The 144,179-nt window shown below is 47.3% G+C and overlaps 1 protein-coding gene and 1 pseudogene across 4 annotated transcripts; one reads left to right on the top strand and one right to left on the bottom strand.

Annotated features, from left to right (window-relative positions):
- Nucleotides 1-31,531: 31,531 nt before the first annotated feature.
- LOC149335101 (putative phosphorylase b kinase regulatory subunit alpha pseudogene) lies at nt 31,532-35,235 on the bottom strand (annotated as a pseudogene).
- Nucleotides 35,236-69,744: 34,509 nt separating this feature from the next.
- LOC149335100 (uncharacterized) lies at nt 69,745-134,028 on the top strand. 4 transcript variants are annotated; one of them, XM_089551787.1, is made up of 28 exons: nt 69,748-70,552; nt 70,677-71,369; nt 75,763-76,052; nt 82,493-82,587; nt 83,953-84,066; nt 85,691-85,797; nt 86,239-86,300; nt 88,782-88,927; nt 89,797-90,050; nt 92,942-93,287; nt 94,402-94,616; nt 99,327-99,521; nt 101,808-101,870; nt 103,909-104,008; nt 106,515-106,643; nt 109,044-109,128; nt 109,571-109,676; nt 110,252-110,298; nt 112,130-112,250; nt 114,164-114,285; nt 115,132-115,388; nt 122,841-122,992; nt 124,592-124,680; nt 126,939-127,071; nt 128,902-128,946; nt 129,245-129,290; nt 130,680-130,801; nt 131,347-134,028. In XM_089551787.1, the coding sequence occupies exons 2-28, from the start codon at nt 70,965-70,967 to the stop codon at nt 131,422-131,424; spliced, it is 3,924 nt and encodes a 1,307-aa protein (XP_089407913.1). In that variant the 5' UTR covers nt 69,748-70,552; nt 70,677-70,964; the 3' UTR covers nt 131,425-134,028. The 4 variants fall into 4 exon arrangements, with proteins under 4 accessions (XP_089407915.1, XP_089407913.1, XP_089407914.1 ...); XM_089551789.1 differs by having other exon boundaries at nt 69,745-71,369; nt 130,683-130,801; XM_089551788.1 differs by having other exon boundaries at nt 69,748-71,369; nt 112,133-112,250.
- The last annotated feature ends 10,151 nt before the right edge of the window (nt 134,029-144,179 follow it).

Here is a 144,179-nt window from a genome sequence, read left to right as displayed (position 1 = left end):
GGGCCGTGGCGGCCACGTTGCAGTGGAGGTGAGATACGAAGGCACCCGTGTGCCGTGCGACGTCAGCGGACGTTAAATAGAACACCGGTGGTCGCAATTCATCCAGAACCCTCCACTATACATTCGTGTCTGACGTCATAGACCACCGCGCTGCTTTGGACAGGTTCATTGTTGTATAGGCTGCATGATTATTTATGAGTGTCTGGTGTGTGTTAGTTGTAATAAAACAAGCCATTCCTCCGGCTTAGTATAAATTATATTATACTCTGTCCTTTATTTTGATTAACTTATGGAAATCGCTGCTGTTCTTTTAGGCAAGTCTGTAATTTCTGTGTTGTGATGACACCGCAAGGTCGCGTGGTCTAGGTAGCCCTCCTGCCTCCTGCCTCCGCGTGCCACCAGCCAGATTCATGCTCATGATTTTTTCGCTCACAACGCCAACGCCGACAACGGTGACACCGAGTTTTCTGGGCAACGAAAAATGCTCTGAAATCTCGAAAGGAGAAGCCGGAAGCCACGCTCCTGCTTTGCGGTGAAACCTTCTTTTCTCCGCGTTAAGGGCCGGTTTTATCCATATCTCGTGTCCCGGTATAACATGTGCGATTAGTCACCGCGATGCGGAGCATTTCCTAAATAACTGCAGGCCACGTCATTATGCCAAAAATATTCAGGTTATACGCGATCGCCTCGGTCGATAAGAGAGCTACATCGATCCGGGATCGCCGGCTCTATGCGCCGTGACCGGTTTCTGCGCAGAGATCGAAACAGCGGGCTAACAGCCACTCTGCTGGTCAATACCGGAGCGTCCGGTGCACTCTCAACGAAACAATGACGAACAAGACCACGGTATACGGTCGTCTGCATGGGGGCAGCCTGTCGACAGGAATAGGTTCCTTTCACTTACCGCCAAGCTGAGCCTTACCTATGCCTTCCTGCCTACCGCTCTGGCTTCGACCTTTCGCTCATCAAGAGGATGAGAGTGGTGAAAGACCCGTGTAGACCCTGACGTCCTGGTCGTCAGCCAACGCTAAATGAAGACAAATGATAGCTTCATTGTGACGCAACTATCCCTTCCATACTCTGTCCGTTTCCTTTTGCGTGCAGAGTTCTGCTTCACTGGCCACCTCACGCCGTGCGTTCACACCATTGTTTGTACTTAGCTTTATCTGTTCGATAAAGTATTCCGATATCGTTACAGACTTCTTCCACCAGACTAGATGAACTTTGCTCTGAGTCGGAGTTTCGAGGGAGCAAGTTTTCTGTACTTCTCTTCTTTGCGTATGTGTACCGGTAGAGCACCTTGGAAGGAGAAAAAAAGAAATTAATTGTGATTACTAGTGCAGTATAATGCGGGTGATCAGCACTGGCTAAGGAGACACAATCACGTTTGAATCCCGGACTTCCTCCAAGTTGCCCGTCATCGGCGTATCCGAATTCCGCGAAGCCCAGCGCGCGGGGTGGTGGGCTGAAGATATCGGGGCAACAGCTGCTGTTCTGGGAAGGTTTCGCAAGTCTGGCCGAAGCGGAGTTAGGTTCGCCGATCGTTTTTGTCTTGAACGCAGTTATATCGACGAGTGCGTGGCCATGTTTCTGTTTTCATTGTTTTGTTCGTGTTATGTTTTCTCAGTAACGACCCGTACTTTTGGAAAGAAGATGGATGCGAGAATAGATGGATGGGGCGGAATGTGGCGGGAAGAAGAAAAATTGAGTACAAGTCGTCTGGAGAGATAATTTGGTGTTGCTTTTACTCCATTTTCATAGATTCTTTGTTTGCATGTAACATAAAAAGTAATTTAAAAGTATGGTTTATGGGTCCCAGAGCGACTGAGACTATGGGGGACGCCGTAGTGAAGGGCTCCGGAAATTTCGACCACCTGGGGTTCTTTAACGTGCACTGACATCGCACAATACACGGGATTCTAGAATTACGCCTCCATCGAAATTCGACCGCCGCGGCCGGGATTGAACCCGCGTATTTTGGGTCAGCAGCCGAACACCATAACCACTGAGCCATCGCGGCGGATTAAGTTAAAAGTAATTGCATTACTTTTCGGTATAGTAATTGCAATGTGATGTCATTGTTTTTTGTGAGCAGCAATTGGTAATGAAATTTAATAACTTTCTCGCGGGTTTTTGAAAAAGTTCTTAGTAATATAATTTCATTGCATTTCAAAAGTAATTTGCCATGTATGTTGGACTGTTACAGTTTGGGACGGTGCAACACGGTTGACGCAGGGTCCCACTCGCAACGGACAGATGGCGCCACTTCGAAGAGCATGACGCTTGGCGCAGCATCACACGGCAACCCTGCTTAACCGCCTGTCATTTGGAAGGGTCGTGGCTTAAGCCTGTGTTTCTTCCCCAAATACGGGGACTGCTTTATAGCTGCGGTTCACGTTTCTTCGCAGCTTCTTGCGTTATTCCTTTCACTTCAAAACCAAACTAACCAAACCAAAACCAAAGTTCCGTTATATCACTTTTCTTATAACACAAGCCCTGCGGCCGAGACAGAACGCGTGCCGCCGTCTTTCATGTTCGTCGAGGACACCATCCGTGTACAAAAACCAGTACGTCTTTCCCGGAAACCTTCGCGTGGAGAGCTAGTGTTTTAAAAGAAAACTCTTCGTGCAGAAAAGAAGGAATTCGTTTCGGACAAACTTTACGACCTCGTCGGCGGTCTGTGTAGGCGCCTTTCTCATAAGTATACTGACGCCTTCAGTTATGAGCTCAGAGGGACAGACGCGTCCAGTAGTGGGAGAATCTCCATAGACGTTTGTTTACTATTACATTTTCCTCAGCTTTGCAGTGAGGGAGAGTAAGAGCAGAAAGACCCGCTTCCTCTGTCGACACCGCACAGGCAGAGAAACCATTACCGTTAAAAGCTGCCTGCAAACGCTGTCTTTGAAGCAAAATATATCTGAAAAACCAATCCCGCCTGCACCTCCAAACTTTTTAAAAGCTCTCTGCAGGAACCTCAGGAGCCTTGTCAAAGTTCCGAGTCCATAGAGGAGTAAAAGCTTAAGGGCAAAAAGAGGAACAAAAAAGACCGACTGTAAAGCCAACTTTCGCATCGACAGCGAGTGTATTTCGGGAGCAGTTGATTTTCTAGTGGTGTAAGTACAAACACAGGAGTACAAAAACAGGTTGGTTAAACAACCGGTCTAACCAACTGTGGGTAGAGGGGGCAAAAAGATGCCCAGCCGAGTGTTTTAACTAAACAGCGAATGAGCAAAACAGGGCAGTTTCGCACTCGTCTAAGAGCATAGACGATAGCGCGGAACGGAGGCTGCCACGCATCTGCTAACTCGACGAGATATTTCGCGGTCCAAGGTCGTGGTATAGAATCCCTACCGCGGCGGCCGCATTTAGATTTAGGCGAAGCGTAAAAGAAGACGACGTACTGTAGTGTTCTCCACTGCGACGTCCCTGATACCCCGTGTGCTGCTACCGGACGTTAAACCCCACATAAACCACAACACGGTGCCGGTAATTTCGGAGCTATATTGCAAAATCCGCCGCGTTTTTCTGTTAAGCTGTTGGAGGTCATTTCGAAAGTGTGCGATGGATTCCAGTGTTCAAAATCCCCCCCCCCCCCCCCCGCGAATTCAGAGCTGTCATGCGATGCCAGAGCGCTAGACGTACGAAGCAATTATAAAGCGGGCGCCATTTTCTGTATGTCCTGTCCGACGGTTGTGCAATAAGAACGATCACGTGAAAGGAAGACGTGATTGCTTTATGTTGCGCTAATGTTTACCGAAGAATTGTAAGTGGTTCTAAAGGAGTCTCTTGCGTGTGAGAATGTGTGCGTCATACGTTCAAACAAACAAGTCGCTGCCGAATTTGTCGCCGATTAATCCCGAGACGAGAAAGAGATATATCCCACCTTGATCTCGGCTCCACAAACGGTGCATTCCCGACGTCGTTGTAAGCTACACCCTTATCTCTGGCTACGAGCATGCCACGACAGCCCTTTGTCAGGCTGATGAAAGTGGCCTCCATTAATTTCGTTTCAAACTGGGGAACAAGGCCGAAGAATATTCCAAGAATGCTATAAGTATCACAAAACCCGTACAGCGAATCAGGCTTCTTTTAAGTGGGCACTTCCCGGGGTTCTATTTGTGCAAACAACAAAAACAACAAAAAATGGCTGAGGCTTAGCTAAGGTTAAGCCTAGTCAGATGCGAAGCATATTGATGGCTAGGCTTGGTAATACATGGCTTTCCTTGGTTGACGTTCATCCCGCTCTTCATCGGTCTCTGTGGCACGCTGAAGCTTTCGCTTCTCGTTCAAATCAGCTCTGCTTCTAGGCGGCATCCCAACACCTGGCCGGCTCGTGTAAGTGCCCGGAGAGCGAGGCAAGCTCAGCTTTATACCGCTGCTGTAGCGTCACGTGGTCAGCTGCAGCGCCTCTGATGTGGAGCCTCCACCGCCGCGGCCGACCGCGCGAGCCGGCAGCCCATCTCTCCTCTGCTGTGACGTCATGTTGTCACGTGGTGTCACGTGGTCAGGCTAAAGGTCAATGGTAGCTCCACCGCCGCGCTCGACGGGCTGTAGTGTAGCTCTAGTAATATGCTTCGCATAAAAAAAAATCTGTGGAGACGGACAAGGCTACCTCTTATATAGCGTCACGGAAGGGTGTTATTTCTTGAAAATGAAAATTGCTTTTTTGATTCTTCTCTTTTGCACCGTATTTTTTTTAGTTAGCTATTTCCTGTCGGCAGCAGTAAGGTGCTACGCTTTTCCCAGAAGCCGTTACGACCACCGTTTATGTTACGACGTTGCGGATTGCCTAGTGCCCGTGTAGACGAGGGCGGCGGATAGAGAAAGAGAGAGAGAGAGAGAAGCACTCGCTCTGCCTTCCTCCTTCGCCCTTTTAGTGCGATAATCACCGGCGCTGTGTTCTGGCAGCCGCCCCCCAGCGAAATGATTCGCCGAACACGGCGCCCATACAGCCGCATGCCTGTTTCCCGTTTATTCTGCCGCTGTGTTTTTTTCCAGAATTCCACGTCGTCCTCGTGTCAAACGAATAAAAACAGATGTGCGCATACCAGGCAGCCGTACGTATAGCATTCTCTTTCCGAACCGAATTTATGCAAGTGCATAGTTTCTGTCATTTTTTGTTTGCTGTTGTTACTCCTTTCATTTCCGTATTTATGTTTGTAAACAAACCTGACAGATGATTGCGATAGAAGACACCCAAAGCTGCTTCGGTGGAAGAACTTCCGGTACGGTCGGTAAGGTGTTTGCATTGGTGCCGGCGCAAACGCGGCAGGGTTTGTGGATCTTTTTTTTTTTGTCGGCGTTCGTTGCGTGCTTAAAACGTCGAGTAAACAATTAAACCACCTAAAAGATCCAAGCTCAGAGGCTGTAGCAGGACCGCAGATGGGACTGGAATTTTCCGCTGCGCAAATCACTACAATCAACAAAAAAGCACGGAAGAGAGCGGGAACCGGTTCCCGCTTTTATTGAGAGCTCGAACATCGCTTTGTGGAGAAGGCGGGACTTTAGCCTGTAGGGTCTGCTCGCGGGCAAGTCAAATCCCGCGCCGCTCACCGCGGGTAGTCTCGGACCCCTTCTTCCCGAGTGGTGGGGCGGGGGGAGAGAGGCGAGGAGAAAGCCTTTATAAGGCGAGACCGGGCAGGCTCGCGGCCTCTCGCTCTTGGACCAGCCCTGCCAAAAGGACCACCTGACCCAGCTGCCACGACGACGACCGGCCCCCCTGATGTGAGAATAAACCGTTTGTACAAAGTCCTGCCTCGAGTGACTGCCTGTGCGTCCCCGCGCAGAGGAATCGCCCACAAGCCTTGCAGGCCAGCTTGGCTCGACAAGTGGCAGTCCCGCTACAACTGGAGCTGAAGCGCTATTGCTGAGCACTCTAGACACGGCAAAAAATAAAAATAAAAAATAAACAGCGTTACAGTAGAAACCGTGTTTTTATTACGGAAACAAACGCTGCATTAATGCAGCGTGGTTGTGCTCTAGACACTTAGAAACGAATGCAGCTCGCGCTGCTAACGGAACATTTGCGGCGCTCTTGCCCGAAGCTAGCCCAAGTACAAAAAGGATGCGCCAGAGACCTCTTTATTTTGTACACCAAACACCTCACCTACATGACGCCGTCGAGTGGGCATGACGCTTGCTGTATCCGACTTCGAACAGGAAATGGTTTGGGAGCATGATTCCAGTGTTGCCAGAGCACGAAAGGGTTCTTCGAAAACGCGGATATTGAATGAAACTTATTACTATAGGCTAGTTGTTGCGCATAACGCTTTGTCCTGTAAGTTAACTTGCCGGGTTGTGGCGCAGGGGCGCATCGGGCCCGCAGCCCGAAGCCAGTAGCTATGCCCTCCTTGAAAGCAAGAACTGATGGGGGATTTGGTTATGCATGGTACAATTAAAACAGCGCAAGGCCCAAGGCCAAAGAAGAGAGCAGAGGAAGGGAGGAGCGCTGTGTTGTCCGTTTCCTCCTTTCCTCTGCTCTCTTCTTAGGCCTTGGGCCTTGCGCTGTTTCAATTATACTATGCCCTCCTTGTTTACTGTATTTTAGTTTTTTGTCGGGGCTCCTCGAGCAGCCGCCGTCCAGGCGCATATCGAAATGGGTTTGTTTTGAAACAAACCCGGCAGATGGCGGCAACGATGGTTAGTCGTCATTGAAGAGGCCAGGCCTTGCAAGATCTCGGACAGGCCGCAAGTCGGAGCTGATGCGCGGAGTTTCCTGTCGTTTCGAGTGGGGTCGCGTGCGTATTTATTTCTCTCGACGGCACACCGCGTTGTAGTCCGGAGTTCCCAGAGAAGGGGAAGCGAATGGTGGAAGGGCACTAGGGTAGTGCGTGCGGTTCCGACTGTGTGTTCGCCTCACTGTTCTTTTCGCTGGTGTTTTGATCTGTTTATATTTCTGCGCCGTAGCTACGAACGGCAATGCGCAACGCCTTCATATAACTGAAGCGGTGCTCGCGGATCAAGAACCCCGCCAACATCGGCTTGCTTTTGGCTCCTTTAGTTTGAACAAAATTCTCCTGATTGGCTCCGACAAGCGCATTTCCTGCTGGTTAGAAAACGGGTCCCCTGAATGCTGGGCAAAGAGATTTAAGGAGGTGTTTTGGTGCCAAAGAGGGAGACTCTGTCGGGGTCTCTTGGTGGAGAGTCGGAGTCGAGAGAGAGTAAAGAGAGTCGAGCTTTGCGCTGGACACATCCCGAAGAACGAGGAGCCGCTACGCGTAGTGGGAATTATAGATCAGTCAGGCTGACAGAGTTTCGCAGGGGTGGTTAAGGCGTTCGTGCACAGAACCGGAGTACCCGGGTTCGAACCCGACCGCAGCGGCAGTGTTTCGATGGAGGCGAAACGCAAAAGGCACCCATGTGCTGTGCGATGTCAGCGCATGTTAAAGATCCCCACTACGGCACCTCTTTCTCTCTTTCTTCTTTCACTCCCACCTTCTTCCCTTCCCTTAGGGCGCAGTTCGGGTGTCCGCCGAGATATGTGAGACATTTACTGCGCCATTTCCTTTACCCAAAAACCAATTTAAAAAAGAAAAGATCTGGCCTGATGCTCCCGATCGTTCTGAATGATAGCGACCGCCCTCGTCGATGTGTAAAAAGCGGTAAACATAAAAGCGGTAAACATTTGTAAATAAACCAAGTCGTATATTTATATCAAGAAGTTCTTCTGAACGAAAAGGAGAAAATACAAACCAGTGCGAATGCCCTCCACCCACAGGATTCCCCCTCTTGTCATGCAACTCCTAGCGAGTGCCCGTCATAGCAGCCGCGGTCATGCATCTATATCAGCGGCCGTTATTTTTCTAATTTCTTTCTTATTTCGGAGATTTATTCGTGCATTGATTGGCCAGTATTTGTGCACCAGCCAGTATAACACCGTATAAGGTGTCATGTGTTCTTTGATCTCGTTCATGGCGCGAAGCTTACAATTCTATTGACATCCCTCCTGAAACTTCTGATATGAACCAGTCATGTGGAATTATGCCAATTATAGTCCAAATGGTATGGAAAGATATATGAAAATCTATATGTTCCACACACAGCTTCGAATGATTTTCGTATCTATCCGGTATAGATTCCATATAATATTTTTATGACGTGCACGACTTCATGCGGGTCCGTATGTCTCCATAGTCTGTGTTGTCTATATCGACTATTTATGTGCCGTATGGTCTCCATATGATACATGTGAAAAATATCTGGAACTCTTTGACCTTTCATATGGAAAGTTTCACAAGGAATGGAGATCTTTCAATAATAAAGAATTTCTGAATCAGGGTTCTGACTATGAGGCTCCGTAAATATGTCTCCTGGGCTAGTCGCAATCCATCGCAGTTCCCTTAGGCGTAGTGGGGGTAGTTTCGGTTTATCTTTGTTGTTCGATGCAGTGAAATGTGCAAATCTTTTTACGGACAGAGAAGGGGAAAGTGAAAAGAGCGGACAGGTAGTGGGATTAGTCATAAGGAGATTCCATCTGGATATGGTTTGCGATGGACAAGAAAGATTTGGTATAAAACGGCGAACAGCTAAGAGAGCAGCGAAAAGATAGTGCGGCGCTGTCGCAGTTAGTCACAGCCTGTTGCGCAGGCTCGATACCCTCAGGAAGCGACGCAATGTCTGGCAAACATTCATGGTCGCCGGTCGTTAGGAGCGCCGTCCAAGGATTGCATTCTCCGTCAGGCAAAAGTGTTATACATCAGGGGGGCAAAACTTAATTAATTTATTTATTTACATGATACTGCAGACCTTTTTGGTCCAATCAGGAAGGGCAAAAGCAACAAGAAATGGTTACACAGCATCTTACGTACATACATATGTTTAAAATTCGTGCATGCAGATATAAAAGCCACGGCCGCTCGATGCAAAGCGCAAAGCTGTGCGCTTTGCATCGAGCGGCCGTGTAAAAGCACTCCGAAATACATCTTCGCCAATCTAAAATAGTCACAAGTTCAGAAGGGCATTTTCAGTGGTTTTCAGATTGGTAATGGCCTCTTTGAAGTTAGCACACGTAAAAACCTCTTCAGGTAGTGAGTTCCAATCACTGATTGTTTTCGGAAAAAATGAAAACTTGGTGCCTGTTATGCATGATAGGGCAGAACTTGGTGCCTGCAAGCGCCAGGTCTCTTGGGGAAAGTCTACTTTATTTTCACGGAAACTCTCCAATGGTCTCGTAACAGGTGCAGGACGAGCGGATGCTACAAACCAGTGTACTGCATATTCAACTAACAAGGAACAAGAACCACTAATTTGTTGATATATTGTTTATCATGACTGTATGTTTCTCTTTTGTTTCCTTAGGTTATTAATGCACTGTATAGATTTATTTCTTTTTTATCATGGTCATATGTTCCCTTTTGTTTCCTCTGGTTTTAATGCACTGTATTATATTTTTTTTTCGCCCCCCTTACACAATGCCCAATGGGCCTGTAAGGTATTTCAAATAAATAAATAAACCCTCTTACAGGCTTAACTAAATACGATGAGGTACCAGTGAGGTAATTTTGCTCTTTCATGATGTACCACCGATGAGGGGTACCATCGCTGAAGGGTAACGTCGCTGAAGGGTACCGTCGGTCATGGGTACCGCCGATGAGGAGTACTATTTGTGGGTGGTACCTCAGTTAGGAGTATCGTCGGTGGGGGAACTGCCGGTTAGGAGTACCAGCGACGAAGAGCACCACAGATGAGGACACGCCTGTGATGTATCCCTTAACCGGTGGTACAAATTTCACAAGCGCCAAAACAGCACGGTTTTAGTGCTAACAGATGCCACTCCTAGAGCATGCACACCAACTGCGCGCCGCATGTGGCCGCGCTACTACGTGCGCCGCTCTGCACGTGGTGTTTGTACCGTTCGCGAGTTCCGTTCTAGACCCGCACAGATGGCGGTTGGCCTTGCCGCTGGCGAGCGGCGGTACGACGGAAAGGGAGAGTGGGGGAGAGGGAGAACGTGCCCGTGTGTAAACTGCGGGAGTAAACGGAAGGAGACGCGGCAGACAGAACGTGCCGGCGCGCACGCCGCTGTCTGCTAAGCGGCAATGGCTGTCTGGCGGTGAGGCAGCCATCTTGGATCCAGGGATATATTACGTCTCTCTTTTTTTTTTTTTTACGCCAGCTGCGAAGGCACGTGCCTGCTTGCCAGTTGGGCGGGCCAGGGTCTTTCGCGTAGGCCGGATCTCGGCGCTTAAGATGTTTTTACTACTACTGCTATTTCTGAGACGTGGCGCGGGCCACACCCATAGAGGCCACTTAAGCCATAAACAGGTCATCTGTGATTAGGTCAGTCAATCAACAAATCAATCAGTGGGCTGGTCGCGATCGGTGCACCCGTCCGTCTGTCTGCCTGTCTCCTGGGGTCTTTCACAGCGCTCATTTTGTCTAGAGCAATTCCTCAAAACCTAAAACAGTCCTTACCCGTAGAATTGTCCGTCCGTCCGTCCGTCCGTCCGTCCGTCCGTCCGTCCGTCCGTCCGTCCGTCCATCCGTCCATCCGTCCATCCGTCCATCCGTCCATCCATCCATCCATCCATCCATCCATCCATCCATCCATCCATCCATCCATCCATCCATCCATCCATCCATCCATCCATCCATCCATCCATCCATCCATCCATCCATCCATCTTGTCTGTTTATAATATAGTCTCTCTCTACATATATTGCCTCTATATGATAGGCTATTTTTATTCAACTTGATTTAAATTGATTTAACCGAGCTAACGCGTGATAACTTTGCTGGAAATGCCTTTCTTCTATCCCACTAAAACGTGGAATTTCCACTCCGCCAATATATGTATTAATGTCACAGGACAGCCATACGGAAGCCAACAAAATAAGGCTTGGAAGCATGGTCTGTCACAGCCACCCAGCAGTCTGGACGGCCATCGACGGCTTGAGTTCTGAAGGCGCAACCGCAACCGTGAAGACTGCCCAGCTCAGAGCCGGTACTCCGCCGTCATGCAACATTGTCCTCAGGACTTTTGAGCAGAGTCCACTTGGGGTACCACAAAAATTGAAGATTTTCTGCAAGCTGTTGGACATACAATCCGGTTTTAACTCTTTTAGAACTTTCTTGTGCACTGAAAGAGTCCACACATTTTTTTCTCTTGGCCTATTATTATTTCCGGCGCCATTTCGTCCGGGGCACTTTTTCCGGGGGCATATATTCCTGCACCACCTCCTCGTATACAGTGAACCCCTCCGTCGCCTCAGACAAATGGTGCTGTCTTCACGTGGTTCTTCCCTGCCAAGAATTCTCACCCGCCAAGAGAAGGTTGCGCTGCGAAAAAAAAAAAAAAAATTCTGACCTAATTCGCTCCCGCTGAATTTGCCTGCTGTAAAATCTCCTTAATGACTGCCCACCAGCTTGACGCATTGATATACTTGGTACCTTGCTTGGCTTCAGTCTCTTCGACATGGGTGATGCAACTTCGTCACAACGGTAGTTGCCATTCTGCATCTTTCAATTCGCATGGTTAAGGTGAAATTATAGGACTCGTCATAATGCACATGATGGACAATGCTAAGCACCCATAAGAAACTAAATTTCCCTTTCGAAGAATGACGGCTTTGCCTTTCTACCTATCGTTGAGTCAATCCTCGCCTCTTTACCTCTGCCATCCTCTCTTCCCATTTGAGGAAACGGAGCAAGCTAAATGTCGCTACCATGGCCGCGTACAATATCAAACAAAAAATAAGGCTCCTTTCGGTCCGGCAGCGGATTTTCGAGCATTCATTGTGCTTTTCAAAATGACACAGGAGACTTTTCTATTGCAATCACATCCTAATTTGCTCGTCCAAGTCAACAAATTGTAATTAGCTTTTTCAATTACGTCTTTAAGTACGGGTAAGACTGAACATTACGGAGGTATCAGTTGCGTCTTACTGGGCCCATTGTATACATTAATTTTGAGATTTCTGTGTGGGACAGTTTTTGGAAAGGCTTTGTTCGAAACATGTATGCATGGAGAACAAACCTGGGTAAGCAGCCTTGAAATTCATTCTCCACTAAATTCCGGATAAACACCTCAGCCAGGGCGCTCTTTGGCTAAGCTGCCCTTTCACTGTAAAAATCAAATCATTATAGAGAAAATTCTTGCGGAAGCAGCCCTCCTCACCACGGTAACTACACATAATTAGCCCCTGGGCTGCCTCGTTTCAACGACACAAGCGCCCACATCGATCGTTGAAGACTTCATATGCACCGGCAGGCATATCTCCCGCATTACTTGGGGACACGTTCTGAGAATCGGCCGCTCGTCGTCATCACGTGCTAGCCGCAGGCCCGCAGCCAGTCCATGGATTACAACCGGTAGACGGATGTCCCGCGTCATCGGTGTCGTCTAAATTTAATCCGGTAGGCTTCTGTGAACACGTTTATCTAACCAAGGGAGGGAACGACTTTGGACAGGACGTTGTCCAGAATCCTTGCAATATTGTAAAGCACTGTTATTTAAATATTGAAGGTAACGTTCCATTCTTCCGATTTGTAGAAAAATCTTTCTTCTAAAATTTTTTCCGTTGCTCGAATCAAGCAGTTAAGACTGCCTTTGAGAACCAATGGGGAACGTTTTTAACAATAGTGTGTCTGGTCCGAGAGAAACGCGCAATGCGTTTTTTTTTTTATTCTCTCAAATGGGCAGAAATCACTGGATGTAGTTCATGTAGTCTCGAGTTCACTCAGCAGGGGCAGGTTGTCATTGCATTTAGAAGGACGTAGGTTAACTTAGTCGTTACTGAAGTTCTCTCTCCCCCCCCCCCCCCCCCCCCCATCACCCACACTCAACTCTCAGAGGTGTCGTTACACGATTGAGACGATTATTTGGGCACGCGCTAAATGAGGCTACTCGTGTGCAACTCAGCAGGAAAATGCACTAACAAGAAAGTAGTAGCAGTAGAAAACGTTTCATGCCAATCCAAAACAAAGACGGAGTCTTCTGCTGCCGGTGGTATCCTTATTTCAGGACTGCAATGGTCTAGCACGAAAGACGTGCAGATGACAGTTACGTAAGCAACTTCGAGTGGGCGTCTTTAAAAGGCAAAGAAATGCCTAGTGTCAACCAACTCTTCGCAGCTCCACATTGACGTCATCAGCGTGATCTGCCGGTGTCCTCGAGGCTCTCTCGTACACGCTGGCGGGCGGTCGCTTTACATAAGGTCCTAGTGCTTACGTAAAGCGCGTGGGCTTGGACGGCCGGCGGAGGAAGGCCGCTGTTTATTCTTCCCCAAGGATTCATTTACGACGGCGAAGGCCCGGGGCGGCAGCTATGGGCACACTTTATTCATTCCCCGGGTTAACTCGGTACTGACACGTTCCTTGTGACATTGTGGACAAGGGAAGGAAGGGAGGTGGGGTTGGGTTGGGTGCTTGAAAGGGTTGCTACTGCGGCGCTGTGGCAACAGCACTTGCGTGGGTTGCAACGACCACACTCACTGCCTCGTGAGCGCGTTATCACATGGCACAAAGTTATCTCATGTGGTGGCTATCTTCCTAAAATTGCCTCACAGTATAGTTAGAAAGATTCCAAGTCTCTGGGGCCACGGCAGGCTTAGGACAAAATTACGGAGTTTTTTGTATTTTTTGCACCACTACATTAGCAATATATTCCTCTTTTAACCAAAAATTCGTTGTATATTTGTTTGCTTACGTGCGTGCACATGCGTGCGCTTTTGTGTGTATATGTGCGTGGGGGGATCCGAACCCACGAACCGTGCATGTCACGCATGGTGCTCGAGGCGGCGGCTGTCTTGTTTCTACTTTCGGAAGTATTTATGTTGAGTGTAGCCTAACCTTTAGATTGTTGGCTTGGAACTCACCTGCGGTATCCTGTTGTCTTTTCTTGTGTCTTCTAAATTATGTCGTATCTAGAACAATTAATCAACTGGTCTTCTTTGCGAACCGCAAGACCGGAATAAATAATAATCATAGAAAGAAAAGCAACTTAGCTCGCTTCAATCAGTGTGCGGTTGAGGTGTCCACCAAGAAGTGAGACAGTTACTCTCCTCTCCTCAAAGAAAAAAAAAACGACCAATCTTTTCATACACCCCATACCTAGAGAAACTTCGTTAGTGTCAACGCGAGTACCAACCCACAGGCTACAATAAGACTACTAAGACCTGGGAGGAATGGAAGATTCCGCTGCGCTCAGAGGATCCGGCCGTGCAGACCATCGCCACCGGTTGGGCCGCCAGTTTTATGGGCCTTAGGAACATAAACGCAACAGTGCAGTAGGGTCATGCGGGGACCCAGGGACCTGCGTGCCCCGAATTCCTTCGTTACAGTAAAGTTCCTTTCTCTCAAACAAACTCCTTCCTCGCATCATTCCTTTTCCACTCCCCCCGACGTGTACCAGCTAGAATTACCTTTCTATGGGGGATACCTTACGCCCGGTGCTACCCCCCCTTTTTTTTTTTTTTGCCGCGGAGAATGCCAACGACATCCAGTAGGTACATAGGAACGCCGCAAGTCTCGGGTTCCATTTCTTCCTTCCTTACATGTAAGGCAGGAAGAGATGGAACAGAGCACACGGGGGCACACCCCTTATAAAACAGGGCCCGTATTTGATTAATAACGACTGGTTATGAAATGAATCAATATTCTGTAAGCAACTGAGTACAATTAGGCCCAAAATGAAACGAGTAAAAGAAACAGGTGGGAAGTGTGTGTGTGTGTGCGCGTGGGGGGGGGGGGGGGGGGCTATTCAGCCATGCATCAGTTCAAAAGCTTTGGGAACCGACAAAATTGCGAGGACAGTTTGGCAACTAAAATGTCGAGAGGCGAAAGCCGAGGACACTGTGCCGTGACGACTTCCGGTGGATGTGACGTCACACCATTCCCGTGGCTATATCGATACCCCAATTATACATATTTCGGGGATATTCAGTGTTAATTACGCTTAACTATACATTTTTTCCATCTAATTTGACGCAAATCCGAGGTTTTTCAGACCATTCTGTGGCAATTTTCACTATGCCGTGACGACTTCTGGTGGATGCGACGTCACACCGCTCCCATGGCTATATCGACGTCCGCGCTATTTCGACGCAGTTTCAACATTTTTGCCTGTAATTAATTAACTAATTAATCTGCAGTCATCAAACTTGGCTTCCAGGTTCATTTTTCCTCCTCTATCTGAAGCAACCACTGGTTTTCTTCTTTTTTTAGTTCCCGAGTTAAACGCGTGTGACAGGCTTTGTTAACGGACGACAGTATCAGCCATTAAATGCTTTCGCCTTAAAAGTTCACCGAGCCATTCAACTGCACAGCGTGACCAAGTTTGAGAACCCCTACGCTATACGTTATACCACAAGTCCTGGTAGTGCTAGAACATACCCGAAAGCAACCCCTCAGGCCTAACTCGATCCGTGCCTTGCTAAGGATGAGCGGCTAACCTGCTTCACTCAAGAACCACGACGTTGTGCTGGTAAGTCGGGCCAGAACAGTTGCCGAGACCATCGATATCCTGGTCTAAGGACCCCACCCACGACAGCAGGCAATCTCACCTCTTTACTGCAAAGTTTGTTCTCTGTCTCACTTTCTCAGAGCTCGCGGTTTCGAGCGGCTTTCTCTCGCCGGTACCCGTACACTTATTACGCAATACCGCAACTTTCGCATCCGATATAGCATATGAACAGGCGGGGAAAAGAAAAGAAATGAGCAATTCCGCCTGCTAAAATACAAATTGGCACAAAACAAAATACGAACAAAAGGAGACTCGGGAACTTGTTCAGCAAGAAGCTGCGTTAATTCCAACTGACACCGCCCTTGAAATTAATGACCCACCTTTCTTATTTCGCCACATCGTTACGCAATGTAACTTCGCGTTCTTGTTTCTGGGTCGCGATTCTCTTTGGAGCGTCATTTATCTCCCCACTCACTCGCTTCGTTACCCCTGCCCTGCCCACTATGTGGCTAGCGGCCAGACATATATGCAACAAGAACAAATATGCTCAGCAGCAGCAAGCAGCAACAGCAGCGGTATAAACGACACCCGTGGGCAGAAGCTGCGGCAAGGCGACTTTGTCACTTGCTATAATGCCGAGGTTATACATATGCTGGCACCGTTCCACCCAGAGAAAAAGAGAACGCCCTTAGCTACTCCTGTATCCACTTGGGTCTCCTTCTTTTTGCTCTCGACATGCGTTTGTTACTAGTTAGAGTGGTTGTTGCGGAGAGGCAGTTGCTAACTGGGCCGCTCAGGCTTTCCCGCGAGTATTCAGTGTTCGCATACACCACAGAGGAGGCGGTGTCGTTTTGCGGTTTTTGGCAGTGGCGTAGTGCTTGCTTTCCGAAAACTCTGGCACCCACATGCCCATTATTGCAGAACGCGCAAGTGGGTGAAATGTAAGCTTACGTGGTTGCGTCATCGGGGTCCATAGACTCCGAGATGGCCGGTTCCGGGCTAGGGCGCTCGGAGGCGCGGGGCAGACGAGCGAATAATTTTCATTTGTTTTGTAACGGGGGGATTTAGTACGAGGTACTGGGGCGACGGGAATGGCAACGGCAGCAGTCCGGGATCAGGTCGGCGAAAGGCACACAAGCGTAGCGCTGGTCAAAGACTCTCGAGAGCACTGTCACCTCGTCTTCGTCTTTGCAAAACCATCAGACGCATCTTCTTTAGCCTTACAATCGCCCCGGGGACAAGAGGAGCCATCCTGGCGACTTAGGATGATGGCAAGACGGCGGGGTCGTAGTAGGGCTTGAGGCGCTGCACATGAACGGTCTCCCGTCCTCGGCGGCGGAGATCAGGAGACGGCGTGTGGGGTTCCACGACATAATTAACCGGAGAGGTGCGCTCCAGTACACGGTAGGGACCATGGTACTTTGCCAGAAATTTTGAGGAGAGACCGGGAGTGCCTGAAGGGATCCAGAGCCACACAAGTGCTCCAGAAGAATAGTTCGGTGAGGTTTGGTCTTGGTCGATGCGGGAGCGCTGGCGATACTGGGTGTCAGTCGTGAGTGAGCGGGCGATTTGGCGGCAGGCTTCGGCGTGTTGCGCGGCTTGGGAAACAGGCCGATATTCAGATTCATCAGGGTGGTAAGGGAGAATTGTGTCGATAGTAGCAGAGGGTTGGCGGCCGTAAAGTAGGAAGAAAGGAGAGAAGCCAGTGGTGGACTGCGTAGCGGTATTGTACGCATAAGTAACGTACGGAAGGACTAGATCCCAATTCGTGTGATCAGAAGCGACGTACTTGGAGAGCATGTCTCCGAGGGTTCGGTTAAATCGTTCAGTGAGGCCATTGGTCTGCGGATGATAGGCGGTGGTAGTTCGGTGAATCGTGTTGCACTCTTTGAGAAGCGCCTTCACCACCTCAGATAAGAACACGCGGCCTCGGTCACTGAGCAGTTCACGAGGTGCACCGTGACGAAGGATGAATCGGTGCAAAATGAAGGAGGCAACGTCCGTCGCTGTGGCAGCCGGAAGGGCAGCAGTTTCGGCATATCGTGTAAGGTGATCCACCGCTACAATAGCCCAACGGTTGCCGGCTGCAGTGTAGGGAAGCGGACCGTATAAATCAATGCCAACGCGGTCGAATGGGCGTGGAGGGCATGGTAACGGCTGCAGCTCAGCAGCAAAACGATGGGGAGGTGTCTTGCGACGTTGGCAGGGAATGCATGAGCGTACGTACTTCATGATGAAGGTGTACATTCCGCGCCAGTAGTAGCGCAGCCGTATGCGGGTATAGGTCTTGAAAACGCCCGCGTGACCACTGTGGGGGGCAGCATGGAAATATGCGCATATCTCCGAGCGTAAGTGGCTGCTCGTTATTCCACGCCACTTACGACCTTCGGAGCTGTAGTTACGGCGATAAAGTAGGTTGTCACGAATCGCAAAATGGGCAGCTTGGCGGCGGAGCGCACGTGACGGGGAAGCAGCCGTCGGGTTGGCGAGAAAGTCGAGTAGGGAAGCGATCCACGGATCCATGCGTTGCGCTGAAGGCATGTCGCTGAGACGAAGCAAGGGCAGAGAAGCGCCGGAGGTGGAAAAGGTGGAAAGGCTGGCGATCTCGGCTGGAAGGGGGCAGCGTGACAGTGCATCGGCGTCTTGATGCTTGCGGCCGGTGCGATACACGACGCGGATATCATATTCTTGCAAGCGAAGGGCCCATCTAGCGAGGCGGCCGGAGGGGTCTTTCAGGTTGCAAAGCCAACAGAGCGCATGGTGGTCGGTCACAACGTCAAAAGGGCGCCCATAGATGTACGGTCGAAACTTCGCGAGGGCCCATACAATCGCCAAACACTCCTTTTCAGTTACGGAGTAATTGCGTTCTGCTGATGTGAGTGTGCGGCTAGCATAAGCAACGACGTATTCGTCAAAGCCAGGTTTTCGTTGGGCGAGGACAGCGCCGAGGCCAACACCGCTGGCGTCCGTGTGCACTTCGGTAGGAGCGGCCGAGTCGAAATGGCGCAGAATGGGCGGCGCCGTGAGGAGACGGCGCAAGGTGTTGTATGCGTCGTCGCACGCTGGAGACCACAGTGATAAATCCGCACTTCCAGACAGCAGTTGAGTCAAAGGCGCAGCAATGGACGCAAAGTTGCGAATAAATCGGCGGAAATACGAGCACAAACCCAGGAAGCTGCGCAGGTCTTTGATGGAGGTGGGTTTGGGAAAGTCAACCACAGCACGAAGTTTCGTTGGGTCGGGACTGACACCCTGCTTAGAGACAACATGACCTAAGATGGTTAATTGACGGGCGGCAAAACGGCATTTTTTTAAGTTCAGCTGCAGGCCGGCGTCAGAGAGGCAGGTCAAGACGTGCTTCAAACGGGAGAGGTGGGTGTCAAAGTCCGGGGAAAAGACCACAATGTCGTCGAGGTAGCAAAGGCATGTCTTCCACTTAAGTCCGCGCAAAATGGTGTCCATCATCCTCTCAAAAGTCGCGGGGGCGTTACAAAGCCCGAAGGGCATCACCGTAAATTCATACAAGCCATCCGGTGTCACAAAGGCGGTTTTGGGGCGATCGGCTTCTTTCATAGGAACTTGCCAGTACCCGGAACGCAAATCGAGGGAGGAAGAGAGTTCGGCCCCTTGCAAACAGTCCAGAGCGTCGTCTATGCGCGGGAGGGGATAGACATCTTTGCGCGTAATATTATTAAGGCGGCGGTAATCTACACAGAAGCGTATGGAGCCATCCTTCTTTTTGACGAGCACCACAGGCGACGCCCATGGGCTGCTTGAGGGCTGAATGACGCCGCTCTGGAGCATCTTGTCGACTTGGTCTTCAATAACTTGGCGCTCGGCGACAGACACACGATAGGGACGTTGTCGCAGCGGTGCGTGGTCACCTGTGTCGATGGCATGGGTGACAGTGGAAGTTTGGCCCAAGGAACTTTGATGTGAGTCAAATGAGGAGCGAAACTGATCAAGTAAAGTGAGAAGCTGTGCCCTTTGCGGCGCTGGAAGGTTGTCGTCGATGGAGCGAAGGAATGCTTCGGTTGAGGAGGGATCGGGCGCAGCAGTAGGTGGGCTGAGTGCGGCTATGGAGAGGTGCGGCGCGTCGTCCGCCTCTTCGCGGATGAGCAGAGACGCGAATGGCTGTACAGTGCCGAGACATTCACCTAGGCGCAAGGCGTTGGGGAACGAGAATGGGTTAGACACGAACAGTACGGAGAGGCCAGCGGATATAGTCAGTACGGCGTATGGCAGAGGCAGGCACTTGCGGTGCAGAAAGATAGAGGACGGAGTGAAGAGGACAGTGTCGTCGCGAAGAGGGCCGCAAGAAAGGGGTACGAGGACAGAAGAGCAGGGAGGCAGGTCAATGTCTTCGGCAACGAGGGCCTTAACACAGGCACCAGAAGGGGGGCAGTGTCCAAGACAGCTTCGGGCAGGTGAGAGAACTCGATTTCAGCTCGAGCACAATCGATGATAGCAGCATGGCGCGATAGGAAATCCCAGCCCAGGATAACAGCATGAGAACAGCAGGGCAATACGACGAATTCGACGGCATAGATGGTCCCCTGGATGACAACGCGAGCGGTACACGCTGCTGACGGCTGGATGTTCTGAGCGCTGGCAGTGCGCAGTGAGAGTCCAGCAATTGGCGTCCTTACTTTTCTTAAAGAACTACACAGCTTTGCGTCCATGACGGAAACCGCAGCACCAGTGTCGACAAGCGCCATGACAGAAACGCCGTCGACGGAAATTTCAATGAGGTTAGCGGCTGACGGATGAGGCCTTTCGAAGTTCGTTGTGGACGCAGTTCTCGCCTCAGGAACTGCGGCTCCTAGTTTTCCTCCTGGTTAGCGGTGGGGCGACGTCGCATAGGCGAGATAGACCGGCGTCGTGGAGAAGAGGGCCGGCGGCTGGAGAGGGTAGAACGGTCCGGCGAGAAAGTACGACTTTGCGGCGGCGCAGCTGGCACAGAGTACTGACTCGGTGGAGGCCAGTACCCAGGAGCTTGGGGAGGAATTTCCGCGTCCGGGAGACGACGGCGGCAATGCCGAGATACATGACCTGGGAGACCACAAAAGAAGCAAATCGGCCGATTGTCCGTTGTGCGCCAATAATCGCTAACCCTTGGAGTAGGTCGACGGTAAGCCACTGGCCCTCGCAAATGCGCCGGAGGCGCATTATAGATTTGCGGCTGCGGTCTTGCGACGACATCGGCATACGTCACTGGAGCCGCGACAGGAGGCGGTCTCGCGACGGCTTCGGCATATGTGAGCGGAGCCGCCACAGGTTGTGGTCTGGCGACAACGTCAGCGTATGTCAGCGGAACCGTGACAGGTGGTGACGGATGGGCCGGTGGAAGAGCCTCAGCAATTTGTTCTTGAATTGTATGTCGGAGGGCTGGAGCCAGATATGATGGTCGGTCGTGAGCGCTCGGCAGAAAGGAAAGTTAACGTGCCACTTCTTCCCGCACGAAGTCTTTAATCTGCTGTAGCAGTGATGGGTCAGGAGCAGGCGTGAGCCCAGCAAGCGACTCAACCTGCTGTGGCCGCTGGCGTGTCAGAATCCTCTGCTTGCGCAACTGCTCAAAGCTTTGACACAGCGTGACAACTTCAGCAACGGTACGCAAGTCGCGCGCTAGAAGCATCTGAAAAGCGTCGTCATCGATGCCTTTCAAGATGTGTTGGATCTTGTCGGCTTCCGACATACGAGCGTTGACCCGCTTGCACAAGTCGACGACATCCTCAATGTAGCTAGTGAAGCTTTCACTAGCCTGCTGAGACCGTTCGCGCAATCGCTGTTCGGCTCGGAGTTGCCTGACAGCCGGCCGACCAAATACTTCGGAAAATTTAGTCTTAAAGGTGGACCAGGTTTGAATATCTGCCTCATGGTTGCGATACCAGAGGTTAGCCACACCGGCGAGGTAAAAGATGACGTTGTTTAGCTTCGTCACATCGTCCCATTTGTTGTATACGCTCACCCGCTCGTACGATGTGAGCCAATCTTCAACATCGTTCTCGTCGGTGCCGCTGAAAATGGTCGGGTCCCGTTGACGAAGGGAGCCGGCACAGATGACAGCCTGGCCCACTTGTACGGCCTGGTGTTGGACGTCCTCAGGCATCTTGCGCGTCGGGAGAGCACGACTACGGAGCTCCAGGGCCGATGTTTTTACCCCGACTCCTCCACCAAATGTAACGGGGGGTTTAGTACGAGGTACTGGGGCGACGGGAATGGCAACGGCAGCAGTCCGGGATCAGGTCGGCGAAAGGCACACAAGCGTAGCGCTGGTCAAAGACTCTCGAGAGCACTGTCACCTCGTCTTCGTCTTTGCAAAACCATCAGACGCATCTTCTTTAGCCTTACAGTTTGTTCTTAGTCACTCGCCTTGGGAGCGATGTGGTGACCGTCATTTAGACTGCATTTTTACGGAACAAATTCATTTTTAGTTTTCTTTTAGAGTTTCCATGTGTCTTCATGAAACATCAGATCAGAGCAAAGCTACCGCACGTAAAAATCCACTCGGGCCAATACAGTAGCTCAGTGCAAACGGATACCAAGGTTTCCATTCACTGGCCAAGTCAGACACGATGGAGCGTACGTTTCGGAGCGGGTTCCTTGTCCAAAATCAGCATCGGTTCTAGTAGGTTAACAAAGGAACCATTCGAAGTGGTGTTGTGAGCCAAGGAGCCGTATGGGCTCCTAAATGACGATCTCTTCGACTTGTCGAGTAACTGAGATTTTTCATTCTTATTAAGACACCTGACCAGGCAAAATTTTCTCGCAGCCTTCATTAGTGTAGCCGGTAGTGAATATTCAGTTACCCTATAAAGACAAGCAAGGACCCAGAGCTTGTCTCAGACTTTATACTGATCGCTTTGATCACCTTAGGCCTGAGGGGTGCACAGCTTTCATCATCCACCATGTTACACTCGCTGCCGTACAAAGGCCTCTCTCATTACTTCCAAGGAACCCAGTCAGTACTAGTATGCAGTGGTCGCTTTGCCGCGTGCGTTTGATTCCACGAGAAGCAAAATCAAACTTAAACAAAAAAAAAAGTGGAAGAAATCCTGCATCCAAACAATTTCAGATATAATCTCCCTACCTGACTCTTTGATTGGCTTGCCCCTGATATGATTTCTTTTTTTTTTTTGTAATTCTGTTGTTGATGCGCAGAATTTCCTGTTTCCTATTTCAAAAGCACTTGACGTACAACAAATGTACTCCACAGAAGCCCTGCGTATCGCATAGCTCGCAGATTGTACTAGCGTCAATAGTTTTCCTTTTGTGAGCGGAAAAGAATATCCGGTTCTCAAAAGCGTCGCACCAGATTGTATTCCCCAGCATATCTATTTATTTAAACAAATGTTTTAAATCTAAACGAGAGTACGGAAAGATTTAAGAGTTTACTATTGTTTCCATATCATTACACGCCTCTGTGTATGTGTGCGCATCTTTAATGGTTCCAGATTCCCGCTATGAATAAATTTTTTACCTTTTATTTCTTCACCAATATTACTCTGGGCAATAAATCTAGTAGTTTCTATTCAGGTTTTTTTTAATTTATAGGTAATATTCACTTACGTCACAGCGGCCGCCTTTTTGCTGTCTGCGGAGCAGTGTGAAAAGCCGCCGCTACGTATCTAAAGAAATTATCGCCTCTTGCTCAGGCCTGCACTGCTGAAGCTGAATGTGCTGAACAAAAGAACGGCCCAGTGATGTCACGTGACTTTTTTTTTTTTATGGCCATCTATGCTCGTTTCCACATATCTGCATTCCCCTAACTGTCGCAACTTTGGCAAGCGGCCTTTACAGACGCAAGAAAAAAAAAAGAAGAAAGCATCTCCGCCTCTCACCGTCCTTGAAATTAATGACCCACGAACTCATTTCCGTACATCGCTCCATAATTTTAACTCCGCGAACTTTCAACCCCTGTTTTCACCGCGTGGGCATCGCCCAGCTAATAAACAAGCAGAAAAGAAGGAAGAGAATCGAAGTGAAGCGAACTGAAGCGAGTGTTCTTTATCGGATTCGCGTGGGCTGTGTGGGAGTAAACTAAAAAAACAACAACAAAAGGCACGAACTGCGTTGGTGACAGCACGGAAAAGGCTCCACGCGCGCAACGCATCGAATATTCAGTAGCAGTGACGACAGCAGCAGGAGCAGCTCGTTTCGAGATTGCGAGGCAACCCATCTGTTTCCGCAAACGTCCCCCGACGAGCCCGGAGCAAATGCACGGACGAGTTGCTCTCGCTCAGCAGCGCACGGAAACGAGTTGAGAGCGATAGCAGCGCTTCGGCCGCTGGTATCGCGAGCACAAAAACATTGTTGGCGACGATGCGTCGAGCGGGCGCAGGCCATGCATCGCTTCGCCACCCACCCTGATTGCATTCGGGTGTGATAACATTAGGCTTAATTTACTTGGATTAAAGTGGTCTAATGCAGCACATTAATGCGATAACATTGGAGGCCTAAGAACGGATAATTGGGTGTAGCCCCGCGTAGTCACAGATTTGTCTGACTGGTCGAAACGGTTGTGACGTCCCACCATGCCGGGGTGTGAAATAGAAGAGTAGGACTGGCCACAAGCGGGATTCGAACCTGCGGCGGTGGGAAAAAAGCCGCTACCCTGGCTGCTGCATTATACCACTACGCCATCGCCTTATTTTTTCCTTTAATGGCTCATTCACAGAGACAGTCGAAGTGGCGCGGAACACGTTTTCGTCTATACGCACTTTAGACTGTCAAAGTGGCCCCTGATTTTTTTTTTTTAATTTCTTTTGCGTACCTGCCTCGCAGAAGAGGCCGGCTATATAAAAACGTAAACATCCGTTGGTTGCGGAGCGGAGGTGTTCCCGGCGGCGCTGGAATCGGATACTCTACAGTATTTATTGCAGTGATCAAATGTTATACTTACACGAATGTACAAACGATTAGGAAAACTACCAAATCAACACGATGCGTAATACGAAACGCTTAAGCGATCAAGCACTAGAAAAGAGGCAATGCTGAGCACAGTATTAAAACATTAAGACTGAGTGCTACTTAGACTTGAACTCGGTATTTAGAGGAAAAAAATCATCCTTCTGAAGCGGTCTCTCGCAGAAACTGTGGAACTACAAATTCACAATGTTGGCACACCATGAGTGTTTTCCAGAGGCTTTAAAAATGGCAGTGCGCCCGCCGCGGTGACTCAGTGGTTATGGTGCTCGGCTGCCGACCCGAAAGACGCGGGCTCGATCCCGGCCGCAGAGGTGGCATTTCGATGGAGCAGGAATTCTAGAGGCCCGTGTGCTGTGCGATGTTAGTGCACGTTAAAGAACCCCCGGGGGGTCGAAATTTCCGCATCCCTTCACTACGATGTTCCTCATAGCCTTAGTCGCTTTGGGATGTTAAACCCCATAAACCAAAGCAAATCAAAAGTGGCAGTGAGCGAGATGTCGTACAGAATGCGATTTCAAATTCTCTTTTTTTTTTCATTGTCAGTTGCATGACACCCCAGTAGAATACTACATCTTTGCAACTCATGAAATAAGGCTAATTTGTTTCTCGAGCTGCAGCGTACCACTCCGCAGGTTAAAGTGCCAGCCTCTCTCGATGTGCCTAGGTTGAAGTTATCTTCGTCAACTTTCCTCCGCTTCAAAACACAGTGTGCAAAGAAAGGCACAAAACACCATTTGACGTGCATATAGTGGAGCTAAACGGCGGGAGATTTGAACCGCAGCAGCACATCAAACAAGGAAGGCTCAAGCCACAAAGTGCATGCAATCGCATTCTGCCGCATAAATTGCATTGATCGACCCCATAATTTTTTTGTCAGGAGGCTAAACGAAATACATTACTTTAGTTACCCAATGGGCACCATCCTGGGGACGTTTGGAACGTCCCGCGGATGTCCAGTGCAGTTTCAGCGCCCAACGGGTAGTCGCTCGGTATCCTTACACTGCAACTTCATTTTTATTCTAAAGTGAGCGTCCATCACACCAGTAAAATTCTATTTATCCTGCTCGAGCGAGACGAAAGCGATAACTTTCGTGCTGCTCCATGCAGCAAGCGTCATTACTGCACAGCGGTTATACGCGGCCTCCAAGTCCTCGTATAACGCGTTCGTTCTGGCACTTTGGTCAACGTCGTCGGTCGCGGCAAAGGCGGCCGCCAAGGAAACAAACAACCTTTGCTAGCGCTGATTCGTCAACAACCCTCTCTGCTTTCGCGCTGGCGGGAAGTGATTGCTTTATCTTTTATCAACCGCTTTTCTCGACGTTTTTACTAGCCGATGGCCAACGCCACCTATCGCTGACTGGCGACTGGTGCTCCAGCTTGCAAAGCTGTGCTGATTTGGAAGTTTAGCAGTGCCATTTATCATTTCTAGAGGGGGCCACTTTCGCTAACGGCGCGCGCGTGCTTCGTCACCAATTTGCGCGTGCAGCCTAACCGGTGGCGGCAGAGAGCGCGAGTGCGGGGTCGCGGAAATTGTTTTCACACTCGAAAGGTGCTGGGCTGTCGTCTGGGCGGCATCCTGCGGCGCTCAGCGAGTCTTCCGTTTCCGGCACTGGAAATGCGAGCGCGGCAGAAAACGGTCCGCTCTGAAAGGTGGCTGCAGCGTGCTGTAATTGTTTAACCGCTCCCGATACGGGCGAGACGGGGAAGCGGTGTGACACGCATTTGTTTGTTTGTTTATTCTGTTTTCAAATCGAATCAAATGTTTTCATCATCACTGACGCTTGTGGGCACAGTCAAAAAGCCAGTTAGTGGCTTGACGGGGACTGCGTCCTTTTTACAAGGCAACGCTAAGGCATACATCAAGTACATTGTTATTCACCAATATATATAAAGAAACAATGTGCAATACATAGTTTACAAACATTTTAAAATTTCGAGCAGAAAATTTCATAAGAAAGCTTCGCAATAAATAAAAAAAGCAAGAAAAGAGCGAAGTGCAAGCATCAAATGAAATAAGGTTACGATGTGTGACAAACTGTGTGCTATATGAGGTCAGTGTATTGAAATGATGGCGATCCGGTTTAACTAGCTAAAATCATTTTAGGGCTTGGAAATGCCTTAGTTGTGGCTTAGTGCTTTGAGCATCCGTCTGTATGAGCGAGGTCAGGGGATCGTGAAAAGCGCTGTTTTCCGCAAAAGTAGCAACTTCGTCGTTAGGACAGGGTAGTCTGCCGGTTCAGACCAACTACAGTTTGTCCTAGATGTTCCTTCAAAGTCAAATCATCTTCATCATCATCATTCACATACTCAAGATCTGGCGCTTCTACGCCAGATTTTTGCACACCGAACTTTACGCCCGTACTCCGTGGACCCGCACGCCAAGCTTCCTGGGACATGGCCGCGTAGTTCAGCAAACTGCCACCACGGGCCGCATGAACCTGAACTCCTCCTCTCTCTTCCTTAGCCCTTTCCTTCATGTGCTCGGCTTCCCTAGAGCTTCTCTAGAGGGAAAATGGGTCTTTTAACGAACTCTCGTGTTGACTTAGTCTTAGAGCTCTTTGGCCGAAGCTCCTCTACGGCTTTTAGGAGGCACTGATGTAAATTCTGTATACTGTTTTCGTGCTTTGAAAAAATTCTGCGCCTCTTTCTGGGCAGGTTGATATTTTCCTACAGAAAAATACACATGCATGGTGATAAAATGTCATCAAAAAAATTTCCTTCAGCTCTATTCAAATTATAGTTACGTTTGCACGGGAAACGACTCCTTGATCGCCGTTTTGAAGTGAAAGGCGATGCAGGCTAGCCTCTGGGATCCGCAAAAAAAAAAAAACACTGCGTTCACTTACCGCGGTTGGGAAATCCGCCGGTGATGGCAACACCTGTGCTTCATTTGCTGGTCTTTGCCTTGTAGCTAGAATGCGATAATCTGCTAGCACAAGCCGCCAACTTTTGTTCCGCATATATGGACATGTAGAGAGAACCTAGGCAAAATGATACTCTCAGGTTCTCCCTCCTCCTTTGATCATTACTCCTCATTCTCTCACAAGCAGAGACGACTACAACACCGCGAAGAGGAGGAAAACATGTAATGAACAAAGAAAAGTTGTTGAACAGCGCCGCGGTGGCTCAGTGGTTATGAGGCGCAATTGCTGATCCGAAGGACGCCGGTTCCATACCGGCCGCGGCGGTGTACTATGCGGCCGGCGTACTATGCGATGTCAGTGCACGCTTAAGAACCCCAGCTGCTCGAAATTTTCCGGAACTCTTCAATACGACGTCCCTCGTAGCTTAAGTGGCTTCGGTATACGCTAAACCTCATAAATAAAAACAACTGAAACAATTCGAGTGAATACTTAATCTCTGCCTTAAGTGTATGACACGACAGCGTATTGGTGTTATTCCCATACCTGCCATTCTCTGCTTTACATTCATAGATCCCTGGGAGTCTTCATATCCCTCCTGGAGCAGTGGTGGTGCGGTTAAGTGATGCGCCACTGCCTGCAATGGCGGGTGCTTCCAGCGGTGGGCCTTGTGCGCCCCAGGACACTTTTCCCGAGCGACCAGTGATTAATTTAACAGCTACCAGCCACGGTGGGCAGTTTGCTCACTATACTTTAGGCGGAGTGTGATGACGTAGTAAGGTCACGAGACTTAGGTGGCCCACCTTCCTTCTAGGTTGCTCTCTGGGGACCACCTGCAAGATCCATGCCCGTGATTTTTCGCTCACAACGCCGACAACACCGACGCTGGATTGTCGGCCATTACTGTTAGGTTCCTTAATTACTGACAGGCGTGTAGCCCACGGTAAGTGATATTCATATCAGTTTTTATAATTTCGAAAATGCGGTCACCTTCGGCGCTGTGACTCAAGGAATTTTGGCTCATCGCGTTAAAAGACATGCACTTTCGAGAAGCTTGTAGGAAAAGCAACCTCTCCAGTGCGCATAACTCATCGAAATAGCCGAGATTTTTTGACTACACCGCCGAGGGTAAGTTCGTTTTTGAAATTCTGAAAACTGGTATGGATCTTGCTTGCATTGGGCTACAGCCTCTCAGTAGTTAAGGAGCCAAACAATATAGTTAAAAAGATAGCTACTCAATTTTTGTCAACCAGCCTGCTAGTTAGCACGTCTTGGTTGTAATCTGATGTACTGCTCCTCTGACAATGGTATGCCGAAAAAGACCTATTGTAACTCAAAAAGCCAATTTTTAAGAATTGTGTAAAATCTCAGGTGAAACACCCTGTATAGGTACACACTATGCGCTGTTAGGCATGCCGGTAAGACATGGCTTCGGATTCACATCTGGTGGCTTGTTGAATGTTCTGTTATTTGGATTTTCTGGTTGTTCAGTTTCGTGTTCATTGTTGTCTTGTGCGCTCTGTGGTGGTACGGTGATCCAACTAAGCAGTCCGATCACTTAAGATGCGAAGGCGCCTAACTCGAACTGAGCTGAGCACAGTGTCTGGTGCCTGCTGGACCTGAGGTCCGTTTGCGCTTGGAGCCATTTACCCAACCAGCTGGGTTAACATTTCCAGCGGGAACCTGTGCACTGAAGAATGAAAGAAAGGAACAAAAGTTTCTTTTTGTGAATTTAAAACTGCCTGCTACTGTGACCACTCTGCACGTGCATCGTAGAAGTAAATAAATTGGTAAATTGGTAAATTGATTTTTGAGGAAATTAAACGGCGCAGTATGTCTCACATTTCTCGGTGGACACCTGAACCGCGCAGTAAGGGAATGGAGGAAAGTGGGAGTGAAAGAAGAAAGCGAGAAAAAGGTGCCGTAGTGGAGGTCTCCGGAATAATTTAGACCCCCTGGGGATCTTTAACGCGCACTGACATCGCACAGCACACGGGCGCCTCTTGCGTTTCGCCTCCATCGAAACGCGGCTGCCGCGGTCGGGTTCGAACCCAGGTACCCCGGCTCGGTGGACAAGCGCCTTACCACTGAGCCACCGCGGCGGGTCTCGGAGACGCATCTTCAGAAGCCGATACATCGACAGGTTTAACTGGAGACACATGGGAGAGGCCTTTGCCCTGCAGTAGGCGTAGTCAGGTTGATGATGATGATGATGACATCGACAAACCCCACTTACGTTTGCTTGATTTCGAAGTCTGGTGGTGGCTGCGCATTGCATGCAGAAGCTATTTCTATTTCATGAATTAATTCATGGAGTTTTCAGCATGGCGCACCTGTCAACATGAACACGGTCGTCACTTACTTGTAGTAGGACAGGTTTCCGCTTCCGAGTTCATGTTTTTATTTTCAAAATTCGTAAGCTCAGCGCCAGGACATGCTGACAGCCAGCACTTCCTGCGCGCAAACAGCTTTCTCAAACAAGGGGGGGGGGGGGGGGGGGGATGTTTCGCACGGCACGAACAAAGTGTTCTGTTTTAAGCAGCAGACAGACGCTTCTGTGGCAGCAACGCAAAAAGCTGTTTATTCGAGGCAGCAGCGTACTTTTATAGATAACGCTGCATGCCGGTCAGGCACACGTCATTGCTGGTACAATTTTATCAGACCGACTGGCCGATACAGAACACAAAGGACGCGAACCCGCAATAGCAGACCACACCAATGAAACATTTATAGTTTTCACATTGCCAAAACTGAACGTCCTAAAGCGTAACATTTTGGTCGTTAGCAATCTGTTGAAAGAATGTCTGCGCTGACTGAAAGCGTGTCTGTTAAATATAAAGAATTTACTTAGATGGTTAGCTGACTTTGGTGACATGAACAGAAAGCCCTCTCTTACCGCGGCCAAATTCGGAGCTCGTTTACACATGCTTTTCTGCTAATTTATTGCAAATTACAGTAAGAACATTTGACTATAGAGCACGTTTATTGTAAACCAGCGTTTTTTGCAATATTTTTTTTGCCAGGATTCATATTTCTGCACCCGTACGACTGCAAAAATGTAAATTTTCGGATGCTATGAAGCTGTGTTTTAGTTATATTTTAGGGCTAACACTAGCCAACTTGGCTAATTACTTGGTTTAACTTGGCTTCTTACTTTACTTTGCTTGGCTAAGCCAAACCATGCCCGTAAGCCACCTCGTCTTCCTGGTATTCCCATGGTGAATGACGTGCTCTTTAAGAAACTCCTATATACGGTGGCGCCACCTTCTAGGTAAAATTTATAAACTCCATGGTCTAGCGCATCGTGCTGTGCTACTTCTGGGAACCTTTTTTTACAACGAAGAGTTAAGAATGGGCCATGGAAATTACAGGCAAGCGCCGTACACAATCGAAAGTTTATGAAGCATTCCAACGAGGTACGCCACATATAGCTCACCGCACTTCCATGCACTAACAATACATACTATATAATCAAACACGTTTACATGGGATCGGGCGTAATTCCGAACTCTCAGTCGTACAGTACCCAAACTTCGTTTCGCCTCTGGGCGTGTGTGGAAAGATTTTAGACGGAAATTTCGGCACAAAAGCACCTCAAAATCCAACCTATAAGGTAACACACATCTAAGACAGTACATCATTCACGGGATTTTAATTTTGCGCAACTCTAATCTCTCAATGTTTCAGTATTCTGCGGCTCCCGGCTCGTCTTGGAGTTCTGTAAACCGAGACGTCAACAACAAAGCATCAAGAATTTCAATCTAACATTTAACACACACCGACGGAAGATGGCAAACAGTCTGCGTGCTCAGAATTTATAAAACAAAATTGAAAACTTAATAGAATTCTAACTGCTCTTTCGCATTAAAAAAATGCAGTTATAATCCATTGCACCTCAAAACGGATAAGAAGCAACGGTGGCGCCGTTGCTACTTTTTAAAATCACATGACAGTCAAACCGCGAGCACAGGCTCTATATAAAGTTCATATCAGCATCGACAGTCTACCGAAAAGAACTATTTGCTGTAGCGACGAACAATGACCATATTTAGTGCTTAGAGCGGCGCTGAGTAAATAAAAACCTTATAAATAAAACGTTATCAGACGCCATCTGGCGTAATGTCACCCAAACACAAAATGGATGCTAAGCACGCTTCTCGCTACAAACATGAACCGCGTTAACTGTCCGACAAGGTACACTTGGTATGCATAGCTTGATATTGTCCAGCGCTACGTAGAACAATCTTACTCAACCGAACCCCTCTCCCTGGTTTATCGTAGTGACGATTCTACAGTATAAACGCTGCTGTGAGACAGCGCATTGCTGAACGAGTTCCTAATTGTCCACATTGAAGACGTGGTTATGCGTCAACTTCGGCTCTCTCTTTTCGGAGCGACACTGTATCTATGAACAAGATGTCTTGAATAACTCGTGTGGAAAAGTGTAGTCGCACCTTATATAATATGCCGCAATCAAGACACGGGGCAGTCCGCCAGTGCATTGGTCAGCTGGTGGAACTGGCATGCCAACGCACGGACCAGGTAGGTCATGGTGCCAAAGGCACCACTGGGCGCTGAGTCGTAGAAGCGCTCGCAAATGCCCACCGTCGCCTCGCAGGGGACGAGAGGTGGCGACACGCAGCAGCAGAGCGTCGCGTCGCCCCCCCACTGGCGCTGGTCTTCGAGGAAGAGGGTGTGGGCCCGCTGCACGATGCGCTCGACGTCCACCGGCTCCTGGAATTTTTCCATGGTCCCGTTATCCACGGCCATGCTGAGGACCATGAGCGTCTCCACCAGCAGCTGCCGGTACTCGGGCTCGGGAATCCTGTTCAGCATCTCCTCGACTCGGAGCGCGAACTTGAACTCCCCGGCCGTCATTTCCCTGGTAAGGCCCCACGGCAAGCACTGGCCGCGGATCCACACTCCTGGGCAGCGCTCGAGGACGACCCAGACGCACGAGTAGAAGCCGACGGGCACGCGGTTTAAGGCGCCATCCAGGCGCCTTCTCCGCCGCCACAGGCCGTGCTGGTTATCGGCCGGTGCCTCTGATGCGCCTTCGCTGACCTCTGCGCTGTGCACAAACGTGTGCGCCATGCTGCGCTTGTACGTGGCGAAGCTGGTGTGCATGGAGTCCGGCGCCGAGATGGTTCGCAGGCCGGTGAGTTCGCGGCCGCTCAGGATGGTCAGCAGCAGGGACTGCATCTCGTACGGGCTCAGACTAAGCAGCAGTTCGGCACTGTCCTGGTCCTTGTTACTAGCAGTGCGCGCCAGTTCAGACGCCATCACCTGTATGATGAGCCCGACACGCAGACGAAGCATTTCACGGAATAGGTGTGGGTCCGTTTGGATGAACATAGCCAGGTAGGCCAGCAACTCCTGCGTGAGCATGGCCATGCTTTGGTCTCCCCTGTGCACTTCGCTGATGATGTTACGCAGCTCCTTGTTGGAGAGTGGTCGCGTGATGACTTGCTCGTTATGCGGAGGCATGCCCACCGTGACCTGTTTTTGCCGCACGAGCAGGTCAGTCACGGACTTGGCAAGATCCTCGACTCGCTTACCCAGGGCCCCAGCGAAGTGACGAACGAGGCCCCATTTGTGCTCGTGGCAGGCGCGCTCGTAGAAGTCCTGAAAAAGGTTCCACACGGTGATTACCGTCTGAGGGTGTCCCAAGCCGGTGTCCCAGTTGAAGCCCTTGTGTATGGACAGGTAGTGCAAGATATCGCCCTGCTCCTCCATAGATTCCGTGTCGCGGAGGGTGGTGAGCAGCTCGAAGTCGGTGACCTGGTCAAGCTGGAATTCGGAGACAGCACGGAATGGCAACGGCTGATCCTCGTCGTACGAAGACCTACGCGAGACCAGCCGGGAAGGCAGCTGAGAGGCCTGCGCCGACGCTTGAAAACTGGTAAGCGTCGTGAAAGGGTAATCGCTGCCAGGACTGTCCTGGCCTGTCAGGGATCTGGACCGCCGGATGAGACCCGAGGCGACCGATTTCACCCGTCCAGGAGTGACAGAGGGACCTGCACCACTGGCGCGCTGTTGCGGTGGGCTTCTCTGCGGTGGGCTTCTCTGCGGTACCAGTGATACCCTTCCTGGACTGCGGCTAGGAAGGCAACGAGACATCTCGCTCTCAAGGTAGTCGTGGACCAGGGTAGGCAGTGCGTCTGGCTCGCCATACTCATAGTTCCTAAGGAAGTCAAGGCTGGCCACGGAAGACGTCCTGACGAACTCGTGAATGCGGTTCAGGGAGACACGCGTGCCATGCACGTAGCCACCGACGAGCTTCTTCAGAGTCTGGCGGAGGCTGATGGGCACTTTGTCATCTATCAGATGCCGCGAGCTGATGGTCACTACCATGGTAGGCCGTCCGGGCACGTTCCAGTGGGCACGAAGCACAGCAACATCTGAACGAAGCGTGCTAGCAAAGAGGTCCACATCATTTAACAAGTGGAACTCCTCGCTGTCAAGATTCTGCGGCGTGAAGACGCACGTCCTGTTCTTCACCTGGTATATCTTGCTGGTAGCCACCAGTCCGACGTCCTTAGACAGGCGCCCGGAGAGCGCCATCTTATTATGCCGTCCAAGGTGTGAGTACAGCTCTCCAAGCACGCGGGCAGGGTGAACTTCGAAGGGGTAAACTTCCGCCACTGTCTGAATTTCCGGGTGGATTTTGGAGATTTTTTCTTTCACTTTTATGTCCTCCGCCAATAGAACCACTTGGACGACCAGTTCGGGCCTCTTTCGGGATCGGAAGCGTCTGTTAAGTGGGTCCAGTTCTCCAGGAGCCAAAAATTCTTCCTCAAGAAGCTTACCCAGTATATACAGCGACTGGGCCCACATAAAGGGGATCTCTCCGATAGGTACCCGTACCTGAGTGTGGGGCTGTTCGCATTCGCGGTTCACAGCGTCTGCGGGAACAGCATACATTTCGGGCACCAGCTTAAGGCCATCGTCGGTCTTGATCAGCACTCGGTCAAGAAGCTCCGAGTACTCGTCCACAATGTTCCTCTCTTCGCGGAAGCAGCCGTCGATAACAAGGTAACAAAAGAAGAGGGGCCATTCGCACTCGATACCTTCGAACATTTGCAGCTCCCACGGCTCGTAGTGCAACCTTCTGGAGTCTTCGCGAGCTGTCTTGTATCCGTCCCGAAGAAACCGCTTGCAGCCATATGGCCCTTGAAGCTTACCCACTATGGTCGCGCGGGTTTCGCATATGAGCTCAGGGTCGTCGACGGCGAATGCAGGAAATCCCACCACCGACAGTAGAGCCGCGTCCACTTCCTTGGAATTGGACTCCCTGGGTAGCATGGAGCGAAGCACCGCGTCACACTTCTGCGTCTCGTCCGAAAGGACGTGGATGACGGAGGCCGGTCCGCCCCGGCATCCGAACAGATCCAGCTCACTCATGGCCTCGAGCGCTGCCTTGGCCGCGCCCACAGAACTCGCGTTGAGTTCGCGGATTCCCTGGTTGGTCTTGTCGCCACGCTCCCACATGCCAAAGTCTGGCACGCAGTACGCGTTCTCGATGTAGAAAACCAGGTTCTGTATGAAGGCGACTTCGTCCAGATTGAAAATGACCTGCACTCCCGAGGCGGTGAGCTGGGCAAGGACGAGCAGGTACAGTGATGTAGCGTCGATCTGCAGGTGCCCCCAGTCCTGATCGCCGACGCACGGGCCGCCAGTGGCGGCGTCGAACTTGGCGTGCAGGCAGTCGGTCGCGCTCTGCGTCTCCTTGAACCGCTCGAGCTTGTCCTTTTGGTTCATCATGGCCACGAGAAGCCCCCGCATCAGCTTCACGGAGCGGTGCTCGAGCTCGTAGGCCGTGGCCTTGTCCTCGTCAACGTCGGCGTTCTTCTTGTACGCCAGGGACAAGGCCCACATCGCGAGCACGCAGTACACGTTGTCGCGGACCCAGGCGTGGTGGCCGCTGAACTTGTGGCCCGGTATCAGACCGGTCACGGGGTCCTGGTGCTCGACCACGGTGCGATACAGCATGTTGTAGAAGTAGTCCAGCCGACCTGTTCTGGAGTTCTGGCGACGGTGCATGGCCAAAGAGGAGCTTCCGCTACAGGCGCGCACGGAAAAGTCCACGCCAGGGGCTTTAAGACTGGTCTGAGAGCTGGACAAGCTAGGACGAAGGCCTGATACGGGAACGCCCCTGTGGTCACGACTGCTCGCGCTTGCACGGACAGGCTGCCCTGGCACGAGACACAGTCGTAACCTTTTCTTCTCCGCTTCACCAAAGCATGTTCCCGCGAGGGTCGAAGACCAGACGAACATCGCAGAGCTGATGACAGTGGTCGCTGCCGTGTTGTCGTGATTAGGCACATACACATGCATTCAAGAATGTGCTAAGCTGAGCGGTTGAACATGAGCGCAAGGAACTGTGCTTTTGAAGCCTTCGTAGCTACCGTACTTTTTTCCTTTTTACAGCCCGCTGGTGAGCTACGAAACGACTTCTCCTAAGCTTCAAGCCATGCTCAAACTCCCTTTGTGTTCGCAGCATTTTTTTGAAGCATGACCACAAGAAGAGCTATAAAATGAAAAGTTACCCTCCGGTCATTCAGTGTAATAATTTTAGTCGATGTGGTATGATATGCTATGCTATGCTATGCTGTGGCATGCTATGTTGTTATGTTATGTTATGGTATGGTATGGTATGGTATGGTATGGTATGGTACGGTACGGTACGGTACGGTATGGTATCGTATGGTATGTTATGGCATGGCATGGTATACTATGGTATGGTATGGCGTGGTATGGTGTGGTATGGCATGGTATGGTATATAGTATAGTATAGTATAGTATAGTGTAGTATAGTGTAGTACAGTACATTACAGTACAGTACAGTACAGTACAGTACAGTACAGTACAGTACAGTACAGTACAGTACAGTATAGTATAGTATAGTATAGTATAGCATGGCATGGCATGGCATGACATGGCATGACATGACATGACATGACATGACATGACATGACATGACATGACATGACATGACATGACATGACATGACATGACATGGCATGGCATGGCATGGCATGGCATGATATGGTATGGTATGGTATGGTATGTGGGTTTTATGGGTTAAGCACCAATGCGGCGTGTATTGGTTATGAAAGAAAACAAGACTGACGACCGGGCGAGTTTGTACTGAATCATCTTAAAACCATCAAAAAGACGCAACACAGCTAGGACAAAACGGAGAGAGAAAGAAATTTTAATGAGGAAAAGGTGGAGAGGTCGGCCGGTGGTAACAGGGCCCTGGCCTGCTACTCCACACAGGGGAAAGGGAAGAGGAGGAAAAGGAAAGTGCGAATGAAGGCTGATGATGGCATAATACAATGAGTTTCACGGGTGATGTCTACACACACACACACACACACACACACACACACACACACACACACACACACACACACACACACACACACACACACACACACACACACACACACACACACACACACACACACACACACACACACACACACACACACACACACACACACAGAAGAACACTAGACAAGGCGGGTGGACAAGGCGGTGGAGGGGCTCTGGATTATTCCGACCATTTTGTTCTTTAACATGCCCTAACATCGCACACCGCAGGGGGATGCTTTCGAATTTCACCTCCATCGAAATGCGGCCGCAGTGACCTGGATTCCATTCCGCTTTCTTCGTTTCAGCAGCCGAACGTCAAAGCCAATGAATCGCCGTGGCGGAACCCAGAACAAAAATTAGTGCAAAAGCCAGCGTCCGCAGTTTGTGGCACGAAATTCGGGCGATGTCAGACAATCTTTTCACGCGGCACCGAACTTCATTTCGGTGCCGCGCCACCGAAATGCCACCGGTCCACAGCCCGCCAAGCCCTGCAGAACGCGAAAGCGGGCCGAGGTTGCGCCTTTCCGCTCCTGCGACGCCCGCGCAGCATCTGCGGGCGGCTTCTATGTTTAAACCGCCACCGCGCTCTTGAAAATGCCGAGAACCGCCGCCGCGTCCCGCTGTCCGCGAGCAGAACAACACTTGGCTCTGGGAAACGGCACTCCCGTCCGTCCTCGGCACGTTGCCCAATAACCGACGCTTTCGCCTTCTTGTGTCGCTCGCTTCGGTAATACCGGCCCAGCATTGTGCAAGCTGAGCAGCTGCCGTCACCAAGTCCTCGGGAGCCCAATGGGCCGCCGCCTCGCTCTCCGCATCGATCGCTATTTTGAAGGGACAAGACAGCGCGCGGGCTCCAGTCAGTCGATAACTGTTTTTGTATGCGAGATTGTCTTTCTGAAGGCACCCCCTAAATTTCTAACAATTTTTTTTTACACACAACGGATAATTTTGTCATCTTTATCATGTGTGTACTAGCCTACGCGACACATCTACGACACAAATAAAAAAATTAAAAATGACAACCGCTTCTCCTCTACCTTGGACACCCATATCCCCCTCCCCCTAAAAATTTAGAGCCCCTCCTCCCTAAATTTCAATTCCTGGTGAAATCCAGGCTCTGACGCAAAAATAAAAACACTCAGGTGATCCTCGGTGGATCCGTTGAATGCGTAAGCATATTCTGTTTATGTGTATTTTTTTTAATTTTCACAACAATGTATCGCTTTATTCGATCACACGCACACACTGACCGCTTTTTGTTTTTTTCTAGAGGCGGTATATACACAGTTTCGTTATATCCGAGGTTGACGCATATATCCGAGGTGGTACGCTTAGGTTCGTATATCCGAGGGTGACCCCACACCATCATCATCATCAGCAGCAGCAGCAGCAGCAGCAGTCTGACTACGCCCACATATTTGAGGAATTTCCCAACCTCGATTATTCGGAGTTGAAATGGACGGTTCTTGAGTAAGCTGTGCTGCGAGATAGAGAGAAAACGAAAGTGATATAGGCCAACTTCCTTGCATATGGCGAGGAAAATAAAAAGATTGATAGACAAGATAGAAGAAAGGTCGAGTCCGACGTGTTCATGACAGCGATTAGTGAAAAGCATTCGGGTGACTTTAAACTTGTGACTCATTTGTCTCGCCTTCCATTGAGAAGTCATAGCAACCCTTACATCCCCTAGAAACGAAGGTATACCTCAGAAGCCATGACGTATTCAAAGCTTTGAAGGACTGTACTAAGCGCATCCAGGACTTGCAGCGCACTTATTGTCGCTGCAGTCCATATAGCTTATCTAACAGAGTGCGAATACCGTTAAGCAAAGACTTCAGCATCGCTAGGACTTGTCAGCCTTCTTCGCGGGCTTTATTTAGAGCAGAGCTTGGACTCGCTGACATGTAACGCTGAGATATGCTGCACATCTTTTGTATGTAGCGCTAAAATGGTTGATGATGGATAACTACTCTCGCATCTGAAGTCTACTCGACGTTAGGGAATTTCTCTTTTGAATTCGCCGTTATGAATTTCCGCATGGTTTCTAGGTGGTTAGTTTCTCAAGGTTTCATGGCACCAACAGAGTACTGACAACGTTCTGAGCGCGCATCTCAGTGTGACACGGGCGGGTATCACTGCTGCGTCATTTACCACCTCTAATCAAAAGAGTTTTACGCACTAAAGCTACATCTGCTTGGGCAGGCACACCGTAGTGGAAGCCTCTTGACTATTTTAGAACACCATAGGTTCTTGCTATATCACGCGATCGGCGTGTTTGGGATCAAACTCGGCATCAGGTTTCAACTCAGGGACAAAAACACAGCTGCTGCATCACCGCGGCGGGTGCAGCGAGTTCTCTTCGCATTTGAGCTCAGTCCTGTTTCTTACTCAGGAGCCTTTCCGGAGCTAAAGTACCATAGAGCTTCTCAATATTACCCAAAGAGAAAGCTGGCGCCGCCGTCTATGCGAGTTTCCTAAAGAGTACTTCATCAACCGCGGGAATGCCGTGAAGACAAGGTTTCCTATTTGGCTTGGCTAGTGTTGACTCTAAAACATGGATTCTACATCGGAATCGGCAGCTCCACCAGCCGCGAGGCTCTCGTCTGGGCACGGATCAAATTATTTTAATGATACCATTTCACTCCTTTATTAACCCCCTAGCAAGCTTAGACGAGCCAGGCTCGTCATGAGCTGAGTGTCATTTCTGGCTTATGACGAGTCCAGCTTGTCGTGTGTTTTCTGGCACTCTGTTTACGGTTTAAGACGAGTAGGGCTCGTCGAAAGCCTTTTTTTTTCTATTTGCGAACAGGCGGCATCACGGGTGATAAATGACTATTTTGATACGAGTTTCGCAATTAAATCTATCCGTTAAGGAGTTAGATTTAACACAAGCGTTAGGTTGGAATGGAAACTTTCACAGCATTTCTTCGAGGGCTGCCTCGAGAAGAGTCTTGTTGGTACGGCTTAATGTACGTTTCATGGCCGGCAATAGCCAAGCTAAATACGAAACCTCACCTTCCCGGCATTCCTGCGCCTCTCCATGGTTGGTGAAGTGCAGCGCCGTCAGCTTTTTTTCTAGGTAGTATTTTAAAAAAAGGATGTCTAAAGCAGGGAGCAATAGTAAACCCTCAGCAGAAAATATAGAAAAACAAACCTGTCTGGTTTGGCAAGGGCCCATAACCGACGTAGCGCTAACAGACGGACCCGCAGAGTAACCAGGACAATACACGCATCGTTTTTCGAGGCTGTCAAGCGCGTTTTCACCGAGTCATCCAAGAGATGCGGTTTAAAGCTTTGCGCTTTTAGCAATGTTTCCCGGTACGCGGTTTCCGCTGCAGAAAACGCCTGTTGCGAAACCTAAGAAAAACCGAGAAAGAGATGTGTTCGCCACTTGGCTCGCTAGATGGCAGCACTGTCGCCATGTCCACTGATACCTTATACCTGATACCACAACTCATACTCAAATGTGATGGTATCCATTTCGTATTTTGATGGTATCCACACTCTTAAGGAGGTTATAGTAGAACTTCTGGAGTGGAGGCCCCCTATGCGTACAGAAACATGAAGCCAGCCAGACCATCTGGCGGCCATCTTGCCAGGGGCAAGTCACAGTCACTGTGACTGTGAAGTCACAGAGTGACTCAGTGGCACAGTCACTCTTCCTGAGGCTCTAGTGTTTAGAGATAACAATGGCCATGGGAATAAATCTGCGGTGGAAGTTAGCAAAAAGCGATTTTAAATTTGGTGGCTCAAAAGCAGAGAGGTGACATAAGGTTATAAGTGTAGGAAAACATTCATATTGGGAACAGCGCTAACACAGTACGGAGCGAGAACACAACACAGGCCCAGTATGATCGTAAACCAACAAGCCCAACTCTCCACTCTTCTGAGCAGGAAAACGTATTGAAAGGAAATGGCGAATTTCAATAACAATTTACGACACAGTTAAAAATAAAGTAAAAAAGCCGAGCATGGTGGCAACTGCCACCACTCTGTTTCAAATGGGACGCTCCTATCTTCCATCCATTCATCCATCCATTCATCCACTGAGTCCGCAGTGTCCACCTTGTTCACTGTCCTCGACATCGACGGTGAGCTGGGGAGCAGACGAGAGCATTTGTTTGAGCAACACGATCGGTAGATCGAGGACGCAGCACGAAAGGAGTTGTTTTTCATGCGGCTCAGAAACTCGGCCGGGTTTCTTGCTTAGCAGTATTTTTTTATGCTGTTCGCTACTGAAAACATGTTTCCTCTGGAGAAGAAGGGTGCAGCACTAAATGTACGATTCGTGTCTAGCCGTATGTCCAGCCATTGCACACACGCACACAATGGATATACGATATACCCATGGCCTCAGCTACGGTGAGCTGGACAATCCTGGAATGCTGCGAGAATACATAAAAAAAAGTATTTGAGTGAAACAATGGTAAGACGAGTGCCACGGACCGCACTCTGACAAACAGGTTGCCGCCATCTGCTCGAAACGGCATTGTTCACCACACGTAAAAGAGTTATGCTCTCCCTGTTGTAGTTGAAGAAATAGACGCTTTCTGAGCGCAGCCGCATTCCTCGCTTGACTATTACTGTATGCTAGCGGTTCAATAGCAGTCAATGGAAACTAACAGAATGTAGTGAAATGGCTGCCTCATTTGGTATATGCTACAAAAAGAAGATAACGCAGAGCTTCTAGAGCGACGTACGGCCAAAGGCAAAACAAACTGCTTTGTTTACACTGTTGCTCTGAAAGAAATAGAGGATGCAGCTACTAATTATTCGATTGGTAGTACGAGTTTTTTTTTACTTAATATAAGAGTGAAAAATGAATTCTTGCGGTATAAGTAAATCGATATTATTCAATAAAGATAGGATCTATTCGTGTTCCGCGCCGGCAAAAACGGGGGAAAAAAGGGGTGTTCACTTTTTTAAAACCCAGTTTTCTCTGCAATCAAGGGTATTCTTGTTATTTTTTTTTTGCTTCCGGATAACCAGCAACATAGCGAGAAGGCGCCGTGTGATATTTTTACTGAGAACAAAAAATGCATGAAGCTGACCTCACCGTCCCTTCAAAAGTGTAACAAAACAAAACAAGAACAAAAACAAGCGTAAGTTACAAGCGAATCTCAGGCAGAGAATGTAAACTCCGCAGTGCCTAACTTATCGACTGCCTTTTAAAAGGCTACTCCCAGTCAGGATGCACGCTAAGCACAAAGCCGCATCGATTGGTGAATTTGGTGGTTACCGCCCAGACTGCCCTTCGGGGCTATATATATCGATTGTAACGCTTTGGTGTACACGGAGTAAACATGAAGAAGCAATTCTCCTGACCCACTTGGGTTTCGGCTAACCAACAGAAATCAATACAAGGAGGTCACAACCGAAAGAGTTGAATGTAACCTCGGTCCCAGAATACTTCCGAAAACGAAAGATATACATCAATGATAGGAAATCCCTTTCCACATGACGCTCCTTCCATACCGTCTCTATAGCGTCAGCGCTGCTCAAGCGGCGTACTCTAAACATTAATGCACCTATATGGGGGTAAAAAGGGAGTGAACTGTCTACTAGCGCACGCTTTTTCATAAAAGTACTGCCTTTTTAGTCCTTTCTGTTCAGAGTGTACCGTCCCCTCGTCTCTATATCATTGACATCCTTGGTGACAGTGAGCAGTTCCTGCTTCATGAACAGCTGCGCCATTAGACAGTTTCCGCTACCACTCAGCCGTCAGGCATTACCTACGTATGAGGCCCGAATCGGAACAAGCATATCTCGAACTTTCTTTGCCGAAAACTATGGGGGCAATGAGGTTCTGTGTCTGCCAGTCTAGATACTCGCTTGTTAAAGCTGTAATGCAGGGCATAGGTACAAGGTTTTGCTAGGTTTGATCGGAGACATGCAACAGCAATATCAATCTTCATGAGTTTTGAATGTTCAGGTGATTAGCGGGTTTGTCGATGTAGGACAAAACTGCCAGCAGACTTGCGCGGAGTTAAGATGCAGCTTGACGTCTAAACACTACAACTCATCCCCGTTTAGCACCTCTTGGATAAACTTGAGGCCTGAGCGAAGAAGGGTGAGGAGGAGAAGGAGAGGCGGGCAGGTTAACCAGGAGTAGGTGCAGGTTTGCTAAACTACTCGAGGCTGAAAGGAAAGGGGGCATGTAAAGGGGAAAGCGGGAAAGGAGAGCTGAAGTTAAAATTTAGTTGCGATCAATTAGAATTATGGGAAGGAAATTCGACAGCATTTTTCTTTCACTCACCATTATATCAAAATTCTGATTCTATTCCATTTCTCTATTTATTCCACTTATATTCCAATAGACCTCTCCCTAGTGTAAACAACGTGACGTCAGAAAGGCATGACCTGGTGAGCAAAATAGCCCACTTTCGCTTCTGTACCGTTCTGTGTGTGTCCGAGCGTTCCCCCTCGCCTTCCTTCTCCCGATTAGAGACGCCTTGGCGCGAGTCGTACCTGCTTGGACTACGTTACCAGAAGTCCCATGTTTAGCCCACCAGACCACAAACACGTTAGCCGGGAGAGGTCTATTCTGGCTCAAAATGTCCGTAAAAGCACCCGAGTTGCTTTCGCGAGGGCTGTATGGAAGCTTACGACTGACTTTCTGCATAGTCAAATCCTCTGTGGAGTCATTCTTTTGCATCGTACGTTTACTAAACTCAGCAACCAGCCGAGAATGTCGCGCAAGTTCGTTCGGAAGCCAGCTCCGAGCAGCTGAGCGTGCCGTTCGTCCTGGCGACGACGTAAAGGGGGCGGAAAACGCTGAGGTGCCTCCTCCAGACCGCGTGGCTTTCTTCGGGGCTCGACTGAACGTGACGACGACTGGGCGCCCGGCCAGACGGCTCGCCGGCGCCGCGTCGAACCACTCTGTCAATGATGCGTTCGGTCTGGTCTGCGCCGAGTCCGCTTCGACGGCAACTGCGGGGCCAAGTCCCATCCCCGGGCGTGCGAACGAGCCGTGACCGGTGAACTTTCCGCATTTAGTTGCCGGGTGCGAAAGCGAAGTGAGTTGTTTCTTTCGGCGGCCTGCTGTAGGTGAGTGAGTGAGTGAGTGAGTGAGTGAGTGAGTGAGTGAGTGAGTGAGTGAGTGAGTGAGTGAGTGAGTGAGTGAGTGAGTGAGTGAGTGAGTGAGTGAGTGAGTGAGTGAGTGAGTGAGTGAGTGAGTGAGTGAGCAGAGTGAGTGAGTGAGTGAGCAGAGTGAGTGAGTGAGCAGAGTGAGTGAGTGAGTGAGTGAGTGAGTGAGTGAGTGAGTGAGTGAGTGAGCCAGTGTGAGTTATTAGTGAATGAGGATTGAGTGCGAGGGATTAGTGAATGTTACTGAGTTTGAGAGAATGAGTGGTTAAGTGCGAGTGATGAGAGTGAGGAGTGATTCAGTTGGTGAGTGAATGAGGGAGAGATCGAGGAGTGGATGAGTGCGAGTAATCAGTGAGTGAGTGAGTGAGCTTACTGGAAGTAGTTGGTTGTCTGTATAAGGGAGTAAGAAATGAGACCCATTTCGAGAGAGAGAGAGAAAAAAACTTCATTTCGCAGGCGAGTCTGCTTTGTGCCAGTTTCTGAAAGACCTGACTGACAGGGTGGATTGAAAGAAAATGTGGGTTGGACGCGTGCAACTTCGCCCCCGGGCATCGGAGATCTCCATATTCTTTTGAGAAAGAATGTTCAAGAAATTAACTCTGCAAACATACGTCTGCTTCCTCCTCCCCAACCGTCCCCTCCACGAACTGCCCATAAATCCGTACCTTGTGGCTTAGTTATAAAGTGCGCTTATTTGCTCCACTAGGTTGAATGACTTGATCGGTTGTGTCTGTGACTGAGCGAGCGGGCATGCGAACGTGAGAATGAATTGGCGACAGAGTGGTACATTGACAGGCAAGTCAACGTGAACGGTCAACTGCAGTGCAAAAAAAAATTTTAACTTTCATCAATAAAATAGCCAGGTTAAAAAAACTAAGTATTCAAATGTATTCCATCCAAATTCAACAATTACGCATAAAATTCTAAATTCAATAAATTGCAGTCATGTGTTTTGTCGAACAGGGCTTTTCACGAAGGTGACAGCAGTTAAGGGAAGAGGGTTCGATAATCCCCGTTATTTCTTTTTTTTCCATTCTATCTACATGTACTTCCACCCACTCCTTAAGCAGCCCGTTGCCGAAGATGGTCTTCCAACCATTGCCTCTGACAGTGGTCGAACCTTTGGGCCGTTTTCGGGCTTCAAGGGCACTGTCATTTGTATTTTAGGAGCATTGATGATCTCGCCTCCGTGGCGGTGAGACCTTCATCCATCACTGCCTCCAAAACCAGGCTGACAAATCCACTTCCTGCAAGCACCCCCCCCCCCCCCTACATTTTTGAACTGCGCATGCGCGATTCTGCCTTCAGTATAGTATCCCGCAGGGCGAGTTTGTTCTGTATAATTTAAAAGTCGACAGCGCAACACAGGTAGGTCGACGAGCGATTATAAACGTTCGTGAACGCCTCTAATTAGTATGATTTCTGCCTCAACAGCTCTCTCCAATCAGAACCCTACTGAATCACCTCTATTTCTATTTGTACTTTGTCTGAGAGGCTGCGCTGATACGCCTTACTGCGTGTTTTGCTCCTGCTCACTCATGCCTGCCGCCGTTTTGTCATCCGCTTTTCCGCGTCTCCTCTGGTGCTCAGCAGAGCACGTCCGAAGCTCACACAACCGACCCGTTCGGGGAAGTGGGTTGCCGCTAGCCGCGTTGTTTTCCCTCGGCAGTCTCGCCCCGTGGCAGCTGCGATACAGCCGCATACCGGTGGCGGCTGCAGCTTAGGCAGTTGCTAGACCGTTGTAACAACGATGTGAAAGGCATTTCAAAGGTGCAACCTCATGGGATGCTGATCATATAGTCAGTGCAAAAGCGACTTGAAAGAAGCGTTGGTATTGATGACTCGAGGTTAGTGTCACGTCACAGTCGAGAAAACGGCCAACCTTTTCTAGTGAGATATATAACGATATTTTAACGCGGTAGCTTTATGGAGCTCGTGTCGAAGAAAATCTGGTGTCACCGTATTCATATACCGCTTCCTATATAGTATTCCTATACCGAAAACGGATTCCTATACCAGCCGTTATGTTATGAAGATTGTTATGAACGTGTCCCATGCCAACGCGAAGCCCCCCAGCTCCTGCCCCGGAAGCCATTTGGTAGCTTTATGGAGCTTGTATCGCAGAAAATCTGGTGTCGCTGTGTTCCTATACCGCTTCCTATACCGTATTCCTATACCGAAAATGGATTCCTATACCAGCCGTTATGTTATGAAGATTGTTATGAACGTGTCCCGTGCCAACGCGAAGCCCCCCAGCTCCTGCCCCGGAAGCCATTTGGTAGCTTTATGGAGCTCGTATCGCAGAAAATCTGGTGTCGCCGTGTTCCTATACCGCTTCCTATACCGTATTCCTATACCGAAAATGGATTCCTATACCAGCCGTTATGTTATGAAGATTGTTATGAACGTGTCCCGTGCCAACGCGAAGCCCCCCAGCTCCTGCCCCGGAAGCCATTTGGTAGCTTTATGGAGCTCGTATCGCAGAAAATCTGGTGTCGCCGTGTTCCTATACCGCTTCCTATACCGTATTCCTATACCGAAAATGGATTCCTATACCAGCCGTTATGTTATGAAGATTGTTATGAACGTGTCCCGTGCCAACGCGAAGCCCCCCAGCTCCTGCCCCGGAAGCCATTTGGTAGCTTTATGGAGCTCGTATCGCAGAAAATCTGGTGTCGCCGTGTTCCTATACCGCTTCCTATACCGTATTCCTATACCGAAAATGGATTCCTATACCAGCCGTTATGTTATGAAGATTGTTATGAACGTGTCCCGTGCCAACGCGAAGCCCCCCAGCTCCTGCCCCGGAAGCCATTTGGTAGCTTTATGGAGCTCGTATCGCAGAAAATCTGGTGTCGCCGTGTTCCTATACCGCTTCCTATACCGTATTCCTATACCGAAAACGGATTCCTGTACCAGCCGTTATGTTATGAAGATTGTTATGAACCTGTCCCGTGCCAACGCGAAGCTCCCCAGCTCCTGCCCCGGAAGCCATTTGCTTGCGTCTTGCTGGCTGGCACGTTTACAGAAGGCGTACTTTCCACCATGACTCACGCGTCGACGGAGCTCTATAATAAGGGCTCACGGCATGTTCCGTGCCATGCGACCACACACTTTCCGCTTCGCCCTCAAAGGCTGCCGCCGCCGTCGCCGCAGAGGCAAACACACACGCCCTGCGAGACACCCGCTTTGTCAAGGTTGCCTGCATTCGCCGCCCTCTCGCTGCCTTGGCACACTCAATGAGTCTATATCTTACGGCTGGCAACAAAAAGAAAAAGTGGGAGAGTGGGAGTCCCCTTCCGGCCCGACACCGGAATTCCCGCTAACTATATCGGCGTCTGGACGATTGCCATGCCGGTTTACGACCCGGCTGTTTTCCTTGCCGTGGAAGAAGCCAATGTACGTGAGTGCCCCCGCACGACTGATTGGGGCAACCGCAGCGTTGGCCCAGTCGTTTGAGCATCCGCCTTGCATGCGGGAGGTGCGGGGTTCGATCCCCTGTGCCGCCGGGTACCCACAGGTGATACAACGGGTACAAGCTTTCCCCTGATCTGGTGTTCGGTTTCTTTAGGGGTGGAATGCTTGGGAAATGGGTCTTTGACCCCACCTTGAGTAGAAGAAAAAACCACGTGACATGGCGCTCCTCGGCCACAGATGCCCTTGCGCCATAAAAAATGATGATGATCATCATCAAGACTGACTAGGGCGCCACATGTGTAAACGATACGAGCCGCAGGCAAGTATGCAGTCCGATGCTGTTGAAGACCGGTAGTAACCATTGTGCATCAGCCGTGTACAGTTGAGCTCACATCTCAATAATGACACTGTATGCATGAGGAATGATCTGGATCTGAGCTAGTTGGTTCGTAATGCGCTTAAAACAGCAGTCAACGAGGGACACCACGCAGCAAGGAAACACGACACGAGGCTGCATGAAGATCAGTGAAAATAAGATCAGTGTATGCATGAAGATCAGAGCATGTTGTTCGGATATCAATGCGTATTGTGTATTGTGCCAGCGCATACGTTACCATTCTATTGTCGCAGCGAGCTTCGCAGATTTAGCCCGCCAATTGTTCGAATCAACAGGCGAGAAGCGAATGTTTTCTAGTCCGCGCGGCTGTCTTCCGCAGTTAAGTGTGCACGCCATTGTGCAGAGTCCCACAAAGGGGTTTCACACCCCAACATGGTTAGCAGACCCTTTTTCTTTGGCATCTTGGTAAGGATGTGTTGTGCAGGCCCTTCTCCGGCGCCGTTCTAATGCTTTGTTTAAGGAAAGCGCAGTAAACATCCAGAAGGAAGGTTAGCTGACTGGGAAAAGACGAGGTCTTGCAAGGTCGTGCTCGAGCCGCAAAACGGAGCTGACGCGTGGACCCCTGGGGTTTTGAGGGAGGTCGCGCATAAGTTATTGCTTTCGACTGCGTACCACGGGACTTACCGGATGTTTCAGACGGGAAACGATGGGTGGAAGCGCCACTAGGATAGTGGGTGCGGTTCCAACTGTGCGTTCGCCTTCGCTGTGCTTTCACTGGCGTTTTGGTGTGTTTGTGTCTGTGTGCCGTAACTGCAAACGGAAATGCGTAACGTCTTCGTGGAATTTGCGCGGTGCTCGCTAGTAAACAATCTCATGGGTCCCGGCTTGCTACTGGCCCCTTTATCTCAGATCTTGTTTATGCGTTTGCTCAATTTAACTTATGTTTCGGACTTATATTAAATAAACCGAGCTAGTCAATGCTACCCATCGACACCTGCTACTCCTCTTCTTGGACGCGGCGGAGCCACTGTCACACATCGTTACAATATAAGCCTCGCTTTCTCCATCTCACTTTAATTATGGCATCTAATCTCCTTTCTTTCTTTACAGAGCAGCAGACCTGAAAAAACATGCAGTCTCGGCCCCCCTCTCCACAGTCTCCTTGTGCACCATCATCATCAGCCAAACTAGTCACACTGAAGAAAGAAAAACATTTCCAGATACCTCCTATTAACCTTGCTGTGGCCACATCATCCCTGCTGCACTCTTCCTAATCTCGTCTGCTCACCTAACTAACAGTCACCCTGTGTTGTGAGTTTGTCATTCCCTGGAATTCATTCTGATGCAATAATAGACCATCGGTTACCTCTTGTCCCCGGTCCCGGTCAAAGGACAAATCGAAGCCCAACTGACCTTGGTGACCCGGGCTCGACGCGTATTTAGTGCTGCGTTGCAATAAGATTTAACATTTCCAAGTATATTGTCTTCTCTTCCATTAAATATATCTGACGCGGGTTCGATCCCGGCCGCGGCGGTCACATTTCGATGGAGACGAAGTGCCAGAGGCCCATGTACTGCGCGATGTAAGTGCACGTTAAAGAACCCCAGGTGGTCGGAATTTCCAGAGCCTTTCACTAGGGCGTCCTTCATAGCGTGAGTCGCTTTGGGACGTTAAACTCCATAAAACCATTAAAACCAAATCATTAAATATCTATCCCCCCCTTTTATCTTAGAAATGAAATCACTTTGCGGTTATTTTCACTTTATGCGAAGTCAGCCGCATTCTTGAAATGACATTTCGCCAGGCAGCCGCTGCGGACGAATCCGCTTTTACCGAAATGCAGCGCACATTAAATCCTCCCAAGTCCTCCCTTGACCGCCTTGTAAGCAAAGGGTCGGGCAACCTAACCTGAAATAACGGAGCTTTTACCAAATCAATAGTGGCTCCGTGGAACCAAGAGAACACAAAGACAACAACGAGGCGAAGCGCTTCTCTGCTCTTTTGCCGGTGCTTCTCTTGTTATCGATTATGTTCTTTTAGACGCGCGGCGCAATCGAAGGTTAAAGGCAGTCGCTCCGTCATTTCAGATTAGGTTCGGCAGCCTTTTACGACCTGCCCCTACACTGTAAACAGAAAGGAGTAGAAATGGAGTAGTCTGTCCTCTAGCGCACTCCCCTTCATGTAAAGGAGTGCGCCAGAGGGTAGCTTACTCTCTTTTCACTGCCATATCCCCTATAAAAATGGTCTATAGAATTTCTATATACATTTTATGGACTCTATAGCCATCCTTTAGACTTTTCCTTTTGTCTATAGACAATCTATAGAAAATATATAGACTAAAGTCTGTAGCTGCTTCCATTTCCTTTTGTCTATAGACGGTCTATAGACTGAGGTCTAACTTACCTCAATTTCCTTTCGTCTATAGATGGTCTATAGACTCTCTATAGACTAATGTCTATAGCTGCCTCAATTTCCTTTTGTCTATAGACTCTCTATAGACCAAAGTCTATCGCTGCTTCAATTTCCTTTCGTTTATAGATGGTCTATAGACTCTCGATAGACTAAGGTCTATAGCTCTATAGACAGTCTATAGTATAGTCTAAGGTCTGCTCAATTTCTTTTTGTCTACAGACGATCTATAGACTCTATAGACTAAGGCCTATAGCTATAGAAATTTCTATAGAAATTTTTGTAAGGGATAGGCGTATTAGTGTTAAGGGTGTATACGGCTGACTCAAGTGGCAGTCGCGTGAGACGACGCCCGAAACGCCCGAGTAATGTTTTCGCAAACCTTTGCAAGCCACATCGCAACACGTGGTCGTTCCGGCATTCCCCGCTTTGCTTCTTTTCTTTTTTTTTTTTTTGCCTCACACCCTGGCTTCCCAAGCGGTCCTGTCTTTTCCGTGGAAGAAGGAAGCAATTACTTTCGCCGAAACTCTCTCCTTTTCCTCTTCCATCAGGGTGCACGGGGCCAGCCCCGGTCGTAAAGCATCGCCGCTCTACCGTGGCGGGCTCAGCGGACCGTTTGTCGGGCCCGCCTTTCGGGCCGGATTCGAACCCTTTTCTGTCGGTTGCGGCTGCTGTCAGAGACGGAGATGGACTACCAGGAAGTCCACAATGCCCGTAACGTCCGTTGTTGGTTTTTATTTAGTTATTTTGTTATGCAGTGCCCTGGGGCTATTTCGTGCGAGGAAAGCGGAAATAAATGGATGGACGTTAATATAACATGAACGGCATTTTGAACTGGGTGCGTTAAAAACGCCCTCCTGCTCTACCCTCCTGCTCTACCCTCCTGCTCTACCCTCCTGCTCTACCCTCCTGAGAGGTAGAGCACCGGACGCGTAATTCGGAGGTCGTGGGTTCGGATCCCACCGGCGGCAGGTGGTTGTTTTTTCTTCTGCTTTTCTAATCAGTTATCTTTAAACGATAACATATTCAGTAATATTCTAAGTTGATCAACACCACAAAATAAATAACTTAAAAAAAATCCCCTGTGCCCCTTGGTTTCTGTGGCTGTTGGCTTCTGTCATATTTATAACTAGCCCCTCATCCCCTCTCCTTGTTTGCTTAATTGCTTAGCGAGGGCCTCGATTCTGGCAGCCTTGACGCCTTAGGAAGCATAAGAGGGTTCTCACGCAGCTTCCACCCTCTCCGTTCGATGACGTTCTACGTCACACCTGCGGTAACTCAGGACGTTCTACGTCCGCCGCTTATGAACGTGGGTGGCGCTGATGAACACTCTCAAGGTTAGGTTACTTGTAAACATAAATACCCCCGAAAGCAGAAGAATTGACAGCCGTCGCCGTAGCTCAGAGGTAGAGCACCGGACGCGTAATTCGGAGGTCGTGGGTTCGGATCCCACCGGCGGCAGGTGGTTGTTTTTTCTTCTGCTTTTCTAATCAGTTATCTTTAAACGATAACATATTCAGTAATATTCTAAGTTGATCAACACCACCAAATAACTTTAAAAAAAAATCCCCTGTGCCCCTTGGTTTCTGTGGCTGTTGGCTTCTGTCATATTTATAACGAGCCCCTCATCCCCTCTCCTTGTTTGCTTAGTTTCTCATATAGAGGTGTTAAGTAACGTTAGATGAAAATCACTATTTTAGAGACGATGCGGTGGCTCAGTGGTTATGGTGCTCGGCTGCTGAGCCGAACTACACGGGTTCAATCCCGGCCGCGGCGGTCGAATTTCGATGGAGGCGAAATTCTAGAGGCCCGTGTACTGTGCGATGTCAGTGCACGCGAAAGGACCCCAGATGGTCGGAATTTCCGGATCCCTTCACTACGGCGTCCCTTATAGCCTGAGTCGCTTTCGGACTTTAAGACCCAGTAAACCATAAACCAAAAGCCATCATTTAGAGATGATGCACAATAACGAAATCAGACAATAAAAGAAATAAGACGGAAACTCCACATTATGTAATCCAGGCAACTTCATTTTTATAGGATATTGATTAGCTGTTTTTCGTTCGTCTTTTCTTACTTTGCCTGCTTTCGTCATTGTGCAGCGCCACTAACTTCGAGACGTCATTTTATTTCAGTTTTAGGAAGGCTTTTTTAGCGCATATAGTTCAAACGCCGTCCTTCTTACATCATAGAGCCTGCGTGGGAAAAAGGTGCAGTACAGGAACGACGGAAAGAAACGCGAACAGAGCGGAGCCTATAGGCACTGCGCTGTTCGCATTTCTTGTCATCACTCTTTTACTTCGGCGGTAGCAAAAAAGACTCTAGAGTCGTCCGTAATGCATTCTAGGACGACTCTAACGTGTTTTTTCTTACCACAAAGGTAAAGGCGCGGTGAACAGAAATTCCAACAGCGGAGGGCCTAGGCGCCGCGTTGTTCGGGTTTCTTTCCGTCTCTATAGTGCTTTCTTCTCGCTTTCTCAGAGCCCAGAGCGTGAGCCCATTGGACGAATCTCTCTCTCAAGGAGCTCTCTCCCTCGCAAGCACACATAAACTCTCACAAGGAAGCACAAAGGAAGGCCACAAACTCGGGAGTATACGATCTCTATTGTGAAGAAGGATGCATACACACAAACCGAGAAGGGTGTGTGCGCCGTTTGTGGCCACGCAGCAGTCGCTGTGACAGGGTCGACGGATGATTAGCGGCTCTCCACACGAGTTGACGTGTGTGCTGACGAAAGCCGGGGACCATCTCCTCCCTTGGCGCGTCTCACTTTGAGGCGCCGCTCGCTTTGCCCGCGCTCACCACGTGTTGAGTGAACGGGGGCGTCGGCCTCTTAGCGCCAAAGCGACCTCACCCGCGGGAGAGGGCCTCAGCCACGAGCTCCGGGTCACACAACCTCGAACGCCGGGGGACCCCCAAGCTCGGCGTCTCTTAACCTGAGATTCAAACCCCGACTCTGGTGGTTCAGAGTCGGAGTTCCCTTTCTTTCTCAGCGCTCAGCTGCGGCATCCGCAGCCTCGTCCGACGTAACAAGCCCCGGTTTCATGCGTACGGCTTTCTGGAACTGTTCCTCCAGGATTTGTGCCCCGGAAGCGCAGAGACCACAGAGCTGGACTTGAGTATAGTAGTGTTTTTTTTTTTTTTTAATTTGCATTGAATATGGAAGGTAAAAGAATTTTTGCTACCCCGGCATCTGCTATCGCTGCTGGAAGCACCTGAGCTGGGGCAGCGGAAATAAAGAATAGCAGGCAGTGTGTAGGAGTGAAAAGAAAGAGGTGAGGGGATAGTAGAAAGGACAGGGGGAGGGGTACACTGACAATAAATCTATTTACATATATACGTGATAAATATAAATATATAGAGGTCGCACGCGCGTGAAGGTCTGGTAGAAAAAAAAATGTGGACTTGAGTGTGAAGGAAACATTTTTTGCGCGAAAATACGAAGCACTTATATCAGACACGCGTAGCACATTCACCAGCGCTATGTGTTTTTCTCGCTTGTTTCGTATTTCCACGTTGAATTGTTTCCTGCGAACGCGTTCCGACTATACGCCAGCTTTCCATCGTAACTGGACTCCGGTGCCTAAACCTGTTCGTGCCACTGTCAAATCTGAAATACAGTAAAGCCTCTGCATCGCAGAACGCTGCAACATTCCGAAAATTCTTATGAAACAAATATGCTTTCCATCGATCCCATATTTCCTTCTTCCGCTGTTAAAAAAGCCCGTATATGCACCTGCAAGTGTGGAGGCTTGTCACGTGTTTAATCACTGAGAGCAGTGAAGAGGGTATTTTTCCGAGAAAAGACAGAGGGAGGGTCATGGGCGGCAAGCATTTGAGATATATTTGAGCTCTTGATGAGAGGTGAGGTCAACTTTGTTTACAGCAGTCTGTTGTGTTTTGGGGGAATCCCGCAAGGTGGAACTCACCGAAAACGCGAAGCCTCGGCGATGACAATGTAGAACCTGTTTAGGGGAATTCCCTGTAGTAGGTGAATAATGGACATTTTGGGGGATTCCCCTGAACACACAAGATTAGCCTCGGGTACACTTGGTGCTGTCCATCAAGCCGGCCTGGTCCTGCCATGCGCCAGCTATTCTGGGCGGAAGTCCAGGGTTCGGTGCCCTGGCTAGATGACCTTTTTCATTTATGTTTGTAAGCACTTTGCAGCTTTTATTGTGGTCATTCTTAATAGCTTTTCGCAATCGAAAGTTAGAAAGAATGCACTCGGAGTGGAACCCATGGCTCACAAAATTGAAGCTAATTGCCTTCATCGTGTACACTTATACACTGGGTCATTACAGTATTATTTTGTTTTGTCCGGTTTGTATACTGTGTGGAACTCGCAAAATCTGAATTCAACGTAGAACGATCCAATCCACCTCTATAATTAGTTTATATATGTTTTTCTCTTCTCGCTGTTCGCGTTGATTGCTTTGTTTTGTTAGTAATAGTAATTATACACAAGTAGCAGTAAGTGCTGGTATTCTACTGCATAGCCAACATTTTGCGAGTCACTGCTAACAATAAACATTAACTCGAAGGCATAAAAACACTTCCAGCCATGTTGTAGACCTAAATAATAAGGTTTATATTCTATTTTTCTGTTCTTTTACTTTAGAGGTTTTCGGTCATTGCAGCAATATAATGATCCTCTGATGTGGGTGGGCTTCGATCGAAGATAGAACTCTTGCGAAAACCCGTGCCCGTTCACTTCGCGGAATGTCATTAAAACCACGGGCCGACGTTTACTCTGATCAAATAGCCTACAGCGTGCGTCGCAAGAACAAAGGAAACAAACACCATTTTTATCCAGTAATTTTCTTTTGTTTTACCAAGATATTCTCACCTGTGCGCAATGACTTGATTCAGAACATCATGAACGTTCATAATTGGTGGTTGACAACTTGGACACTATATGACTCCGGCCGGACATAATGCACACTTTATGCCAAGTGACTGGCATTTTTATCGTAGCGACTTTTTACAATTTTTTCGCCTCAACCATTTGCATTTGTGGGGAAATACGAAGCTTACATATTACGGTAACATTTGTCTCGTAGTAACTTTGACAACGGTACTTACCTGTCTCGCCATCTTGTTATCGTCTGCGCCTCTGCAGACGACACATGGCGCCGCCCCTGCCATTCAATGGAAACTGCATTGGCCACTCTCAGTCCCACTATCTCAGAGCAAACGATTCACAGTTTGCACCATGCGCGGCCGAACCAGGTGAGTACTGCTTTTAAATTTTTACGATACAAAAATTACCGCAATAAGCAAGCTCCGTGCGCAATTTGAAGCTGGAGGATTTTGAAAAGTCGCAACAATAAAGACGCACTTCACGCAAGCCTCTGCATACACGCATTTTTCCTTCTGCACGCGGAAGCCTGCACTCTTTTTATCTTGGTATAATATTTTCACGCTCTCGTCGCGTACGTTTTTGCTAACCGATCTGTGGCGAAGGTCCTTCAGCAGGAAAAACGGCTTCTGAGAATATGCGTTTCGTTTTCCTCAATTATACTGGCGCTTTCTGCGTGGAGACCTTTTAAATCTAACTGTAGCCTCCTTTTGGCTCTTTAACCACATCTGCACGTGTTTTTAACCACAAACTGTTATTATCACTGTATACGTATCACCAAACAAAAAAACAATATTTAAAAAGAGCTTGTTCCTATGGCTCGAATGTAATGAAAGCTGAGGAGGGTCTCTCCTTCCTCCATGCTGGGTCTGGACACGTCGCTAAGCCGCCGAACGCTTCCTTTTTTCGCTCCCCCTCCCCCCCCCCCCCCTCCCCCCATTTTTGACAAGAATGCACAAGACAGACAGCTTCACTATTTTTCATAAAGTCGTTTCTTTCTCAATTTTTTTTTTAGTTGAAGCGCCTAATTTGCCCTTGTTTTTGTATTTTTGCTTCTCGTATACGGAGTGCACCTCGGGGCTTGATGCTTAGAGCTTCCCTCAGGCATGAAATTTTCCACAGGAAGAATATATTAAACTCAATTTTTTTTTTCGGCAGAAAATGATCGAGAAATGCGTTCCGTGATTAGGACGCCCCGCCCCGACCACGTTATCCCAGAGTGGCCCAAAGAATCCGCCCCTACGTGTACTGAGATGTATCGGTGTACTTCAAAGAACCCCACGTGCACGGAATAAATATGTATGCCTCCACTACTGCACGCCTCACAGCCTTCGATCACGTCTGCTTTTGCACGTGCAGGCGCTGAACCGCTAACGAGCAACAAGTTTTCTCCGAGCAAGTGCCTCGTGCGCATAATAATACCGCCAGCCGTCTGTGCCAACGCTCCGACTACTTCCTGAACTGGCTGCGGTGAGCTGTGAGCCATGCACACCTCCGTCTCTTATAAAAGTGGTCTATAGACAGTCTATAGAATTCTTATAGACTCTACTGCCTTCCTATAGATATTTCGTTTCGTCTATTCATAGCCTATAAACTGTCTGTGGACAAAAGTCTACTAAAGGTGTATGGCCACAAATCTATAGATTGTCTACAGACTGTCTATAGCATTTGTATTGCCTATAGACTCTTCTCTAGGATTTGTCTATAGAGAGTCTATAGATTTTATAGACAGAAGTCCATAGTCTATAGATTGTCTGAAAATATTTTTGTAATTTCTCTTTTTTGTTGTTTTTGGCAACAGCAGTTAAATCAACACAGGCTTGCGCTATTTGGTGCGACAGCCGAAGTTTCTGCTGTGCTAACGATCAAGGAAAAGGACCGGCTGCTCACGAAGTTGCTCACAAAGCATTTGTCAAGGACAGAGGTCTTTGATATCGAGTTTGGTGGTGCTCAAAGCACCGCTAAAAGGAAGAAGAAAGGTAGGACAAAGGCTGGCTTCTGATCGGCAGAGAAGCCTGCATTTGAACAACAACCGCTGAGAAGCTGTCACGCAAGGGAGCTAAAAAACCTTTGCACAAAAAAGAATGACTTCTAACCGCAGTCGAGGAAAAAAGGAACGTCGGGTGAACGACTTCACTTCTTCAAGTGATGAAAGCACTAACATGACATGTGATAATACTGACAGTGTTATCTCAGTTCCCGATTACGTGGATCTCGACCGTTTCGAAATTGACTGGCAATGTACATATTGGTTTGGTTTCTTGGGGTTTAATGTCCCAAAGCAACTCAGGCTAATGGAGACACTGTAGTGAAGGGCTCCGAAATTTCCACCACCTGGGGTTCTTTAACGTGCACTGACATCGCACAGCACACGGGCCTCTAGAATTTCGCCTTCATCGAAATTCGGCCGCCGCGGCTGGGATCGAACCCGCGTCTTTCGGGTTCGTGCACATTGTTCGTACATTGTATAGGTTCGTACATTTCGGGCAGTGTACATATTGAAGTTGCAAAAGACGACTTTGTGCTTGTCAGGTTTTGCAGCAAGAAAGCGGACGTCTACTACGCGGGTAGAGTCGAGAATACTGACAAGAATGATGTCACAGCGCGGTTTATGCGCAAGAAAAATGAGAGCTTCAAGTTTTCTTTCCACCGCAGGAAGATGTAAGCAGTGTAAAGAAGACCGACATCGTGATGAAGCTATACCAGTGTCAAAGACAATTGGGGGTACAAAGCGACAGCAAGTGTGCTTCATGTTTGACGTTGAACTATTTTCGTACAACGTTCTCAAGTCTGTTTTCACTATAACGTGACGGGTGTCCCAGTCCTCCCACCTGCCGTTCCACTCCACCCAGTGTCAAAGACAATTGGGGGTACAAAGCGACAGCAAGTGTGCTTCATGTTTGACGTTGAACTATTTTCGTACAACGTTGTCAAGTCTGTTTTCACTATAACGTGACGGGTGTCCCAGTCCTCCCACCTGCCGTTCCACTCCACCCACAGGCGCGGTTGGAGTGGGATTGATTTCGATTTTTTACAAATTAATTTTTTACGAGCGCCCTGAGAGTGTCAGTGCTTAGCAGATATTGTAAAGGGTGTGTGAAACTGTATTTCAAACAATGAACATACCTTTTGTGTTCTGAACAAAGCCAAGGAATATTCCGCCCCTGAAAACCGTCTCAATCCTCCCAACTATCCCCTACCACTAAAGCCCCTGATCTAGGGACTTTAGTACCTACGTTCTACCCGGTCTCAAAGAGGACACGCATAACATGCATCCACCCATCTGTCCACTCAAAAAATTGCCACTGAAGCTAGCCACTTCTTGAAGGGGAGTTTCCGAGCTGGTATTATTTGAGAGCTCTGCAGTCAAGGATGCACAGGACGTAAAAGTAGCTAGAGGAGGGGGGGGGGGGGTGGGGGGGGGGGGGGGGGGCATTCTGCGTGAACTGTCTTTCTCCGACGTCAGTCGAAAGGAGAGACCGAGCTCTCATCGCAGGCAGGAACCGATCGCTTGCTCGATATAACCACAGCGAATGGTTTTGTATGAATCGATAACACACAGTGCTTATCTGAGGAGAACGCACGGGACTAGCTGGGGCTGTAATCACGTAATGTTTGCCTTTCTTGGAGTTGAGTGTGTATTTTTCGGACGACATAAGTACACACTTCACGAAGCGGATTTTAACGAGTTTTACTTTCATTGCAAAAAATGGGCACAGACATACTAATTTCTTTACTGCACTTTAGGATTTGTTCAAGCCTTACTGTTGTAGGTTTGGCAGCAAAGCATATTCTTAACTTGTCGCTTCAGTAGGGCAACCATAATGAAAGCTGTCTTGTTGTGCTTGTTTTTTTTTTATATCGCCAAGCGACCGGAGTCTTTCTGCAGGTCTCTTATACCTAGCATCTATTTTTGTGCCGCCAGGGTTTATTCTGAAATATTTTAAAAATATTTGTAACCGACATTATATCTGATCTTATAACTGAGCCGACTGCGGGCCAAGGGGACCTACCAAGACGCATTTCTACAGTGAAACACCGTGAAAACTGACTGTCGTTTCCGAAACGGCTCCCCGACGGCAGTAATTGATTGTAAAACATTTTATTCGCCGGGAAGAGCTTGGCAAGAGGTCGCGTTAAGTGGTCGAGAGTACATAGCCCTCGACGACTTTGTCAGCCCACTCCACCGCCAAAACTTGCGTTCTGGGGTCAGAGCTAGCCAGCACGGTCTCCCACCGCTCGAGAGAAGGAGCTGTAACTAGATCACCCGGAGGTGGCTCTATTTTGCAGTCCCACAGGATGTGATCGTAGGTAGCACGTTGGCCACAGTGTTTGCAGTTTGGGTTGTAAAGATCTGGATAAATGCGCGCGAGGAGTGATGGGGTGCGTATCGATCTCGTCTGTAGACGACGCCACGTAACTCTTGTTCTTTACTAAGTCTTTTGTCTGGAGGGGGGAAAATTCTCCTCTCTAGTTTAAAATGATTGGTGAGATCATGATACGGCAGTAAATTGCCCTTGCCATGTCTTCATCCCAAGTTCGCGCATGATTACGTTTTCTTTAACTTTTTTTTCTTCTTTGTACCAGGCTACGCCGTCTCGTAATGCATACTACAGCTGTGACATATCACGACGCTAGAGGCGCGTCTCCTCCAAGTGGGCAGATCCGACTAGACGTGATCCCTCCGAAGCCGATTAGCGAGGAGCCTATCCTGCTGATCTCCTCTCTCAGGGATTCCCTTAATCCGAGGATTACACAAGTATATACATTCATTCGTTCCTCTTCGCTCGACCTTCCTTGCACACCGATTAGTTTTCTTTTCTCCCTTTTTTTCTAAACGTTCACTTTCCGGTTACGAGCGTATGAATGTGTGGGTCCCATGTTCGCTTCAATCTACTTTCTCCCTGCTCCAAATGATCCATCTTTTCAGCTGTCTCGCTCCCAGTATACGGCTGTGCATACAAGACCCCCGGAATTTCTGCTGAAATGAACACCATTATATATATATATATATATATATATATATATATATATATATATATATATATATATATGTATATATATATATATATATATATATATATATATATATATATATATATATATATATATATATATATATATATATATATATATATATATATATATGTTGCGAAAGCGTGAAGTACTAGACTGCTTATAAGAATATATAGCGAAGTATACGCTTCGTTAAAGGAAACATATTTATTAAACTCGACGTTTCGATCGGAAGACCGATCTTCTTCAGGAGTGATTTTACATTGTGAATGCATCCCCTTTTATAGGGGCGGGCACAGAACAGGTAAGTGGGAAACACAAAGCACATAGCAGAAAAATACACATAAAAAATTATTAGAGGCAGTGCGACCCACACACACATACACAAAAAAAAAACAAAGCAGAGGCCGCATCTGGACGTTGTATTTTCTGACTGAGTACCTGTTCCTCGCACTCTTTTTTTTTTGGTGTATGTGTGTGTGGGTCGCACTGCCTCTAATAATTTTTTATGTGTATTTTTCTGCTATGTGCTTTGTGTTTCACACTTACCTGTTCTGTGCCCGCCCCTATAAAAGGGGATGCATTCACAATGTAAAATCACTCCTGAAGAAGATCGGTCTTCCGATCGAAACGTCGAGTTTAATAAATATGTTTCCTTTAACGAAGCGTATACTTCGCTAAATATATATATATATATATATATATATATATTGGTGTTCATTTCAGCAGAAATTCCGATATATATATATATATATATATATATATATATATATATATATATATATATATATATATATATATATATATATATATATATATATATATATATATATATATATATATCGGAATTTTTTAAAGCTAGGAAAAATTATTGAAAAACGAATCAAGCACCAGCTACACGTAAAATCCCTTCAAATATACCTTAAATCAGAAACTGTGCCGAAATGACTTTTTGTATCCTTAACCCCATCCATTAGCAACCTTTCGGAATTCCATCGCCTAGCATGGAGCACAGAACTACTCAAGGCATCCATAAACCTGTTAAAAATAACAATTGAGCACTGTTGGGTACAGAACAGGTAAGTGGGAAACACAAAGCTTTGTGTTTCCCACTTACCTGTTCTGTACCCACCCCTATAAAAGGGGATGCATTAACAATGTAAAATCACTCCTGAAGAAGATCGGTCTTCCGATCGAAACGTCGAGGAGAATAAATATGTTTCCTTTAACGAAGCGTATCCTTCGCTATATATATATATATATATATATATATATATATATATATATATATATATATATATATATATATATGAAAGAAGCCAACAGCCACAGAAACCAAGGGGCACAGGGGATTTTTTTTTTAATTAATTTATTTATTTTGTGGTGTTGATCAATTTAGAATATTACTGAACATGTCATCGCTTAAAGCTAATTGATTAGAAAAGCAGAAGAAAAAACAACCACTGCCGCCGGTGGGATCCGAACCCACGACCTCCGAATTACGCGTCCGGTGCTCTACCTCTGAGCTACGGCGACGGCTGTCAAATCTTCTGCTTTCGGGGGTATTTATGTTTACAAGTAACCTAACCTTGAGAGTGTTCATCAGCGCCACCCACGTTCATAAGCGGCGGACGTAGAACGTCCTGAGTAACCGCAGGTAGTGACGTAGAACGTCATCGAACGGAGAGGGTGGAAGCTGCGTGAGAACCCTCTTATGCTTCCTATGGAGTCAAGGCTGCCAGAACCGAGGCCCTCGCTAAGCAATTAAGCAAACAAGGGAAGGGGAATGAGGGGCTCGTTATAAATATGAAAGAAGCCAACAGCCACAGAAACCAAGGGGCACAGGGGATTTTTTTTTTTAATTAATTTATTTATTTTGTGGTGTTGATCAATTTAGAATATTACTGAACATGTCATCGCTTAAAGCTAATTGATTAGAAAAAGAACCTGCGGTTACTCAGGACGTTCTACGTCCGCCGCTTATGAACGTGGGTGGCGCTGATGAACACTCTCAAGGTTAGGTTACTTGTAAACATAAATACCCCCGAAAGCAGAAGATTTGACAGCCGTCGCCGTAGCTCAGAGGTAGAGCACCGGACGCGTAATTCGGAGGTCGTGGGTTCGGATCCCACCGGCGGCAGTGGTTGTTTTTTCTTCTGCTTTTCTAATCAATTAGCTTTAAGCGATGACATGTTCAGTAATATTCTAAATTGATCAACACCACAAAATAAATAAATTAATTAAAAAAAAAATCCCCTGTGCCCCTTGGTTTCTGTGGCTGTTGGCTTCTTTCATATTTATAACGAGCCCCTCATTCCCCTTCCCTTGTTTGCTTAATTGCTTAGCGAGGGCCTCGGTTCTGGCAGCCTTGACTCCATAGGAAGCATAAGAGGGTTCTCACGCAGCTTCCACCCTCTCCGTTCGATGACGTTCTACGTCACTACCTGCGGTTACTCAGGACGTTCTACGTCCGCCGCTTATGAACGTGGGTGGCGCTGATGAACACTCTCAAGGTTAGGTTACTTGTAAACATAAATACCCCCGAAAGCAGAAGATTTGACAGCCGTCGCCGTAGCTCAGAGGTAGAGCACCGGACGCGTAATTCGGAGGTCGTGGGTTCGGATCCCACCGGCGGCAGTGGTTGTTTTTTCTTCTGCTTTTCTAATCAATTAGCTTTAAGCGATGACATGTTCAGTAATATTCTAAATTGATCAACACCACAAAATAAATAAAGTAATTAAAAAAAAAATCCCCTGTGCCCCTTGGTTTCTGTGGCTGTTGGCTTCTTTCATATTTATAACGAGCCCCTCATTCCCCTTCCCTTGTTTGCTTAATTGCTTAGCGAGGGCCTCGGTTCTGGCAGCCTTGACTCCATAGGAAGCATAAGAGGGTTCTCACGCAGCTTCCACCCTCTCCGTTCGATGACGTTCTACGTCACTACCTGCGGTTACTCAGGACGTTCTACGTCCGCCGCTTATGAACGTGGGTGGCGCTGATGAACACTCTCAAGGTTAGGTTACTTGTAAACATAAATACCCCCGAAAGCAGAAGATTTGACAGCCGTCGCCGTAGCTCAGAGGTAGAGCACCGGACGCGTAATTCGGAGGTCGTGGGTTCGGAGCCCACCGGCGGCAGTGGTTGTTTTTTCTTCTGCTTTTCTAATCAATTAGCTTTAAGCGATGACATGTTCAGTAATATTCTAAATTGATCAACACCACAAAATAAATAAATTAATTAAAAAAAAAATCCCCTGTGCCCCTTGGTTTCTGTGGCTGTTGGCTTCTTTCATATTTATAACGAGCCCCTCATTCCCCTTCCCTTGTATATATATATATATATATATATATATATATATATATATATATATATATATGAAAGAAGCCAACAGCCACAGAAACCAAGGGACACAGGGGATTTTTTTTAATTTATTTATTTATTTTGTGGTGTTGATCAATTTAGAACATTACTGATATGTTATCGCTTAAAGCTAATTGATTAGAAAAGCAGAAGAAATAACAACCACATGCCGCCGGTGGGATCCGAACCTACGACCTTGAATTACGCGTCCGGTGCTCTAGCTACCTCTGAGCTACGGCGACGGCTGTCAAATCTTCTGTTTTCGGGGGTAGTTATGTTTACAAGTAACCTATCCTTGAGAGTGTTCATCAGCGCCACGCACGTTCAGAAGCGGAGGACGTAGAACGTCCTGTGTTACCGCACGTGTGACGTAGAACGTCATCGAACGGAGAGGGTGGGAGCTGCGTGAGAACCCTCTTATGCTTCCTATGGCGTCAAGGCTGCCAGAACCGAGGCCCTCGCTAAGCAATTATGCAAACAAGGGAAGGGGAATGAGGGGCTCGTTATAAATATGAAAGAAGCCAACAGCCACAGAAACATCTCATTTCGCGTTCGCTCTCCACCGTAGAAAAATTCTCCTCGATGAACGGGTACGGGGCCTGCTACTCGCTTTCCTCAATGGCTGCCTGCCGGGCAAGGCACGAAATGAAGACGTCTCTTCCCCCCCCCTCTCTCTCTCTCTCTCCCCTCCCTCAGGGCTGCTGGCATTTGCGGCTGCTTCCTTGTTTCTTTCAGGGACCCCTTCTTCTTTAGCCACTGCTTTATAATAAACTGATGTGCAGCGATAAGCACAATAGCCAGGAGTCACTCGCAAGCTAGCCTGACGGGTGGTCACGTGATATCTCAGTTACCTGACGAAGCCAGCAGCAAGGCACCGTCGAACGACGCCGGCGCGGATGCACACCTTACAAAAAAGTTTTAGACAGTCTATAGAAAGTCTATAGACTTCTGTCTATAATCTCTATAGACTGTCTATAGACAAATCCTAGAGAGCAGTCTATAGGCAATACAAATGCCATAGACAGTCTGTAGACAATCTATGTATTTATGGCCATACACTTTCAGTAGGCTTTTGTATATAGACAATCTATAGACTATGAATAGACAAAGAGCAATATCTATAGGAATTCAACAGGGTCAATAAGAAGTCCATAGACTGTCTATAGATCATTTTTATAAGGGTTGGGTGATTTACTTAGGCATGTGCAAGGATTCCTTGTTTTCGAATCAATAGATGACTGAGACGGATTTGTGGGGCAGTTCCTAGCGGGAGCGGCTATAGATTAAAAGGGGAGAGGTGGGCCTGCTTGTACAATATTCGTTTCTTGCCACGTCCTTTCTTTGAAAGGGCAACGGAGTGGATTCCAAGGGAAGGCAAGCGTAGCAGGGGGCGGCAGAAAGTTAGGTGTGCGGATGAGATTAACAAGTTAGCTGGAATACGGTGGCCGCAGCTGGCATAGGACAGTGTAAACTGGAGAGATATGGGAGAGGTTTTTGCCCTGCAGCGGGCGTAGTAGGGCTGATGATGATAGTGGTGCACCTGAATGATAACTGGAGTAAAACAAGCTTTTGGGGAAGTTTGTTGCTTTCTTGGGACATAACTGCAGCGCGAAAACCGCAAACCTTCCTTCCTTCCTTCCTTCCTTCCTTCCTTCCTTCCTTCCTTCCTTCCTTCCTTCCTTCCTTCCTTCCTTCCTTCCTTCCTTCCTTCCTTCCTTTCTGTCTTTCTTTCTTTCTTTCTCTCTTCCTTCCTTCCTTCCTTCCTTCCTTCCTTTCTTTCTTTCTTTCTTTCTTTCTTTCTTTCTTTCTTTCTTTCTTCCTTCCTTCCTTTCTTTCTTTCTTCCTCTTTCTTTCTTTCTTTCTTCCTTCCTTTCTTTCTTTCTTTCTTCCTTCCTTTCTTTCTTTATTCGGTGCGCGCATGCGCAACGCAGCCTTTACATGCATGCCTTGACGCAATAAATCAGTTTTTAGTGCAGCGATTGTCCTTGTCTGTGAATGTTTCCTCCTTATTATGTGTTTATGGCTTTTGCGCTGCAGTTATGTCCCAAGGAAAATAACTGGGGTTGTCCGAAAAAATGAAGCCATGGAACATTGGATGGTAATGCCGTTTATAAAAGCGAGTTCAGTGCACACGTTTGCGTCGATGCGGTAATTTTTTTTTTCGGCCCGTTTTTAATGTCGCGACATTACAGACATGGAATAATCTAAGCAAAAAATTACAATGATGTGAAAAGCGCCGTTTTTCAAAGATCCAGTGCTGTTGCTTTTACGTGAACATCGGAAAACACATTTCTCTCATTAAATTCCAGCACATATTTACAGGCGAAATGCTCCTCGCAACCTCTTGGCATTGAAATATTAGGGAGATGGGAGTGACCTCACTGAATTACTTTGAATGCGTAGATAGCACTGTCTTAGCCAGAAGAACTTCATGCTGTAAGCACTAATGCAAGAACACGTTGCTATTTATGACGCCATAAATGAAAAGGTTCATGCGTGAAACAGGCGCGAAACCTAAACATGTAAATGAAAGCAAAACAAGATAAGCTGACTAGCTGGTGGTTATGTCACGACGTCTGAATATGGCTGGTTGAGCCGTCGTTAAGTGGAGCATTATGCATGCAAGGCTCGTAATAATAAAAGAACCTCGCTGGTCTAGCTCATTTACCAGTGCTTGCTCAGTAAAGCAGAAAGTTGGGCTAGTTGGTATCGATCCATCTAAAAACGGCGCACAGAAAAACACGCAGAACACAGGGAGAACAGACAGGACAAGAGCGCCAGTGCTTGCCCTCACTGGCGTATTGGTGGTTTTGCAGTGTTTTTCGAGTAGCTATATATGGACCAAGTATAACAGCTTTGAGCGGCGTCGTTTCTCGGCACTGTTCACTTTGAAATCCCAGGGTTGAGCGGGGGAGAAAAAAAAAACAAGAAAATGAAAGCAAACTCTTGACAGTATAAGTAGCTCAGCCGACTCCATAATGCTCCCGGTGCCCGCACAATTCATCTTGCACACGCCGAGCATTTCGAAACCGGGCGGCTCGTTGAAACTTCGCTAAAATAACCGGACGGCACTCGGCACAGCCTTTCATACGTAATCCAGTCTCATACGAGCGATGCGCTCCCGCTTTCAAAGGCCGCGCGCCTTCTGCAACGCGAGCGCCTCAAAAGTTTAGTACCTTAGATGGAGAAGATTACAGCACAAGGTCAAGGTTCGCTCGGACCGTAAAGTTCTGTACCAAGACCTGAGTGGAGCAGACTAGGCTGCTGACGCAAGGAAACTAAATCTTTTAAAACCTCGCAACGACGCGTTATGCAAGGCCCTGGGAGTCAGCTCTCTGTAGATTGCAGAAATGCTTTCACAGTAGAGTGGTAAGTTGCGCCATCTTAGGTCGGTGGATGATTTGAAAATTTAACACTAAGTACCCAGAACAGTACATCAAGGCATCATCAAAAAGACATGAAGACAAATTGAAGTTGCACCCTATCGATTAGTCACCATACTTTAATGAAAAAAATATCAGGCAGTTTCACTGGATGCGGAGCTTTCACGAGTCAGAAAAGAAGAACAAAAGAGTAACCGAGACACTGATCGCCGCGCTTGCAGGTGTTTTCCACAAGCAAAGTGCGGTGGCGTGAAATGCTCTTTTTCTTTTTTTTTGCAGGAATCTCTGAGGCAAGAACGCATAATTCGCATCTTACGCCAGTGATCACGGAGTCTTTGTTGCTTTCGACGTCATCCATGACGTCATAAGTTCAAATCAAGGACGGCAGGAGAAAAAATTCGTGCTTTAGCTCCAAATTTCTCAACACTGAATTGGATTCCTACTGCCCAGCAAATGTCAGTTGAGGCACAAAAAAAAAGAAAATAAAGTATCAGATTTTACTTTAAAAAACAAACATTAATAGAAGTTGTCCTCATTGTCTCTGTAAAGTGATGTAAAAGGCCACTTCGTGCTGGGTTACCGGGCAGCTACATGTCTTTGTGGCACGACTTTTCAAAACAAACGCTGAAAAACAAAAAGAAAAAAACAAACATGTAGACCTACCTCGAAACAATAGCTTTCTCGGGCAAAAACAACACAAAAACTAGAGCAAGCCCAGCAAGCTCTGGATCCCGGCTGCCATTCCCTATATTTATCAGGAGTCCTCATATCAGCCATGGTCGGTCACTCTTCGAGTTACGCGGAACTGGCTAATGGTCTCAGCGTGGGACTGGAGATACGCGTCATATCGCAGCAAAGGGGGAAAGAAGGATGGGAGAGGGTGACAGTAAGGGTTCCGCGAGAGGACGCCGGGTTCCGCGTTCTCTTTCTACGTCTGAAGTCAAAGCGAGGTCTGAACCGTATTTTATAGATCGATTCTTTTCGTAATTTCTTCGCTCGCTTCCCTGCCATTGGTCGACTCTGTCTTGGAGGCCGCGGAGCCAGCTAATGCCGTTTCTCGTTTAGCTCTCAGCCATGACGTCACAAGTCACAACAAGCCGAAATTTGTTTTAAATGATTCTGATCTCATTCTGATCGCATAAAAACGGTGCCTGAAGAGGTGCTGTCTGTGGCGGCCATCATGGTGCCGGTTAGAATCACGTGATCTGAAAGGATCGTTGTTGCCAGATTGGTATGCCCTGTATTTTGTTTCCAGAGTAATGGCTGGCTATCGAGAGGCGTTACCAAAACGGCTACCAAGCAACTACGTGGAGAGGATGTGCAAAGGAGTTCGGCTGCCGCTTTCACTTCATAGGGTCATTATTGTTACCAGCCGGCAACGAATGACTATCGGTGCTCTTGAAGGCGACGTCGCTGAGAGGTTGTGTGTGTGAACGTTCTCCAAGACTCAGGTCGAAGAGTACCTAACGCTGCATAGTTCTTTGTGGAGACCTCCCCGTAACATTTGGTGGTGGTGCGGGGTAGAGGCAATAGGAGTCAGGGCCTCTAGTTCAAGGGCGTCAAGTTTTCAGGGTCCGAAGGCTCCCTCAGGGTTGGCAGATACTCGCACGAGGAGCTGGCAGCTGTGTTTGGCAGACGGTCGGAACGGTACGCAATTCTCCGGTGTTTGGCCTGTTCGAAGCGTCGGCACACCTGTAGAACGAAATCAACTATGTAGCAGTCTTTACAGAGGAGAAGACTGAAGGCGTAGTCTGCAGTGCCTTTTGGTACGGGCTCCACCTTATCTGCTTTGGACATTTCCTGATCGCCTATCCAGCACAGGGCCAAGACGTTTTGATCGCAGGAAATGCAGGATTACGTAGAAGTTTGGGCGCAAGCACCAAGTTCCTTCTTCGCGGCGAGGTAAGAGTATTTACCGCTTAGATTGTAATAAAAATGGTCGTGATTGAAAAAGAAAAGTTGCGTCTCTTACCAGCGCTAGTTAAGAGCTCTCAGGATAGGCTACACAGCCATTCATTTCTAAACGGTTATCACGGAGTCCTTTCCTGGTCGTGACGTCACAAGTTTGAATCAAGGGGTGGAAAAAAGAGCAAGTTCCGCTTTTAAGTCAATTTTCTCAGCTAATGATGCATCTTTGCAGAGGTGCTGCCTGCGTCTTTTGCTGCCGAAAGCAACATCTGCATAGCCACAAAATAAAAATGGCACAAAAATCAATTTTTTAAAATAACAAAAATTAGATGAAGTTGTGCACTATTCCTTAATGATCAATTCTTGCTTCAAGTGCCAGACAGTCCCAAGTAAGGGAGCGTGTAAATATCGCTACCCTTTGTTTTGGATTTCATCACCGTTCCGGCACTGGCAAGAATCCAGGACTTGACGCTTGGCAGCCGCCCTTCAGAGTTTGTCAGCTCTCGTAGCTGGGTGCCGTTCGCCGTGCCGCAGGACGAACCTCTATATACTGACAGTGCTGTTCGGTTGAGGCGTTAGTGTATCCTCTACAGCGGTCCAGTTGCCATGATTCCCTCCGTGAGGCGCAAAATGCGCATGCGCAAAAGACCCTCCCGACTCTCTACCCTTATCCAAGACTAGATGCGGCCGGGCGCACACCTGCTAGTCTGCCAGAGCGTTTTCAGGCCCGCTACGATCAGAATCCCAACAACAGGAAAGTGTGAAAAGTCTGACTGTCTACGCTTCATAACTTGTACAAAAGGCCACGTACGCTTTAGCTTTCCCCCCGATCCGTTCCACCCGTCTGTCTGCGCAAGTTATCGCAAGGAATCAACACGGGCTTTACTGACAAAGGCTGAGACTATCTTAATTATTATACGAGCAGCATTACAGTACAAAGCTTCAAAATCATTGTGTACTCATTTTAACAGACTGATTTGAGGACTATCTTTGTTGGAACCGTCAGCGCCTCAGCACCTGCGACTGCTATTAGTCTTTCGCGGATTCCTAAACGCCCCCGGCTTCCCGACGGTGCCCCAAGACACGTTGAGAAGTCGCTTAGCCTCGAAGCCCTGCGACAAACCGCAGAATGAACGACGGCACTCAAGCGCTCCTCAAAGACGAAGGGTGGGGTTCCTATTTACTTTCGCAGTTCAACGACTTCCGGAACGCGACGGTATGGGGCGGGGGAGGCCGGCCTTTTGACAACTCACCCGCCAGCACGCATAAATCTTCCGGGAACTGCGGGGCAAGGTGGCGGTGCGGCGACGCAAAAACACGCCCCCCCCCCCCCCCCCCCCCCCACCCCAACCGAGTTTGCAGCTGCATGCTTTGTGCCACTGAAGTCTTTAGGGTGCACGTGTTCCTGGACTCGCGCCGAGCTCCTACTATGAAGCCAAGTAGTGCGCAGTCAGTATGACCTCTTCTAGTCCGAAAACAAAAGTAATACGAAGGCGCGCGCAACAATTTGGGTTAAGCGTCGCGCGCGAGTCACGCACGACAACGGCTTTTTCAGCGCGACGGAGCTTTCCGCGTCTCTTTGTGTTCTGGTCAGGAAATCCTCCCAGCCGCGAGTCTGTTTTTCCGCCGGCGCGAAGTGTTTGCTCAAGAGCGACGCGCGTCAAGTGCTCATTTACACGAGGTTTAGCATTTGCACGCGCCCGCTAGGAAATAAGGTCGGAGTTTGCTGCCAACCAACGCAACCGGCGAGCGTCGGGAAAAACTCGGCCGATAGGAGTCGCGGCGGGCGGCGATAGCGGCGGCGGCGGGAGGAGCGTGCGCGGCGCGAGTGTTCGCACGCGTGTGCGCATTTTTGCTTGTGCGCGACAACGAAACCAAAGGGAGCGCTTGACGTACGGGGCGTCTGCTACGGCGTCCTGCCGCGTTCCGGGTCCTGCACGGTTTTCCGAGCCGAGTTCGCGCGTCCATGTTGACCGCAAAGACGTCGTAGGGGCGCTGCTGTTCGACTGAGAAGCCTGCAACAATGCAACCGGTTTGGCCCCGCCGGACTCGGCGTTGCCGAAGGCGGGCGCCGTCACTTCGCTGCTGCGCGTCCGCGCGCACAACGGCGCTGGGGTCAGCTTGTCGTCGCCACTGCAGCCTCCCGCTCCGATCCTGCTGCTAGGGCCTCCGGCTGCTCTCGCATCGATCGTTCAAAAAGGTGGCGGTAAGCGGAGAAGCGCTTTGCCCATTCCCCGCGCGCGCGCGCGCGGACTGCTGCACCCACACACGCTCATTACACAAGCATACAACGTATCGCCGGTCCGTTGGGCACCGTGTTTCTGGCGCAGCGTTCGGACACGGCTCGGATGCGATGGAGCGCAGCCCGGGAAACCGTGCGGCGGCCCTCAGTGATCGATTCGCCGACTGCTGCTGCTGCCCGAGGTCGTCCGCCGCGAACGTGAAAGCCAGGAAGCGTCGCGGGGCGCGGGATACACCGACGCCGAGCCCCTGAGGACTCCGCGGGCGGCGGCAAGGAAGAGTGGAGATCAGCGAAGTGGTGCTTGGCGCAGCGGTGTTGTGTTTTCCGCGTACCCGGCGCCGTGCCGCTGGCGCGGGAAACGTTGCCCGTGGTTATCATGACAGCAGCACGGCGTGTCGACGCTGTCGTCTGCTGCTGTGTCGTCGTGCTGCTGTTTGTGTGGGCGCTGGTGCGCCTTGTGCCGCGCGCCGAAGCCGCGGAAGTGTTTCGCGACTGTGGCGGCGTGCTGCGCGGACCGCGGGGCGTGATCAGCACCCCGGGCTTCCCCCGACCGTACCCAGTGCCCATCGCGTGCCGGTGGGTGCTCGAGGCGTCGCCACGGCAGCGGGTGGCGCTGTATTTGACGCAGTTCTACATGCGCGAGGGAGTGACCGTGTCGGAATACCTCTTCTACTCGGACGAGCAGCTCAACATGGGCGGAACGCTCATAGGGTCCATCAGCTCCGAGTCGGAGCCGACTCACGTGCTGAGCAACAAGCCCGTCATGGTCATCGATTTTCAGGTGGGAATTTGAGCGATGTTTGTTAATTAGCTCCTTAAAAACCTACCGTTTCTGAGCGTAGATATAATATTCTGCTCTTCATAAGAAGATTTTACTGGTTTTATTCTTTTTTTGAAGGAGGCCGGCCTTTCTTTTTCTAGTTGGTTCAAAAATGGATCGATTTTGGCGAATTCAAAAGTATGCATAGTGTGCATTTCACGAATGCTTCTCGGATTGAAAAATGCACCTTCCTGAAAAAAAAAAAAGAAAAATAAACAGCTAAAGGGGCCTGTGGTGTTTGACTGTGAACTTGTTTTTGCTAGACGACGGCTATAAATCCTGAAAAAAGAAAAAAAAAAGCTGTCAAGTTCAGTGCATGGCTGCTTTGTTAGGAGTAGACGAAATGTAGCAGGGGCAAAGTTGAAGCTGCAGCCATACGACCGCTGCTTTGGAACATAAAATGTAGCGTGCATTCGGTTTTGAGGATGTATGTTTTTTGTAAATCCTTTGCCTAAGCAGGAATTAGTAGCATATACATATTGAAATGTTTTTGCCAACGGGTGCTGTGTTTTAAAATTCCTCACCTGATGGTTTGTAAACTTGCCAGTTAATATTCATGCAGAAATCAAAGAAGTGCTCATAATGGTTTATTTGGGGACTACTAAACTATACTTTTTGTCTCAGTTTTTGTTATAAAAGCAGTCTTTCATATAACTCACCATTCATTTACTCATTTTTGTATACCAATACTGAAATAAATAAGGAAAGTTGTGTGTGAAATGCGTTCATAAAGTTTCGTATTCAGCTAGACACAGTTGAGGGCTGTGTTAAATTAAATGTTAAATTTGCATTCATGCATTTGCCAGCAAGTTATGATGAGAACAAATATTCTCAATCCTATGTAAAGGTGTTTGTGCATGCATCAACTGTCTGGTTGTCGCCATTTAGCTGAAGCGAATAAAACCTTTTCATAATGCTAATGGTTTTTTTTTGTCTGCTTTCGTTTGTTTCTTTAAAGTCTTTCATATGTGCCAAAATATCAGTTACCTTGACTGTTTTCTTAATGTCAAAAATTATTGCTTATGATAGTGACTGCTCGACAGTTTTCAGTTTTTTTTATGCTTTTCTTGGTGCTGTCTAAGGCACAGGTATGTGTAAATAATGCTAGAGTTAATGAAGTTATGCTATTTAAAGCAGTGTATATGGAGAACAAGGATTAGAGTGCTTGTGTCACCCTTGTCTCTACTATTCTGCATATGTGTTGTTTTAAAAACCTGCGACATATATAATATTGCCGTTGTGTTTAAAACCCGTGCCATATAGTTTTAGGCTAAAATAAAGAGTTTATTTTTCACTGAAATATATATAATGTGCCAGAAGTCGGGTATTGAGAATTGGGAAGCGTGAACTTATTGATGCAAGTGCTTGGTTTGCTTTTTTTTTCTCGCAACACACAGAGAAGCTTGATATCCCAGGCTGTACCTTTAACGTCACTCCAGATGAGAACTCCAAAGTTGACAGTGATATTTGCTTTGCCCTTTGACTGGAGGAGTGAGACGTGCAAAGCAATTTGATGCCAAAACCATTGTATATTGTTGTCTTTCTTGATGCTCAGCCGCTGCATGACATGCAAGAAAAAAAAAATGCAAACAATCCAATTCGGTTCATTTATTTTGATGCCCGAGGTTGAAAATTCAGCTATTTTAAACATACAGTGAAAAACATTAACAGTAAACCGGAAACATACAGCAGTGAGCAATGCATTCTTTTAGCATTTTATTTAATAGACAGGCCCTCCATTTTTCAATTGTATTCAAATGAGCGCAACAAAGGTGAGGCGGTATATATATGTGGATCTAGTGGAGCAGCCAGTCGCTCATAAAGTAGACTGAGAAAAGTGCTACGTTGCTTTGCTTGCTGTCTTTGTACAGCTGCCAGTTCCTTTTATAATTTTTTTTTGGTGAGGCAGCCGTTTATTAACATGTTTATGGTATTAGCCCTCCTAGTTGTGTGTGGCAGGGATTTCAGGTGATTGACGGGGTGTTGCTCTTATAACGCAAAGCACTCCTCAGTGTCTTTGTATATTAATGTTTTGCCTGAACTTTGTCCTCCTGTTTTTAAACACTTGCACAGTAGCAATAGCATTTTGATGTATATTAAATGCTAGATATTCTTACAGTTTTCATTTATTAGTAATGGGGTTCATCTATATTTGTTTGCATACAGCACCACAATTTTAGTCTGGAAAGGTACACTATGTAATTTCTTTACATGTGCACTGATATTGCACAGTACACTCGACAGTGAGATGCATCATTTGGTTAAGAAGTGTATTGACTATATATATATATATATATATATATATATATATATATATATATATATATATATATATATATATATATATATATATATATTGTCTGTCTCTTTGGTACCTACGAAAAGCGTTCTAAATTATTAGCATTAATGAGGGCTTCAAGGAGCTTCACATTTAAGTACTGTAAAATGGCTTTTGAGGGATCCAGCAAGAATATGTAGTTTTCACCTAGTCTGCCTTGCAAAATACTGAGATTGCACCTCACGTATGTTGCAAGCCTGCACAACCTCTCATTCCTGTGACATTAAGTGAACATGGCAAACTACCAATGCATGGTCTGGGCTGTATGTTCTGGCAGTGCTGTGCAGCTAAGCAAATTTTACTGCAGTTAATGTGCTACTGTGCATATAGAGCAGTAGTTTCTTCAAGTTGGAGTAACATTAATGTAATATATGATGCCAGCTTCACTGTCAGCTATGAAAAGGGTGATGTAAGAGGTTCATGTTTCAGGGATCTGATAATCAGTGTCACACGATGCCTTGGTTATGTAAATGATGATAGTGGAAACTGTGACCTTGCAATGTGGTTGTCATTTCATGCAAGTTATCTTCCACCACGAGATTGTGGGGAGGTCTGACCTTAACTCCTGGTGCTGTAAAAAAAGATATCCATCATTGTGGAGCTGAATGATTAGAATTGAAAGGGCGTACTTAAAAGCAGTCGCATGTGCCATTACTAATATGAGGATCACTATTCAGCCTGCACTGGACTGTCAGACATGCATCACTAGAGTGGTAAGGATTGGCCCCATAAATGTGAAGCATTTAATGAAAACAGTGCTTGTGAGTGAAATTTTGTTCGCGAAAAATTACCAGTGTGTTGAATAATTCCTTGTGGTTTTGGCGCATCATCCAGTACCAAAAACACATGTCTGACGGTGGCTCTTCTCTAGCACTAAACACTGTATCCCTGGCAGCGGCAGCACTGCTATACCAATTGACAGCATATCTAAAATAATATATATAGCAGACATATTTCATTGAGCTTTGTACATTGCTCAGTGCTTCTTAGGGATCAATAATAGTTGTGTACTTGCACCTTTGCAAGTAAGTTGTCCACTTCGGCTTTTTTCTTTGTCCAACAAATCAACCTAGATGATTTCTTGATTGAGGCTAGCATTTTTAGTTTTGATGACATGGTGGCATAGGTTGTTCAGCATATCATAGTGGAAACACATGCAGAAGTGTACATCTCTGCATGGTATGCATCATAAGACGTAATGGCTCCTCTAGCGGAGCGGGGTCAAAATGTAGATTTTGACCCCTGCTGGGGGTCTAAAATCTGCAAAAGGTTTTGGTAGACACAGGATCAAGCACATCTAGTGCCCAGTGTGGTCCTAGTGTATCACCCTGTTCATAGAAAGCAGTGAATTTTCTATTGAGGTAGAGGGTCATGTGAACTAGAAGCAGGACTAAGTTTTCATTGTTTATTTTATTAGTCGTGAATTTGTGGTTACTATTAACACGTAACACGCCTTACTCAATGCCCTAGTGGGCGTGTAAAGTATAATAAAGAAATAAATTAAAATATACAATTACAAATGCAGCAATCGAGGAGCCATTACGTCTTATGATGCATACCATGCAGAGATGTACACTTCTGCATGTGTTTCCACTATGATATGCTAAACAACTTATGCCACCATGTCATCAAAACTAAAAATGCTAGCCCCAATCAAGAAATAATCTAGGTTGATTTGTTGGGCTAAGAAAAAAGCCGAAGTGGACAACTTACTTGCAAAGGTGCAAGTACACAACTATTATTGATCCTTAAGAAGCACTAAGCAATGTACAAAGCTCAATAGAAAATTCACTGCTTTCTAAAATATACAATTACGAATGCAGCAATCGATCTCGTGAAAATGCACTGTTTTTTAGTACATTTGCGTGTGGTGCACTTGCACACTTATACCTCTTCTGATTTTAGCAGCGAAGTTCTTCATGATGTTAAAATGCTGTCGTTACACCAACTAACCCAGTCTAGAGCCTGCTTAAACTGATCTTTACATGGTCGCATGGATTGTTCGGTGCAAAACAGGTGCGTGAGCCGGGTAACATCCACCACCGTGTGCTCGACCTGTTCCTGGACGTGTATGGCTTCAACATCACCTACGAGATGCTCGAGGCCAACGAGAGCCTGCGCACAGACCCCTGCCTGGGCCACCACTGCTCCTTCACGGGTGTCTGCCTGGTGGCTGCCGACTGGAGCCGCTACTCCTGCTCCTGCCTGGGCGACTTCTACGGCGACGAGTGCCAGTTCTCGCCTCGCTGCGGCCCCGACAGCAACAGCCGCGCCTCCTCCCTCTGCCACAACGGAGGCACCTGCCGGTCAGTTTTACAGCGAGAGCTGTTATCGGAACAATGACCGCGGCGTTGGTGTAGGCGTCCACGCAGTGAAATAGTGCAAGGGGGTAAGAGAGGAGGAGGGTTATGAGAGCTGTTACACTGTGCTACTTGTGCAATGTTGCTGTCTTTTATTAACGTGATAGCATTAAGGCTCCTGTTGTCCGAAAATTTGGTGTTGTCAGTGTTGTGAACAAAAGATCTGGTAGCCCACCTGCCACCTAGGTCACGTGACCTTTTGACATCACCGCAACCTGCCCACCATGGTAGATGGCAGTTAAATTAATTATGCAGCCTAGCGCTTACATTTGTTAATTTTAGCTGTGTCAGGACCTCTTGTTAGACTGAATCTGTGCTTTGTTATGTATATGGAGGCCCGGAGAGTGGCACTATATAGTAGTGCAAGTGAGGAACTTTGGACTTAGTGAGTGCAAACCATATATGCATGTGGAGTTGCCTGCTGTTGAATATCGAAATTCTGTAAGCGGCCGAATTTCACCAGTTTTGGTCCTGTGAATAATTCAACTCATCGCATCAATTAAACTGGACGTCTAAATGTTGTGCTTGTAATCAAAAGACTCAAAGTTCTCACATTAGTTGACAGCACGTTTATGACCCTCCATGTCCTTTTTACCTCTCTAAGCGAGGTTGCATGCACTGTAATATAAAACTAGTTGCTCATTTTACTGCTAGTAATGCTTGTGGTTGTCAGCTGTCTTGTTCTGCCCATCTAAAAAAATTCTATGCCTAAAATAAATCTGACTCTTCAGTGTGAAAGGTAATTGCAAAAAATTGAGCTTTCTGAAAAGGTCTGTAGCAGTTAGACGCGCGTGCATGTATTACCAGGCAGTAAAGGACTTTTTTGACACAGTTATCAATATTTTTGGCTCCCCATAATCATCTGAAAAGTAGCTTTCCTTAACTGTTTTTTAAACCCTGTTTCTTAAAGGAAACAGCTCTGAAACTCAGCTTTCGTGAAATGTTCTCGGTCTCACGTTTGAAAATTTGTTCTATATAAGTTAAAAAAAAAAAAAATGTCAGTCAGAACTTTGAGGAAAGCATATGTAGTTGCAAGAAAGAAAGGGACACATTTGTGTAGTGTTTTTGTGTTCTAGTGGCCTTCTTTCATTGAATACAGGTGGCTCCTACTGAGCCTGCGGTAGTCGAATTACAATACACATGCAGATGCTTATTGTTTCTTGTGTTAGCCCTTGAACTGCTCTTGCAGTCATTGTCCATTGTCGTGCCTGCGGCAGCCTTGCATGGCTTTGCCGTCTGCCTGTGAGCAGTAGATGCCTTCATGAGCGCAATGGCCTGTAAAATTGTGTTCTTTCCAGTTTTTCAATTTTTTTTTCAAGTTTCGTTCCATTCCTGTAATCCAGCTGATGCCTGTCTCTCTTCTCTTGGCTTCCTTCTTTTTCCTGCTATTGCTGTCTTTGCAGTTATTTTCTTTCCAGATCTCTCTTACTGTTTTCGCAGGAATCGGCAAGTCTTGCAAAGAGTACACCTGCCAGTCTCTTCACTCCAGATGTAATTTTGCTTGATGACTGAATCTAAAACTGAAGTTAAGATGAGGAGCAAAAATGCATTATTCAAACAAGGTTGTGAACTTTTATCATGCTGGCAAATTGCATTTCTCTCAATTGAAATTCTCTTCCGGCCACACTGCACCAGAGGCTGGAATGCACTTTTGCACGTTTGATGCTGGCTTCTTTTGTTTGTTCTTTGTTGTTCTTTTTTGTGTGTTGTTTCTTTGCTCTTGATGTTTGCCTGCTGCATGATGCTTGCTAAGCCACTTTCTATTGTGCCCTTTTATCAACAGTGAGAGTGCTTGCAAGCCCTTTTCTGGCTCATATTGTTACCCAGCAAACCGAAAACTTCTCAGAGACGTCTAGCTAGACCTCTCTGAGAGGTTTTCGGTTTGCTGGGTAGGTGATGTGTGAAACGAGGAGGTCACCTCCTTCGCTATCAAGGCCTGGCAAGGATTCACAGGATGCTTACGCGTCTCTCAAGATTGCTGCTTTCAGGAAACGGAGAAAGTGGAGCTGCCCCTTTGACTGAGTAATAATCACCTCGATAAGCAGCTGAGACGCAGCTGGCGGAAGGCACTACTATCGCGCGTGCCTCTTTCACAGCATTGTGTGCGTCAGAAAGCGGAGCCTTTATATGACAGAGCTGATAAAGATTGCTGAATGTGCGGCGTTGTCTCTACACAAACAACGTCTCCAGCCTCTTTGGGCCCCTTTCGTCATCTGCTATCAGATGCACTCTGACGGCTCTTGGTGTCAGATTGCAGTCAGGCGGGGACAAAATAAGGAGGTACTAGTTCTGACCCAAGTTTTGATTGCATGACCGCCTGTTTTGGCGACCTTGTAGCCGAGACATCTGCTCTTATTGAATGCTTGGGCATTAGGAAGTGGATTCCAATGTCAAACAAAGCCATTTGTTGTAAGGATTGGTGCCAACTTGCATTAAATTCTAAACTCGCATTAATTCCATTAATTCCAACTTGCATTAATTGCAACTTGAATGCCAACTTGCATTAATTCTAAACTCGCAACTAAAATGGAATGACCATATAGACCACATTAAATCCTCAGCTTTATGTAAACTTGGTCTTCTTCGCCATAAACTTGAGGACGCACCTAGCAAATGCAAACTATTAGCCTACAATACTCTTATAAAACCAAAACTCGAATATGCCACAATCGTTTGGGACCCACATGCAAAAAAAGACATAAGAGAATTAGAAAAAATACAGAGGCGCGCAGTACGTTTTATATTTAATAAGTACAACAGAACTGATTCCCCATCCTCGTTAATGGCAGCAAATAATATTAAACCTCTTCACGTCCGACGCAAGATAGCCCGCCTATCTTTCCTTCACCAACTAATCCACGGAAAACTAGGCATCTCTCCAGCCCCCTATGTGCAGTTTTCTGAAACGCGTAGAACTCGACGTCATCATAATCACACTTTAGCACCATACTTCGCGCATACTAACGCTTTTAAATTTTCTTTTTTCCCGAAAACTATTGACGAATGGAACGCCGTGGCTCTACAAGTGATATCGGCTGTTGATTTTGACAACGCACTTTGTGAGCTATTTTAGATTGTATATGTGCTACACTGTTGTGTGAATGTGTTTTTCTGCCCTCCCTGCCTGGACCCAAATGAGGGTCTGCAGTATTGTGAAAATAAAATAAATAAATAAGAAATATATATGCATGCACTAATTGTTTCTGTTCTTGCAGGCTATATTTTTGTCAGTTCAAGTGCACAAATAATTATTATTACAAAAATTATTAGTTACACGAATAATTTGGTTGTTAATCCAACAGGTAAGTTTAGATGTGTTACACAAAATTTTACTAGTACAGTATATTTTTGGACTATGGCTGTCCTCATGCTGCTACTCTCATTTTCATAATAATATACGTGATGTTGTTATGGTTTTAGCTGGTAGCCATATGGCCACAATTGCTTCTTACATTGTAGCTTGCTGTAAAAATGTACCTTATGATATTGAGCTACCCTTGTTACATTTCTTCATGATATTTTGCTAAACATTTGTATTTTGCAAGTTCACTGATTGTGCAGGGGCATGAATCTTTCACTTCTAATGTAATGTGCGAATGCCAGATTATTTCAGCATTGCTAAATGATCAGGTGTTGCTGTGCAGTAAATGTAATGGGACTGAGACAACCCATGTTCAATTGCTCATTCTTTATGTTTTGCTTCTTTCTAAGAGCTTGCTAAGAAATCTGTGGCAAAAGACAGACATTCCCTGTCGTCGTGAATGCTGTTGCAAAGAGTTAAATCATACTGTGTGTACCACTGGACTTGTGAAAGCTTCAGTGCAGCTTGGGATCCAGCTTGCCTTCTTAAAGGGGCCCAGAAACACAATCTTAGTTAACTGTTTTGCCTGTTGATTGCATACAGTGAGTTATAATGGTGCTAGTAGCGTCGGTAATACCGCGTACATTCCGTATTTTAATATTTTAATGTCCTCCCAAAAACAACTTCACGGCTCTGATGGTGTCGCCACACAGTGGCGGGTTTTTAGCAGCGGATATGACATCACCTGGCGTGAGCTTGATGATCGGACAAACAGTAAATATACTGCAAATTGTGTGAATAAATAGAGACACATTTTGTCACCTGACTGCGTTTTATATTAGATCAACAAAAACAACTTGTTTGTCTTAGATAAGAGCCCTGCAAAGCAAGTAAAATAAAAATAACCACCAGGGGCGCTCTGGCATGGAAACGACGCTGCCAGTCTCAGCAAGAACGAGTTACAGAGAGCAGGCAACCATGGAGTACAAACTTCCGCGACGTGCTCTGGCTGGCTGTTTTGATTGGTTGCGCCAGGTCCCGTCATTGGGAGAGCGAAATAGGAGTGGGAAGCCCCGCCAAAATCGAGTTGAGGGAAGCGTTTTGTTTGCTTGTATTTTGATATTTCTTCACTGAATAACTCCTGTTCCTGTGCATCGATTCCTGTAATTCTTTTTAGGTCAGCATCTGTGTGACATAAAGAACCCACCTGAAGTATAGCCGGTATCCCCCCCAAGCAGTGTTTCGTAGCCCCTTTAATCCATGGCCAATTTTTCTTTTTTCTGTAATCCGTCCTAAAGCTTTCACCAGATGACAGTTTGGACTTGGATGTCCCAGCTATTCAAGCAGTTCATTAAAGTGGTCTTGAGTTGTGGATTCGCCTTAGGCCCCCATGCAGCCTTGTTAGGCGGGAGCATTGTAACATATCATTCTTATCAGATGAAGACAAAGTATGGAAAATGGGCGGCACATGAAAACAAAACAAGAAAGTCTGCTTTATTGCAGGGTTGATCCGGATAAGCACCAGGATTAAGACGAGCTAGACATAGGGCAGCAAGAAAGCGAGCTGGGGGATTTACGGGATTAGTGCAGGCGGCTTAGCTCGCTGTTACTTTCTCCTAATCCTCACTTCACAGAGGCACTTGTCTCGACATAAATGTAAGGCTACTGCTTGTCTGATGAGGCCTTTCTTTATCTACCATTTGTCAGTGCAAAAAAAAATCTATTAAGAAATGACATGCTGTGTTTTCTATTCGTAAGGTATTGAAACGTGATTCTTGTTCCTCGAGCAATCCGCTCTCATAGTTTGTGTACTGGTAGTAAATTTAACTACCCTGTGAAAATCTTTTTTTTATTCAGAGTGTATAAGTGCTGATTCCTTGGCATGTGATGGTGCTGGCTTCTCTGCTTAGTGTTGTGCGTGAATTCTGTCCATCTTCTCGTGAGAAATTTTTGCGCTAATCATACTTTCTTCCGAGCAAGAAAAGCATTTTGTTACGCTTTTGCGAAGGCTGAAGACATAGGTGATGTTGCTAGTAACAAGACGGTAACCGCTTCCCGCACTATTGACTCCGTTGGTCGACAGTTGGGTTTACGCTTTGACTTTTGTGTTTTTTCGGCACAGTTATTCAGTAAACTAGAGATTTAGCTATTGGAACTGTTGAGCAGTTGCATGTCAGATTTTATTAATAATCATAATAAAGATAATGCTTCGCTTGTATTAAAGGGACAGTGAGGAGAGCTCTATTAATATTTCTTTAAAGAAAAATCTGATAGTTCGGCAGCGAAAGATGCATTTATTTCTAAGAAATTTGGATTCGAAGTTGAAAAAGTATTTCCCGCCGCTCTGATTCAAACTTGGGATTCTCTTATGACGACACAGGACTAAGTGACGTGAAACATGATGTGCACAAGACGTAACGCAGACTCCGTGATTTCTGGCAGCCAGCACTGTGGCCTAGCAGCAGCCGAAAAGAAAGCTACCACCGGCCGCACGTTGAAGGCATCTATCGGCTATTGCGGCCGTCGCTACCGTCGCTTCGTTTACGTTTGCATCGGCGTTTTGCCGCCAGCGTTACGATGGATCCCGTTCTCGAAGTCGTCGACGAAGTTCTCGCAAATAGAGACTTTTAGCATACCGTGTACCTTGCTACTGTTAGTGGAATACTGGGAGCCCGCCAGCGCCGGTGAGCAGGCGCTGATTGGTCCCGATGCTGCAGGCGCGCGCGTAGTTGCCGGGGACGTGGCGCCATCTGCCGACGCCAAGGAGATTTGCGCATGCATTGGCTGCGCCTCAGTGATTCATGGCTTCTCGTGTGCTAGGGTTGCTAGAACCATTGGTTCTAGCAACACTGTTTTGTCCTATGACGTCGTCACGCTTGTACTTGCGAGTTTGGCCTGTGGCGGCGATACCTGTATTTTGGTTCTTGCTGTTTTCTATGTTACAAGAGCTTTGTTGTCAGTATGAGTGGCGTTTTTGTAATCAGGAGCTGGTATTCTGTCGATACAAGCCAACTTCAATTTCTCCTCAGTGTCCTTTTAAGTCACGCTGGATTATTTGCATTAACTCGCTCTGCTTTTCTTACAGGTACTACATAGGGAGCAAGACGCAGACCTGCATTTGTCCTCCTGAATACCGGGGTAGCCGATGCGAGTTCTTGGCACGCCCAGAACAGGCTTTGGGTAAGCTTGGATGCCTTCATCTTCGATCAGCTTTGTGGCTTGCGAGTCAGACTCCAGCACAGGCCAGGAGCAGCAAGCTTTAGATTCGTTGCTCCTATATGAAATAGTACATGTCTTGTCTGAATGCTGTTTCAATTGTGAATATTCTTCGTGCTTTGGAAAATTACCTTCTGTTTAAATGTGGACTGTTATGGCATCAGTTTTGGCCTATATGTGAACACACTGGCCAAGAGCCATGTATGGACGTAGTGGCACAATGTCAAGGCTTCTGAACTGTGATGCTCGTATTGCCGTTACACTTTTCAACATTGGCAGTCTTCGTTAGAGTTGTACATGCCTTTTCAAATGCAAAAGATGTTGTGTCACTTGGTGCTGTAGTTAATAGGGCTGAAGCATTGTGAACATCAGTGCCCTTTTGGGTCAAATGGTCAGATGTTTTAGGGGAATCCCCCAAGGTGGAGTAGATTTGTAATAAGGGAGTAATTACTCATTGACGTCCACCCAGGCGCAGCCATACGGCTACAAAGGGAAGCTGTACAGCTTTCTCAGAAACTGCGCAGTTAAAGAAAAATTCGTCCTGGTCCGGGGTTCGAACCTGGGACCACCGCTTCACCGGAGCAGTCGCTCTACCAACTGAGCTAACCGGGACGGCAAGCTTATGGTAGGGCGAGAGCGAATTGATCAATAACTCAAAGTGGGAACAGGGTCATCCCATGTAGGGCTGTCACTAAAGCCAGAATTTGTTGAGAGGCTTTTAGTTGACATATATATATATATAGAAGGACAAATATAAAACTGTCACCATAGTGCTGCAAAATCTTTCTCGATTTCAAATAGTAGTGCATCATTATTTTTTCTATGCCAGTGGTATGGCGTTTAAAAGGCTTTAGTGCATAACTATTTGTCAGTTTAACCATCCGTTTGTGGTTTGCATGATTACTTGCACCGTGAACAGCGAACAAACTATACAAACCAGTGTGTAATTGTGCAGCAGCCTTTGCTCTTACTTCTGTAACTACTCGCATAAGAGGAGATGTCTGTGACATGTTAGATAGGTTGTTGCCATTTTGGGGAAATTCTTGAAGGAGCTCAGCAAAATCCCTAGATTTCTATCTAGGCATTTCTCCCTCAGTTCTTTTAAGAATTTCCCCCAAATGTGGCTGACAGAAATGAGACAAGAGTACTCAACATGTTGCAGACACAGAGAGAGAAAACCTATATTTAGTGAGATGTCACTCAGGCAATAGCGGGTACTAGACGTGCAAGTTAATTCAACTTGTGGCGTTCTTTGAATATCACAAATTCCACATTAGTGGTTGTCGCTGAGGGCTTCTGTCCACCTTTGTTGCTTGCATGCCTGTGCAGACTGTGGTCAGCTGAACTGCACCCAGCACTGCATAGAGACAGGCCCGCAGCCTCACTGTGAGTGCAATCCCGGCTTCAGACTGGACGACGATGGCCGTACCTGCTCCCCAGCGAGTGAGTGGTCTCCTTCGCTACACTTTTGGGTTTTGAGCACGTGTGCATGTCTGACGTTTCCAAGTTTGGGTGGTGTGCTTTTTTGTTGCTTGCACTATGTCGGACTTTGCCATTCCTGGGGAAAAACACAGTTCAGCTCGTACACAGCTTAGCTCATACAGGGATAAGGAAGTGGGATGCCAAATGGAGCTTCGTAATTCTGTCATAGTCACTTCTGGACTGGGAATCACTTTACAGCTTGTTGCATGTGATGGGTGTGCCACATTACTTTTGGATCTGACTTTATGCCATGCTACCTATATTGCAAACAGTGATGTCTGCGAGCCCACACACACACACACACACACACACACACAGAAGCTTTTATGTTGATAAAACTGTCTTTTGATTATGAGCACCATTTTCATGTCTAATACTTCGGGGTTATAACCTTTTATGAAGAAAAGAAGGTGCTTAGAATGTTGTCACTGTTAGAACTGACTAAGTATGATTCATCAGTTGGCGTGCTGAATTATTTAATTTCCAAACTGAAGTTATGTGGAAAATCAATCTTTCCTCCAAAAATGCTGTCTTGGTTAATTTTGCGTGAGGCCTATATATTTCCCACAATTTAGCACATACGGTAAAACCGCGTTAATTTGGACTGTCATCGGACTCCTGCCAAACACTCATGTAAGTCTATGGCGTCAGAAGCTCGTTTATTCGGATGGCTGACATCGGTTAATTCGGCCGGGCTTTTGGAGTGGGGCCGTGTCGAGGTACGACCTGCTGGACGAATGATCGCCCAAGTATTGGTCCCCACGCTTGAATAGCATATTGCACTCTTTCTCGCGCCTCTATGACGTGCACACAACGACAGGTGCGTTGACGATCGACAGGCTGATAATTTTGTTTTCAGTGCTTTGCTGCTAGTCGGCGATGACGGCTATCAGCTGCCAGCTGCGCATATCAGCCGGCCAGCTGAGCCCTTAGCTACACACCGTTTGGAACGATAATTGCCCTTTTGCTAGCCCTTTTTATATTTTGTTTCTTGAACGCATCACGCCACTCCGGCGCCGATGCTTGCCTCCCTCACTTCCTTCCGCGCGGAATTTCCATTCTTCCATTGTGTCGAAACTCCCCTTTTCACGTGCTGTTCGTTGTTTGCGTGGCAAAGCCTCCTTATGTGCGACGCCACATGCGAAGAAGTTCCAGCTCCACCACGTCTAAAAGAAGCCATTGGGCACTGGAAGTCTATTGGATGTCCCATGGACGTCCTAAACGTTCACAGGACGTACAAGGGAGTTTCACTGCCCATTGGGGTTTTGCTTCCAGCACTCCTGATTGTGTCGACAAATTGTAAAGCCTTTGACGGAACTGCGAAAAATCATTGTCGTCACGGAGTTTTCCTCCAAAGGAGATGAGCATTGTCGAGATTTTCACAAAATGAATTTTACTTTTACGAACGGTTTTTAGCAATATTGGAGGGTGCCATTCAATAATTCGACTGTCCAATAATTTGGGCATATTTTCCACGCCCTTGAAGTCCGAATTAACAAAGTTTTACTGTGTAACATTGCATCGCCATGTGTATCAGTGTGGCTACGGAATATTTGTTCAAACATCCTTGGCTTGTCATGCACAGGCCGTACCCGGTTTCTGGTGCAAGTTAAACTTTACGACCGCAATGTGGACCTTGCACGATTGGACTCAAAAAGTCGTTCACAGCTGCAGGCAGGATTGGAGGAAGCTGTGAGTATGATTCACCGTAATTTCTTTAGTTAGGTTATTAGACTTGCATGCTGTGAATTATAGATTGCTGTTGTTTGCATGCTTAGGTTTGATTTCAAATGTTGGCAGTATATTAATCAAATATGTGACATGCTTTAATGTTGCTTACACTATTGGAAATCAGTGTTGATGTGTCTCTTGCACGTGTTGTTTGGGGATTGTGTTTCCTTCTCAATTACTGGCTTGCATGTTTGTGGGGAAGAACTGATGCCACAGATGTGCCTGTTTTAAGAAATTAGTCTTTATGCTCATTAGCTGTGATCTGACATGCAGTTGTTGTTTGACGGCAGTTTACTGTTAAAAAGTAGCTACATTCACAGGTTTAACTGTATATTGGGTAGGTAGCCAGCCATCTCTGTTGCTTGTTGGAACTTTACCATGTTTGCTCTCTTGACACTGCAGTTGAAGTCCCTGTTTGCCAGCCAGACCAAGGCATTTGACAACTTGGCTGTTCTCCAGTTTATGTAAGTTGACTGGGGCTTGGGCGAATATCCAGTCATTTTGAATACTCGGTGGAATAGTAGAGTTTTCAGTATTCTAGAGAATGGCGGCGCAACAACGGCAGCACAAGGAAGAGAACAGTCAGGGCCCTTAGGGACCCAGTGATCACTGACTGGAAGTGGGTGGCGGTGTGGTATAGCCTCAGAGACACGTAAACAAGAGAGTTCTTGACATCATTACCTTTTTTGCTACTATATATAACGCAGTGATCAAGTGATATATGGGCCAACTTCAGTTTATCCTCAATATCCCTGTAGAGAAACGACAGAAGTGAGAAATACTTGTCTTGTCTGAACATTCTTTAGTTTTGAATATTCTTCACGCTTGGAGAATACTTTATGAATTTAAATTTGAGCTGTTGTGGCATCACTTTTGGCTGTATATGTGAACAGACTGGCTTGTAGCCATGGAGGAGAACAGTGGCATAATGTTCAAAGCTTCCGAATTCTGAAGCTCTTATTGCCGTTACATTTTTCAACATTGGCAGACACGTATTAGCCTGCATTAGAGTTGGGTTGTTCTCTTTCTTGTGCCGTCGTTGTTGCGCGGCCATTCGCTAACAACATGCACCAGCTCGCTCGACAGTCTGTTTTTTGATATTCGACTCGATCTGAATGGTATTCGAAATTGTGAAGTATTCGTCTCAAGTGAACAATGTTTTCGGAACACTTGCTTAGTATGGTTTCAGGTCGACATGCTACCTGCGGGATGGTATTGTGGCACGCTTGCGGCCAAAAGCAGCAGTAGTGTAACGGCACACTTTGGCAATTCAGACCAGGCGTAGGAGGCAAGTGGCGAGTAAGGCGATAAAACGGCGCAATTTCCATGCCTTCCATGATCGGGCGGCTCGCAGACCGAACTGCCAATGGTCCCATAGTTTCGGATTCAGCGTGCGGCTTCTATAGTTTCGTATTTCGGCGCGATGCTTCTATAGTTTCGGATTTAGGCGCGCCGCACGCTCTGGCAGCTCTGGAGGTTAAAGGAAGAACCGAACCGGAAGTTTGCTCTCGTGCTACCCTACCGCTCTTTTGGAAGAGTGGCAGCCAGTGTGAGTGAGCCATGTATATGGTACGCAGTTCAAATTTTTGTTAGCGGCACTGATTGGTATATGAGTTTCAAAATCCTCTTTTTTGATACATGGAGCTCCGGGAATCATGGCAAGTGTGGGCACTGGCACGAAGCTCGTAATATCTGTGGCTTGGCTGAGCCTACCACAGACTCTGCAAACAGGGCAGCTCCATGTGTATATAGACTCCCTAATTTCGGATTGCCACTTTTGCACATGGTCGACATAGCTTAGTGCAACAAAGCTTCAGTGAACTCATTTTTTTTTCTTTATGTAATGGCCTTTTTTGCCAAAAGTTCTCAAAATGTTCGTTTCAAAATTATTTGAAGAAAATTACTATATTCGCATTGAATTCGCTTTGAAAGAAAAACAAACTGTATTCGCACAAGACTAACATTGACCTGCTGCTACGCACCCACCTTCAGTTGGGCCATGAAAATTTTTTTGTTTAATGTCAGAAATTCTTTTGGAATAGTGAGGCACCCGTCAAGGAGCAACAGTTCGTAAAAAAAAGCGGTAAATATCAGTTGAGCTGTTTAGAGCACAGACAAGTATCACAAGCTAGGAGAAAAAAATTGTATTGTATTGTGTTGTTTTGTAAAATAGAAAGTAATTGCAAGAATGTAATCACTAACTGCTTTCTGCTGTTGCCTCCATGATGTCACTGTGTTCATATGGTACCATGAATGCTTTGCTGTATTTTGGCTTTGCACACATGTGTATCATCAGGTAGTACTTTTTTGCTGCAAGACTTCAAAGTGATTCTGGAATGGTCATTTGTGACAGTGTTTTTGGTATTTTCGCGAACAGCTGTGATAATTACAATAAGGGAGTAATTACTCACTGGCATCCACCCGAGCGCAGCCATACGACTACAAAGGAAACCTAAACAGCTTTCTCAGAAACTTTGTAGTTAAAGAAAAATACATCCTGGTCTGGGGTTTGAACCCGAAACCACCGCTTCACCGGAGCAGTCGCTGTACCAATTCTGAGAAAGCTGTCTATAGCTTTCCTCTGTAACCGCATGGCTGCGCTCGGGTGAATGTCAATGAGTAATTACTCCCTTATTACAAATCTACTCCTCCTTGGGGGATTCCCCTAAACATTTGACCAGTTGTGATAGTTACCACCTGAGCCAGAAAGTATGGTGGTGTACATAAATATGCATTCACTATTATGTCTGGCATTCACTCAGAATGACCAACAACTGTGCTTGCAAGCTGTGTTGTATCTAAGCATCTTTATTTACTGTGGCCGCAAGTTTGTCTATCATAAACAAGTTGTCGTCAAGCCCACTTTGTTGTTACTGTGATTCTGCCATCACTTGCCAGTGAGGATGGTGTCATTGCTTTGGTAACAACCCACCGTTCCTTGACAGGCCCAATGCTGTGGTGCAATTTCACCTGTTCGGCCGCCAGGAGGAGCGGGCCACGGTTGAGTCAGTGTTGGAAGAGGCGCTCAAGGGAGGCAAGCTTGGCCCCTTCGCAGTGGACCGGGAATTCCTGCAGATCAGTCAGGAGCCTGGTGAGCATGCAGGCTGCAGTGTCTCGTTGCAGTCGAGTTGCTGTGCAAACACATTATGGTGAACACACTGTTTGACGTCTTGAAAATAAAGTTTGGAATTAAAGTTGGGACAGAACACAGGGATGTGGAGAGAACAATGATAGACACCTAGATAGGTCTAGAGACCAGAAAATTCGAGAGGAGCTAGACCAGGGCTCCCCAGTCTCTTTAGACATGGTGACCTCCAACAGCTTTAAAAAGGTGCTCAGGAGCCCAAATTTCTGTCCCTTCTTGCCTGATGCACGTGAAAAAAAGGGGCATTCAAATGCACAGCACCTAAAAAAAATTCGTAAATTCAATTAGCACTTGGTTGTAAAGTGACACAGTCAGCAATGATCAATTGCAGTGTCATTAGTCTCAAGATAAGGTCGGTGAAAGTTTCACCAAAGGTGAGGATGAAGCTTGCATAAATTAATATACTTGGGGAGCCCAAAAACCACTCCAAGGAACCCAAGGATTCCACGGAACCACTTTGAGGGTCCCTGGACTAGACAGGCAGAGGGACCTAGAGTAAAGAACATACTCTCACTAGCGCTATCTTAGCAGAAATAGAGAAGAGAAAATGGATGTGGGGAGGACATTAGTACTGCAAATCTGTTAACTGTCCATGGTTCTTTATAAGCTTGAGGACCCCTGAACGGGAGGGGTGCATGAACAAGCAGCGTGCAAGTCAAAAATTTCACTGTAATAACTGAGGAAACAAATGTCTGAACTAACGGTAGAATAAATAGAGCAGTGCGTGATTATGCAATGTAGTGAGACAAAGCAGAAACTGAACTCAACCACTTGTCGCATCACATGGATCGTTTGCTCCCTCTTTTCACTTGCAGCGATGCACATAGAGATGATGCAGGTGTCTCCACGCACACCCCGCGTTGGTGAGGAGTTGATGGTGGCCTGCATGGCAGTGGGTTCAAGCGCCCTGACTGTGCACTGGTTCAAGGACGGCTTTCCCGTGGACCCCGATGTGCCCTTCCGCTCCCTCTGGACATCGCGCGTTGCCAAGAACCAGCGCGACCAGTACACCCTCTTGCTGGGCATCGACCGGGCCACCACGCTCGACGGCGGTGTCTTCACCTGTCAGGTACGAAGGGCCACCCCTGTTGCACAGGCCTCGATTTTCATCGAAGAAGTTGTGGGGCAGATTTATTGCATGCACCTTGCATTTCTCTGTGAAACTGGAGTTCGTAGATTGTATGGTAAAGGTATGTACAGCCTTTGTCAAAAGTTTGGAGCCCAGGGGGTTTGTTTCTGAGCCACGCTGTGTGGTTCGTAATGCATCTCCAGCGCTACAAATTTCCTGGAGGTAAGGTGATTTCTGGTCGTGCCTCCTCCAATGGGTAGGGCTGCCACGAATGCTTCAGGAGTCCCACTACAAGGCTTAGAAGCAAACCCCCCTGGACTCTAAACTTTTGACAAAGACTGTGCTTGTGTGAGAACAGAGGACAAAAATGAAGAAACACATACAACTCATACGACATATACGAGGCACACCTCGTACATGTCGTACCGTATTTACTCGAATCTAGGCCGGCCACGATTCTAAGCCGAGACCCGTAAGTTGAAGGCCACAGAAAAAAAAAAAAACTTACCTCGATTGTAGGCCGGCCGAAAAAACAACTGCGAACAAGAGGTACAGCACGCAAACGACATTTATTGCCAGGAACCCGCTCAGGCTGATCCCGGGCTGGCGTTTGGGCGAGGAGACATATGCAACGCCAGCCCGGGATCAGCCGCCGAAGTCCCGCCCGGCTTGAAGATTTGACGACTGCTCTGCAGCGAGTATAACTTTCCGCTTGAAGGCGGCACTATAATGGCACCGCCTGTTTGGTGCCATGGTGTTGGTGATAAAAAATACGCACGAAAACTTCACTGCTGCGAATGTGCTCACGCCACCGCACGAGAACAGAACAAGGCCAAAATGGCAGCCAGTGCTCATGTGTGCTTTGATCAGTATCGGCTACGGATAGCAACGGCTACGGATAGCAACGGCTACGGATAGCAACGGCTACAGTGCTGTCCTTCGTTGGCGTTTTGTGGGACCGCCACCTGCGTGCTACATTTATTTGTATTTTACGAATACGAAACCTCGAAACGAAATCCTCGAATCTAAGCCGACATAAGAGTTCTACATCTCGTTTTTTTGAAAAAACTATCGGCCTAGATTCGAATAAATACGGTGTTTCTTCACTTTTGTCCTGTGTTTTCGCACAGGTACATACCTTTACCAGAGATGAACCAACTCGCCCGAAAAAGAATTTTAATAGAATGTATGGCAGTGTCTACCTGAACACGAGATAATCGGGTCATGTTCGTCCGTCAGGTATGGAACCGGTTGCTGGGCTCGTGTAAATAGCCACAAAGTCGGGCGAAGCCGGCAGCAGGTTGGGTCACATCCTTAACTCATCCAGATGTGGAGTAGATTGGCCAAGTAGATCCCATTTACCAGTTATAACTGTATCCCCATACCACATATGTGAAGTGTGAGATAGGAAGGGAGTTGGTCGACTGGTCCTGCTATTGTGCCTTCGAGCGTGTGGTACGATGACTGGCTTGACTGTCTTGTGCAGAGTTAGTGCAAATGTGCAGTGTTTGAGTGAGGATAATATTGCTAAGGCCGATACTGACTTGAGCTGCATCTTTCAGGTTCTTGTAGACTACACTTGTAAAGTGCTTACTGTGTTTCACATGCATTCAGATGCATTTTTTTTTTTTTGCAAGAAAAGTACCAGCAGTGAGCACATTGCCTGTGCTTGTAACATGACTGGTAACTTCAGCAATCATCTCAGGGTAAACATTCTGAGGAGCAAGTTTTGGGTGGCGTTTGGGCCGCTGGAACCCATCAAACTCAGAATGTATCCAATTCAAGTTAATTCCTCTCAAAACGGGTTCCAGTTAAGGTATTGAGCTCCACTTGAGCTGGTTCTAGTCAAATAATGTTACCATTGTGCTCCATCTCGGTAGTTTCGTGCAGCACTTCCATAGGTATGATGCGTGCTGAGGTGACTTGCACTGCGAAATATAGTGTTGGTATCAAGGTCTCCTCCTTAATTGCAGAATCCTGATATGCACAAGTGTCATTCATAGTCGTGTTGTTGGCTTCTGTGGGCGGGGGGGGGGGGGGGGGGGGCGGAAGGGATGGAAACAACTTTTATGAGAGTTAGCATTAAATTTTTAGGATGCAGTCGAGCCCACTTACAATGGCTGGAGTTATAATGAATGCTAACTTATTACAAATGGGGGCAGTGCTACTGTCGAAATATGTATTAGGACAATGGCACAGCTTCTCAGATAAAAAAAAGAGCTCCGGTCACAGTTAATGCGAACAAGGGGGCGCTGTGAACTTGCCCCGCATTCAGAAAACATGTTTCTCACCAGCGTGGAGACCACAGTGTGCCCGCAAGCCCTAATGGCCACCAGTGCAAGCCCCCTGAAAGAATGTAGCAACCTCAAGATGACCATTAAAAAATGTGGAGTTGAATGGAATTGAAAAGTGCACCAGTGGGCTTACTCGTTCTGTCAGTGCATGCATTGAGCCATGTGGGCAGTGCGCCTAAAGAAGTGGAAGCAGAAACATGATAGGTGCTTGATAGGGGTAGCGTTCAAAGGGAAGCCACTGCACACAGTTGGTGATTAACCAAAGGCAGCGATATGGAAAGTTTCAGGACCAATCATGAGGTACATGCCTTGCTGGTCCAGACGATCACGTGGCATGCATCGCCTGCACATTTGGCTTTCCACCTCAAGCGCTGCTGCTACGTGAAAGCAGCACGCAGACAACAAAGGGTATAGCTGGCCCAGTAGCTGGGCTTAAAAACAAATGGAATTTGTGAAAAAGGGGAAGTCATCTGTTTCCTCGTTTTTTTTTCTTACACTGCATTTTTATGCTTGTCATGCCACTATGTCATGCCACCTGTCATGCCACCTGTCATGCCTGTCATGCCACCTTGCTTTTCGTGGACTCGCGGTGCACAGATCAGCGACTGGGGAGCAGTGCAGAACAAGAGTATGCGGGTGCGTCTAGACGTCGCGCCACGACCCCTGGTGTCACCGCTGGCAGTGACGCTGCTCGAGGGTCAGCCGCTGGAGCTCAGCTGCTTGTCTCCTCATGCTGGGGTCTCGGGACCCCTGGGTTTCCGGTGGCTGCGCAACGACCGTCTCTTGCCGCACCGAAGCCCGGAGCTCACCGAGGATCTCTACCCAGCCGGATCACGCCTGGTGTTGGCTGAAGCGCGGTCGTCGGCCACGTACACCTGTGTGGCAACAGGACCACTTGGCTCGGGCCGCGCTGACGCATTCGTCACGGTGCTCGCACCGCATGGTAACTAAGCTGTCAATGCAAACTTGCTGCGCTTGTTTCGTGCTCATTCATGCGGCTTGCTGTGGTTGCCACATGTCAGTCACACCTCTGCCGTGCTTACTAAATATATTGATTGGCTTCAGATATTTGCTTTCACCCCTCGGTTGGCCAACTGTCTTTTAGCAACGCGCATGAGCTGTCTGGAGTATCTGTTCTGTCAAACTTTTATTATGATGGAGTCAGTTTCTGCTGAAATTTTTCCATGATTTAATGTACTGGTTAAATTGTACTTCACAGAGCATTCCAATAGATAGGGAGATGTGAGGTAATGCAGTTCTCTCTAGCAGTGTACTACTGTGTTGCAGTGTTTATGTGTACCGCATGCAAAGTTCTGTGAGCGGACTTCCTCACATATCATGGTTGACCACACCAAGAAGGTGGAGCTCTTGTTACATGGATTGTAATGTGTGCAGGATGAGCACCAGGAGTGTGGATGGGTGGCATGAAAATTACATGGGATGGATAAACAAGTCAAACAGAAAACTGTGCTCGACATGTATAGGTGGCCATCTTTCTTAGGTCAAGTGAGGTTAGTAGAAAAGCCTGCTTGCAGTATTTCATATAAAGTCCATTGCATGGAAATTGCAGCATGTACTTTGTGCGATGTGCAGTGAAAATACGGGCCTGTTCACTGTTAGGATCGTAATTGTGAGTCTGCCCCTGTGATTGTGCCTTCACAAGTGTGACTGCTTATAGGCAGCACGCATACTCACCTCTTAATACGGTGGAGCAATTGCCGGCAGAAACAGCAAGGCTAGCCCCACCTGTAGCTTACAGCATCTCAACTCAACCCAACTCAACTCAACTCGCATCTCAGTGTGTGAAATGCATTGAGGATGCTGCCTCTACTTTGCATCGAATATAAATTCAACTTAATATTGTCATCTTTTTTTTTTTCGGTTTAAAATGAAAAGTCCAGCCCCTCGATTGAGGTGGTCTCTGGGTGTACAACCACTTGTCTTTTGGGTGAATGCAATCAAGCACCCCTATGCGCACAGCCCCTGCTCTTCTATGTGGGCACGATTAGGTGGCCCACGGGAGCCAGACAGCTGCGTAATGTCCCTAACACCTGCAGTGTCCACGGAGGTGTGCCCAGCTGAGGAATCACATGGCGTCCAGTGGCAGCGCACAGCTGCCCACTCGCGAGATGTCCAGGCCTGCCCACAGCCCCTGTACGTGGAGGGTCGCCTGGAGCGCCCCTGCCGCCTCTCGCTCGACCGCCAGGCCATGTGGGGAAGCCCAGATTTCTCGGGGTGCACTGACGCAAGGCTGGCTCAGCTCCAGTGGAAGGCAAGCCACACTGTGTGCCAGTCTCTGCAGCGCCATGCATGCATGTTCAGAATGATGGGACGTGCTGGAGATGTAATCCTGACTAGTACTCTTAAAGGGACACTGAGGAAGCTTGTATCAGTAGACCATGGCATCACAATGACAAAGAGACTGCTCTTAGTGAAAAACGAAGCTTTCATAAGGTAGAAAAGACCAAAAAGCGAAAACAGGTGACTCCATCACCAGCCAATTTCACAAGTGAACTGCACACTTTGGCGCTATATTTGGGGTGCGAATCCCAGAGGCCACCACTATTCACTTCAAAATTGCTGCAGTCAGTCCTCTTTAATGCAGATGTCATGACCTTGAATCAGGTGGGGGAAATTTGTTAAATCTAAATTTCTCAGCCATTAATGTGTCTTTTGCTGTAAGATGAACGTTAGCATACCCAGAAACAGCTAGAGAATCAATTTTTGCCGAGAACAATAATTCAGCAGAGCTGACTTCACGGTCTCTTTAAGGCACCTTGGTGGACTTGGTGAACAGTCCTGAAAAATGTCAGAAAGATTTGAAAGAACTACTGCTAGCTGTGTAGCCATGTCCACCTTAGACTTGTGATGTAATGATGTAAAATGCAGAAAAGAAACAAGCAAGCGCAAGATGTGGGCTGCAACAGAAAACTCTGCCATGATGCCCCCCTCCTTTCCCTTCATCATCATCATCAGCCTGACTACATCCACTGCAGGGCAAAGGCCTCTCCCATATCTGTCCAATCAACCCTGTCCTGTGCCAGCTGCGGCCACCCTATCCCTACAAACTTAATCTTATCTGGCCACCTAACTTTCTGCCGCCCTCTGCTATACTTTGCTATACTTCTCTTCCTTTGGAATCCAGTCTGTTACCCTTAAGGACTGTCGGTCATCTTGCCTTTGCATTCCAGGCCCTGCCCAAGCCAATGCCATTAACCTCTTTTTGATCTCTGACCCACTCTGCCCTCTTCCTGTCTCTTATCGTTACAGCTATCGGTTTTCTTTCCATAGCTCGCTGCGCTGTTTAACCCTTTTTGTTATCCCAGTAAAAATAAAACATTGAGATTTCCAATTGGAACCAGATGATTTTTGGGCACCATTGGAACCAATTGGCTAGAAACCAATTGGAAAGACCAATTGGTTCCAGTTGGCTTTTGAGCCAATTGGTTCCAATGGTGTCTGAAAACCAATTGGTCCCAATGGTTTTTTTTGACTGGGTAGTGCCAATCAACATTTTTCTACAGAATTGAAATTAACATGCTTCTATGGAAATCAAAGCGAACAGACACACATACATCACACACAAGCAACACTGCACATTCAGGCACTACCCAGCAAACCACAAACCTCCCATAGATGTCCAGATTAAGTCTGAACGTCTATGTACCAAACCAAAATCTCTCAGACGTCTTATATACCAACCTTTTTTCGTGGAAAAGCTGCAGACGTACCCATGACATCATATCTGCCTTAACCTAGACTTCTCGTAGATATTACTTGTCACGTCCTGGGTATGTAAGTGAAATGTATAATTTAAGAATTCCATATTTTTCAATCGTTCGATATTTCGTGTTGCCTTACTGCATTTAAAGTTTGAAATCGCTGTTGACTACAAATTGGAGGCATGACCAGCGCTGCCTGTGTTTTTGTGTTTTTTCGTGCTCGCTTCACGGCAACATTATCCTGCCTAGAAAGAAGAAAAATACGGGAAGTAGTAAAGACAAATCTGAATGCACACGCATCAGGTTTCTGACTCAACTGTACGCAGTTGGTTTGAAATGCCAGTCACTTTGGTCAGGATTCGCATTGTTATTTCATTACTATTCTTACATTCAATTTATACCTTGTGCTACAGCCTGCAAGCTTACTCAACCACACTGAAAAGTGAGGACACACTAAAAAACTTGTTTGTTATTTAGCAGCCAGGACTATATATAGTAACCATTTTTTCTGATTAAGCATGTTTTATTCAACTTATCCAACTATTTAAAATACAAGAATTGGTTCAGTTCAATTTTTGGGAGTTATTTTTTTTTTCAAAAATGTCTTAAATCTGCTAATCGCTCTAGCAATGATAACTATTGAAATGTTGAGCTGAGGAAAGCTTAGGCATTTGTGTTGCTGAATGTGTGACCTCATATTTCTTGAGAATAAACTTCTTGAGTCCCGCTTTTTATCATCATGTCAACACTGTAATCATGTCCAGTGCAGGCCAAAAATTTCTCCAGTTAACCCTGTGCCAGCGGCGGCCCCCTTATCCCAGCAAACTTCCGAACCTCATCTGCCCACCTGCCCTGATCCTCTCTGCTGTGCTTGCATTCTCTCTGAATCCAGCCCGTTACCCTAATGATAATTGGTCATCTTGCCTTCATGCTACATGCGCTGCCCATATGCCTGTTCTATGCTGCGGACAGCGGCGGCGGGGAAAGTGCGGTGCATTGTCAAAGCCGCCATCGCGTTGTAGTTCGTATCATATTTTATCAATAATAGCGCAAACTGCGCATGGCGATTGCAGCTGTGAAAAAAGTAATATGCTACAATTTAAAAATAATTAACTTATTTTTCATGCCACACCAAGCCTGCTACTAAGTACAAAAAAGAGACGATACAAAATATGTGACAGTTTCGCACATCCGCACGAGGCTAGGTTCAGCCATGGCGGCAGTGGTAGAGCGCAGGGCGTGTGCGATTTCAATCGTGTTCCGTGGGAACATTGTGTTTGAAGAACCTCGACACAGAATTAATTATTCCCTAATTATTATTGCTGGCGAGGTTGTTCAACCGTTCTTTCCTTGATGGAGCTGAAGGAAGACAGTTTGCTTGCTTTTACTACTCGGTGAAGTGGACCCGTCAGTACGAATTAGGACTACAAGTCGTTTTTACCGGCTGGGATCGTGACCTTTCTTGGTGCGTACTCAGTCTCAGTTTACTAATTGAAGTGTATTTTATGCTATTTTTGCGTTCGTAATGAAAAAATTCTAACGCATTTATCGGCACGTTATATTTTTACGCTCACTCGTTTGGCTGTTTTGCCAAACTCGCTGTGTATTGAAACAAAGGCTGGTGATGTATGCAACTGGCCTCTACTACCGAAATGTGGGCATGCGTTCGGATGGTGTGCCGAAGTGCGTGTGCAAGCACACTCCGCTCAGCACGACTGCCTTTTAGTGCTGCAAGGGCAACCTTTCTCGCTTCATAGACTTGCGTCGGTAAAAGTGGCGTAAATTACTGGGTTTGTTTGTTGTGGTTGCTGTGCCATTCTCTTGTCACCTGTTAAAGTGAACAATTATGCTTTCTTTTGCAGCAACCCTGGCCTATTGGGCTCGGCAGAAGAGTATTGATGCCACCTCAGCTGTTAACCTGACGATTATGCTCAACGAGAAGATTCAGTGAAAGCGCCGAGCGCAATAAAATACTGACGCACTAGGAAGTCATCTGCAGTGTTTTGGGCTCCCATGATGGCCATGTACTCGCTTACTCAACTGTATTTGAGCTAGCTGGAGTGCTTGGACGTCCCGACGACTCCATAGGGAAGTCTGTGGCTGGGATGCAGTAGGTCTCCGTTCCATCTGGAATTGTAACAGGTGTCAGCTGCATCTCGTATTGCAGCTGGTTCCAGTCTGGAAATGTCTCTTAAAACAGTAGGACTGGAACCAGTTAGAAATTTTCACCTGGATATTGATCTATGTATAGTCATATTCTCTTTTATAGACGTCTAGGCTACGTAGACTGGGCGTACTTACATGTTCACAAATATCTGATAAATGTAGAGCGTGATGTCTGCAGTACGTACCTGCAACGTGAACTGGACCCCAATTTTCATGTTGTAGGTACGTAGATTTTTCGTAAACGGTACTAATATGGATGTCTAATGGAGGTGTCTAATGTCCAGCGTAAATATCTTGCTGATGTCTATGGTACGTTTTATGGTTTACTGGGTAGTAGCATACATTAGCTCAATATGTACATCCAGAGAACACACTTCTGCTCCAACTTATATACCCAATTTATTAGGCTCTCATGCTGGGGCCGGTGGTGCTTGCCCACTGAGCGCAGTTATTTAATTTCAGCTCCAGTGGTGGTGTAGGTGATGAGTACAATTTATTAGGCTAAGCTGCTGATAGCTCTTATTGTAAGTACCATATTAGTTCTACCTTTTTCGTCAAACATGCAAACATTCATTGGATAAATTGGGTGCAGTTCGGCGGACCAATTGGACGCAATGGGTAAGATCAATTGGGCTCACCAATTGGAAACCCAAATGGTCCAATTGGATAGTCCATTTGGACCATCCAATTGGAACACCATTCCAATTGGAACCAATTGGAAACCCAAACGGTCCAATTGGATAGTCCATTTGGACCGTCCAATTGGAACCAATTGGAAACTGAACTCGTCCAATTGGAACCCATTGGAAATCCAATTGGTTCCAATGGTTTTTTTGACTGGGATCAGCCCCCACATTTCTGCCCCATAGTTAAGTAACAGTAAGACAGCTGTTATTGCTTCCCTTCAATTACAAGTGGTGCTACCCAATCGGCATTGAAACTCCCTTGGACGTCCTGCGGATGTTCAGGATGTCTGCAGGGACATCCAGTGGAGGTTCAGTGCCCATCCGGTAGTAGTCGTCGTGCTCCTGCCCAGCTTAGTTTTGTGCCGGTGCGTGCACATGCGGACCTGCAGTGCCTGCTTGTGTTTTCAGCTGGAGAGCATGCGCATGGGATACCTGGTCTCCTCGGGTCAGCAGCTGTCTGTGGAGCTTCGGCAGTACCTGCAGGGGCGACCGCTGCAGCCGGGGGAGGGACGGCCCCTCGTCAGTTTCCTAGGAGGGTTGGTTGACTACCTGAGCCACCCAGCACTGCGGCACGGAGGACAGCCTGCCCTGGCTGCTACTGATGTATGTGTGCGGTTCACATGTGGGGAAACCTGCTTGCCATTCGCTGCAGTGTACAAACATTTGTTCGATACTGTCGTGTATGACGACTATATGGCTCTGCTTAGTACTTTGGCTGCAGTTAGACTGGAACATAGCTGTCACATGCCTTGACTTGATATGGAGGTTCTGGTGTTTTTCGTGCCCTTCTTTAATGCCCGTGTTTCACAAAAATTTGGAAGGTATTGCAATGGATATTACTAATGCAGACAAAGTAAATGAAATGCCTCGGTGGCATGCATGTTCTGGGTTTTTATGTTCTGTGGTCAGGTCTGTGTCCCGTGCGGGTTCTATGCTATCGGCCTGTGCACTGTGCCCGGGTCATCTTTGCGTCGTGCTTGCCTTGGGCCTTGTAAAAAAAAATAGTAGGGTTTTAACGTAGTTTGTTTAGCCTGGTTGGCTCATGGTATTGTTTTGCCGGGTCGTTGGCACGTCTAGCAACGATATTAGACTTAGGCTTAGCTCTGATCAAGGTTAAGCTGATCTGATCTTTTTGCGCCCCAGATGGAAGTTGACGAAGACAACGATGTGTAATGCACAGAGCGAGAATATGTTGCTGTTTAACATGAGGCGTGATCGGCTGTGGCGATGGCAGAGTGCTCTCATGGTGTGGCCAGCGAAGCTGGTCTGTTCACACCGCCGCAGGTTCGAAATCCATTCGCGGCAATATTTATTTTATTTCTGCACCCTCAAGGTCAGGGATACCACAGAATTCTTGGTTGGGTTTGACCCCGAGAAGTAGGGCTTTCGCACTCATATGTTGCAGTAAATCATTCGCCTTTATCATTGTGCATAACATTGTGCACCTTAGAACTGTGGAATTGGCTAGTTGTTCGATTTACAGACAGTCTTGCATACTCGTGACTTTATTCCACAGTTTTTATGACACGGTCTGTAAAACAGAAAATCAGAACTAAACAGGCAGCACTCGGAACATGCATTCATGACGAGAAGTGTGCATGCTATTGTGAAGATTTTACTCACATACTCACATAATGAATTTACTCTCATTTACTCATGGAATTACATTACATAATTACATTTACTCACATAATGATTGCCCTCATGTAATGAAAATGTACCCTGATATTTTCGTAATATATTTGATTAAAAAGAAAATGTTTGTGATGTGAGTCAATGCGGTAATTGTGTTTTCTTGAGTTCTGGCATCTGTGGTATTAGGAAAGTAGGTATATATATCATTCTCGGTGCATAGTACTGCGCACTTGCATATTCGTACAGGTGTTTATATATGTTTTTTTTTTTTTCATTTTGATCCCATGGTTACGGTTTGGTTTGGTTTATGGGGTTTAACGTCCCAAAGCAACTCAGGCTATGAGGGACGCTGTAGTGGAGGGCTCCGGAGATTTCGACCACCTGGGGTTCTTTAACGTGCACTGACATCGCACAGTACACGGGCCTCGAATTTCTCCTCCAAAGAAATTCAGCTGCCACGGCGGGGATCGAACCCATGGTTACACAAGGGACGGCTCCTCGCTTGCTCAACCTGTTGCAAATGCAGTTGGGGCTTCTTTCTTTTATTCCGTGTTAATCGCAAAGGTGTTTAGTAGCGGGACGAAACAAAAATGGCTGCATTTTCGAGGTGGCAGTGTTCAGTTTTCAATTCAACATAAACTATCCTAGGATAAAAAAATTTTTGCAGTCAACTTGGCTTGCAGCAACAAAAACTTCTTTATATGTAGTTCTTGCATGCATACAGAATGCTCCAGGAAGGCTGAACTGATAATTTCAGAGAGCGATATGTTTGGGATAGGTAACTATACCTCGTTAATTGATGGGCATGTGCTGTCTCCTCTCTGGCTTCTTCGCCGAGTAGAAAAACACAAGAGGCCACATTGATCTGCTGATGCAGTCGAACCTATAACGGAACAGTTTATAATGAAATAATGGATATAACAAAGGCATGACGTGAGCTCCTTTGGGAGCTCGGTCAGCATGGGCTGTACTGAAGTTACGACCATAACGAAGTAATCGCCAGGCCCCTTCGAATTCGTTGTGACAAGGTTCGACTGGATTTCTAGCTTTTAAATACTTAGGTCATATCCAGCATGTCTAAGAGGTGTAAGTATGTTCACCTTCTGCGAGCCTTTTTTAGCCTGTAAAGGACACCTGGACCTCATTGCAGTTGTTACACTATGTTCATTGATAGGCAAAAAAAAGATCTAGACATGCAGTCATGCACTGATGTGTCAGGAGCTTGGACCACATGGTGTTACATGTTCATTGCAGGCCATCTGGGATGTTGCTTCACATTTGCTGGCCCACAAGCCATTGCTGCTGCAAGACCATACAGTGAGTATTGGCACTAGCTCTCTGACAACAGCTATTCGTTGTATATAAAACCAAATGCAAGAAGCAAAGATAAATATTCAGTGTTCCAGCACTCGTGCAGTGTTGTGCTTGGAAATTTGTTTGTAAATCGTATTGCATTCAGGATAAACACGGCTGTGAAGAAGTAGCTTCTACAGGGAATTATTCGTTGCATGGAAACTCACTGCTTGTTGCAAGGCTGGTCGATTGTAGTGACAGATTCTGCGATTTATAAGTGTTTAATCTTGCGTACGTATGTGTGAGTGCATTGTTGTTTTATGACTGCTCACACAGTGAAAGACAAATGTAATAAAAGTGCATTTCTCTGCACTTTTCGTAGTAATTTGTGTCACTTGATTTTGGCAATTTCGGAGCAGTGTACATGGTTTGTCATTCTGAGGGAGTCATAGGCATGTCATAGAGACTGACTGCTCCCATCAGCATAACTTAAGAGTAAGATCAGTCTAGGTCTTGTTGCCAACACCAGGGTCACCAGATAACTGGCTACTCTTTGAAGCTTCCCCAGAATTTCATTGAGGCAGAACCAGTGATAGTATTATGAAAAGTGTCGATGTTGATTAAAGGGCAGAAAATCACCATGATTATAGCTGCCCACATGTCAGGTGCTTTGACGTAAAGATAGTTAGCCAGTGCCAGCAAAGTGAATACAAACAAAGAAACAAGAAATAAATTGGTTAGCTTCAAACTTTGCATCTGAAGCTTTAAAACTACCGTATTTTCCGGTGTACAAGACGCACCCTTGTATAAGACGCACCCGCCATATATGCAGGCTGTCATTGAAAAAATTGGTATATAAGACGCACCCGTGTATAAGACGCACCCCAATTTACCCAGTTAGGCTAGTGAGGCTTAATTAAACATGCTTATGCAACCATCGGAAAATGCACCGCACGTGTGAGAAGTTCTTAAGCAAAGCTAAGTGATCGAAAAAGGCAACACTCACGCGATACCAGCCCACGTTTTAGCACAAAAGAAAAAAAAGCGAAAGAACTCTCTTTATGTCCATAACAATTTATTTTTACATAAAACCTTCAAAGCCTTCATCTTCGGATGCGCTATCGAAAAGGCAACGCGTCTGAAGCATTCTCTTCGCACTACGTACTTGCAAAGGGTGACTAAAAAAAAAACATCGGCTTCTCTTGGCTTGCCTTGACAATGGCGAGAAGCGCGACTGTCGCCATCTTTTGGCATTTCACATTACCTTTGCTTGGGGCCTCCGAAACGGCCGCGTGTTGAAGATCCCGGAAGTGGTCAACCCCGCCGTTTCATGATAAAGTTCACCTAAAAAAGTTGCGCACAGCGGTCCCCGTATTGAAGTATTAACCATGTTACAACCGCGTTATTGGTAGTAATATTTTTTCGGTGAAAAAAGCTTGAACATGAACCTGAGTAATTTCTGAACTCGCAAAAAAAAAAACGGAAAATGCGCATATAAGACGCACCCTTGTATAGGACGCACCAGCAAGATTTTTGAAAAAAAAACCGCGTCTTATACACCGGAAAATACGGTAGTCTTTTTTTCTACTGAGTCATTTTCATGCAAGCATTACTGCTTCTGCTTGATGCCCAACATCTGGCAAAATAACCAGTCATTTATTGTTGTGCCATACATATATATACGCATGTACCACATGCACTGTACTGCACTGCCTATATGGGTGTCTTCTCAATTTGTTCCATTTGAGTGCTGTTCTTGGTTCATGCTTTTTCACTGACAGCACTCTACAAAACTTTTTCTAGGTTTAAAGACTTTTGCTGCTTCCATTTGTTGAAGTGTGGTGCACAGCTTAAATGGAACGAAACGAAATGCTCGCCAAACTGTATCGTTTTTGATGCAATTCACTTGAGGGTTGCTGTTGTCGAGCTATAGTAGGAGCAACACGTACTATTGAGGTGTGATAGAAAACCAGAAAAAGTTCTAGCACTTCTCACTGGGCCAGGTTTGCAGTCACTTTGGAAAGAGCTCGCATGGTTACTGGGGGAATGCACTGTTTTGCAGATGATAGACCAGCTTCAGAAGCACATTCTCCGGTTCGGGCTTCTGGCGGCCGCCGCACTGAGCCCCGGGCGCTTCAAGAACTTCGACCGACCAGCTGTGGGTGGGTGGATTGTGGATGACGGGATGCCGTCATACCCTCAAGACGGAGCTTAAGTGTCGCGTCCAATTTTGTTTGCTAACTATTGCATCTCTGGCAGTTTGTGTGCTTGCCATTTTGCTATTCGACTGTGTCTGTCACTTGGTCCTGGACTCCACACTTCAGCATTCGCATGCATGTCAGTGGGGGCTAGATGTAAAGATATCCATGTGTGTGCATTGTGATGCCATTGCATGTTAAAGAGCCCTGCGAGGTCGAAATCGGTCCAGAGCCCTACGGCTCCACTTTCATGTCCGACATATGTACTACAGTCAAGCCCACTTATAACAATATTCAAGTGCTATCGAAATACCATTGTTATAACCAATAATTGTTATAACAGGGTTGTGCCGACAAAAATGAAAGATGACAAACTTTAGAGAATTTATTGACAGGAAGGACCTGGACGGATTTGATTGTTCTAATGCCTGTAAAAGCTTGTTAATTCAAACTTCAGGAAACCGGAACAATGTTCACTGATGACCAAAGCACCGCCATCACTGCGCCACCGGGAGCTTCGCACACCTCCACGTCACAGGAATCATTCTTATGGGAAATTCAAGAAGCATGCAGAACTAAGGCTGCGGTGACAGCTGACAAGAGAAAAAAACCGGCACTGGCTGCATGCACGCGCACTACACAGACTGATTTGGGGTGTGCGTAGCCAATGCAGCAATGCAGCAGCTCTCCTGACGTGATGACGCCTGCCTCTTTTGCTGTCATGGCGTTGCTGCGCCAGCTTAGTCCATTGGTCGGCCCCACACGTGCACGCTTTTGTGTTGTAAGCATGATTTTGATGGTGTGGTTGTATCATTTCCTTATTTTTTTTCTATTACGGTTGACACTCAATTACCAGATTTAATTGTTATAACCAATAATGTGCCTTGACAGCATTGCTATAAGCAGTTTATTTTACCATAGAACACATGGCAAAGCTGATGGTGCCATGACTGACCATTGTTATATCCGATATATTGTTATAACCAGTATTGTTATAAGTGGACTTGACTGTATCTACCACATTTAATCATTTAATCCACTTTCATTTAATCTTTCATCTAATCATTTAATCCACATTTAATCCACTTTGGTCGTAGCAAAGCTACTGTTGCTGAAGCAATTAAGCACAGTAGAAAAGAGTTTCATTAAGATTGCAGTCATAAGCTATGCCAGACTGCACTCGCTAACCGATTTTTCATACTTGAAGGGAATGGCAAAGAAGTCCAAACAGTCAAGCAGTCCAGAAATGAACCCTGCCTTCAGCTGTATGCGGACAGTTCCGTGAAACTGTCCGAATAAGTGAGCTCTGCAAATTTTCAATGCCTGAAAAATCGGTCAGCAATTGCAACTTGAGGCAGTGCTATGGATTTTTCCGAGCATGCTGAGATGGTACAATTTGCATGGCAAAAATGTAATTCTATGCTTCAGTTTTATTTTTACTCCAGATTTATTGGCATTTTGCATTTGGGGTGTACAGGCTTGTTTAATTACGTCATTTTGCATTTTTAACAATGTATTTGCGGTGAAGGGTGAGACTTGTTTAACAAAATCACTTAACCGATGCAGAAACACTTCCTTGAACATTTGCAATCCGACTGCACCGAGACATAGCAGGGAAGCCGCGTTAAAGGTGCACTGAAGAGGATTCTGAACATGTCTTTTGCCGCGGGAACTCGATCCACACGTTCCTAGCATTCTTAGAAACAGTGACTTATTGCCCTGTGTGGCCAATTTCCCCAATTAAAACAAATTAACGTCCGGCTCCCGCCTTTTTTTTTTTAATTCTGCCTCGTACGGTGGGCGGAGTCGACCAACGCGTGGAGCGCCTTTCAGCCAGCTCCGTGGAGGCTCTGCTTTCGCTTTATTTTGTTTTTTAGGTTTCCATGAATAAATAGTTTCATTCGCAGATAATACAGCCGCAAAATAAGCCCAAAGAAATAACAATACGCGCGGACTATTTGCTACTACGGACTACTACGTATTACTCCGCCGATGGCGGAGCGGCAAGCCGCCACGGGACTGGGTGAAAGGCGCTCCAAGCGTTGGTCGACTCCGCCCATTGTACGAGGCAGAATTAAAAAAAAAGGCGGGAGCCGGGCGTTAATTCAATTTAATTGGGGAAATCGGCCACACAGGGCAGTAAATCGCAGTTTCTAAGAAAGCTTGGAACGTGTAGATCGAGTTCACGCGGCAAAAAGACAAGTTCAGATTCCTCTTCAGTGCACCTTTAAGACACAGACCCGTTGGTGCAAAGTTTTTGCTTCAAACTCAAACAAACACTGCATGTTTACTGCATTGTCCAGTCTCCACTCGTGTGAGCTGATCACTAGAGGTGCAGATTTGTGCCACAACAAGTTATTGCGCTTTCCAGTGTTCAGCTTCTTACTTGAACAAAGCGCTTCACAGCTTGGGCTGCGTTGCAAGGACGTTTTGCAGTAGAACACGTTATGATGTGCCCCATTATTTCCAGTTGTGTCCATCGGACGGATAACCCGGCATGCGCCAGATGCGGCGGTAGTCCGTGTTCCCCTGCCCGGTGCTGCAACCTCCGCGTGGACCGGAAACTCCCTGGAGTTGAATCTGAAGCAGGAAAGTCAAGGTGACCCCCTGCTTGTGCTCTTTCAACACTGAGCGCTCAAACAATACAGGGAATAAATTGAGGATGGGCAGTTAGAAAGCTGTCTCCATGAGATCGGTTTCAATTGTGGCCGAAATGTGTGTCAGGCTGATTTTTTGTTCTCATTTTCGAGTGCACCTGTGGGGAAAATGTCACGTGACAAGTGATGAGATTGATAACGCGATGGAGCCAGGAGTTGTGTTCCCTTGACTTGTCTCGCCTTGTCTCAGTTTCGCTTTTGTTGTTGTAACCCCGGAGATGCATTCCTTTGCACTGAAATGCAGGCTGGACAGCCATGACAATGGCCTATGGGCTACTAGGACCATGACCGCGGCTACTAAACTTGTGGCTCATGATTGGTAGTCTTGATTAGGACTGCCATTCATTCCCTTCCCTGTGTTGTCAGTTTTGATCATGGCTGTGGCTACATTCATGGCAGTTTGGAGTGTCTGTGCAGTGCATACTAAGCATGGGCTTGTCATGGCGCAGTGCGCTATAGCGCGAGATGAGTGTCATGACATACCACACGGGCACACTGTCACAATTTCGATACAACAGCAGAGTTTGTACCGCATGTGTGTTTCTGCGAGAGTTACAGTAAAAGCTCGTTAATTCGACACTGACGGGACCGCGAAAAATTGTCGAATTATCCGAATGTCGAATTATCGAATGAACAACAAAAAACAAATGTTTGCCGCAACAGGACGTATACCTTTATTTGGCAAGGAAATCTGTAATCACCGTCCGCTTTTTCGAGCGAATTTGAGCGACTACGATAGCTCTAACAGCTGCCAGGTGCTCCGTGGCACACGCGCCGTCATGGATTTGTTCACAGAAGTCCTCCCGCACGGACAAGGCTTCTGCGGCTTCTTTCACCGTGCACTTCGGCATTTGGGGCAACTGCTCACAATCGTAAATCGTCGTCGTTGTCAGCGCCTGTCACTTCAATTATTTCATCCTCGGTCAGCTGACAGGACACGAAGGCGAGGCGCGCAGGCCCTGCGCGCTACCCACCGGAAAGCAGCGCGGGGAGGAGGTGAAGGGAGCGCCGCTCCCCGCTTATCTGTTTTTTCAACCGGCGGCGTCCGAGGGGACGGCGTTGTTGCTGGGACGCGCGTCTTATCTTTCCTCTGATCTTTTAACTCTCCTCTTATCTGCACGGGGACTGTGGACGGGTGTCTTATCTTTTCTCTATCTTTTTCTCTGATCTTTTAACTCTCCTCTATCTGCACATGGCAGCGGTGGTGGCTGAGCCAGTAGGCAATCCCTTGCGATTTCCTTTCACCCTTCTCTCAGTCGCAACAAAACAGCAACAACAAGTAGTGCAGTAAACACGCTGACAAAGCGCGCATTTACCAAAAAAGGCGCCGTAAATAACCGCGATAGCGACTGCTGCGACACAACAAAGCACAAAAAAAAAAGACGCCAGCCGCTTCGGCCGCCGCTAACTCGCTTCCTCGGATGGATGGACCGATGGATGGATGATATGACCATAGGGACGGCCTATCAGCCGTACAGTAGCGCCGCTCGTGGCAGTGTTTTTTTCTTTTTGCTCTCGGCACACCGGCTTGGCGGGCTGCGGAGTGAAGTCGTTCGAATTAACGAGAGTTTCGCCCCATAGACTCCTATGTATAATTGTAGGGACCTCGCGCGCGCGTCGAATTATCCGATTTGCCGAATTAACGGGGGTCGAATTAACGAGCTTTCACTGTATAGTACTAACGTTGGCTCCTGAAAACATAGCCACCAGGAAAACGCAGCACCCAAGAATGTAACCATGGGGTCATTACTGTATGAATGCGACTCCTGAAAATTTTATTTCTTTGGCTCCCACTCAAATGTGTCGCGGACAACTGTACGGTCAGTGAAATGAAGCTTAATGAAAATGTTGGACTGCTTTACACGTCTGTTGCCCAGCACATCCAAATGAAGTCCGTACGATTAATCGGGTCACATTAGCGGTTTGTATTTTGTGGTTTTGTATTGTTATAGTGGCAACATTGTAAGAAAATGGTGGGCTAACATGCGGGGCAATAAGTGTGGCAATGTGAAAATGCCTTTCAGTCATAGGTGTGCTCACAGAAAGGGGGGGGGGGGGGAGGGGGGGGGGGGAGGGAGGGGCAATTTCTACTTCCTAATAGCTATGACATAGGATTGCAAATTTTTGTTCCGTATTCTTTCCTGCTTCCCATACGACTCGAACCAGAAGGCACTGTTCGCAAAACTTCAGAAATTGCAAAAAAGCTGTGTTTCCTCTGAAAAATGAGAACGATTTCCAGAAAAAAGTGACTTGCCAGCAGGGAAATCACACCACAGCGTGTTATTATTATTATTTTTTTTTTTATAGTGTTCTGACTCTATGTTTGTTTTATTCTTGTGTAGGGGACCACAGTGAACTTCTTGCCGCAGTGGCGCTGTTCAAAACACTCAACGAGCTGCTGCCAGAGCGTTTTCTTGCACAACAAGGGTACGTCAGCTTTGCCCGCCTTTTCCATGTACATTTTAGGTGCGCTGCGAGGAATGTATTTGTTTAGTCTTATTAGAGGCTGCACTCTTCATCACATGAGCACACTTTAAAAATCTAATACTCGACTGTCTCTTGTAACTGAGCATTACATCACATCGAATAAGTTGTCAATAATGTAGACACATGTTTGTGCCAGTTCCTTCGGAAATTTTTGTCAGGCTTTAATGAGCAGCCTGGGGATGTCTGTGGCCTTTTTAGCCCCGTGTTCCTTGCGTGTAAGGGATGCCTTTTAGGGGGAAAACATCTGCAGTTTGATTTTGTGACTCAGCCAGGTGCAAACGTGCCATAAGGTAACAGCTATAACAGTTCCAAATGTCTTTGAATATGTGAGGGTAGCTTGGGTGCTTTTTGTCAAGCTCCGTGCCCTGTTCGCAACTTCCAGGAATCACGAAGAGAGGTCACATGAGCTTCACTCACATCTCATCAGTGTGGACCTGAGTAGCAGTGGTGGAGTGGGCATCCGAGTTCAGCTGGTTCACATTAGACCGGTGAGAACATTCTCCACAGGTTACTACTGTCTTTTGTAAAACTACTGGCCCTTCAAAATTTCCTCTTGGATTCTTCTGTAGACAGCTTGAGTTGCCATGTGAGACTAGGCAAGCTGAGGGGGGGAAAAAAAAAATTAGGATTGGTAATGGAGAATGCATTACTTGAGTTTTCACCTTTAATTGTAGTATATGTTTGTGCAGCTTTCCTATGCCTTTGAGTCAAGTCTGCAATGACATAAAAAGCAAGGCGTAGCTTATACCGGTAAATTGCAGTGGTACATAACTTTGTCAGACATGGTCAGTTTTATTTTCAAGCTGTTATAGTTGTGATCAAGCATGTGCTGTTTATCATTTCAGGCTGTTCAGTTTGTCTTACTAGTTAGTTATTGTGGTTTCTATGCATGAGACACGTATGTTGGCTAGTTGCCATTTGTCGCTCGCATGAATTGTGGATACCCTTTTGTCTCCCAATATAGAGTATGCTTATTGTTTGGTATTCATGCCAGGTTGCGTATTAAATGTTCCTGGTCATCATGTTGGTACATAATCAGAGTGCGTGTTTGTTTCCTTTTCAGCAAGCCAACCAAGAGATCGTCTGCGGCATAGCGGACTTTTCGCACAGGTGATTTGCTACATTTCTCTTCAGCGTGGTTAACCTTGTGTCCGAACTTGCTTTTTAACTGAGGTTTAAGCAAGACACACCTCATTTCGTACTAACATTTCACTGTAGTATTTTCTTGCATAAGGAATGCACTTTTTTGCCCCATACGATATTGAAAATTAGAGGTTGTGTTTATTACACAAGGTAATGTTTGACAATCAATAATTCGAACTCAGGAACAACTGGAATTAAGTTTCTTTGAATTATGCAAAGTTAGAGTTTCAGGGAGTGTTTATAACATACATCAGTTCAAATAAACCGCATGTTTGAGTTAACTGTGTTCAAATTAACAAGAGTCAGCTGTATTAGCAAAAATTTATTTTGACAACAAAAGATTGGTGGGCGCATTTGTTAGGCTAGTAAATTTGTAGTTATTCTCGATTACCCCAAAACATTTGTCGTCATTTTGCAGGAAGAATGAGTGAGGTAGCTTTGCACATATATTGTCAGTCCATTAACCTAGCATTAGTCTACCTGTTTTAAAAGCAAGCCTACTCAAAGACTTTTTCATTTGTTTCCAGTGTAATAGAATATTATATAACCATTCCAGCCTAATGTTGGTGTGGTCTTAAAGGAGTAGAGGCACCTAATTTTTGGATGCGTGTTTTTTTTAAAATAATGTGTAAAGCGTTGGTATACGTGGATTACCTTGTGGTAGTCACCTACGACCGCTAAATAATTTACAATCGAATTTCTTTGTAATACCGCCTTCGTTTCAGTTTCAACAGCTCTGTGGCATCAAAGTTTCATATAGGTCCCATGAGGTATGAAAAAACTGCAATATTATCGCTGTTTCTTGGTTGTCATTCCGGCTCTGATTCTGAGGCAGGCTGGCTTTAGCATTGTAATGAATTAAAACTACGAAGTGGCGATTATATATATATATATATATATATATATATTGTGGGGACACCTTCGTCCCCTGCGTTCGCTTTCCCTCAACTCACTAGTTCCCTGTGGTTAGCTTCCCGCAACGCACTCCCTTTAGTGGGGTTACTTTTAACTGGGAGGGCGCTCGCGTCGCAGCGACAGCAGCGCCACGGATGACGTGTTTTGCCGCTTGCGCGCGAGGGAAGGCTCTGCTGCTCGGCACCGGGATAGCTCACGGACATTTCCGCGCGCTGCTCCGCTCTTCGCCGCGGGCGTCTTGTGGTTGGAACTTGCTCCCGCCACCCCGTCCCATCTGGCCTCGGAGCTTATCCCTCTGCCCTACCGTGGGTGAACATTCGCTCGTAACCGTGCTGATGAGTTGGACATCCTCGATTCCTCGTGTATTTTGTTGCTAGCTGGCGTTATTGTTGTTATAGCAATAAATGCCTTGTTTGTGTCAGCCAGTGTGTCGTTCCTTTGTTCCCGTAGAGCAAGGCCTGCCGTGGTCGGCGTGTGCTCAGTAGCGCTCGCAACCACGGGGTGGGGTCCGCGCGGTTTTGAACTGTGTCAGCCGCGGCTAAACGAGGAGAACGGATTTATCTCCCCAATTTCAACCACACAATATATATAGTTTTTTCATGCGTCCAATGACCTATTTGGAACTTTGACAGCACCGCCATTGTTTGGCTGTTGAGTGAAAAATTTGATTATAAATTATTTTGCAGTTGTAGGTGGATGTAATTCATGTATAGTAATGTCTTATGAATCATTGCATAGAAGAAAACCTACCACAAAAATTAGGTGTCTGTACTCGTTTAAAGCCAGTTATGTGATGATGCTCGTGGTGGAGTACAGGTTGACCGGTTCTGCAATGTCCTGGCATACTGCACCGGTACACATATGCGTGGTGTTGTGCTTTCAGCAGAGTCCACTTCCTGCTCGACGGGTGTCGGGCAGAGACGCCGGTGCACAACAGGAGCTACACCTGGTGTTCCTGTGACCGGCCGGGCACCTACGCGCTGCTGGTGGGTGAAGAGCCAAAGGTACGCACGGCGTTTTGACACTTTTTTTGCTCGGCAAGAAATAAAAAAAGGAACTTGCCCTTCGAATGGGCAGAGTCAACATTTGAGAGCTTTAGAATACAGCAAAGGTCGCTGTCTAAGCATTGAATTGATGCACTGAGTGAAACGCTGTAGAGGAGCCGGTTTTAGCATAGATAATTATGGCAGGTGCGCGTATGGCAGGTTCTCTCAGGTCATGAATGGTAGCTTACCAATATCCATGAAGAGAAAAGTATATAACAGCTGTATCCTACCGGTACTCACCTATGGGGCAGAAACGTGGAGGCTAACAAAGAGGGTTCAACTTAAGTTAAGAACAACGCAGCGAGCTATGGGAAGGAAAATGATAGGTGTAACGTTAAGAGATCAGAAGAGGGCGGAGTGGGTGAGGGAACAAACGCGGGTTAATGACATCCTAGTTGAAATCAAGAGGAAGAAGTGGGCTTGGGCAGGGCATGTAATGCGAAGGCAAGATAACCGCTGGTCCTTAAGGGTAACGGAGTGGATACCAAGAGAAGGCAAACGTAGCAGGGGACGGCAGAAAGTTAGGTGGGCGGATGAGATTAAGAAGTTTGCGGGGATACAGTGGCGGCAACTAGCAAAGGACAGGGTTAATTGGAGAGACATGGGAGAGGCCTTTGCCCTGCAGTGGGTGTAGTCAGGCTGATGATGATGACGATGAATTAAAATTGGCTTCTAGACATGAAAGGACAGGCCATAAATGAACCAAGCACCTGGCCACTGAACGCCACGGTTACATTGCTGTGTGGACGCATTTTCCATGGCGATGGCACCTTGCACTAAACCTGTTAATGACGAGACCGAAGAACTTATCCTGAAAACTAATAAATATAAAATAAAAGAAACAGGCCTAGTTGCTGTTAATAGTTGGCTGCGACAGTGAAGCAGCATGAATTAAAAGTCATTACTGCTTGGAATTGTTATGCAGGAGCTGAGAACATTGGAATAGTTAGCATGTGTGTGTATATAATTCTTTTTAGAGAACACTAAGACAGGCTGGGTGGTTGTTATTTAAGGGGAATGAGGGTCTTAAAAACTTGTTTTTTTTTATTTGTCGTCATAACTTGTTGAAACTTGGCACGCAGGTGTATCATAGAATGCTGATTTCAAATATCTCACCTGGAAGAAAATTTATCACAAAATAACATCCTAATTAGGCCATTTCGTACGGGCCTTTATAGTAATTTATCTGTTAAGCAAAGCTTTTTAAGAATGTGCAGGCATTTCCAAGGTCCACTGCACATCCTAAGCATTCTTTTTTCTTTTAAACATGATATATTAGCAATTAGGCCAAGTGTGGGCTAACTACTGCCATATGATTTTTTCTTTCCAACTTTGTTATTTATTTATGAACAAGAAAATGACTTTAAAGGCATTTTATTAGCTTTAGGATATGCTGTGGACCTTTGGAAATGTCTGCTTATTCTTAAAACAGCTTTTTTCAATTGATAAGTTACTGTAAAGGCCTGTAAGAAATGACCTATTTATGATATTTTATTTTGTCATATATTTCTTTCCAGCTGAAGTAATTGAAATCTAAATGCATATTCGAAATCAGCATTCAATAATATACCTAGGTGCTAAGTTTCAGAAAGATATGTTAACAAATAAAAAAAAAGTTTTTAAGATCCTCATCCCCCCTTAATCGAGGTAAGATAGCGCAAGGATGAAGATGAGTGAAAGACTTAGTACTCTGTTTTTTTCACATCAAATTACTTACTTTTTATTTCTGTTCTCTTGCCTTTAATGTGTTTGTTAGAATGCTTCTTCCCTGCCCATTCGCTGTTGTTCCCATTTTCTGGCACTGGTGTTAAAATGCCTTTGGCATGTTGAATGTCGTATCGTTTTGACGTCTGGATCGGCCCCTGTTCCAGGCCCTGGAGGAGGAAGGTCGGGTAGCGGATGTGGTGGCTGGTCTGGGCTGTGGTGTGTGCCTGGTGCTGCTGCTGCTCACCCTGGCTGTGGTGGTGGTCCGTTGCTGCCGCCGATTCCGCAGGTGAGCAACACTGGGCGTCACGGGCACTGCTTGCACAGTTCCGCAAGTTTGCTTGCGTGCTTGCTAGTGCTCTCTCAATTTCAGCATCTTGGCAAGTCTCGTCTTTGTATAAGGGCAAAGGGGGAAACAAAAAGGTTTCTCACTCATTGTCGATCGGTTCATAACCGACTGTATTTCTTCTTATACGTATCATGCAAAAGCTAGCAAGTTACCCTTACCCACCCCCTACTTCATGGAGTGACTGGCTTGCCTTGGACTAGCTGCAAGACCAGGTGACCCTCATGTGACAAGCCCACTGTGAACTTAGCTGCTGACTCAAAAGTTGCCTAGTGAAGTGTATTCCCTTTCTGTCCTTACTGAGTACACTATCATAAGCAGTTGAAAGTGACGGCAGTAGATACAGTGAAAAAAAATGGCCCTGGATCCGTAAGCTTGCCGTTCCGGTTAGCTCAGTTGGTAGAGCGACTGCTCCGGTGAAGCGGTGGTCCCAGGTTCAAACTCCGGACCAGGACGAATTTTTCTAGAACTGCGAAGTTTCTGAGAAAGTTGTACAGCTTTCCTTTGTGGCCATATGGCTGCGCTCAGGTGGACGTCAATGAGCAATTACTCCCTTATTACAAATGTACTCCATCTTGGGGGATTCCCCTAAACATTTTACCAACTGGCGAAGGACAGGGTTAATTGGAGAGGCATGGAAGAGGCCTTTGCCCTGCAGTGGGCGGGGTCAGGCTGATGATGATGATGTTGTTGATGTCTCCACATGCTCCTGAACTGACTCATTAAGTCGCAGTTTGAGCACCCATCAGCATGCTTAGACACCTCCTCTGTGTTGTTCGCTCCCTGCAGCCAGGGGTCATGCTGTGGCCTGGCCACCCTGCACGCCCAGGTGTGTCTGGCCCTGTGCGGTGCGTGTGCCACCCTGTTCCAGGGGGTGCAGGGGCGGCTGTCTCCCCGGACGTACCCGTACGCAGTCTCCCTGCTGCAGCTGTGCCTGCTGGCCGCCTGCTGCCTGCAGCTGTGCGTGGCCCTCGTGCTCTACGTGCAGCTGGTGGACGCACGCACCGTGCACCACGCCGCCTTCAAGGTGGCGGCCCTCGGATGGGGTGAGCCACTTAAGGCCCAGGGTCCACTTCCCACGTCGAAACCCCGCCACTTAATCTGGCTAGTGTAATGCAAAACACTTAATGGACATTGAGGAAAACGTCCTGTTCTCAGTAAAAATCTATTCAGCGGCTCCTTCTGGCTGTGTTTATGTTTGTCCGACAGCGATAGACATGTTTATTGGTTGGAAAATCCTTTTTAACCTGGGAACATTTTTGAAGCGCTGCTACAACTGCATTCTTCGCCTCCTCGCCCACCGTTTGACCTTTTGTTGCAGCCGCGTGTTGCCTGCAAAGCAGCCGACAACCCCCCACTCCGCATTCCTGCGGGCAGTTTTAACCGCGCTGATTTCCTTCTCTTCCTCCGCCTCCGTACAGGCAGTGTGTGGACGGCCGTCATACCAAGCATAACTGAAGGTTTTCGCTTGTATATCCAGGCTTAACCAGAGCTAAGCCACTGCCTATTTTTCGTGCCATTTGATTCCAGTTCATGATGTCTAGACCAGAAAGGACTCTGTGGTCGCTTTTTTGGAGTGACTGATAGTGGAGTCTAGCCTTGGGGATCTGCAGGAAGAGAACCACCTCAGTGCAACACAGTTTGCTTGTGAAAACTTCCAGTTGTGGCGATAACTGCATTTCATTCTTTTTTTAACCTTTCCTAGGTAGTTTGTTTCTACTCCTGGTTTGTTTTCTACTCTATTTTCAGTAAAGGTAGTGTCTTTTCCACTGGAAAATGGTATTATTAACCACAACAGGCCAACATCAATTTTTGCTCCGTGCTCTTGACTTCGTGTCTGTGCCTGAACTACATTTCCATCCTGTTGCCAGTTTTTTTGCTCTATTTCCTTTTTGCTTACTTTTTTTCTTGATTCTTCTGTGCCTGAGTTTTCTGTCCTTGAGTTCTCTGCTTTCTTTGTATTTCTTAGTTCATTTGCCACATCCTACAAATAGCTAGTACATTTCTGTACTCAGTTGGCTCTCAGCGTTTTCTTCACAGCCATTCTTAACAGTATGACACACGATCAAGATGCGTGTCGACCAGCCGCATTGTCTTTCTGTGTCATGGAACTGCAAAATTATATTTTTCGCTTACATATTTGCGTTTTTGCTCTGCCTTTCGCTGGTGTCGTGCTCTCAGAAGATAAGAAAAGAAATATCTGGCTGAGTCAAAGTTTGTTCTCATCGGCGTCCATATTAACGCAACAAAAAATTCCGAGGTCGCTTTAAACTCTGCCTTAAGGGTGCGACGTGATAGTGCTAATGGGTCCCTTCAGCAGCCTGTTGGAAGTGGGGCCACAATCCCACCGCTGCCACCAGTGTTGGAAGTGGGGCCACAGTCCCACCGCTGCCACCAGTGTTGAGAACGGGCCACACACCCACCGCTGGAACCAGTGTTAAAGATGGGGCTTCTATCCCACCGCTGGAACCAGAGTTGAAGACGGAGGGGTCCAGGAGATGACTAACTCGTTTAGCCTCGCAGGTACCGGCTCCGAATGACGATGTCGGACTGCGTTATCGAGGAAACTGTACAGAAGGGTTTATTCTACATATTTACAGATGAGAATCGAATGCCAATGCAATGCTCCGATCACACAACAACATCCCGTTAAATACGGTTCGCGTTCCCTAGATCCCTGACTGGGGAACTTGGTTCGAATAACGTTGTCCAATCGGATGGGCCATTGATGACGCTGGCGGTACCACCCACGGCAGGGCAGTGCTGATGCCCTCTCGCTCTCTCACAGCTCGGGGGATGAGAAGGGGAAGACAGTCATCAAACACAGATGCGTCACCTTGACCACTGCCGCAAGTGTTCTGTGCGTTGCCTCCGTGGGAAAGCAGAATCCCGCAGTCTCCTCGCAGGTGGTTGAACCTTCTCGAACTCCCCCGCCGGATGGCCGAAGCACGAGACCCATTCGACACAGCGTCTTTCAATTAGCAGCCTCGCTCAGCGTGACCTTGCGTAGCATCATCCCGTTCGGTGACCCGAAGGCCGACTCGGCCAACGTATACCGCTGCTTCCGCCGTGCTTCATGTGCATCTCTGCTTCCAGCGTTGTTGCTGCTGTGCCAAGTTCTCGCCGCATCTTTGCCTTACGACGACACTCGTCTGACAGTAATTTCGCCCAGGTCCGTGGGACACACCCTCCTTCGATCGGTTCGGAGGTTCGGTGATTAGGAGTGCAACAGCCCCGGCCGTCGTCTATGCTTCTGCCGCCGGCGCCAGGCCTCGTCATATCCCTTGCTTTGCGATGAGTCACACCCGGTTCCCAGGGCCACGTTGTCCACTCTTAACAGCTCGTCCGCGGCCCGAAAAATCTCGAATGGCCAGCGTTCACGACCGCTGGGCAGGAAGAGATGAGGCCGGAGTCGGGTGGAAGGGCTGGTTTCCAGAAATGGCATCCAAGCTCGAACATTCAACAAAGAATGGCATCAGTGGACTGTTCCACGAGACAGGGCACTGACCCACAAGCAAGCGCTCGGAATTTGCCAAAGACCCACCAGGCTTCCCACAATGACAACAAAGGTTTACTAAAACATGACTGAATTTTGGCGTAATTTTGGTGCCGAGAAAGCGCAAAATATCCCCTTTGAAATCGCCAAAGACGGACTGCCTGGACCAAGGTTAAAAACAAAAACCCACACACAGTAGGTGGTCCTACCAAGTACTCCTGTCTACAACAATCGGCTGAATCCATCAGCATTTCCGTGCGGTTTTCCGTTCCTGAAACGCATCGAGAAATCCTGTTTTTGGAGAGCAGGACTCCGTCTAAGCAAGCGACCATTTTTGGGGGGACAAAACTGTCATAAGCACGTTTGAGACGATGGTCAGTCTCAAATATGAACTTTGCGCCGTTCAAGTAGCTCTGGTAACCCGACAACATCTGTGCCGCCTAAACCAAACGCGCGCTCTCGGTCTAAAGCGCTTAACGCTTTTTTACATGTCAGCCTGCGGCTGACGTACTGAACATGGTGCTCTTCGTGGCCGTCGCCAACTTGACTTAAAATAGCACCCAGTCCTCTATCACTGGCGTCACACTGAACTTCTTTAACAAAATAAGTGGCCCGAATCAAAGGTCTGGACACGAGCGCTTCCCCCAGACGAGTTTTCTTTTCGGTCATTTCAGTATTTCAGTGTATGTCAGTGAGGCTCCCTTTTCGTAAGGTGTCAGTCAATCAAGGGATCTACGCTCCGTCTACGCGACGTTAAGCGTAGTCCTACTCGAGCTGCACTCCTGTGAGTGCCGTCATCAGTTGGTAGCATGGGAAATCGACACCTGTGATTTCTAACTCAGTGACGCCATAGCCCTTGTCTAAGGTAAGGAAAAAAAACAGTAACCTACGATCAACTTGTTTTAATTCAAAAGTAGCCTTTCCCTGCCTGATTTCATAAACACACACACACAAAAAAAGAGGCATAAAAAAAAAGAAACAGCTACATCGAATCGCCACGCGGGGGGGGGGGCGGGGGGGGGGGAAGCTGACTCCCCGCCGCCGAGTTGAAAGGATTAGTCTTTCAGATGCGCCCGCCGGGGTCGGGCTTTGACTGATTGTACTGCGGTCAACTCGTGACAAAAGGCTGCAGAAAAAAACGATCCCCGACTCTCACTGTCGTTTCCGCGCCCCCTCGAGGCTCTACGAAAACCTTGGTCGCGCCTACAATGTCGATAACCGACTCTGGCTCTGGACAACGAGCAGTGACCAGCGCGAGAAGGTACCTCTTTCTCTCGCCCCACGCAGGAAGCTCGGCTACCCATTCGCCATGCGCGCTTCCTAGAATGCGGTGCCAAATGTGAAGGACGATTCCTTTTCAAGTGCGCCCGCCGAACACGCCTGCATGTGTCGTCTCGGTTGTTCGACGCCTGCGTTCGCATGCGCTGATTGCCGCGCAACCTTGCGGTTTCTGATCTCTTGGGCCGCTTTGCCTTTTTCCTAACTGGCTTTTTGTCCGGACGGCGCGGTCTAGTCTTTCTTGCAGGCCGATGCCCCTTTATGCACTTCGCGCCAGTTTTGCTTGGAAGACGCGCTCTTCCCTTTTCATTACTGCAGTCAGCCTTCGAACGAGCTGCACGCGTCGCGAGATCATCAACTGCAGCTGCAAGTTTACGAGGCGCAACGCGGGAAGGCTTCGCCTTTCCTTCCACCGCATTTCTTTTTTTCGCACCTGTCCGCGCAACCGAATTTAGGGCTTTGAATTTGATTCGTTTTTTCTTGGTTCTTGCCCTTGTTCTTTTTCTGCGCCTAGACTGTGTCGCGTGCGTCTCCTGATGACAACTAGCTATCTCTAGTTTTTCCGTCGCACCTCGGAAATTTTCATGAAATTCCAAACTGGCCTCTGTGCCTTCGCAGCAGAGTGCCAGCTCCACGCAGCTGACAGACGGACATGAAACTGCCCCTGAGATCCCTGGCTCATTCCTTAGGGAGTTGTCCTCTACCGCGTGCCTGTCGCTCTGCGCGCCATTCTCTCTACTGCAGTGCTCAGCTACAACTGAGCCCGCTTGGCTGTCGCTCTGCGCGCCATTCTCTCTACTGCAGTGCTCAGCTACAACTGAGCCCGCCTGGCTGTCGCTCTGCGCGCCATTCTCTCTACTGTAGTGCTCAGCTACAACTGAGCCCGCCTGGCTCTTATGGCTATCCTTTTCCTCGGCAGCCTCGCACTCTTCTTGTGCCAGTATTACCAAGGTAGCCTCTCCGGAGCCTTTGCCACTGAAGCCACTGTGACATTCCAATTCGCTCTTACCGCGGTTGTTACTCTCAAAAGGGGTTTCCGCTGTTTCAGCTTCGCAACCTTTCTCGCTAGGAAAATCTCCCTTTTCGCGGTTCTGCCGGTTTGACGCCTGTATCGACTCTACTGAAAGGGTCGCGCTCGTAACAGTCCCGACAAAGTTGTCCGTTGCCACTCCTGCATCACCTGGAGGAGAATCCTCGCACTCGTGTCGTTGAGACGCTATCTCGGAATGCTCTTTCTTAGCATTACGTCCAACTACACTGGACACGGTCTCGGATTCTGCGGCATTCCTTGGACTACCGCACCGGTTGAACGCGTTCTCTGCCACTTCCCTCGTGGTGTCGCGATTTACCAACGCGGCTACGGTCAGAGACTTTTCGGGTCTTATCTGCGGACCTATTTCATAAGCATCGCTTGCTCTTTCAGGACTTCCGGCTCTCACACTACCGCCCTTTCTTCGTATTTCGTTTTGAAGTTCTAATATCTTTAGTTTCCTTGTTTCAATTTCAACCTTCCACTGTTGCCGTTGCCGTTCCTTCTCTTTTTCCCACTCCCGATCAGCTGCTATTTTCTCCCGCTCGGCTTTCTCTTTAGCCTCTTGGTCGTGTTTTTCTTTGCGGGCTTTTTCCCCCTGTACCAAATTCCACGTATCTACCAGCAGTTGATCGTTATTGTTGACCTGTTTACGAATGAATTCGCACAGTTCAATTTTGGTTATTTTGCTCGGCACTTCAAAAGACAGTTCCTCGCATATCAACAGCAAGTCCGACCTCCACAATTCCATTAGTTCCATGACAACGCCTTCTCCGCTTTGGCTCTGCTAACTCCACAATGCCTTGAGAATAACCCCTCTCAAACGACAAAGCCCTGATTCCCAGTCAAGATTATTCTCTGAATCTTACAGCCTGGCGAATCCCTTAGCAAAAGCCAAAACGCTCACCCGTGGAGAAAGTACGATGTCGCACGGTCCATCCCAGCTGCTGCCAACCAGTGTTAGGAACGGGCCTCATGCCCACCGCTGGAACCAGAGTTGAAGACGGAGGGGTCCTGGAGATGACTAACTCGTTTAGCCTCGCAGGTACCGGCTCCGAATGACGATGTCGGACTGCGTTATCGAGGAAACTGTACAGAAGGGTTTATTCTACATATTTACAGATGAGAATCGAATGCCAATGCAATGCTCCGATCACACAACAACATCCCGTTAAATACGGTTCGCGTTCCCTAGATCCCTGACTGGGGAACTTGGTTCGAATAACGTTGTCCAATCGGATGGGCCATTGATGACGCTGGCGGTACCACCCACGGCAGGGCGGTGCTGATGCCCTCTCGCTCTCTCACAGCTCGGGGGATGAGAAGGGGAAGACAGTCATCAAACACAGATGCGTCACCTTGACCACTGCCGCAAGTGTTCTGTGCGTTGCCTCCGTGGGAAAGCAGAATCCCGCAGTCTCCTCGCAGGTGGTTGAACCTTCTCGAACTCCCCCGCCGGATGGCCGAAGCACGAGACCCATTCGACACAGCGTCTTTCAATTAGCAGCCTCGCTCAGCGTGACCTTGCGTAGCATCATCCCGTTCGGTGACCCGAAGGCCGACTCGGCCAACGTATACCGCTGCTTCCGCCGTGCTTCATGTGCATCTCTGCTTCCAGCGTTGTTGCTGCTGTGCCAAGTTCTCGCCGCATCTTTGCCTAACGACGACTCTCGTCTGACAGTAATTTCGCCCAGGTCCGTGGGACACACCCTCCTTCGATCGGTTCGGAGGTTCGGTGATTTGGAGTGCAACAGCCCCGGCCGTCGTCGTCTATGCTTCTGCCGCCGGCGCCAGGCCTCGTCATATCCCTTGCTTTGCGATGAGTCACACCCGGTTCCCAGGGCCACGTTGTCCACTCTTAACAAGCCTAAGATCCGCTTTACACATAAATCAGCAAACGCAGACACTGCTTTTCATTATTGTTTTTATTATGAAATGCTTTTTCTCTTTATTTTTTCCACAAGACAAACAACGAGACCTTCCGTTAGCCAAGTCAAACGAATGTTCCTCAGTGGTGGAGGGATAGCGCGCCCGGATCAGAACCCAAGGGGCAGTGGTTTGAGTCCCAGATCGACCATCTCTTTTTTTCTGGGCAATTGTTTTTCTTTCTTCAGAGACACTACGTAGTGGTGGTGGAAGGTTGTCACGACCGTGGATGCCAGTAAGGAATTGTTGAGCGACGTAATCGCTGTTGTACTGTGTGATCGTCATGTCAGACCCCGCAGACCATTATGTCACCTCTGACATCAACACCAAACATGATTCGCTATGAGGGTTGTGATGTCACAGTCCCTTTGGACCAATGGAGAATTATCGTCCTACAGACACTGGGGTTCGTGTCAAACAGGAAGTCTTAACGCTGTCACGTGAAAATACGCGAGCTCCGATGGGCTCTTTCCACTTTCACCATGTAAAACTTTTGTGTGGGCGAGTTGGTTCATCTTTGAACGGGTACGTGATTGCGCGAAGAAGACGGGTCGTCTGTGTTTCTTTGTTGTGTCCCGTTTTCTTCGCGCAAGCTCGTACCTGTTCAAAGACTTTCACCATGTCCTCTGTCTGGACAGCATTAACGAGGCATAAATGCATTAAAAAAGTTTGGTCCCTAGAAAAACTGTCCATAGTTTCAGTAATCCATATTAACGGGGGCCGTATTAAAGGGGCATGACTGTATGTGTTGCTTGTGCCTCCCTGCAGCCGTGCCGGTGATTGTGGTGGGAGCCAACCTGGCGGCACAGGTGCTGGAGGGCTTCCGCCTCGAGAGCTGGTGGCTGACGCTGCGCACACCCACGGGGCACCTGTCCAACTACTTCTGCGCCTACGTGGCCTCCCTTGCCATCATCACGGCTGTGAGTAGGCTTGGGCCAGTTAATTCATGTTCTTAGACCTTGAAGAGACAGTATGAAAAGACGGCACAAACGCTATGCTGCACTGTGTAATGCTAGAACTGCAGTATGACAGCTGTTCCGCTATGTTACATGTATGGCCTCCTAATCTCCCTCCTGTACTCCCCCCCCCCCCCCCCCCATGTGGTGACCACATTTCTTTGAAAGTGAAATGCAAAAACACTTCTGTCTGCTGTGCGATGTTGGTGACTGTTAAAGAACCTCCGGTGATGCATGTTGATCCTGAGATTTCCTCTCCTATCCCCCTGCACTCTTTTGCCATGCGGATGTCTACGCCAACATTGTGGGTTCAGGGGCTGGTGTCAGTAACAGCTGTCGCTGTAAAGAAAAGTGCACTTGTTGTCTTGTTGCAAGTGGGCCATCGGTTGTCCTGTGAAGACCTTACAGTGCTTTAGTCAGTGCTGTACAGTGTGTTACAAACACTTTGCAGAAAGCAGATCAGTGAAATGTTTGCAAAACAAACAGCTATAGGCACTGTGTTCTGTATTGGTAACTGTTTATTTTTATGTATATTTCCTGTGCCATAAACATGAAGGCCATAGCACCATATCTGTTTGCTACCTTCATGCTTTAGAGATGGGTCAGAAAGTGGCCGGGAGTTTTCCTGTGAGCAAAGATTGGAAGAGGGGCCACCCTTGAAAACTTTAGATGCTTTCAATTTCTTGTGGCATCATCTATAAATGCTGAAAAGATGATTTGCAAATGTGTACTTGCTTAAGCATGAACTCTGCAGAGTATGATGATCCGTATGAAATGAAGAGCACCTGTTCAAACTGATTATATGCCTTTCTGTTTGTTTAGCAAGAGAGAGAACAACAGACACTCTGATGAACAGTCCATAATTTATTCATTCACTGGGTACCTACATTGCCTTGAGGGAATTATCTTCAGGGAGGAGCTTTAAAAGGAGGCTACGGTATGCCATGAAATCCAAACATCGGTAGCGTGCAATTCAAAGAAATTCAAGATAGTGTCAGCAGATGATCGTGTACACTAAGTAGAATAAAATTTTTCATTGTTTAAGATGTAAACTGACTTTTCAGGCAACAAGTTTCGGCTTCTGACAACTTCTGGGAAGCAAAGAGTAGCTGAAACTAGACATTTTGTAAACATATTCACCTTCCAAGAGGATGCTCTTGCCAGATGAAGTGTAAGCTGGCCTAACGGATAACAGTACCTTTTGCTGGGCTAGTTGGTGTGACATTGTGTTCAGGAAAGTAAAAACAGTGCTAAATTCTACACAAACCGCACAGAAAGACGGACAGGACAGCGCCTGTCCTGTCCGTCTTTCTGTGTGGTTTGTGTAGAATTTAGCACTGTTTTTACTTTCCTGAACACAATGGCCTAACGTATATAAGCAAGACTACCAAGCAATAACTTCTGTAGCTTATGATTGAATTTACTATGATGAAACAGAAAGCTCAATCGCTGGCCTCCAACGTGCATGCTCCACAAAAGCAGTGGATGTGCTCGCAAAAGCACTTCGTGTCTTGATGTGCCTTATGTGCTGTGGCATGCAGACTTTACCCATGCCCTTTTCAGCTTCACTTCTTGCTCTTCCTGACCGTGCGCGGAGAGCTTCGGCGCCAGCGGCTGATGGGCATATCCAAGAAGCAAGCTCCCACCAGCCGGTGAGTGTGGCCTAGGGGCAGCTTTTGTCTCTCGGTCATTGCTGTGTGAGGGATTTTTTTCTCCCATGTAAATGCCATTGCTGTGGTTATTTCACATTTTATGGCCAGAATCGTCTTTCCTTGGGCTAGTTGGTTTTTCATGCTGTAGGTGTTTGCAGCGCACACGAAACACGGACGGACAGAAAAGGGAACGAAACACAGCGCTGACTTTCAACTGAGCTTTATTGGAAAAATAAGCGACTTTTATACAAAAATTTTTAACATGTGACTCAGAAGATGTCAAAACGTCCTGCTACATGTGCCATCTAAAATCACTGATACTCTACCAATAAAGCTCAGTTGAAAGTCAGCGCTGTGTTTCGTTCCCTTTTCTGTCCGTCCGTGTTTCGTGTGCGCTGCAAACACCTACAACATTTTATGGCGTAGTTGAAAATTGACGTCTACACTTGTGGGCCACTGAGGTAGCAGATGAACCAATGAGATTGTTATTTTAGTGGGCCCGTGGAGGTTATTCTCAAGGTCTGCCAATTAGTGTTGTTCCTCAGGTCTGCCAGTTAGGACTGTTCTCAAGGTTTGCCAATGAGGCCATCCTCATGGTGGGCCACGGAGCGGTATGTGTTGAGGACATATGCATTGTGTCTGTTCTTGTGACTCTGGCGGGCATTAGCCATTAAGTGAAATCTCAACGATACGAATATCACAGGATTGCGAAAAAATTTGTTGTATTTCATATCCTCTGAAACAAACAAATTTCGTTTGCAGAGGCATTGGAAATGCATTCATGCAAATTTGTTTGCAACTGACGGGATTATTTACGGCCAGGCTATAGCAGTTTTTGCTTTCATTTTACTAGTTTAATTATGTAATATCTTCAAGAGGTCAGTAACACAGGAAAAGGAATTGCAGTTGTGAGGCTGAGAGCTTCTGTTTTTGAGTTGTTTGTGACGTATGAAACGTGTTCTTTCTTTCTTTCGTATGAACACGTACGAAACGTGTTCTTTTGCATTTGATGTATAGAAAAATGTAAGGTGTTTTGGTTGTACATTGCTTTTTTGATCACCCTTACGCGATGCTTCACATGCTGTCTTGTTGACTAGTGTGCACTATATGTGTAGACTGACCATTGGACTCTTTTTGTGCAAGGTGTGTATTTGGAATAAACTCTGGTAGTATTATTAAAAGATACCATTGGTGTGGTAACAGGCAATACTTTCTTCATGTGAAACTCAGAAGGCTGTTCTAGTTATGTCGTATCTTTAGTAAAGAGAACATATGAAAAAGAAAAACGTCGAAACCGCAGTGCGCAGTTCGGTGAAGATTGCGAAAGTGATTAACAGGGGCCGAATCCTATGTGCCGGTTCACCTCGATGGCTGAGTGCCTGAGGTGTTCAGCTGCCGAGTCCAAGGTGGCGGGATCGTATCCTGGCCCCCACAGCTCGATGTTGATAGAGGTGAAATGCAGAGACGCATGTATGCTGTGCACACTCAGTATACTAGGTGTTTCAGCGAACTCTTTTCAAGAATTTTCTAAAATAGGCTTTTTGGGGTAAAATTATGGCTTTCGTGGCATAGTATTACCAGTGTTGGTGGACACCAAAAAAACGGTGAATCGTCTTAGGTAGTAAGCTGGTTGACTAATTTTTAATAATTAACTTTGTAACTATTAGAGTTAGGCACCTAGTTGTAATAAGAGATTCGTAGCTGGGAGATTTGTAGTAATAGCCATATCAATTTTTAGAATTTTGAAAACGCAATTACCCTTGCTGCTGTGGCTCGAGAAAATTTGGCTGTATCCTGCGAAAATACCTACATGCGCTTTTGAAAGCATGGAGGAAAAGCGACCCTTCCAGTTCATATAACTAGTCGAAAAAGCCAAATTTTTTCGAGCCACAGTGCCATAATTTTTTAAATTCTAATAACTGATATGGCTATTATGTACTAACGACCGGCTACAGATCTCTAATTCCAACCAGGTGCCTAACTCTAATAGTTAAAAAGCTAATTATTTCAAATTAGTTAACCAGCTCACTAGTTAAGATCATTCACAGGTTTTCTGGTGTCTGCCAGGCCTGGCGATACCATGCCGCAAAAGCCATAATTTTACCCTAAAAAGCCTGTTTGTGAAAATTTTTGAAAATGGTCGCTGAAAAACCCGGTACGTTAGGGAACACAAGGCGGTCTGAATTAGGCCACACCTTTTTCACTGCAGTATCCTTCACAGCCAACTTACCGCCACCTCTCGGCCGACTCTTGTGCAGGTCGACCCTCCTGGTGGGCTCCATGCTTGTGCTGGTGGGGCTGCTGGCAGTGTCCCTGACAAGCATCCTCTATGTCAACATGGGGGGCTCTCTCCTGCGCTCCTACCTACTCGCCGCTAGTCTGGGCCTTCTGGTCAGTATAGTACTGCCAGGTTAAGTCTAGCTGGACCAGTGCTGCTCACCTTTTCAGACAGGCCCAGGTAGCACCTAAACATTGCGATAATGTTACATTTTTGTTACGCTCAAATGTTATTTCAATGTCCTTAATGTCCTTTTTTTCTAATGTTTTTGTAATGTTACATATAAATGTTCGAATAACCTTCCCCAAACATTCATGAAACATGTAAACAACATAAATGCAACATTCTCGAAAATGGTGAAGCAGCCCCGCACAAGCATGCAGGCCTGCCAGTGGTGACGGCACACAACTTACAACACTTTGCAAGAACCAACAACAAGAGCGACACCTTCTCCACTACACTCTCAAGAGAATTTTATTGGACCCCATGGTTACACGATAAGGGACCACAGTCCCTCAAAAAATACAAGAGTACAGTTCGCGACTAGTGTCGCTCGATTAAGGAAAAGCGATCACTCAATACATGACGGCGACTCCTGTCGCCCTGCAAACAAAAGTCATTCACTGCACGTAATAATGTCTCCACTACACTACAGCACAGCAACTCGTATTCACCCACCTCCAAACGGATGTCATGCCGCCGAGCTTATATACTCGCTACTGCGGGATGTCCCATGAGTGACAGTGGGGAATGGGTAATAACTAAAGTTTTGTGACAAAATAATGGGGTTCTTCATGTAATGTATGGCGAGTACTATCTAAGAGATGTGGTTACAAAGGTGCTGTTAGTTGAAAAACATCTTTACTCTAAGAACAGTGAGAAAATGTCTGGAAATCCGTGCTCGAAATATATTTGCAATGTTGTTTTATAGTTGCGACTCTAACATTATAATAAAATTTATAAGATTATATTAAAACAACGTTTGTTTAGAATGTGAAAGTAACGTTTCCTATGTAACTTATAACGTTATGTGTTAATTTTCAGTGTTAATGTAAAGTTACTATGCAACATGTAACATTACTCCAACTTACACAACATTTTTATAACACTATTCTAATGTTCGGTGCTACCTGGGGGGTTGCTTACAGGGACGAGAAAAGGGCAGAACGCAGCTACTTGGCGCAAAATGTCAACTCTATTAAGGAAGTAATTACTGAGTCGCATCCACCTGAGCACAGCCTACTCCATCTTGCGAGATTCCCATTAATACATGTCGGGACCCAATTGTTGCCTCTGTTACTGATTCTGTTTTAAGAGCCGTTGATGGGCTCTTGATTAATCTACTTGAACATTAATTGCACAGATGGGCTCTCATGTCATAACCAGCTGTTAAATGGGAGTTTTCTTTCTTTTTGGATGTGATTCTGTTTATATTAGACTTTAATACCAAAGTCTAAAAACTTTGCTTCATGTGATTGTGGTTGGCAAATCAATTTTTTTTTCTGGTGCAACAAAAGCTTCTCATATATGTTGAATACTATTCGATATCAGAAGGCTGATCATCTACTACATGTATGTATATTAGCCAAATTGGTATGATATTTGTGTGACTGTGGACAGTAGAAGAGGCTTGGACGGTATTCTGTAGGTGAGACATATAAGCAGATGATCCAGTGTTATTTTTACTGCATTATGGCTCAATGTTTGTATGTTTTATGTAGTGAACATTGCTTAACTGTCATGAAAAATAGCAGCATGATGATACCAATATGCATTTTGTCGACACTACTTTGGTAGCAAAGTGATAAACATTATTCACAACAGTGCATTCCTTTTTGCATCAGTGCTCCCTTGGCTTATTTTTACGGCATTATGGGGCTTCTTCGAAGTCCCCGTAACTTCCACTTCTTGCAGGGGTGATTGGTGTTTCTCCATTTTTACAGGGTCTCCTGGTGTTCTTCTTCTATGTGGTGGCCGCCCGAGAGAAGGTATGCGAACCCTTGTGTGGCGAGCCAGACAAGGTAGTGACCATGTTTCCCTTCCTCCAACACACCCTTGATCCCTGTTGCTCATCCTTATTCTTTGATTAAGAAAAAAAAGCCTGCATTTGGTTTCGTACCTGAATTTAATGTGCACCCTGAATTTAATGTGCATGCCTTTTCAAGGGGTGTCTTATGCAAAAAAGAAAGTGCTAAATAAGCGTGTTGTGCATAAATATAGAATGGGTGCAGTATAAAAGAGGAGAATCGCTGCTTCACCTGTCCCTTTGGCTCTCTGTTCTTTCAGCAGGCACCCTCACCAACCCTGCAGGCCAGGACCAGTTCCGGCAAAGGTGCGTTTTCTGTCCATCCCTGCTCACTTTGAAGGGACACTGAGAACACTCTGTAGTTGCCAGTTGGAAATGGCTGGTGATGCAGTATTGCCTCAGAGATTGCCAATGGGAAATGGCTGGTGGTGCAGTTTGGCCTCAGAGATCTGTGCGCTAAAATGCACTCAACTTCGTATTGCAGTTGATTTTTCACGCAGCGTAACGATGCCTGTCTTTCATTTTTTTCTCTTTTCTGGCTCATATAAAACCTCCGTTTCCAGTGTAAGCATCCCCTTGTCATTAGGACGCAATGTAATCGTTGATTTGAGTCATCTTCAGTTTGCCTGTGGCCTGTCAGATGCGAAGCCTGCTCTGTTGGCATGTGTGGGTTTTATGGGGGGGGGGGGTTTCGATATACAGTCAAGTCCACTTATAACAATACTGGTTATAACAATGTATCGGATATAACAATGGTCAGTCATGGCACCATCAGCTTTGCCATGTGTTCTATGGTAAAATAAACTGCTTATAGCAATGCTGTCAAGGCACGTTATTGGTTATAACAATTAAATCTGGTAATTGAGTGTCAACCATTACAGAAAAAGAAAAGAAATGCTACAACCACACCAGCAAAACCATGCAAAACCATGCTTACAACACAAAAGCGTGCATGTGTGGGGCCAACCAATGGACTAAGCTGGCGCAGCAACGCCACGAAAGCAAAGAGGCAGGCGTCATCGCGTCAGGAGAGCTGCTGCATTGCTGCATTGGCTACGCACGCCGTGCGTACCCCTAATCAGTCAGTGCAGCGTGCGTGCATGCAGCCAGCGCGGTTTTTCTCTTGTCAGCTGTCACCGCACCCTTGGTTCTGCATGCTTCTTGAATTTCCCATAAGAATAGCTTCCAAAAAGCCGGCTTGATTCCTGTGACGTGGAGGTGCGCAAAGCTCCTGGTGGCGCAGTGATGGCGGTGCTTTGGCCATCGGTGAATATTGTTCCGGTTCCTTGAAGTTCGATTTAACGAGCTTTTACAGGCATTAGAACAATCAAACCCCTCTGGGTATTTACTGACAATAAATGCTCTGAAGTTTGTCATCCTTTCTTTTTTTTCGGCACAACCCTGTTATAACAATTATTGGTTATAACAATGGTATTTCCATGGCACTTGAATATTGTTATAAATGGGCTTGACCGTATATGGTCTATTGTGCATTATGACCTTTGTAGAGTCTTTTAGGCCATCTTCATGAAATCTCTGCATAATTTATACTCCCCCTTTGTGAAGCCAAAAAAACAAAAGTGCAGAAATTATGTGAGTTGAAACGGTGTCTGAGGGAGTTTTGACTAGGACTTGGGTTGCATCAAACGGCGAGGCAAGTACGGGGCTGACCATTGAACGACCTTCTCCTTACAGCAGGCCCTACAGTTCTGGCCACAGTGATGGGTCGCGACGAGTCTGAGGGTTTGCTGGCCCAGGGAAACGCCGCACTGGATCTGCCCAGATTGGAGGAGAGTCCGCACGGCTCTCGATCGCAGGTGAGTCGACGTCTCCTGTGGTGCGGGCGTGAGTGACCATGTGTGACCTACCAGGTATGGTGGAAAGGAAAATGAACCATGCCAGGAGGGGATGGCAGCTAGGGATGAAAAAAAGAAAGAGAAAGAAAATAGTCCAGGCTGTGTTATTCCTCTGGTGGTGTGAGTGTTCCTAATGCATATGTTTTCCCAGCCTTTAAAATCATATGCTGGCGTAAATTGCAAAAAGTGGTGGTGTTTGTAAAGTTTTTGGTAAATGCTCAAATTTGCTGCAGCGCTGCTGGAACTTTTATGTAGAAGCCTTGTACTGAATGAGTGTACTCATGTACAACCACTCTTGCAATTTCGTTTCTGCAAAATGTGGGCGATCTACTTTTTTGCAAACTGTGTCTTCTCTCTGGGGACCAGTATGTACGGGTCAACGTTGCAAGGATAAAGTGTATGGTCTCTCATCGTGCTAGTGCTAACATCTGATAACTATGTTCATGCACGTGTTGTTCTTGTTTGCCATGGCCACTTATATCCTCGTCGTTGTTTCCCTTTTCAAGATATTTGAGGCCAAAAACGAGGACGACGAGTCATCTCAGCAGCAGTCGGATCCTTCCTTCACAGTGACTGCCGTCTGATGCGCCGTCCCTCCTCGCGCATGTGTTTGTATGTGTCAGCTGTCACTGGGAATCGAACAAAGAAGGAAACAACTCCAACGCACACAACAACGGCTCTTGATACTACTTCCTGCATCCTCTCCCATCATCATCAAAAGCATTACATCGGGAAACACACTTGCTCACACCATTCAGGACACTGCAGGCTCTCTTGGCTGCAGCAGTATGCATTTGCAATTTTCAGCTCTGGGCACAGAAGGGACTTTCTTTTTCCGTCTAACGGAGCACTGGCACAGTCACATGGTGGAGTAAAATCCCTTGGAGGCCTACTTGTACGAGACAGATCTTAATACCATAATGCTTGCAAGACTCATCATCATCATCAGACTGATGATAATGCTTGCAAGACTCATCATCATCATCAGACTGATGATGATGATGAGTCTTGCAAGCAGTATGGTATAAGACTTTTATTTTTTCGAACTGACAATTTTTCTTGCTGTTTTTAACTTCTCATTCAATCATCTCGGGCTTCTTCCATTCTCACCACACACAGTACTATTCATGAAGTGTCTAAGAAATGCGAGAAAAAACTTATTTAAGTGTTTTAATTGCGTTTTTAACGGGTAATTCAATAATCCTCAAACAGGATTTGTTTTACCTGAAGTATCTTTGTAAATATCATGACTAGCATTGTGAATAGCAGCAGTGCTGGCAACTTGTGGCCAAACTCTAGTCTCTGCGTTTGTAGCCAGCACATGCTGTTTTGAGAGTGACGTGCTGACTGATTGTTTCAGTGCTCCTTATGGGGAACGGGAAATCCAGGCTCGACTTAATAATTCATGGAGGCTCACGGCCGAAGCCGAGCGAGCAGCTGGGCACATTGCTGCCCATCCATACGAAATAACTCGCCACTATGGGGCCACTAATTTTTGCGCTCAATTTTGTGCACAGCTAAGTAACGTTGTTTCTCTGCATCACAAACAGCAATGTACACCACCAATAACTTCTGCTTAGCCGTTGTTGATGTAAGCTGGGGTGCAAAAACATTCTTGTGTCATTGATTAGTGGTGCGCGAGACAGCTTTGCAAGTTGTTCTTGCATGTTGTAAAGTTTGTGTGCAAAAGAGCTGAGTGAAAGGACTTCTAGGTATGCCCTAGAGTACAGAGTACCGCAGAGTATACAGGCATGCCAGCCTTCATCAAGTCTTGGCTAGCCTCTGAGCAGCTCCAACCTACCCACTACATTGGGATCAGGACAACAGCCCATCCCTTATTGTTTCACTGCTTGGTTGAACAATTTAGCAAACTTGACCATTGTTGTGCCAGAGTTTCCACAGCATTGTGATGACGGGCTGGGTAACATTTGAGTAGCTGCTTGTCACAGCGTTTCCTCTCACAACGTTTTGTGCCGTTGTGGGAGAAGTGATGTTTTGGGCGAATTATAGTTGCATAATTTGAGCAAAGAACTGTTCAAGTTGTTACCGTGTCAGGATGGCAGCGTCTGAAAAGCTGCTCTGAATGTGAAAAGTAGCCTTTTATTCTTTTGTAAAGGCCGGTTCTTGTTACAGTGCCATGTAGCCTTGTGCATTTTTGTGCTGCCAAACTGTTGATTTGGTTAGGCGTTCACAAGCTGTGGTATGCAACAGTGACATTACTTTGTGAGTTGCTTGTTGTGGAACAGTACCTAGTTATGTACCTCTTCTTTAGTGCTAGCATTTCAACTGTTGATGACAGCAAAGTAGGCCCTTTGTTGCTATTCTTTTGTAGCACTAAATGTTCTGCTGCAAACAGAAAAGATGCTGTTTGGAACTCTAAGCTAAAGAAATTGCTTGTTGCATTGATTAATTAGCCATGGGAATGAAAAGAACTATATTGTTTCTAAGTTGAACATTCTGTCTGCTCAGGGAGCTGTGTTTATTGTATGGGCTGCTGCTGTGTACTTCTGGAATATTTGAATAATGTGTTCTTGACCTCCACAGCATAGGAGTATGTACTATCGTGATGGAAAGAGACGCGAAAACGCGGCACCTATGAGCTCTGCTGTTCGAATTTCTTTTGATTGCGCTTTTACCTCGGTGGTAAGTAAAAGACGTTAGAGTCGTCCTAGAATGCGTCATGGACGACTCCAACATCTTTTTGCTACCACCGAAGTAAAAGCGCAATGAAAAGGAATGTGAACAGTGGAGCACCTAGGCTCCGTTCTGTTCGTGTTTCTTTCCATCGCGACTGTACCATGTTATGCAACTGTTTTTAAAAGTGTCCATTTTAGTGTCCTATTTAGTACCCCCAAGCTTGGGTAAGAAAAAGTGGGGTTCAGCTTATACGTGTAAAAGTGTTTTTAGGTGGAACATCTTCTCCACACTGTTTTAGTTACCATCTTTGGCCTGTTTTAAACTGTATTTATGTGTAGAGCACATTCAAGTAAGTTTCGAAGTGTGAACAACCATAATGTGTATGTGTCTCATCACTTGTGCAGTGTTGCCTGATGGCCCCATCTTTTTCAATGTGAACAATCCTTTTAAGACTGCTGTGGTTCAGCAGGAAGTATCTAGTCAGGTTGCAGACGCAACTGCATTTTTAAAACTTTTTTTACACCCATAAATAAACATTTGTTCTCTACGAAGCAGTGTTGTGGTCCACTTTCTGTGTAGCTTAATTAATGTTGAAAAAATTCACTGGAGGTATACCCTTGTTCTAGTGCAAATTTTAGCAGCAGTATTGGTGGCGCAAAAAACTAGTTGGTGATAGAGCATTTAGTAACCCCGAGTGAGGGTATGGAATCTCTATTGTGTTTATGCCCTTACATAAGGCATTCACATCATAATTAAGGCGGGGGTCCCACTCTGGCTGTGAGAATGCTCCATTTTAGGCTATGTTTGCGCCAGTATTCTGCACGTTGTTCTTGTTCAAACAACGCAATGTAGGCATCATTCGAAAGCTTAATGTACATTGTCAATTGGTGCACACCGCTTTGTGTAGCTGCATTAACTGCACAAGGGGCAGTACTGCTGATGACAAATTTGGTAAATTCGGTGATATGACTTACTTGGAGAACTTCTCTGAAAAAGCTACTTCACTTGGGACAGTTTCGTTTAGCCTACGTGTAGATTAGTTATCTAGTATCGCATGGTCTGAGAATGTGCCTTTGTTGAGCTATTTTATAGGTGGCCTTTTAAATATAGCAGAATTTTGCTACATTAGGCATGAATATCTGCTCTGTATCAGGGTGCAGAGAAGAAATATATTTTCTGCTTGGGGCAGACAGTATACTGGTGTAGTGTGTGAAATTAAATCTACTTATCTTCATCAGTTCATTTTTAATTGCCTTTTTCCAATTTGAAGATTTCTGTAATACTGCCTCACAATCAGAATTCTTCTATTGAAAGGCAATTAAAAATGAACTAACGAAGATAAGTCCATTAAACTTCGCACACTGCACCAGTATATATTGCCTGGCCGAAGTGATAAAAATATTACTGCTGTGCACCCGAATACAGGGCAGATATTCATGCCCAAAATAGTGAAATTTTGCTGTATTTAAAAGGCTGCCTATCCAATGCAGTTTAACTAACGCACATTCTGAGATCATTTGATACTAGATCCACATCTTTTCTATCTGTAGTCCGAACGAAACTGTTAATATTCTATCTGTATAGCCCAAACGAAACTGTTAAATGAAGTAGTTTCTTTAAAAAAGTTATCAAAGTAGGTCATGTGCAAATTATTGGGGGGGTCTTAGGCCCCGCACTCCCACTCCACGGATGCAGCGTTTTCGCTCGCTAACCGCGGAGGGGTTCGTACAAGATGGAACAAAGGGAGGGAATACTAAGCGTGAACACTCATATGCTATTTATTGCACTTGCAATGAATACATAGAACAGGCCAGCTAGCTACAAAACATCAAAACATATTGGCTAGCTAGCTACAAAACATATTGGCGGCGAACGTTTGTACGCGCCGACAGTGGCGGCCGGGTTTTCCCGTGCGCGCCGCATTCTTGGGGTAAAGCCTTCCCTGGACATTTGCTGGGGGAGGTGACGAGAGCGCGCGTTTGCTGCGCTCGCTTCGCTGCCTGGAACCAGAGGTTCAGCGGCAAGGCGCGACAGATCTTCGCTGCGCCTGGCGCGGAAGGTGACGATAGCGTGCGGCTGCAACCGCTCGTGACGCTAGCCGGATCCCGAAGAAACTTTCACCAGCTCCGCGTTGCCTTCGAGGTGGCGCTCCCGTCGCTGCTTCCGCTTTCCCCATGAGGGAGACTTCCCTCCTCGCCCAGCCGGTGCTTTCCTGACGCACGATGATGATCGGCCGCGTCGAAAAACGAAGGGAGGGAAACAGGTTTTCCCACAGTCATATATCAACGAAGCGACAGAATTCGTCATCTGCAACACCACCTCTCGTGCAGTTGATAATGCAGCTATATATAGCTTGCACGTGACATCACGTCAGAAAGATCGCTGCTACGGCGGCCATGTTTGCGAACCGCTTGGCTGGCGCCGGCACTTTGAGGCACGGATCTAAACAGGTGTTTCGTGCTGCGACCGGCTGTTTCGCGCTTTCTGCGTTGAAATGCCTTCTCGGTCTTTTCACGTGGGCTATCAATCGCAGTTTATCATATCGGTGCGTGTTCGGTACGAGGAAATGGTTCGGCAGTTCGAGGACATCGGCCCCTCAGACACACCGGGAGCAGGGAAGAACACGGACTCAAGCTTGTTCCTGGACATTACAGGGTAACATTATCAGCTACTTTGCGACCCTCGAGTGAATGCGTACAAATTGCCATAACCGCACATTGCCGTCGTTAGTGAGAGCTTGTCAGCAACCCAGATCGAAAAAGGCGAAAGGGTCAGCGCAACTTTTACTTTTAAGCCCTTTGAGGCTTTAATTAAATAATTTAATTTTTGCGTTCTCGATGCTAAAACGCTGTTCACAGAAACGTTGATTTCTGTGGTCAGCTGCGGCCGCATGGCGCACCGCTCGATCTCGGTCCCCGCCTCGTTGGCCACGGCATGCGATTTCTACCTTAGCTCGCCACTTTTCGCTGCGTTGATTTTCACTCTGCCCTGGAGTCGTGCGGAATTTCCATGCTTGGCACCGTATCCAAAGAGAAGCGAGGAGACATCATCAGTCGGGATTTGCCTCTTCGGGCTACTTTGGTGGTCACCATTTCAACGTAGGTTAATCAGTGATAATTCCCTTGCTTCACCGTGACCACATCCTCGTCAGTCGATGTTACGCGCTTCTGTGTTGTTCTCGCAACACTGCGATTTAGCCCAAGTACAGTTCCTCTTTGAAGAGGGCGCGTTTTTCGAGCAAGCAATTGCAGCGCTTCGTGTATGCTTCTTAGTCCTCGAGTTTCTTCGCGCTGTTCGAAATGCTAAGCCATTGCCCCAGAGATAAAGAGAAGCATTGAAAGCTGGCGCGTCACGTGCACCGGCACCTTATCAAACACTGCGCGGAATGCTTCGCATGTAGCACTGCCTTATCAAAGCTAGCGCGACACGCGTTGTCTGCATCGGTGCAAATCTTTTCAAACGCAGCGCCATTGATACCGGAAACGCTTATCAGCAACCATGTTTTGTCCCCCTAGCCCGGATACTTCCTGGCTTCCTGTTTAAACGAAGAATGGCGCGTCACCTGTACTGACACCTTATCAAACACTGTGCGGGATGATTCGCTTGCCGCGCTGCCTTACCAAACCAGCGCAACAGGCGTATTCTATACGCGTCGCCTACACCAGCGTAAACCTTTTCAAGCGCAACGCCCTTGATACCGGAAGCGCTTTGGGGCTAGTATCATCATCCGCACCGTGTACACTAAAGGGTTCATGGAGGAAGTATATTAACTCTATGTTGCGGAAGGTTTTTCCTCCATGAAAGGGTAAAAGTTTAGTTTTATGGGGGTTTAACGTCACAAAGCGACTCAGGCTATGAGGGACGCAGTAGTGAAGGGCTCCGGCAATTTCGACCGCCTGGGGTTCTTTAACGTGCAGTGACATCGCACAGTACGCGGACCTCTAGAACTTCGCCTCCATCGAAATTAGACCGCCGCGGCCGGGATCGAACCCACGTCTTTCGGGTCAGCAGCCGAGCGCCATAAGTCCTGAGCCACCGCGGCGGCACGCTTCAGATAAGTTTGACTTCATCTTCACTTTCAGTTTCGGACGGTGTTGTTTAGAAAAAATTTATTTACATATGTACACATGCCAAGGTTACAAGATACAATCACATTAACAAAAACACATGACATTAAGCATGTAAGGTGAGCCAATTAAACAGGTACCGTAAACATTTCTAAGTAACTAACAGGAATGGGCAATGTAAAATAAGAATGCACATATACCGATTGACAGAAGAGCGAAAAGTCGATAATTAGTCATTGAAACATTGAAAAGGAGACCTTAGCGCCAGTTTGGCCTAAAAACCAAGACAAGACGACCGTTATTAACAGAAATAAATGGGCATGACCATTGTCGGAGAAACTCTTCCTCACCCAAGAAAAAGAGTTCCTCGGACAAAAAACTAATCAGCTCCCGTCGGAGACGGCCGAGAATTGGCCACACAGCGCGGCGTCGAAAGCCACTAGCGACCGCGGCGCATCGACTGCGCCATAAACTAAAAAGACCTGCAACTATTAACAGGCGAGCAAAACGGCCGCTGGGGAAGCGGCCGCGGGAGACGAAGCACGAAATGCCCTGCCCACGAAATCCCGCATGAACCGCGCGCCAAAAGACACGCGCTACAACACAGGTGACTGTAGCGTGGCGATTAGATTCCGGGAGCGGGCAATTCGGACAGGTACTGGAGCGTAACACACCCCACCGCTCTAACCGGTCACAAGTAGGGAGCACTGCCCAGCCAAGTTTCCAGACAAAGTCACGTAGATGATCTGGGAGAGGTGTCGACGCTAAACGCGCCCACTGAACGCGGCGCATAGGTGAGCGGCGAGACGCCGGCACAACAGGTAACAATAGTGTGCCCATAATGTCCACCACACGGTCTGCAACGATGTTGACAGCAGGTGCTACTGCTCTTACATGCCTGTAAAAGGCCACTGATGAAGCGTAGAAAGCGGTAGGTTGCTCTGACTGGGGTCCATGATTAACAGGGGCCGCCGGATCCAAAAAGCGTAAAGAAGGGCCCAAAAAGTACCGAGCCAGGATTCGCGCCGGAGACGCGTTTCCTAGCAGGATACGCAAAATACTCTTCAACGCTAACAGCGAGGACGTGACGGACAAATTTGGAAAGGCAAACCCTCCTCTCTCCCGTGGTTGTCCAAGAACAGCACGGGCTACAAGCTCGGTTCCGCCTGACCAAAAGAACGAAAAAACTGTAGTCTGCACTCGCCTTATGACACGGAGGGGTGGTTTAACAGTGTAGCAGAGGTACCAGAAGGCACCAAGTATGACGGACTGAACCAGGTAGCGCCTCTTAAGCAGAGGCGACTCGAATGTCTGCGCCCTTCGCACACGAGCTGTAATGTCTTCGACGACCGAAGACCACACGCCATTCCATATTCCAGCACAGTCGTAGGTCACACCTAAAATGCGCATCTGCGCGCACCACTGCAAAGGTATTGAAGATGTAATACGAGTCTGGGTAGACCCCACAAAAAAGTAACAACTCTTCGAGTAATTAAGAGCAGCCCCAGACAAGGAGGCGTACTCACGGAAAACATTTAAAGTTTCAAGCAGGCTGCGTTCATCAGCTAAGTACAGAGTGATGTCGTCTGCATAAGCAGTGACGCGTACCGCTTCGCTGCCTGGCAAAGCCAGACCTCTAATAAAGGAGTGGCGATTGACTGCCAAGAGGAAAGGCTCTAATGCTAAGACAAACAAAAGGGGGGAGAGCGGACAACCTTGACGGACGCCGCGGCGAACATCAAATGCGGTACTTTCCCGGCCATCGAGGAACAGAGTGCTTGAAATATCTCTGTACATCTCTTTAATGAGAAGCACGAATGAAGGTGGGAAGCCGAAAGCATCCAGCATCCCGTAAATGTACTCGTGCTCTAAGAAGTCGAACGCCTTTTCCTGATCAAGGGAAACAAGAAGACCCTGTGCGCGCCGTCGTAAAGTATACGCTAGGATGTCTCGCGTTACAGAAGATAAACTGTGTATTTCACGGCCTGGGATGGAGCAAACCTGGTGGCAGGAAATAAGTGACGGGAGGAGAGCTCGTAGACGACGAACGAGTAATTTTGCTAATACTTTGTAATCTGAATTTAGCAGGGTGATAGGGCGCCAATCTGCCGGGCATGTCGACATAGGAGACTTTTTAGGAATAAGGACAATGCGGCCTCTTTTGAATGATTCAGGAAATACGTGCTCAGTAAAGCATATTTTTAATACTTCCGAGAAAATAGGGCCCACAATATCCCAAAATTCTAAATAGAACTCCACAGGAAGGCCGTCTGGACCAGGCGCTGAGCCTCGTTTCATGGAGTCCAACGCCTCCTTGATTTCATCTGTTGTTGGCACAGCCATAAGGCCGTCATGGAGTTCAGTTGAAACCTGCAGCACGCCTGCTAAAAATGGGGCTGCGGAAACGACATTGCGATCAACTAGAATGACCGACTGAGCAGTACCCCTGAAATGGCTAAAAAACGCACTGAAATTCCTGCCACCTGGTTGGGACGTAGCCCCGGCGGAAGATGTAAACGCAGGGGCACCTTGAGTGTACAACAGCTCTTGGCGGGCCAACCGAAGCACCTCAGGATGAGCAGTTGGACTGCGTCGACAACGCCATGCAGCCGCTGTCAAAGAGGAGGCACGTAAAAGACGCTGTAGGCGCTCCGAAAGCTCCTCTTTCCATGCGCACATAAGCGACGAAGGCGACGGGGTGCGTTGAGCAATACGTAGCTTCGCCGTCACCACACGCACCTCATCTGACACGCGAGCCCTAAGGGCTCGACCAGATGCGGCGCAATGGTGACGCCACTGCTCCTTCAGACGGTCCCAGTCACCAGGCACCGCCCCAACAACCGAAAAACGCAAGACCCGTGTGAGCCCCTCTTTAGTGCTGGCGTCGTGAAGTATGCGTACATCCAACCGCCTTGGTCTATGGGGTGATACTACAGGCGCCGGAACCGTGAGTGATAGAAGAAAAGGGCGGTGGTCTGATATGTGCACCGGCGAGGATGGCAGCGTCAGTACATTAGCTACACACACTGACCGCGAAAGGCTCGCCGGAACGTACGCCCTGTCTATCCTACTCGACGATAACCCGCGACGCCAAGTCCACACAAAGACGTTACCATAGAGGAGCTCATACGCGTCCGTGAGCATGAAATGGTTCACTAAGCGGCGCAACTCACGCGCATTCCAGCCTGGCCTACCCCTACCAGGGCCTTGCACATCGGCGACCGTATCGAGCACGCAGTTGAAATCGCCCAACATCACAACATTACGCCCTCCAAGAAAATACACATCTAAATCTTTAAAGAATGCGTTTACCAAATTGGAATGCGCAGGCGCATAAATACAAAGAATTCTCAGGTGAAGTGCGTTAAACGTGCAGTCGAACGCCAACACGCGTCCAAGCGCATCGTAGGTAACATGATGATCGCGCAACAGTGAGCGGTTCAAAACAAGAACGCCAACGCCGCTAGAACGCGTGCTGGCGTACGAAAAGAAGGCATCGACGCCAAACCTACGCTTGAATTTCAACACGTCACTGAGACGAAAAAAATTGGTTTCTTGCAGGCAGACGATATCGCAACCCGAGGAACGAGCGAATGCGACCACCGCTGCCTGCTTCAAAACACTGCGGAACCCCTGCACGTTAAGAGTAATAATTTGGAGGTTAGTCATTTTGGAAATGAAAAATGAAACCTGAACAGTCGTGATGTTTAGGCAATACAAAGCGCGCCGCGAACGGCGCTAAACCACCTCACTTTTTGCGGAGGGTCGGACCAGAGGAGGCACGAGGCCTCCTTGGCCGACCGGCAGAATTGTCCGAGTCCGTAGTCGACGCATGTGGACGCTTTAAGCTCGAACTTAAAGCGACCATCTCAATATCCGACGACTCTTCGCTAGAAGTGCTAGCGCTGATCCTCGATGTTGAAGAGGACGGCGACTGCACAGGGTCAGCGTCTGGAGATGATCTTGGCTCTCGTACAAGCGATGACGAAGACGACGATGGCGGCGTCGGGTCCTCCTCAGGCGTGATGGCAGTCTCGTCAATGACGAGGTTGACTGAAGAGGCCGAGGACGTCAAGCTGCTGTCGTCACCGTCGACCTCAGCTATGTCGGCGTCCCTGCTCAAAACCGCAACGCTGGCCGCGGGCTCTAGCGCGGGTTCCGAGGGTGGCACGTTCTCAGCCTCAGATTTTTCCAGGGACACAGTAGGCTCGGCCCCTGTCTCATCAGGGACGCTCGGAGAGACTGAGGCTGACGCAGCAGGAACCTTTACTGTCTGCTCGCTTGGTGCAGCACTGGACGCATCAACAGCAGACTCCGGCTCTTCCACGCAGCGACGCTGAGACGCAGTGGAAGCACCCGTAACGGCGGCGGTGTTGGATCCGCCGGTCTCCTTGATGGCTTCAACCGCTCCCTGAGCGGCCTGCGGGGGCGCAGGGCGGGCCGCAGCCTCCGAGTACGAGGGCTTGATAGCGCACGCCACAGTAGCGTGCGGATCACCACAACGACGACATGGCAACACGCAACCCTGGCCTTGGTGCCCAAAGACCCCACAGCGGGCGCAGAAAGGAGCCGTGCACTGTGCCCTGAAGTGCGCAGTGGACCCGCAACGCCGGCAAACGCGCTGCATGCCCTTGTAGTCGCACGTCACGCGGTGGCCCGCGACCTTGATGTAGTTGGGTACGGGTGACTCTGGTTTCATTTCAATCCGCACGTAGCGGGTCCCGGTGGTGACAGTGGGACGCGATCCCATGACGCCGCGACTAATGTGCAGCACCTTGCCAAAAGGGGAGAGAGCCTTGACAAGGGCGTCACTGGGTACACGTGCGGGCAGAAAAAGAACAGTCACCTGGGTCACCTGCGGGCTCAGGGGAACGATGGCGACGCGTTCCTTGCCGATGGTGAGGCAGGAAGCTTCAACGATTTTAGCCATGGCGGCTTCACTTTTCACAGTGACTTGGTAGTTGCGTCCACCGAAGTGCTGGACGCAGTACACTTCCTCCAATCCAACTACGGAGGCTGTCGCATCGACGACATCCTCCGGACTAGCCCCCTCAGGGACGACAACATCAAAGGCCAGAGCCTTTGTAGGTGGCTGGCTCACCATAATGAGGCGCCCGCCAGCCGAAGGACACCTTAACAAAACACGTCGAAAGGTCACACACCGACCACCGACGCAAGCCGGCGGCCGGAACACACACCGAAGCGTCCACCAGCACAGCTACTCTCGACCTTGCTCAGTTCACACCAAATGACAAGTGACCTCTCGTGGAGTTACTCACTGCACTCGACAGTTCGAGCATTCGACATTAGTTGTTTATACACATTAGTTGTTTATACGCTAATGGGCCGCGAGCACTAACGCTAAGTACGAAGCCGCGTTCCCTCCACCACCACTGTTAGCTTTGAAGAGAAGTTTATTGGAGTGTTAGCGTCGTTTCCCATGCATTCACTGCTAATAATTAGGCTATGACTTCTCAAGACTACGTTTCATGCCACTATGCGGAACACTTAGAGGTGTACTAAATCTTTAAGCAAATGCAGTAATTTATTTCGCAGCTTCATCAGCGCTTGTTGCGGGAAACTATTCTGGACAACGACATGCGTTAATATCCACGTTAGTCTTTTTATCACGAGGCATTGATAAGAGAAGTACCAAGCAACGCCATGGTATAACGCTCAGAATTTGATGCGTGCATGGAGGAAGCATGGATGCGCGCCTCGTGATTGAGAGAGAGAGAGCGGCGCGACTCTCCAGTAAAAATCAGAGGCGGGTCGACAGTAAGTCAGAGGGGGGAGGGGCTAAACACAAGAGTTGCCCGTGTGCTGTGCGATGTCAGTGCATACGTTAAAGCTTTATCCTTCCCTTACGGCGCGGTTCGGGTATCCGCCGAGATATGTGAGACAGTAACTGCGTCATTTCCTTTCCTCTACTTTTGAATTTTCATTTCTACGTTGTTAAAAAAAAAAAAATTGCTATCCTCTACTTTCTTTCTTTTTTTTTGAGGAAAGGAAATGGCGCTATAATTTCCTCCCATCTCGGTGGCGATCCGAACCGCGCCGTCAAATTGTGGCGCTCAAATCGCTTTGGCTCAAATTGGCTTAGCCACAGCTGCGACGGTAATCGCGCTTTCGAAATGTTAAGTACTGATATTGCTATTATTAACGGCCGGCTCTAATTGTATTCGGGCGCCTGTCGGTAATAGTTGAAAGTTAACTTAAAATTTAGTTAATCACTTTACTAGTTAACATGAATCGCCTGTTTATTGACGTTAGCAACACTGGCATTACAATGCACTTCCTCCATGACAATGCAGCAAAAAGCTTTTCATTACCTCAGGACCCCTGTTTGTAATTTTTGCCGGGCTTCCTGAAACACCTGGTATAGTATTCCTCGGTTCAATAGTTCAGTTTGCTCTCTTTCTTGCTTTGGTTGCATTTGTTGCATTCGCTTTCTGTCTCCACACGCGTATACGAGTTAGTCCCTGCGAACGAAACCGCATAAATTGCAGTAGCTAGGTCACTTGCATCTGCCTCGCGTTCCGCTGCCGTGTTCCGAGCAGTCTGCACGCTTTGCAACAGTACGGCGTGCGCTTCTACGAATCACAAACGCCCTGCAAAGGCACGGGAGACGTGCG

Source organism: Amblyomma mixtum, chromosome 7 (assembly GCF_055824585.1).
Source record: "Amblyomma mixtum isolate Tamu chromosome 7, ASM5582458v1, whole genome shotgun sequence".
NCBI classification, from domain to species: domain Eukaryota; kingdom Metazoa; phylum Arthropoda; class Arachnida; order Ixodida; family Ixodidae; genus Amblyomma; species Amblyomma mixtum.
The sequence above is the reverse complement of the archived record's forward strand: the minus strand, read 5'-3'. Positions and strand labels throughout refer to the sequence as shown.

What these genes read in the sequence shown, in the direction of transcription:
- LOC149335100 (XM_089551787.1), top strand. Translation starts at nt 70,965, where the DNA reads ATGACAGCAGCACGGCGTGTCGACGCTGTCGTCTGCTGCTGTGTCGTC. An exon ending in CTGCCCTGGCTGCTACTGAT is followed by an intron (nt 99,522 to 101,807) that starts GTATGTGTGCGG and finishes TGTTCATTGCAG; the next exon opens with GCCATCTGGGATGTTGCTTC. An exon ending in TGGTGGGTGAAGAGCCAAAG is followed by an intron (nt 112,251 to 114,163) that starts GTACGCACGGCG and finishes CCCCTGTTCCAG; the next exon opens with GCCCTGGAGGAGGAAGGTCG.